Source organism: Trichosurus vulpecula, chromosome 3 (assembly GCF_011100635.1).
Source record: "Trichosurus vulpecula isolate mTriVul1 chromosome 3, mTriVul1.pri, whole genome shotgun sequence".
Lineage (NCBI taxonomy): Eukaryota > Metazoa > Chordata > Mammalia > Diprotodontia > Phalangeridae > Trichosurus > Trichosurus vulpecula.
The window spans coordinates 389,792,137-389,936,315 of NC_050575.1; the positions used below are offsets into that span (position 1 = coordinate 389,792,137).

Consider the following 144,179-nt stretch of genomic DNA (forward strand, 5'->3'; position numbering starts at 1 on the left):
GTAAAGGTGGGGAACGCATTAGTAGAATTAGCCTCTATCTGGCTGTTTATCTGCACCTTGGGAATTGACGGCATTCTCGTTCTGAATGATCTAGGTGAGAAGAACCTCCTCCTTTCACCGTGCCTGGCTGTCTGTCTCTGAGGTCCTGCCTGACCACTGTCTCCTGCCTTTGGCTTTGGCCTCTGAACGCTAGTTAAAGCTGTCATTTGAGTTTGGGATTCTGCTGGGGGCTCTGGGAGCAGCAGCATCTCACAGAGCTTTTGGTTCAATGGCGAGTGTGATCTTGACTAGTGGCTTTAAAGGAAAAACAAGTGAGCAAACCACACCTCTTAGTCTATGGTCCTTAAGCACATTGGAGGTAGCAAGGCAGGATACAGCTTCTGAGCAGGGGCGAGGAGGCAGAGGCAGAGACAGAGAGGCATGGGAAGGCTAGGGGTCAGACAGAAGAGAACACTTAGGACGTCAACCCGGCAGCACTAGCGACTAACAGGTCCCTTCAGTGGATCACATAAGAAACGCATCTTTACATATTGTCTTTTTTCATGAAATAAGAATGACTGATGACCAGTACACAGATTGGAGGATGTATCAATAACAATGGTTATACTGCATTCTAACATTGCTCAATTTCCCCCTAGGTTTCCAAACAAACCCCTGAAAAACACATGGTCACTGGCAATTCAGAAAGCAAAATTACCAACACCGCCTCCTTGCCACTTCCTATCCCCACAAAGTGTTGGGATTTCAGGTTTGGCTCCACTAAAAGGTCTTTGGCTGAACTAGCTTGGGACCAGGGTGGTGAGTGGCAAGTTGTAGCTCTGAAGATTAATTCTCAATCATCTAAAGAAGACACCAGTGGCTTCCCAACAACATGACCCCCTTTAGTGTATAGACTTCTACTATACTAGTGTATAGTCTTCTACTTGGAATCAACCAAAGCCTTCCCCAGGGGGCCGGCCCTTCCTCAGTTCACCCTGTTGGGTTATCAACCCAAGGGATCTCACATTGGACGGCTCAACCATTCTTTAGGAAAAAGTCGTCAAAACAGAGATTGGGGACTAGGGTTAGGACAGCTGTTTCCAAATAACATGAGCAGTCATCCTTTCTCCAAGATACCATGTTTCTCTAGATCCAAGGAACTATGTTCTAATGATCACATGCCAAGAAAAGGCAAATTTTTTTTCTTCCTGTGCTACTGGAGGGGCATTCGGCAAGAGAACCAGCAAATAGGGCAAGGAATCCGCCCAAAGGTCACTCGCACAACTGCTGGGTGGTTTGTGAGGGACATATGTGTGTGTGTATATATATATATACTTAACTTTGCAGGGGTGGAAGGGAGGGTGGCAAAAGGGAGAGAGTCATAATGGCTGGATAGGTGGCCTGGCACCATGGCCTGGCCAGAAAGCTGCTACTTTCCATGGATTCTCTGATTCTAGGGGTGGACAGAGAGGAAGTAGCCTAATGGAAATGATTAGGGGAATTTTATACTGGAAATGCAATCTGGGCACATTAGTAAATGAGGATGCCATGGGGTCTATCCTGGAACAGATCTGCTCAGGGGAGAAGGCTCCCTGATTTCCTTTCTAGATGTTGGGTTCTTCTACTATCCAAAAAGATGCAACTTAACTCAAACTGCTGTCCTGAGAGTAAGAGAGAACAATGCTTCCACTCAAGTAGAGTAGGGAATTTGCTAACACCTAATGCTCCCACCTTACAAGGTTGGGCCTCTGACACCTTCAGATGCCAGTGCCTTCTTTCCACAAGTCCTAACAGCTAATGACTTGGGGTCAGTGAGAATACCGTCCCAAACCCAGCCATGTTGTTCTCCAAAGGACACTCCCACCAGCCAAAATCACAGCCTGAGTTCTCTCTGTCTCTCCTTGAGTTAGAAGCTAGGCAGGCCTTAATCCATCTGAACTGACCACACAGCCTTACTGACTTGTTCCTTAGAGATCAAGACTAAAGAGACTTAGGTTTTCATCTAGGTCAAGATGCCCAGCTCAGCAAAATGGTGGCCACTTCCTTATCCCTACCTGCCTAGTGATCTTCTTAAACCAAGGCACCAAAATCCATCTTTCGAAACCCTGAGGCCCAGAGGGAAACACATCTGTTCCCAAAGTAAATGGGCTTCAGGACACCAAGGAGTTCTAAAGGACTCAGCTACAGGGGGAGGAAGGAAGATGACAAGGAATCAAGGGTCATGAAAGAAGAGAATACATGGGAAGATGATCTGGGAGAGGTAGTGGGAGAGATCTATAGCATATACATATCTGATACTGCTACAGTCAACAGGCTCAATGCTTGGGAGAAGAACGGAGGTCAAAAACTGAGGAAACCGGGTTGCAGCTCCCTACAGAGTTATTTTAATTTTAAAGAAGCCTTAACTCTTGGGATACCTATGGAATCTTTAAGCCTCTATGTATGTACTCAATGGCCAGGCAAGCAGAACCCTGAACTGCAGAGGGGTGGCGCGCGCGCGCGCGTGCGTGTGTGTGTGTGTGTGTGTGTGTGTGTGTGGCTATAAAGATATTAAATTCTTCTTTATCCCACCCAATACACCCAATTTGCTTTCTGGACTCAAGTTTTATCTGCCAGAACTTCCTTTGGACAATGACCCTGTTGGCAGTGACTCAATTTACTCCTCCCTTTTCATTACAAAAAGAACAGATTTTTGTGACTCTGGGATATAACAACAATTAAAAAACAAAACCAAAACAAAACGAAACAAAAAAAAAAAGTCCATCACTTCCCCAAGGACCACACTTCGGATTTTTTTTCTTAAAACCTGTTTCCTAAACTTTACATACTTCAGTGGTTTCTCTTATTTTTATTTGGCAAACATCTTTTCTTTATTATCATCATCATTAATATCATTATTTGGACCTCTGCAAATACTATATACATTCACATTAACGTACAATATTGACTTCTTGACTCCTGGCTGGGAATCTTTTTGAAACCCCCATATTTCAGTAGCTGGGCCACTCTCCATATTGCACTCCCGTCCTCTGTACTTTGTACAATGATACAAGAAAATGCAAAATAGTCTACATTGTCTCTCTTTTGTTTTTCTTCCATTAAGTACAAGTATTAATTTTCTTTCTCCTTCATTTCCTCCTAGGAATCCTTGTGAGAGTTGGAAGGGGCAGAGGGGGCAAGGGAAGGGGGCAAAAGGGTGCCAGTAACAGGGAGAATGTTCAAATGAAAAGACCTATCATGTTCCATCAAAGGAGCAGAAGAAAGAACAGCTGGACACAAAAGCAGGGGATTATATACAGGCAATCAAAATTGTCTTCAGAAGGTAGGATGGGGGCAGAATACAAAGGTGGTTTTTTTTTCTGTTGTTGTCGTGGTTTGTTTGTTTTGTTGTATTTTCCTGCAAAAGTGTGGAAGAGAGGAGAACAGCAATAAGGAGATACTGTGACAAGGGGTGGGGGGAATGGAGAGAAAGAGGTAGAGGAGGAAAACAAGAAGCAGAAAGTATTGGTATAAGTTGCTATCTGCTCATGCTCTGAAAAGCAGTCAAGAATCAATCCAAAAGATTGTCACAGTTTTTTTTTTTTTTCAGAACAATGCTCTCTCTGGAAAGGAACACTTTAGCACTTTTTTTTTCATCATCGGAAAAATTAAATGCATTGAAAATCCATTGAGGGCGGGAAAATAGAGGTATCTTCCCCTTACACATACACACACACATTCACACATATATGTTCCCACACACACATATCCATACACATACTGGGTTTTAAAATTTTTTCCTGGGCTTGGCTTGGTCAATCCTGATGATTTTTTTTTTTCCTTTTTAACTTTATTCACGTTTAATAACCAAACTCTGAAGCCATGGATGCAAATCCCATAGTCTGGCAGAAAGGTGGGGGATGGGGAGGGAGATCCAAAGCCTGAGAGCTGAGCTAGTAAAATAGGACTGGGGGGCCTCATTCTTCACTGCTGGTGCCAATGATTCACCAGCTGAGCAGTCATCATTGTTTGGTTGGGACAAACGAGTGTCCTTGTTTGACCAAAAAAAAAAAAAAGAGCTGGGGCCTTCCCCCACTCTGAAAAAACGCAAAACCCCAACCAAGAACCAAAAATCCAACCAACCAGCCCCAAATCAAACGAACCCAAGAGTAATAAAACAAACAAAAAATACTTTGGCAGTGACAAAAAGAAGTCTGGATTGGTTTTCTTGTGAGAGTTTGCTTTTTGGATTTCCTTTGGAGCAGAGGTGTATCTGGTATTCTTGGCTAGCTAGCAAGGTAGTTTACAAGTAAGCTTCCTTTACTTTTGTTTTTAAAAATCTTTTTGGATTTTTACTTAAAGCCAAAGAGTTTGACATTAAAAAAATAAAAAAAAACAAAAATAAAACAAAAAACATTTCTTGCATCAGAAATTGTAATCCTTCTTACCGTCTTTGCTGCACCTGCCCCTCCCATCACGCAGGGGGCAATTTGGCAGAATATCCAGCTATAAAAAGAACAGTTCTTTTTCCCTTTTCATTGAAAAAAAAAACCACACTCAAAAATGAAAACCCCACAGTTTTCTTTGTCCATTTCTGAGTAGCTCTTTTGGGGAAAAACAAACGCAAGCCCAAACCAAGGAACAAGCTCCCCTCTACCCACCCTCCCCAAACAAAATCCTTCACTGAAAATATAAGCCACCAAATTTTTTTTTTAAAAAAAATTTAAAACAAGAATGTGAGAGAGAACTAGAGAAAGAGAGGAGAGAAAGAGACAAGAGAGAAAGAGACAAGAGAGAAAGAGACAAGAGGGAAATTGACAAGACAGAGAAAGACAGATTAACGGAGAAGAAGGTTTGTACTTTCTTTGTGAAATCCACTTTTAAAGCCCAGTTTTGAAGATCTGTGAGGATCACTCGAAGAGATAGAGGTCGTTTGGAGGTCGAATGAAATCGTCAGGTAGCTGAGGAAGTTGCATTGAATGCAGTTTTTTTTTCTTTTGGAGAAAAGCAGTAGCAGCAGTGACTTCTATAGGTTCTTGGATTCCGTCGTGTCTTCCTCCCCCTGGATGGGGCTAGCGGGAGGCGGTTTCCAGGGGGGCTGGGGTGGCTGGGGTGCCCGAGCGGGAGGCGGCTGCTGAGCTGGTCTCGCTGGGGCTGGTGGCCACAGCCACGGCTACTACGTCCGGCTGGGCAGTGCCCACCCCGTTGGCCGGGGTGGTGCCCGTGGCTGCCTGGAGGCCCTGGAGTGTCTGGCCACACACGTGGTGGTGTTTCTCCCAGTCCTTGTGCTGGCAGAAGGAGCCGCAGTAGCGGGCGGTGTTGCAGCCGCTGCAAGTCTCGCTGGCTTTGCGACCACAGTTCCAACAGCTCTGGGAGTGGGGGGGGACAGAGGGCAGTGTCAGGGGTGTGTGTGGGGGAGTCTTGGCTGGCCTAACAGTTCCAAGCAGGCACCTCCCCCATTCCTCTCCTCTAAGGATGCCCAGAGACCACGAAGAAAGGACAGGCGAAAGGCTATGTTGAGTCCCAGGACGGAAGAAATGTGGGCCTGCCTACCAAAAAGAGTGTTAGAACTCCAAGACTGATCTACTTGGCTGGCCTTGGGGAAGACCTTCTTTGGGCCTCTGTTTCCTACTCTGTGAAATGGGAATAACTATTGTGTGGGGGTGGTTTTGAGTCAAATCAGCCAGTAGATACGAATGGACTCCAACAAGCATTATATGCTATAGATCATGGGCCAAGCCCCAGTTGGGTCTGAAGTTTCCCCATCTGGACAATGAAAGGTTTGGACTAAAAGATCTTTAAGCGCCTTCCCAGTTCTAATAATTAGCCTGGAAAATGGCCTGAACTTGGATTCACAGGGCCTGAGGCCAAATACTGTCTCTTCTTTCTACCAGTTTTCTCACGTGATTGGCTTGAACAGCCTCTAAATCTATGCTTCCATGACCGTGAAGGTCTCCTGAAGCTGTAGCACTCTGTATCTATGAACCAATACAAGGTATTTTCCTTCTTATTTTTACAGTGACAGTCTGGGGAAGGCCAAACCTGGAACCTGAGAACATCTGTAAGTTTCACATATTGTTGCTGTCCAAAGTCCTAGGCATGACTGTCCCTATCTGGTTGGGTAATGAAGAAGGAAGAGATTATGGAGGGACCAAGGGCTCAGTGGCTGGCTGACTGTCCCAGGCCTACTCTAAAGAGTGGGCTGCCCTAATTGGGAGGCTTCAGGGTCATTTTCAAGGGGTTACCAGCCACTCCCCAGGGGCTGGGGATAGTGCTAGGCCAAAGGTGTCAAAGAGTGCAGGCCAGAACCAGCTTAAAATGTAATTGGGAAATATCCAACAAAATAAGTCAAATACAATGAAACATGGATGACATTATAGTTTAAAATTAAGTCAATATGCTGCCCACAGGAAGCCTTATGTATGGATTTTGTTATTTAGTTGTTTTCAGTCATGTCCAACTCTGTGACCCCATTGGGAGTCTTCTTGACAAAGATACTGGAGAGGTTTGCCATTTTCTTCTCCAGCTCATTTGACAGATGAGGAAACTGAGGCAAACAGTTAAGCGACTTGTCTAGGATCACACAGTGTCTGGGGCTGGATTTGAATTCAGGTCTTCCTGACTCCAGGTGGGACACTCTATCTACTGTCTACCTAGCTGTCCTCATGTCCCTTTTCTATTTGAGTCTGACACCTCTGGTTTAGGCTGTGTGTACTGGTGCTCTTCAGGGAAGGGGGTTCTTCTCAAAGAAGGAGTACAGGGAGAGGAGTGTGGAACAACACAGGAAGTAAAGAGGGGGCCCAGTCATGAAGTGGGGGGGGACCCCAGAGAATAGATTCATTCGGATGGAGAAGTCTTTGTTACCTCATCTCTCCCAAGGCCTTCAGGGCCAGATCTAAACCATCCTAGGCAGAGGGCTCCCCGCTGCCCATCCTCCAAGGGAAGGAGAGCCTCCATAAGGAAAATTCAAAGTGACTCTCACAGGAAGGGACCTCAGAGACCCACACATTTTATTGATCAAGGGATTGAGGTCTGCAGGAGGTGGGGAGAGTGTTGTGGAGTGATCTGTTCATAAGGCATAAGCATCAGAGATGAGATTTGAATCCAGGCCCTTCAGAGAGTGATGTGGGGGGGGGGAACACCCTGGGCAGAGTCAAGAGTTTTATCCACTATTGCTCCCCTGTCAGGAAAGGGGAGGGAAGAACCCCCCTTCAGATAGGCTAGCCCTTTATTTTCATGTGTTCTTTAATGAAGAAGGAAGACAATTCCTATTAATCCACAAAGTATGTCTATGGACACCCACTTTGTTAGCCTTCTCGAGCCCTGTGCTTGTGGACACTGAGGGAATAAGAGGAAGAGTGTGACCAGAACCCCAAGAAGTCAGAGAACGGAACAAGGAAGACAAGGAGAGAACTGAGGAGTCCCCGTTGCCCATCCCCATGTCTGCTGCTGAATGGTCTTTGGCTGGAGGTGGGGTGTTGTTCCCATGGTCAGTCCCTGTCCCATGAGGGCAGAGGGAGCAGGGGCAGATTTGGTAGAAGAAAGAAATGGATGTGGCCCTACCTCGCTGGAGTCTTCCTGCTGATTGACGACGGTCAGGGCGTCCTCGGAGGCCTGCCGCTTGGCCTCTGCCAGGGCCCGCTCCATCTTGGCTCGCTCGGTCGTGATGAGCTCATGGGCTTTGCGCTCTGCGTCGGACACAGCCTTCTGCAGCTCGGACATCGCCTGGCGCTTTACCTCGTTCACAGCTTCCTCTGAAAGGCAGCGTGGGGGTGAGGGGAGGGCTGCCGAGTCAGTCTTCTGGGCTGGCTGTGTGCATAGGGCTACGTGGGGAGCCTGGGGAAGAGGACTCAGACTCGAGAGGTGTGTTTGTGTGTGTGGATATGTGTGGGCATAGGCATGTAGGTGTTCATTAAGGGACCTTGGAGGCCATTGAGTCTAACCCCCCCCCCCATTTGATGGATGAAGAAACTGAGGCCTAGGAAGGGACATCTCCAGGGTCACACAGGAAATGGGCATCAGAGGCAAAATTTGAATCTGGGTCCTTTTGGAACAGCTGGGAGGTTTGGTAGATAGAGTGCTGGTCCAGGAGATAGGAAGATCTGAGTTCAAATCCAGCCTCAGGCATTTATCAGCTGTGTGATTCTGGGCAAGTCATATAACCTATCTGCCTCAGTTTCCTTATCTGTAAAAATAGGGATAATAACAACACCTACCTCCCAGGGTGGTTGTGCGGATCAAGTGAGATGAGATTTGTCAAGTGTTTAGCACAGCTCTTGGCTCATATTAGGTGCTATGGAAATGCTAGCCCTCCTCCTCCTCCTCCGGACTCTAAGACCCATCTCTTCCTCCCACACCACACTGTCTCCCATGTACACGTATGTACACAGTCATGAATGTGCACACATGCATGCAGGTGTAGATAGATAAACGCTTGTGTGCTAAGCACTTTACAAATATTATCTCATTTAATCCTCATAACAACCCTGGGAGGTCCATGCTATTATTCTAAACCCCAGAGAGGTTAAGTGACTTGCTCAGAGCTGTACAGTCAGTGAGTGTCTGAGGCGGGATTTCAACCCAGGTCTTCCTGACTTGCCAGGTCCAATGCCGTATTCACTCTGAAATGCTTCCAAGTGGAGGCTGGGATCCTTCAAGCCCTTGGTCACACCCTACTCTCCAACCCCTAGTGGTTCCAGGCTTCCGGACAAGCCCCAGAACTCATTCCAGCTGGGCAGCTGTTTCACGGTGTCTGTATACTCTCTGGCTTGCACTGTGACTAAATTAGCAGGTTCCAGGGACCCAGAAAATCTTAAGGGACAACAATAGATAATCCCTTTGGAAAAAAGCCCATCTTTCAATAGGACGGCTTATCCCAGGAGATGAAAGCCTTGGTTTGTTGAAAGAGACCAGAGCTGCAAGTCTAGAGGTGCGCATCTGCATTTGCTAGATGACACTGAACAAGTCAATTCAGAGCCAAGTCCTTCATTTATCTAACAAGAGGATGGAAGTAGATGATTTCCAAGATCCCTTCCAGGTGAAACCTCTCCAAGGGGCCATATGTACAGAGCCCAACTCAGGGATCTCATAAAATGAAGAGGGGCATGTGTACATGGGAGGGTGGGTGTGTGCGCATGGGGGAGAATCCTGTATGATGAGACCTGAAGTCTCTAAACTTGGGAGTCTTAGGTTTAAAAAACAGCATCTAGCTGTGTGACCTTGGGCAAGTCACTTAACCCCAATTGCCCTGCCTCCCCCCCTCCAAAAAAAAAAGAAAGAAAAAATAGCATCATGGGATTTAGAATGGACTGGAATGTTACAGATAACGTAGAGGCACAGTATGGTATACCACAGCAGAAATGGTAGACTTGGGATCAGAAGACCTGGGTTTTAAATCCCACCCATGATGGTCACACAATGACCAGTGAGTCATTTCAACTCTGAGCCCCAGTTTGCTCATTTTTAAAGCAGGGATAAGAAAAATCTCTACTTCATAGAGATGTGAGGAAATCATGCTTCAAACCTATGAGTCCTGGTGGAATGGCGGTGATTTATTTTAATGAGTTCAACCACTAATTTTAAAGATGAGGAGATCAAGGCCAAGAAAGGAAAAATGACTCATCCAAAGCCAGGTAGTAGTAAGCAAGAGAGCTGTGCTTTGATCCTAGGACCCCTGACTCCAAATCCAGTGTTCTATCCACCCTGGGACATTGCTGGTGGTTTTATTTAAGTGATATGTTGTGGTCCTTAGCTTCTGGCAAAGCTGGTACGTGTGTGCGTGTGTGTGTGCGTGCGTGCGTGCGTGCGTGTGTGTGTGTGTGTGATGTCCCAGGTGTAGACCTGACCTGCTCCTTACTCTCACTGTCTGGGATGGCAAAGCAGGGAGGGGGATCCCCCCAGATTTCTCTCTTTAACACTCACCAGCTTTTCTCCAGATTTCTTCTGGCATATAACCGGATAGAGGCCGGGGTACAAAGTCCCGGTGACTTTCTAAAAAATGAGAATGAAAAGGGATCAGCACTGAAGACCAAAGACAATAAGCTCTAGGCCCTAGGTGGGCATGCCGACTTCCCCTTAGGAGGGCGATGCTGCCAGTCATAGTGACTGGGCCCTTGTGCCATCGTGCCCGTGGGCTGAAAGGCAGAAAGACTCTCAGGCTGCTATCACGAGGTCTCTGCCCCTGGACAGAGTCAGACTCAGGCTCTGGCTGAAGAAGGTCCCCCTGGGGCTGGGCTCTGGGCACTGACAGCCCATGGCAGAATCTTGTTAGTGATCAGTATTATCTTTGCAGTTTGGGGCTGGGTACTGGCCCGGATCAACATGGCTCTTGTACAGACCAGGATGACTTAGGATCGTGAAATCACAGAATTTAGATTCTGGGAGAACTGGAAAGGATGTAAGAGATGAGCTAGAACCCTATGGGATTCTCCATATGCCAGGGCCTGGGCTAGACTAGCTTCCAACAGCAGCCAGGGTAGCATCAGGGCAACGTGTGCTCCTGGTCTCAGTGTAGGCCTTTCCACTCATTTTGGGGTGACTTTGGGTAAGTCCCTTTTGGGAGTCCTGGGAGAGCTTAGGCTGTCCTCTCTCTGTCCCCTGGCCCCTCACTGCCCCAGCCCAGCCCAGCCCAGCATCAGTACCTAATTGGGGACCCTCGGAGTTGGAGGAGCTATTATGTGGGCGGGAGGGGGCAGAGATGGGGCCCTTCTTCATGTCCTCAGCATCACTGTAACGCCGGATCCAGTGGTTGAGTTCCTCCCGGTCAGCCTCCTGGCATCGGCGCAGCACCGTGAGAGAACGCCGCGTCTTCTCCACCATATCCATGATACAGTTCAGGAGCTATCAGGGGACAGGGAATATAGAGATGAGCTGCAGGAGAGACCCATTCATTCTCTCCACTTAAAGATGTGTGAGTGCTTAACTCAGCTGCTTAGAGCCCATCAGATGCTTCAGAGACCAAGATCATAGTTCAGTTCCATGGAAGCAAGTGGGCTTTGCTCTAATGAGTGGGGCGTGCAATCATGGGCTAGAGGGAAGGTTGTGTTGGTTAATGTTTAATAATCAGCTCTCAGAAATAAATACCCATTAACATTTAACAACCAGCTCTCAGGGAGGGAAATGTGTGTGTGACACACTTTTAAGTTTAATCCGCATTACCATTTTCTCCACTTTTAAAAGTCTAGGCAATCAACAAAATAATAAACCAAACTTCTGATAGGTAGCATTTGCCAATTTCTGAGGTTTAAATGCTCACACTGAAAATTTAACAATTGGCTGTCCTGAGCCAGTATGAGCTAGTTCCAGCATACTTGTGGCGAGAAGGAGCCTTCAACACCATCTAGTTAAATCCCTTCATTTCACAGATGAAAACGATCCAGGAAAACAGATAGTCCAGGCAGCTACCCCGGACTGCATGAGTAAGTAAGAAATCACTCCTCCTGCTGGTGGCTCTTCCCATCACTCCCTCTGAACCTCAGTTTCATCTTCTGAAACATGGCGCCAATAATGATTACACTGGCTTCCCCGCAGGATTGTTCTAAAGATACACGAAGGAACGCGTATGCAATGGTTTGTGTGAGGCTGAAGGTAATAATTCTCCTCAGTGAAGGATGGTATTACTTTAATATTTGTTTTATATATCACAGGGCGACCACTTCTTATACTTATTTTATATGGAAGAGTTTAGCGCAAGATTCATCTATTCAATCTATGGCCACCGTGTTCCCCTTATCCTGCCATCTTCCACTCCAGTGTAACAGAATAAGAGCAGCAAAAGTAAATGGGCCGTTCTACTTTCTTTTGTATCCTCCTCCTAGAATGGCGAAGACAGCATGGCACCGATGCTAACTGGCCAGTCAGTCCAGGGTAGGACTGAGCCCCCTGGGGGCGAGGACCAAGCTCTTACTACTCTCAAGTCTTGGGCAGGGGATGTGGTGCCCACGTTTGACCCAAGGACCCAAAAGAGATCTTGGAAGGTGCCACCTGGCTCTGTGGCCTGGGAACGCCTTGTTCACCGCACCCCCACGTAGGGAAGCCCACCACGAACCGACAACAGGCAGCACTATTTCCTGTTGGCCCTGGACAGGCTGGTGCGTCCTTACATGGGTCAGTCCATCCAGGTGTGTGTTTCAGACCCAAGCCCACCCAAGGCCTCCATGCTTTGACTTGGGGTTACCTACATTGTTGAGGTGCTTCCACTCCTCTGCCCACTCTCGGTCTGTGAGCCTGTGGTCAATCACTTCTTCTTGCCGGGAGCCATGTACAGCTGGAAGAGAGAGAAAGATGGGTATTGAGAACATAGCTCTAGGAGAAAGGGTCCTGCTGGAACCAATCCACCCTGCACAGACTGAGCTGCCTAAATCTAAAGTAACTCTCATATCCTGTCCTCCTCCTCATCAGAACTCTCCTTCCTTTCCTACCCTTTCTCCTCCGCCTCTTCACTTCCTTCTTCTACTCTTCTTTCTCTTCCTCTCTCTCCCCTCTTCCTCCTCTCTTCTTCTTCCTCTCTCCTCTTCTTCCTTTCTCTTTCTCGTCCTCCTCCTCCTCCTTCTCTTCCCTCCTCTTCTTTCTTCTCTTTCTCTTCTTTTTCTTCCTCTTCTCCCTCTCCTCCTTTCTCCTCTTTGATCTCTTCCCCCTCTTTCTTCTCCTCTTCCTTCTCCTCCTTCTCCTCCTCTTTCCTCTCCTCCTCTTCCCTCTCCTCCTCCTCTTCTCTCTCCCCCTTCTCCTCTCTGCCTTCTTCCTCCCCCAGGTGCCTAGGATGATGTCTTTCCCAGACTAAGTGCTCAGTGTAGATGGCTTGTCACTCACTTGGGCAGAGTGGGTAGAGTGGCATGCTCACCCCACACCCTCTGCGGGCCCAGCAGGTTTCCCTGGGCTCCCCTACTCATGACTCACCCTCTTACAAGGTTGGGAGAGGGGAGTGAGGGGGAGGAGGAGGTGGAGCTCCCTGAGTTGGGCTGGGCCACCCTGTCCTACTTCGTATGTCACCAGGAACTCGAGCCAACACTTCAACCAAAATAGTGGCTGGAATCTGGAGGGACAGCTGGCATTTATTTTTGCATTAGCAGGAGCTGGTGGGAATTAGCACCTGCCTGACCCTGGGATTCAAGGAGCCAGACACCATCACCTGCTGCCTGGGCCTGGAACCCTGAGGGGAGGAGGACAGCCAGCTAGCAGGCCCTGTCCAGGGAGGGGCTCAGGCTGAGCTTTCCCAGGACTGAGTCTTTGCTCACTCCCCACTTTCTGGTCACTCCTTTACTGTTTGGCCCCTCAGTCTGTTGGCACAGTGATTCCTTGGTATTTTCTGAAATTTTTTAGATATAGATAAAATCATTTTACTATATGCCAGGGCACCATGTGGATAAGTCATGTGACACTCCTCCCCAAACACACTTTCATATTCTTGTGGGCAGGGATTCTCTGTGTCTTCTGTGTTTTGGGGAGCCTTCTAGAGTGCCTAGGACAGTGCTTTGTTTGAAGAAAATAGAAAACAAATAACTGAACAGTCACTCCTGGGAAAGACCAGCATTGCCTCCCCAGATTCGGCCTGTTAGCTGGATGACCTCATGCATGAAGGTTTTAGGCCCAGGCAGCGGGGGATGGTATCTGGCTCTGGAATTTTTATGTTTGAACCTCACACATTGCTTACCCACACCATGCCCAGGCTATGTACAGTGTCAGAAGGTTTATGGGGCTCTGGAGAGCTAGGTCCTCTAGAGGGGCCCAGTGTCCCTGAAAACACCAAATGCTTCACAGTATTTAGCTTGGGATCGGGAAGGAATGTGGAACACTGGGAAAATGTAGCTTCTGAGCTTGTTCCCCATGGAGCTGTACAACTGATTCTGTTCCTAAGGGATCGTCTTTTATTGGAGGAGGTAGAAAGGTAGCAGGTCTCCTGCTCCTATACCCAGGTTAAACACGGCTTAGAGATACTACACTCCTAGGCACTCATAGAACATGGACTCTGGTCTTAGTTTTCATGCAAAGGCCAATGCCCAACATCAAGGTCTTTCCTTCAACCTCCTGGAAACTTCCACCTCCTATTTCATCCGTCCTGGGGTCTTAAGCATTTTATTGACCTTTATTTTTCTCCTTCTCACCTGGGTGCTTTCTGTTCTGCATGCTCCACAGGGCCATTTCTTTCCTGTGAAACTGTCCCTCCCCTCACCCAAACCCCTAGCTCTGGCCCAAGGTACGGAAAGGGCTTGGGGTTTGCTCACCGACTTGCCGATGGCGCTCCCGCAGCTCTCGGGGGTCAGGGGGCCGGTATGTGTCCCTGTAGTGGTGGGCTACAGCCATGTCCTCGAGGCGGTAGTGCTGAGGTGGGGGAGGCGTGGGGTGGGGCAGCCCATTGGGTTGATGGCTCAGCCCATTGTTGGGGCTGTACCTCTGGGCAGGGCTCAGGGTGCATGGCCGTTTACTGAGGTGTTCGGGGTGCAGCGGGTCTCGGTCTAACCCATTCTCTTTGGTCCTGGCCCAGGGTGAAGAGGGGCAAATAGACAGAGGCCAAGATGGCAGAAGCAGAGACAGGAACAAGCAGGTGCAGGCCAAGATGAGTGGTATGAAGGAGAACAAATGAGAAAAAGAGAGAGAAAAGGAAGGAGGGAGAAAGAGGAGGAAGAAGAGGGAGAAGGAGGAGAAAAGGGAAAGAGGAGGAAGAAAAAAAGAAGAAGGAGGAGGAGGAGGAGAAAAGGGAGATGGAGAAGGAGAAGAGGAGGAAGAAAAAGGAGAAGGAGAAAGAGAAGAGGAAAAGAGGAGGAAGAGAAGGAGGAGGAGAAAAGGGAGATGGAGAAGAAGAGGAGAAGAGGAGGAAGAGAAGAAGAGGAGGAAGAAAAAGGAGAAGGAGAAAAGGGAAATGGAGAAGAGGAAAGAGGAAGAAGAGGAGGAAGAAGGTGGAGGAGAAGAGAAAAAGAATGCGGAGGAAGAGGAGGAGAGGAGGTAAGAAGAGAAGGAGGAAGGGAGAAAGGGAAGGAAAGAGAGAGAGAGGGAGAAAGAGAGATACGTGAATCATCTTCCTGGGCAAACCAGCCTAGCAGCCCTGGTCTGTACCCTAGGCAAGGGGGGTGGTATGCCAGCCTCAACATAGCCCTGCTCCCGGGAGACTGGGCTTATGAGATACAGGTCTTCATTAAGAAGTCTGACCCTCCATGGGAGGGAGCCAGGGAGAGGGAGCCACTGTGCCGCCGTTAACCAGACACCCTCCTGGGCTTCGAGCCCCAGCGTGTGCTACTTGGGGACAGCTGCCTCTGTGACCCTGCAGGGAGGGCTCAGGCGCCAGCAACACTCCCCCCGACTCTCCACCACTCAGCTCTCAGGCAGGGAGTCCTCAGACCCAGGCCCCTTGAAAGTTCTGAGGATCTTCTCTCCCGACACTGGCATCCTGCACACCATCCCGGGTGAGGAAGCCTCAGCACCTGGAGGCCGACCCTGGCTAGAAGACCAGAAACCTCCTTTTCCTTCACTTTCTATCATTTATCCTTCATTGGCCACGTGCCTATTGGCCATGTACCTTTTGGGAGGGCTCCTTGGAGGGGGGGATCCCAAGAGGGGGTCTTTTAAGCCCTGAAATTGATTTGCATATAAGGCAGAACTTTAAAAAAATAGGGAGAAACTTTAGGGATTGTCTAGTCTAACCTTTTCATTTCACAAATGAGGAACCAGGCCCAGCGAAGTGACTTGCCTAAAGTCACACAGCTAGTCAATGCCAGAGTTGGAATGTGAACTCAGGGCTTTTGTGTTCAATTAAATCAGGCTGTTCTTTCCTCGGTCTTGTGCTCTATGGAGTAGAAAAGGCTAACCGACCTGCTTTATCATTCACTTGTCCTCTGCCATGATTGGTCTGAGAGAAACTGTGATCTGGGAAGGTGGGGACGATGACGATGGTGATGATGATCACCAACGTCTCTGCAGTGCCGGGCGCTGCGCTAAGCGCTCTACAGACATCATCTCCTCTGACCCTCACAGCGATCCCCTGAGGTAGGTGCACTGAACAGATGAGGAAACTGAGGCAAGCAGAGGTTAAGTGACTTGCCCGAGGTCACACAGCTAGCTAAGGGCCCGATTCCTGACTCCAGGCCCAGCACTCTATCAGCCTTGCTGCCTTGCTGTCCCGAGATCACAGATGTCCTCGGGTCCTGACTGCCTCAGAGATGCTAAATGATGAGCAAACACAGAGGGGGGATTGGAACTCAGTCCTCTGACTCCAGGACCAGGGTTCTTTCCACTGAACCACACTCCCTCCTCCCTTCCGGCCCCGCCCCACCCCATCCCCAAGGGGAGGCCTTTCCTCACCTGTCTGGTGTCCTCCTCTTGCCATTCTCATTGACTTCCAGGAGAAGCTCGGAGGAGTCGATGGGAGAAGAAGCGTTGGCATCTAGCAGGAGCTGCTCATGCTGGGCCAGGTACTGGGCTGGGGTCTGCTTGGCCAGGCGGGCACAGTGGAGGAGCTCCCGCTGCAGCAGGGGCAGGTTTGCCTGCGGGAGGGAAGAGGGCTTAACTCACCGGCCGGTGGGGGAGGGGCGGGCTGGCTGTCTCTCTGGGCCTCAGTGTCCTTTTCTGTCAAATGAGGGGCTTCGACCGGATGATCTTTAAACCCCCTTCCATTCCTCCATCTAGCAGTCCTGGGAGCCTCTCCACTCCTTCACGCTTTGGTTTCCCCAGAGAAGTAGACTACTACTACTACCACCACTACCACTACTACTCTGACTACTATCCAATGTTTACGCAGCATTGACTTTGTGCCAAGCACTTTACAGTTATTTCATTTGCTCCTGACAGCAGCCCTGTGAGGTAGATGCCAGTTACCCCCATTTTACAGACGAGGAAACTGATCCTAATTCCCCCGAGATGACAGTCCCAGAGGAAGCTCCTCTCACTGCCCACCCTCTGACCTCTGTGCACCTTTGCTCACAGCATTTCCCTAGTCTAGAATGTCACCCGTTACATCCCATTTTATGATATCAAAATCCTCGCTGCTTTCTGGTCGATCACCAAACATTTGTTAAATGCCTATTATGTGCCTTGAATTTTGCTAAAGTGCTAGAGATACAAAGAGAGGCAAAAGGCAGGCAGCCCACGTCAAATCCCACTTCCTCCAAGAAGCTTATCCTAAGACGAAACTGCCTGATCTGTGAACTCCTGGGACGCTGGTCTGTGCTGCTTATAATAATAATATAACGACAGCCGATGTTTCTATGCTGCTTTAAGATTTGCCCAGGTTCTTGTATTGCATATATTTATTTACAAATTATGTATGTGGACATATATGTTATTTTCATCTGCTCCTCATAACAACCCTTTAAGGCATAATACTAGGATAGCATGGTCCTGGGACCCTGAGTTATGACAGGCAAGTTTTTGCCTTCTCCTGCCTAGAACCAGGCCTTCGAGTCACTTCCTGATCACTTATAATCCATGTTGTTTTTGTTCAGTTATATCTGACTCTTCATGACCCCATTTGGGCTTTTCTTGGCAGAGATACCGGAGGGGTTTGTCATTTCCTTCTTTGGCTCATTTTACAGATGAGGAAACTGAGGCAAACATGGTTAAGTGACTTGCCCAGGGTCACACAGCCAGTAAGCGTCTGAGGATCGATTTGAACTGAGGAAGATGGGGGTCCCTGACTCCACTCCCAGGGCTCTGTGCACTATGGCACCACCTAGCTGTCCTAGTATTACACGAATACAATCTCCTTTCCCCTTTCAGCTCCTCCTTATGAGTTATCTTTCTCCATTAGAATGTAATCTCCTTGAGGGCAGGAACTGTTTTGCTTGCTTGTTTTTTTGTATTCCCAGGGCTGAGTAAGGTACCTGGCACATAGCAAGCACTTAAAAAAAAAACGCTTTGTAATGAATTAATTGTTATCAATGAGGACACTAAGATTCAGAGATTCTCAACGATTTGCCCTTGGTTACTCATTTAACACACATCTTTTATTCATACTATCCCTGTGGACAAGAATGGAAAGACCGGACCAGATGGTGATACAGTTAGGTGCAATCAGAACTGGTGAAATGACTAGATGCAAGGTGTAGCCACTTGATTGAGGGTGCTATAGAGGGAGGTCTTTAGTGAAGATTCACTAAATGCTGGGGCTGGTTAATATGTTAGGTGACAGAGTTAGGACAGGCTAAAAGGACAGGCCGAATGAGCAAGATAAAATTCCTTAAAGATGAATGGAAAGTTCTTTACTTACATGAAAAAAAGTCAATAATTCGTGTGAAAGAGATATAGGACTTATAGCAGACTATGAGGCAATGGGGTGATTTGGCAGCTGAAGCAGGCTAATGTAGTCCCAGGGCAGTTAGGTGGAGCCATAATGGATAGAGCTCTGGGCCTGGAGTCAGAAAGACTCATCTTCATGAGTTCAAATCTGGCCCCAGACACTTCCTAGTTGTGTGACTCTGCAAGTCGCTTCATCCTGGTTGCCTCAGTTTCCTCATCTGTCAAATGAGCTAGAGAAGAAAATGGCAAACCACCCCAGGATCTTTGCCAAGAAAACCCCAAATGGGGCCATGGAGAGAGTTGGCCACGACTGGACAACAACAAAAAGTCCTAGGCTGCATTGAGAGTTGCCCAGTGTTTAGGATGACTCTGTATTAGTCAGACCATCTTTTAGGAAGGGCATTACAAATTGGAACTTGTCCAGAGAAGGACAACCAGCACGGTGAGTGGACTGCAGGTCATATCAATAGAGGATTGATTGAAGGAACTGAGGGCATTTAGCCAAGAGAAGAAAAGACATTGATAGCTGGCTGAATGATAGCTTTTTTTTCAAGTATTTAAAGGACTTTCCTATAGAAGATGAATTCAAACTTATCCTGCATGGCTCTAGAGGGCAGAAGCAGGAACTAGGGCCTTGCCTCTGGGTGCCAAAACTTGGGGGATGCTGAAAATACTTTCTTTTTTTAAAAATTTTTATAGTATTTTAATTTTTGGAGGGGGCAGGGCAATTGGGGTTAAGTGACTTGCCCAAGGTCACAATGCTAGCAAGTGTGTCAAGTGTCCAAGGCCAGATTCAAACTCAGGTCCTCCTGACTCTAGGGCCAGTGCTCTACTCACTGCGCCACCTAGCTGCCCCTGAAAATACTTTCAACAGCATTAGTTATCAGGAACAACTAGCCAATTCTTCTTTTAGTAGTTTCTCCCCACCCCGCTCCATTACTACCATCGTGTGTCCGTATCTCAAGCGATCTCCTCCTTGGCCTATGCCCATCCCCCCTCCCCCACTTGCAGTGTCTGGATTTCCACTTCCAACTAAACTGAGTGGTTTTTCATTGCTTGCCCTCCATGCAAAAATTGCTAGTTCTAGCCCTGGTGTCTGATAAATACGTGAATAGTGGAGAGACCTCTTCTTTGTCGGCTTCTTTAGCAGCTGGGGGGTGATGATACCTCTCCCCCAGCGTGGGAAGAGGCCAGAGCAATCCCTGGTTCCCAGAGTTGTTTTGGGGGGAAGTGAGAGCTGCTAGCATTGCTCCAGCTGATAAAGCTGACTTGGGGGCTCCTACCCTTTGCCTAAATATTACAGGCCCCCACTGGGCTGTCCCTAGTGCCCTCTACCAAAGCTAGGGGGATAGCCAGGTGAAGAATTATTGACATGAGGTTGTGCTCACAGCACAGAGAATTCAGGAGGCCTACCATCTAAGGATAATCTTCCCTCTACCCCTGGTCCATATTCTGGTTCTCTGCCCGTATGTTTCCCAAGACCTCTTGAGTCCCTCCCCAGCTCCTAACCCAAAGGCAATAGAAATCTCTGAGCTAAGTTTCTCCCCACTGGGTCATCAAATGATTCTCCCAGGGTACCTCCTTCCAGGACCTCCACCAATCTAGGCTCTGGGGAAGGCATGAGCAGAAAAACAATCTCTAGGGTAGGTGAGACAGGCCTGGGAAGGACGCCATGTGGAAGAGTCAGTGGTTTTTAAGTATTTGTAAATAAATAAATTCCCCCAGCCCCCAACCAGACTTTTAACTTTCTCATGGACTTCCAAAGCTTTTCCTCTTCCCCGCCTCCCCATCACAGCATCCAGCCCAGAGACGATTAAGCGGCAGAATGCATTTTTGTCAAGCTGCTCCCCCTGCCTGTCCTGTTTTTCTATTTAGATAGCTGAACGCCAGCCAAACCTCCATCTGTTGAACATGTTAAGAGTGTGAGCTGAGGAAATGTGGTGCTGTAGGTTTGAAGGCTACAAACATCCTCCCATCCCTCTCCCCCATCTCCTCTTCTCCTAACCAGCCTCTCCTCTGCCACTAAAAAGGAGGAATAATACTGATAATAATTAAAAGAGAGAGAGAGAGAGTATGGGAAACAAACCGGGGCCGGCTGGTTGCACTTAGGATAATGGAAAGCATCTGGATCCCTGGCTGGAAACAGCTGGAACCAGGGTGCCAACATGGAGCGAGGGGAACAGTGTAAAGTGATTTCCCTGGCTCCAGAAAGGCCAAACTCCATTCAACAACGTGTTAATGAGGCAGTTTCTGAAAAAGGATGGGCCGAGCAACCTAAAACCAGGGGAAGGGAACCTGGGGGCAATGGGGAGAGGGAAGAGAGGGGAAGGACATGAAATCCAAGGCTGGGACTGGGCTTCAGGTCAGAAGGCAACCGCGTCTGCCTGGAGATCCCCAGGGTCCCCTCGGCAGGGAAGTGAAAAAACCCTCCTTTCCTGGCAGGGGCAGGCTGGTGAGTTGGCATGGACACCGCATTTACCACACTACAGGAAGGGGAGGGGGGCTTAGTGGGGCCTGGGAGTTTGCCCTTCAGACCCTGTCCATGGCAAGGGGAGCCCTCTGAAGAGGGGAGCTGAGGAGTCACTTAATGCCTGGAAACAAGGGTTCTAGGTTGGCAGCAGAAAGTGGGAGGTTTGCTCAAATGAAGTCATCCACCCATATGGAGGACTGTGAGCGGACCAGGACCAGGATCCCTGACAGAGCCCAACGGCTAACATACAGAAACTTTACAAGTAGGCTCCGAAAACGCAACTGGAAAACATTTTGTGGTGGTGGTGGGTGCTTGTTTTGCCTTTGCCCAACCTGGCTTGACCCCCACAGAACCACATACGATGAAAGAAAGCCTCATTCTTTGTTCCCTTGGTGCATGTTATAGCCCTGGGCAACTGACTGGCAATTTCTGGACAAGGTCAGGACAGAAAAGCCAAGTTAGCCCAGCTAGTTCTGTTTGGAAGAAAGCCCAAAGACAAGGAAGCTACAGTGTGGCATCATTATGCTGTTTTTACAGATGGGGAAATTGAGGCACTGAAGTGTTAAGGACTTTGCCTCAGGTCCTATATAGCAGTAGTGTAAGCATCAGTCAAGTCAACAACAGACTTGAAAGCACCTACTGTGGACCAGATGCTGTGCTAAGAACTAGAGAGTGTGTTGGTGCTCAGGTTGGCATGATGCCCCTTCCCCTGCCCCACCCTAGGTTCTTTCCTGCAGAGTTCTTGCCTCTTCAGCAGCCAAGGTGGGTTTCTCTAATTTATTTCTGTGCAAAGAGGATGGAATATGACAGTGGCCTTCTAGGGGGACCTGGAACATTTTCTGAGGTCCTGCTGAGAGTGGGCTGGGAAGCCATGGGAAGTCCTGACCGATGAGGGGAGATGGGGGTCAGAAAAAAAGAGAAAGAATAATAAAGATGCAAAAGATTGTTTTTCCTTCCTCTATTCCTCTGATAAACAAGGGCAGCTGAAGCCAGACCCAGAACATCTGCTGTAAATATTTGATCTGACAGAAATGCTAGCGCGTTGTGTGTCCCCAAAGATGGGGAGGAGGCAGACTCAGCATTAAGTTAAAAGAAGAAAAGGAGAAAAGGGAAGGGTTTTAATGAATTGCAAATGATTACCAGATGGGCCTAAACCCTCACTTTATTGCAAACAGCTCCAGATTTGCCTTTGGCTTGTGAGTGTGAGCAAGGCAGTGAGTGGGTGTGTGTGCAGGAAGGAGAAAAAACGAGGGAGGAACCTAGTGCGTGTGCAAAACAGAACCACAGCAAGCGGTGGTGGAGACAAGCCCTTTGAGGGGGAAAAGTGTGGGTGAGGAGCTTCCCCAAAACAAAAAACAAGGGTGATGGGGTGCCCTGCGATGGGACCCTGGACAGGTTCCATGGTGGATCTGTGCCAAAGAGCACAGCTCTCCTATATGACTCAAGCTTAAAGCAGTGTCTCCTTAAGACCACCTAGAAGGTCCTATTGAATGTGGGTGGGGCCAAAGCAAATTTGGAAGGCCAGATGGAATGTTGGAGCCTTTAGAATTCTGAAAACTCCTGACATCTTTAGTATAGCCTAATGGGACCCTGACACAGAGGATGAGGAAGGACCCTCCCTCAGGCCAGACCCAGAGAGAACAGAAAAACGGGAAATGGATGGAGTTGGGAGCTCCAGGCTCTCCGCTGTGTGTCTTCTGGGGCAGGGAACAAGCATTTATTAAATGTCTACCATGTGCCAGGCACTGTGCTAAGCATTTTACAAATATGATCTTATTGAGAAAGCGAGCAATTTGATAAACATTATGCACTGGCAGAACATATATAATCTATATCAAATTGCTTACCTTCTCAAAGGATGGGGAGGAAGAAAATTTGGAACTCAAAATTTTAAAAAATGAGTGTTAAAATTTTTTGTTTATATGTACTTGATAAAAACATTTTTAAAAGAGTGGGAAAAGAAAAAATAAAGAAAAAACCCAAATATTTTCTCATTTGATTCTCACAGCAATCCTCAGGAAGTAGGTGCTATTATCATCATCTTCATTTTACAGCTGAGGAAACTGAGGCACACTGAGGTTAAGTGACTTGCCCAGGGTCACACTGCCTAAGGCAAGGAGCTTCTCTTTGGGTCTCAGTTTCTACATTTGTAAAAGGAGGGAGAGTCAGTCAAAGGGCTGCACTTGAGGTCCTAGAGGGCCACATGTGGCCTCGAGGTCACAAGTTCCATAGCCCTGGATTAGACCTTCTCTAAGGTCCCCTCTAGATCTACATCCAAGGGTTCTATGATCTCTAAAAAGAAAGTCTGGAGTATATACTGGTTGAAGGAGCTGAATGTTAGACAAAGCCTTCTCGGGGCAATGGCAGTGACTGGGTCTGAACTGGGTTGAACCCACACACACACACAAAAAAGATTTTCAGTAGGTCTTGCTGGTTGGAACTGGTTTGAAGCAACTATGATTTATTATAATAGACCATGACCTAGAACTGGGAGAGTCTCCTAATTGGTCTTCCTGCTTCAAGGTCTTTCCCCACTCCAATTCATCCTCCACTCAATGGCCAAAGGGATTTTCCTAAAGTTCAGCTCTGACCGTGTCATATTCTCTCCCCACTCCCCTGAATGAACTGTAGCATCGGGTAATTACCTGGTTACCTTTAGGAGAAAGTATAAAGTCATTGCTTTGGCATTGAAAGCTTTCTACAATATTCTCCCTTGAAATCTTCTGGCTTTTTCCACATTCCAATCCTTTGCCATGATCACCATTTTTGAATTAATTAATCTAAAGGCTTTGTGATGTCACTGACTCTCTGAGAATGAAGGATGAAGAAGGAGAAGGAGAAGAAGGAGAAGGAGAAGGAGAAGAAGAAGAAAAAGAAGAAGAAGAAGAAGAAGAAGAAGAAGAAGAAGAAGAAGAAGAAGAAGAAGGAGGAGGAGGAGGAGGAGGAGGAGGAGGAGGAGGAGGAGGAGGAGGAGGAGGAGGAGAAGAACAAAGAGAAGGAGAAGGAAGAAGAGGAGAAGGGAGAGGGAGGAGGAGGAAGAGAAGAAGAAAGACAAATAACAACCAAACTTTTCATAACCCAATCCTTTTCTAGCTCTTCCGGCTTCCATATTCCTCCCTTCCGCACACTCTAGGGTCCAACAATTCTGGCCCATTTGCTGCTCCTCATGTATAACAGTCCACCTCTCATGCCTGTAACTTTGCACTGGCTGTCTCCCATGCCTGTAATGCTCTCTGCCTCCCATCTTGGCCTCATAGAATTCCTGGCTTCCTTCAAGATGCAGCTCCACCACCACTTTCTGCAGGGGGCCTTTCTCAGGCCCCCTCTTGTTTGCTAGCACCTTCCTCTCCAAGCTCATCTTCCTTCTGATTGGTCTAGCCCTATATATACATATGTACGTGTATATGTATACATAATATATATTGTGCCCATGTATGTATATATATATATAGTGCCCAATTATGACTTCAGAGGAAACTGATAATGAATCATATCTCTCCTCTTGGCAGAGAAGTGGAATGAAGGATACATGATGTGTGCATGTTGGGTGAGGAGTCCTTGGAAAGTGAGAGTGACACAAAAAATAAAAAAGGTGGGAACATCAATAAAACGTACACACTACATATCCACACACATACATATACATACACAATGCTATATGCATATACACAATGCACACCCACACACATGTGTATATACTTCTGCACGTATACGTATAATATACAACTACACACACACACAGAAAGAGAGAGAGAGAATTGAGGTGGAAGAGGAAATCTCATCTTTCCCAGGACTAGCAAACAAGGGTAATTAGAGGAGTCTTTACCTTCAGGAAGGGAATGACAAATGGACGCAGAGGAAAATTGGTGGCTTCTTGGAGTTTGGAGTGGAACTCCTCAATTGTCAGGGTTGAATTCTGGAGGAAAGAGGAAAAAAGGGACACAGTTCAGTTCCACCAAAGGTACCCATGTCTGTTAGCATCACATTCGCTTCTGTTGGTAACCCCGTGATGGAAGGTGCCATCCTCCATCTTGTAAAGGGGATGAGCGGGCTAGTCCACAGCGGGCACCACCTTCTACAGGGTGCCTTTCTTGGCATTTTCCATTCCCCCATCTGCTTGGGCCACTCCCTCTCAGGTCACCCTCCTTCTACTTTGGAGAAGCAGCTTGCCTAAGGTATTGCAATTAGTTCTTGGGGTTAGAATCCTCCTCCTTGTTTCTTGTCCTCGTATCCTCCTACTTCCCAGGGTCGGCTTCACTACTTTAGGATTAACTTTCAACCCAGCTCCAGGAGCCAGGTACAAGGCTGGCTGTGTGAGCAACGGCTCAGATTGCTTTCCAGAAATGGAAAAAGAAAATGGTAGCTTCCTTGCTCCAATGGCGAGCCTCCCTGTACTGTTTGACCACATGGTCTCATTGCCAGATGGGGTCGAATGGGGACGTCCTCCAAAGATGTCTCTCCTAAGCTGAGAGGTAGGTGGGGCTGGGGCTCCTATAGTCAAGAGACAGGGACATGAAGCATCCTATTCACCGATCAGTCTGGCTAATGATGGCTTTGGCCACAGTCCCCAAGTGGGATGGGACAGAAGCTGCTTGCTATCTCATCTCTTTCATTAGGCTGCCCAGCAAAATCAAGCAGGTTTGCATGGGTGTCTTTTCCTTTTTGAATTTCTGCCCAGGCTCTCAGAAACCACAGAGCTGTCTTCTCTAGATGTCAGACCAGGCTCCCTCCTCACTCTCATCTTATTTTTTGTTAGAAGGAAACAGATTCATAGGACAAAAGCTAGGTGTTTAGGCTTCTCTGGGAAAGTCAGGTGAAGAGGGGAACCATCAAGGGGAAAGATGGGCTAGGAAATCTTTCCTGTGGGGATCCCTGCACTTGGAAGTCTGATGACCTGGGTCAAGTCTTGGCTACGCACTACCTGTGTGACCTTGGCTAAGTTACTCCCTCTCATCTGGACCTCATTTCCTCACTGGTAAAGTGAATGGGGAGGACTAGGCAATCTCTAAGGTCCCTTCCAGCCCTAACGTTTTGGGATTCTGTTTCTACGAAGTATCAAATGCCTGATACTGTTTATCCCAAAGAGGAGGCAGAGGAGAGACAAAGGAACACGATAATGTAAGGGATTCTGATACAGAGTATTATCCTCCTTTTTAATCAAAGGCAAAACAAGGGGCATAATAATTACTAATTAATAATAATAATCTCACATTTATGTGGTGTCTTAAAGCAAAGGACTTGACACATACACGATCTCATTTGAGACAACCAAGTCAGTAGCTGTTACCATCATTCCCATTTTATAAATGAGGAAACTGAGTCTCAGAGAAATTGAATATTCACACGGTTACTTAGTGACTGAGGAGGAACTGGAACCCATGTCTCTGTGAGCCCAAATTCACAGCGCCTGATCTACTAAAGCACTGAGATTTATGTTAGCTGAGAAGTAGGCAGGGTTTTCTTGAGAAACAGAAAGAGAATTATGGACAGATGCTGAAGTTTCCTTGTAAGACCACTTCAGAAATAGAATATATTTCATTTTTCTGGGATGTTTTTGGTGGAAAGTGAGGTCATGGATTAGATGACCTACCTCCTCAGATCCTTCTATAACATTGAAAAAAGAGCCTGAGCTGGGGAAGCAGGGAGGGTCACTCTGGGTGCAGTTTAAGAGAGAATGTTTGCTCTCAATTAGCAGGGTCAGGAGCATAGCAAGCGTAAGTGACTCCTTAATGGAATGAAACTGGGGACCACTGAGTCCAGAAGGGACCACCGAGCTACCCCGTCTCCTTGGGGGGTTAGGCTGGGCTCTCAGAGCTCCTGGGGTTATGGGGCAAGGAGTGTGCCTTGGCTGGTATCCACGCCCCTGATGCCAGTGACCCTTGGTACAGATGTGAGCACGGGATTAGGTGGATGATCTTCCCCCAACCAAAAAAAACCACCTGCCCTTGAGACTTGAGCCAAAGCTTACCACCAGCCCTAGCACCAAGGTGCGGACCCGTTCCCCAATCTCAGGGGAGATGTCATTCCCAAACTGCTGCAGAGTGGTGAGGAAGCGTTTGAGTTTGCTGAGTTGTCGTGCGCCACAAGCTGGCGGAAGCTGCTGGTTGGACAGCGAGGCTGTAGAAGAGGTGGCTGGGCCATTGCTGAACCCGTTGGGGGTCGATGGGGCTCCGTTGATCGCCGTTGGGGAATGGCTACTTCCATTCATCACTGCAAGGAGAGAAGGGGCCCGAGAAGTCAGTCGGTGCTGGGTTTTGGGGGTGGGGGTGGAAGTAGGGAATGCAGGGATGTCATGGCAAATGAGGATGGCAAGTCAGTTTTCATGAACTCAGGTCACTTCAACACCGATTTATTGAGCATCTATTATGTACAAGGCAGTGGGTTTCCTACCTTAAATGTTTTATAAAATAGAAATTCTAAGCTCTATCATTTGGGAATTGTTCTGCCCTAAGCATTCAAGGTTCCAATCATATGAGATGATTTATGGGTCCTTGGGCTATCTCCCTTCCATTCCATGCCCATGACAATAGTCACAGCCTCCTACAAGAGTCTCTGCCACCAGAAGATCAGGGCCTTTAGGTAAATCTGGAGGATTTAACTGATACATCTTCCAGCCATTTGCTTCTGTCCCACCCCTCTCCCCACCACACCTTCCTCTTGGTGGTTTGTCAGGATTCCCGGTATGGAAGGGAGACAAGCCATTTGGTGAGTCCTCTCCTGCCAGCTCTAGGATGCTATGGTCAACACCTTCCCTGCTACCTACAGTGAATATAAGGCTTCAGGAAAAAGAAAGAAACTTCAATATAAAAAGTTGAGATATCCCTACTCTAAAATAAACACAAAGATATTCCTATTCTGTCCTGCACATCTCAGCAATAGGGGTAATATTATACTAATTATCAATAATTGTTAACGATGTAATTAATGATAATTAGTAACCAAAACTTCACATTCAGTAAATACATTAAGGTTTACAAAGCATATTTAATTTTATAGGTAGTAGGATCTTTCCCTGGCACCAGGACATTGCTCTATGTTCCATAACCGTTTTCTTAAACCTGTTGACTAAAGACAGGGAGCTCTTAGGCATTCATAAATGTTTCAGCCAAGATCACAGGAGTGAAGGCTACATACTCTCAGCCTGCAGAAAAGAAACCTCAAAATGCATTGCATTCAAAGTCAGGAGACATGGGTTTGAATCCCAACTCTGATGCTTCCGAGCTCTGTGACCCTGGGCAATAGGCATCTAAGCCTCAATTTACTTATCTGTAAAATGGGAGGGTAATAATACCTGCACTTTTGAACTTACAAAGTTGTGAGCCTATCTGTAAATCTCCATAGAAGCCTGACATCTCTCCAGAAATGTGTGTAATTACTGAAGAAGAAACTATAGGAGAGAAAGTGCTGGAGGTGAGGGAGGGATCTTTGCTTACACAGGAAAACTACACTCTGGGTGTACTTTCATCTTGTGGTGGATCCCACCATACTTCCAATTCATCTATTGCTGGGTCATGTACACACTTAGGCACTCGATAAATGTCTGCAATGTTGATCAAAGGAGTTCATGTGTACGTAGCACTTCGTTAATGAGCAAAGCATTAGACAAATATATGATGAGATGGACAATGATGGTTATGCTGATGGTGGTGAGGATGATGATGATGAAACATGCAAGAGGGAAAAGAGGCGCTTCTCTAGGTGTGGGGACTATATAATTAGCCAGGTACCAATGAGAGATCCAACTTAACTTTTCAGCTCATGTTGCTAGGTAACCCCTTCCTCCTATCTCCCTGCCAGAAGCTACTTTCTCAGAGGTTCTGGTACCTTGAACTCAGATATTTGGGCTTAATGGGTTAAATTCCAATCTCAGGAGCTTTCTCTCTACCTCCACTGGCCCCAGTTGGGCTGTCGAGGGATCTGGGTTGATCCTAGCTCTCCTCTATCATAGGAGCTGTTCTCTATACCTGTAACATCTTCCCTTCCACTCTCAACTCCTATCCATCGTTCTGAGCCCAATTCAAATGCCACCTCCGCAAGGAAGCCTTCCATGGTTCCCTCAGCCGGTAACAAACATCCTCCACCTAGACCTCACACAGCACTGTATTTTACAATTCTCAAACGCGCAGATCACACACAATGTTTACTACAGTTATCTGCTCTCTCCTGACAGAATGCAAGCAGCCTAACACAGTTCCTGGCCCACAGTAGGCATTTCCTAAATGCTTGTAGGTTGACCGATTGGTTCCCTCAACAGGCAGGAAACTCCATGAGGAATTGACCAGTTTACTTAAACTCTGTAACTCCTGAAACACCTAGCAATGTTATACTACCCACAGTAGGCACTTATTACATGCCTGTGGAATAGAAGATTTTCCTAGGGGTGAGAGGTAGCTTCACATAGCCTGTCATCTCTTTCAGGCCTTTTCCTCTTTAATGGTACATGATTCCATGATCTTCACCCTGTTGCCTACATCTGACTTTCTCACCCCCAACTAACCTAACAGTCCCCAGGTTGGCAAAGTACTGGGCCCCAGCAGCCACCAGCTACACCAGATCCAACCAAGAATCAAAAATGGAAGGAGCACCAATGGAGGCTAAGAGAGAGAACAGAGGAGAGGTGGCTGGGACCTTGAAGTCCTGGCCATAGCTGTTGATGGAGAGGGTTTGGCTCAGCGGGGACTATAGTTCAGTGAACTGTGGTCAGGGACTGGACCATTCCTTGGGGAAGCCCACAGTATCCTAGTGAGGCCTGAAGTGGATGCTTCCAGGAGATAATTCTCTAGAGAGAAAGGCCTTCAGAGGATAAGTAACTCCTATCTCAGCACAAAGTGGTTAAAAGCTATTCGCATCACCCATCCACCCCTTACGTCATCCTCAGTTAGCCTGTGGATGCCTGCTCATTAGCAGTCACATTCCCTCCAATCTCAAGTCCATGAGGGTATCAGAACATATTCTGATGTTTATTGGTGGCTAAGAGGCTGCGTGATATAGTAGACAGAGTGGATGGCCTTGGAATCAGGAAGCTGTGGGTTCAAATCTGACCTCTGACACATACTATTTACGTGACCATAATAAACACATCACTTCATGTGTCTGAGCCCCGAACACCTCTGGAGAGCCTACTGGCTAAGCTTTGAACAATGGTAAAATCACAGATTTTTGACGGTGTGTTAATGTGTACCCACAATGCTTTTCCAGTGTATCTGCTAGGGACACTTTTTCCCCTTAGAAGTCAGTGTTGAGGGAATTTAGTCTTTGGCCCTCAAAGAAAGCCCCATGTCATTCTGGCGTAACTGCATAGCTAGGCTCACCCAGGGAGCTAATAAGTAAGTGTTCTTTCGACGATGATGTTGACTAAGGAGTAGCAAGGTCTGATAAAGAAACAGAGACTGTACTTAGCTTCATCTTCCTCCTTTGGGCCTTTGGAGAATCCATGCCATAGGTGGCCCCCAAAGAGTTACGTTTTCCCCACGACTGCTGAGGGTAGGCAGTGGACAGACAGGTCCACTGTGGGTCAATGCACTGAAGTCACTTAATTCCTGAGCACCTTTTCTCCTCCTTAAAACACTGTTGGTTTATTTACCACCTCACCATCTCAAATAAGGCAACTAACTTTGTTCTTCTGCTCCATGAAAACAGCATCATTCCTTTGGCCCAGGGATCCTGGCTTCTGGGGGCTGTGTTCTTGTATTTTCTGGCCTGGGCTCAACTGTCTGTTGACCCATAGGGAAGCTCTCTCTGTCTAAATATCCCTGTTAGGAGAGGAAGGCTCCTGAACCCATACAACCTGGCCATTCACACAATACAACAATTCCTTGAGGCACCTAGATGTGCAGTGGATAGTGATGGGGACTTGGAGTCAGGAAGACCTGAGTTCAAATCCTGCTGAATCCTGGGTGAATCACTGTGTAAGGCTGGGTTATTGGAATCAGGGTGTATATGCATGGATGTGCCTGTGTATTTGTGAGCTGGGCATGTGACATGAAGAAAGTCTAACTTGGGGTCACAGGACCCTAGAATCATCAATCCAACACTTCCATTTTATAGATGAGGAGACTGAGACCCAGAGACATTGAGTAACTCACTCAGTGACACCCAGCTATTAAGTATTTATGGGGGGAGGGATTCAAACCTGAGGGGGCAGCTGCCTTCATACCCTACTTTAATTCTCAAAAGATATTTCCCAGAGGGCCAGGGAGTATCTATTTTTGACACTCTGATGCTGACATGATGCCAAGCCCACTTCCAGGGGTGCTGGTGAGTCTACCAGATTCCCTCCAGCCGTAACTAACCTTCTGGTCTGGTTTGATCACTTCTCTGGGTGGGGCCAATCACAGAGGTCACATACCCACTGTCAAAAGGCCCATGTTCTGTTTCCCAGCTTACTGGCTGTGTGACATTGGGCAAATCACTTCCCTGTTTCTGGGCCCGTTTCCTCGATTTCAGAATGTGGGTGTTGAACGAGGTCATCTCAAAGGTTCTTGCCAGTTTCCAAGTTCTATGATTCCATGTCTGATGCAGGGAAGAGTTGGGGGCTCTTGATATACTGCCAAGTGGGCATCGGGGTGGGTGGAAGACCCCAGTCTATACCCTGCTTTGAACTTTAGGACTGACACAGGTCAGCATCATCCTGTGATCTGATTTGAGCTGTTGACTGTCCAGCCAGTCAGCTGCAACCCCAGGCTAGGGCCAATTGACCATCAGCCAGGACTGCCCATGCCTCCTGGCAGGAGGGGTGGGACTGATTGTCAGGGTTATTCTAGAACAGGAATTCTTAACCCTTTTTTGTGTCATGGCCTGCTCAGAATGATGTTTTTAAGTAATTGAAAGAAATGTTCAATCCTAGTTGGAGGTTAGTGAAAATAAAAGTGTATTTTTTTCTTCCTTCAAGTTCATGAACCCCGTGAAATCTGTCCATACACCCTTTGGGAGTCTGTGGACCCCAGATTAAGAACCTTCATTCTAGAACCCTGTGGGTCCATTAATTGATTTAATTAGCTGGACCCTATTACCACCACCCCCTTTCTTGGACCTGGCTTGTGATACTATTAATGTGTTAGAAACTTCCCCTACCAATGAAGATTGATACTGCTCAATTAGAGAGTTGCCTGGGGGCACTTAGTGATTGAAAATGTTTAATTGGGAATCAGTCAATAAACATTTATAAAGCATTTACTGTGTGCCAGGCACTGTGCTAAGCACTGGGGGATACAAAGAAGCAAAAGAAAGTCCCTGTCCTCAAGGTGTTACAATCTAATGGGGGAAAAAGTAGCAAATACGTACCAATAACCTACACACGGGAAAAACAGGAAACAGAGGACAGGCACTGGAGAGATTGAATGACTTGCCCACAGTGACAAAGCCAGGAAGTGTTAGATGTGGAATTTGAAATCAGGTATCCCTGACTTTGACAGACTTTTTATCCACTTCCCCCATTGCCTTTCTCTGTTGTTTGCTTTCCAAGGGTTTTCTGTCCCAAGTCAGGTGTGCATAGCTTGAGTGACACCTGAATAGTCTAATATGCATCGTCTCTATGGCTTTAGTTTGATGGGATTATACGTTAAAAGTAATTTGGTCTTAACGTGGCTTGGAAGAAGCAGAGGGGTTAAATTGGATGATGATCTAGTTGGCTCTCAGTTTGGGGTTAGGATGATTCGAAGACATAGGAATTAGTCAGGTGAAGTAGAAAGAGCTTGGAATCAGGAGGCCTAGGTTCTAATCTCCATTCTTCCATGAATCTTGGATAAGTCTTTCCCCCCTTTCTAGCTCTTGGTCTCCTTCTCTGCAAAAGGAGGGGGGGCTTGATTAAATGATCTTGGAGTGGGGAAGCCCCCTTCTGGCTCTGACATTCTATATAGCTATGGATCGTTCTCCCAGGGAACATGGCGGCTCTCTAGAATATTTAACTCATATACAGGGACTGGTTAAGGAGGGATTATCTTTTATCAAGAGCTCCATTCCAGTTCTAGGGTCACTAGAGCGTACCCAGGGCCATAGCAAATGAAGGGAAGAAAAAGCCCATCAGACCAGCTCCACTCCTTCACTTCCCTCTCCAAGATTTTGTCCAGAGGAGTTTTTAAATAGACTCAGGAGATCTTTTTACGGATAAACTAATTATTTCTCTCTGTATCTCCCTCCAATCTATAACCCGCTATGAAACACAGACATACATACACGTGTGCGCGCGCACACACACACACACACACACACACAGACACACACACACATATCCAGAGGCAAGACCAGCAACTGTGAAGGCTCAGCTAAGATATACTCATCCATCACCAGAGAGGAACGGAGTTCCCAGTGCTTTGCTCAGATGCTAATTCTGAGAAGGGCGGCCGCCGCTGTGTCCAGACTGGTCTGTCCCCTCCCGGAAGGCTCCCTCCCGTCCCTTGGCTCCTAGGGAGCTGTCTTCTGGATGGCCCAAGGACAGGACACGTCTGCTACCTTGGGGCTCTTTCCCTCCCTTCTGCTCGCTTACTAACCTTGCCCGCCGTGTTTGGGTCGTCCTGGAAGCCAGCAGCCCTGCCTCTCCCGTGCCTGCTCAGGTTCGCTCCCGCTTGCACTCGCACTCGCTCTCTCGCTCGCTCTAGCTGCGGGGTAATATCAGCAACTTGCTAAAGAGACGCCGAAAATAACCACATGGCCACAACTGCTTTTATTCCAGTGACAGGTGTGTTACTAAGTTAAACTGCACACATGTCCCCTGGCTGAAAGTCGGTGAACACAAACTTGCATCCTGGTGACTCTCCCAATACCACCCGTGCCTGGCATCCAATCTAAGGGGGGCAGATTGGAAACAGGGAAACCCCACAAGGTGCCTAGTTAGTTAGCTCTGCTAAGCTGAAGGTTTCGATCGACCCTGGCCATCCACCCTGTCACCTCCTAACGTGTCAGCCGAATGCTCCTCCCTGGCTGGGGTTATGGGAGCATTTTCAAGGTGTTCCGAGGGAGGAGAGGCTGGCCCCATTCACTCACAAACACCCCTTTCCTCTCTGCCACAGAGACCAAAGAGAAGAGCTTACACATCCAGAAAGCCAAAGGGGACCAAGAGAAGAACTACCCTTCCCCCTTACCCCCAATGCCAATGACCTTGCCATGTCCTACTGTTCTCTCCCCTGCTAATTCCTGAAGGGCTGAGGATCAGAATTTAGTCTCTGTAGGCCTCTGCCCAAATGGACGGCCAGTTAAGGCCACCCCCTAGGGCTCCTGGAAGGTGCTTTGGGATGGGGATGAAGGATTGGAGTGGGGGGGGTGTGTGGTTAGGTCAGAGGGATTCTCCCTCTTCATCTTGTTTGGTGGGATGTTGCAGAGGTATGTCCCACTTGGGTCTCCCTCAGCCCCTTCTCCGTGGGATTCATTTTTATTATTTTACTTACAAAGACAGACCATAGACCACTTCAAGCAGCCGTGAAAGCGGCCAGGGGGCAGAAACGTGGGAGGCCCATCTTCTCGATCTGTAAGCAAAATAAAAAAAAGAAAGAAAACAAGAACAAAAAAGACATGCTGTCAGGAAAGGTTGGGAGAGGCAGGTTGGGGGTGGGGGCTTACTGTGCCTGATGGGGACAGAGCCGACACTTCCCTGCCCTTCCTTCCCTGGCCGCTAGCCTGAACAGCATTTTGGGAATATGGAGGAGAATCACAGGTGTCTTTGTCAGTGAGGATGGGGGCTGTGCCTGGCTGTTGGTGTCTCGTGGATCTGGGCCTTTATGTGAGGTACAAGGCCTTGGGAGGAATGGGGAAATAGAAAGGTAGGTCTTTGAAATGCTCTACAAAAGTTAAAAAAAATTAATTTTCCCCTCTAGTGAGATGCCTAGTGATAGGTACCCCTATGCCCCATAGGCATTTCTCTTAAAACTAGGTTAATTTTTAAAAACTGTGCCCTGGAAACTGGGATTTCTGAGTTCCGTTGAGGGCTGAGAAAGTACAGGTTGCAAACTGCTGAAAGAATGGGAGGAGAGTTATGCTGATGTTTGGATTGACTGGGGGATATTCAGAGAGGATTTTATAAAACATTTATTACAAACAGAAGAAGGACCGAAGAAAGAATGTAACTTCTGGGTATGATGCCAGCACAGAGCCTGGCACGTAGGTGTTGTGATTTCACTGCCACAGGGGACTCCTGGTGGGGAAAATCTCTCTACCAATGGGGGAGCACCTCTGCAACTCATTGTCCATTTTGGGACACAGAAGATGTGGCCATTTGTCACGGGTTTCTTTTTTCTTTTCAATTGGAGGGGAGGGAGAGAAGATAATTGTGATTGAACAATAAATTTAAATTAAAATAAAGTAAAATGATCACTAAAAAAACCCCAAACTGTAGTATTAGAGAGTTACCTCACAATGAGAGGTTAAATTACTTTTCTGAGGCCCCATAACTAGTATTTGTTAAAGCTCTGACCCTTGGTGTTCCTGGTTCCCAGGTTAGCTCTCAATCCACTACATGGCTCTTGTCTGGTACACAGTAGGCACTTAATAAATGCTTGAGGGATTGCTTTAAAGACTGAGAGATGACAAGAAGAGCAGTTCTTTTGGAGGTCACCTTTCCTTCCTTCTCCTATGTCCAGCCCTATTGACTCAGCGCCCCAATTCCCCTTGACCCTGTCTGTCCTCCTCTCCTTTCCCCATTCCCCCAAAGCTACCCATCACACTGTAACTCAAAGGGAGAGGCAGTGTGGACCTCACTGCCTTTACTGCTTCACCACATTCCTTCCTCTCCCCATCTTGTAGTCTGGCTTCGGAACCCTCGACTCTGAGACGGCTCTCTCAAAGGTCACCGATGACTTTCTGATTGCCAAATCTGACAGTCCTCAGCCTTGACCTTTTCAATGACCGCCCCCTCCTCCTGGATACTCTTTCAGCCCGGGGCTGCCATGACTGTTCTTTCTCCCCTGGGCTCTTTCCCTTTATTTTTGACTGCTCCTTCTCAGCCCCCTTTCTTTGTTCCGTTCCTGTCTCGGAAACATGGGCGTTTCCCAATGCTCGGTCTCCCACTCCTCTCTTCTCCCCTGATGCTTTCTCCCTTACAGATCTGATCTATTCTCATGGAACTAATCATTATCGGGTGCCATAATTCATTCAGCCTCCACTTAAAGACCTTAAAAGAACTTGGACAACTACACCCAGTAGGCACTCAACTAATACAGAGGCGCCTGGGCAGTCCTATGGATAGAGCTCTAGGACTGGAACCAGGAAGACCTGAGTCCAAATCTGGCTGTGTGACCCTGGGCAAGTCACTTAACCTCTGTTTGCCTCAGTTCCCTTATCTGTAAAATGGGCTAATAACAGCACCAGCCTATAGATTCAGCCTGAGTCTTTGAACTTCATTTGAGCACTTTCAACTGCCTGCTGGACATCTTCACCTGGGTGTTTCACTCCTCCTTCAAACTCAATATCGCCTGAAGGAAACTATTCTAATTCCCCCAACCTTCCTTTTTCCAACTTCCCTCTATCATATTCTATTGCAGGTAGGTTGCCAAGACCTGCCAATTCTGCCTCTACCATATTACTTACATCTGTCCCCTTTCGTCCACCTGACCTACAGTAATGGCCTCCTACGGGGCCGAGTCCTTACTGCTGTTCAGTTGTTTCAATTGTGTTCAACTCTTCATGGCCACATTGGCATTTTCTTGGCAAAGATACTGGAGTGCTTTCTCATTTCCTTTTGCACTGTGTCCCCATTTTGCAGATGGAGAACTGAGACAAACAGAAGCAAAGTGAGGTCACATAACTAGTAAGTGTCTGAGGTCACATTTGAACTCAGATCTTCCAGCGCTCTATCCACCGAACCACATAGTTGCCCCTCACTGCATTATGCTCCTGCGCAGAAATCTTCAGTGGTTTCTACTGCCTTCACGTTTGTCTCATTTGGCATTTAAAACTCTCCCAACTACCTTCCTAGCTTTCTTTTATGTTAACTACTATTCATATATTGTATAGTCCAGTACAACTGGTCTAATAGCTATTCTCCAAACCCAACCCTGTCCCTAGTCCCTGGGATACACTCCCTTCTCAACCTTGACCTGCAGAATTCTTCCCCTCCTTCAAGGCTTGGCTCATGTGCACCCTCTGGGAGAAGCCTTCTCTAGACTCTCCAGTTGAAAGTATTGCCTCCTGCTTCAAATTTCCTAGAGCACTTTGGATTTCTCCCTTGGTCCCATCATTCTGTATCCTGTATTATGCTTAACTGTGTATGCTGGACATTCTCTCTTTCTCTCCTTCCCTCCTCCCCTCTCTCTGTGTCTCTTTGTCTCTCTGTGTGTGTGTGTCTCTGTCTCTTCCCCTCTCTTTCCTCTCTGTCTATCTCTTCATTTCTCTCTCTCTCTTCCCCTCTCCTTCCCCTCTCTCTCTGTGTCTCTCTCTCTTCCCCTCTCCTTCCTCTCTCTCTCCTCTCTGTCTCTCTGTCTATATGTTTGTCTGTCTCTTAAAATGTAAGCTCTTTGAGGGCAGGGTCATGTAATTTTAAAATCTTTGTATCAGCTGTGCCTTGAGCATACTACAAGCTTAATCCAAGTTTACTGAACGAAACTGTTGAATTCTAGTCTTGGGGTGGGGGGGCAACTTGGGGAGCACCTGCCATTCTCTGAAACTATTCCCCCCAATAATCCATCCCTGAGCTGTTTTCAGCCTTCTGGGCATCCAGGCGCCTGAAGTGGTTAACCACTAGGCTTTTAGGGTATTAAATGATTTAGAGAACAAATCTCTGGCCAGCTCCGAGGCAGTCTGTGGCTGGAGTAGAGGCAGCAGATTTTCAATGTTCACCGGAAAAGAGAGAAAAATAACCATTTAGGAAAGGACCACCTGTCTATCTTTCCTTACCCCTGTGCACTTTAAACACAGTGTCCCTGGTTCCAGTAAATTGGCTGCAGAGAAAATAAAGGGCTGAGTGTGTGAAATTCAGGATAGGAAATGCTCAGGGAGGAAGTCATGGGGGGAGGGAGAGAGGGGCATGGACCCAGGGACATCTACACATACACAGAGTCATCACATCTGTTCCAAAGCTTGGATTAAATGTAAAACCCATCAGATCACAGCTTATCAGAACTCAATTCCTAATTAGGGAACATCTGGCGTCCAAACTAACATTTACACTGCCTTAGACCACTGGCCAGGGAGGGGGAGGAGAGAAGAGAAAGAAAAAAGAGACCCCCCACAATACTCCTTAGAATCAGAGGCTCACAGTCTGATGGAAGAAAAAACCACCACTGGCTTTAGAGGCAGAACACCTGGGTTCGAATCCTGGAAATGATATTCATTTACTGGGGCAGATTTTTTTTCAGCTCTCTGGGCCTCAGTTTCTTCATATGTGAAATGAGGGGGTTGGATTATATTGGGGGTTTTTATTTGTGTTGTGGACCCCTTGGGGAGGCTGGTGAAGCCTTTGGCTCCCTTCTCAGAATCCCAGTTTTAAATGCATAAAATAAAACACACAGGGTTACAACGGAAACTGACTAAATTGAAATACAGTTATCAAATTAAAAAAAAAGTTCACAGACCGCCCCACCCCCCTGGGTAAGCACCCTTGCATTAGATGCTCTGTAAGGCTCCTTCTAGTTCTAAATCCTCTGATCTTATGACTGATGCTCAGAGGAGAAAGGGTCCAAGGGTGTTCACTCTGACCCCCTGCTCAAAGCATCCTTTTCAAGTGTTCATTCAGCCTCTGTTTAAAGACCTTAAAAGAACTTGGATAACTCAGCTGATACAGAGGCACCTAGGCGGTGCTATGGATGGAGCTCTGGGACTGGAATCAGGAAGACCCGAGTTCAAATCTGCCTCAGACCTTTACTAGTTGTGTGACCCTGAGCAAGTCCCTTAACCTCTACCTCAGTTCCCTTATCTGTAAAATGGGACTAAGAACAGCACCTACGTCCCAAGGTCAAATGAGATAATATTTGTAAGGTGCTTAGCACAGCGCCTGGCATTTAGTAGGTGCTTAGTAAATGTTTATTCCTCTTTCTTTCCGGTTCTAATGGATTCTCAATGAATAAACGTATGTCCGGCATAGGCTTAGCTAACTGTCAAAGGGTTATTCCACACACAGTCCGCCTCCCCCGCCCCATGCCCTGATACTTCTCCTTGGAATTTAATAAGCAAAGAGAAGTTATGTTTGATCTTGAGCTGTGATGATCTTAATTTTGGATGATTCTTCCACTGCTACCAAAAGGTTACTGTTGTATTGCAGAAGAAATTCGGAGAGCTTTGCAGAGTGCCCAGGGGCCAGGGCTCCCAGGCTGCGGCTAAGGTGGAAGGCTGAGGGCTGCCTTGTGTCTTCCTCTTCCTAAGCACCCAATGCAATTGCAGGAGCAAGGACTCTTGGACCCAGAGTCGGGAAATGTGGTTTCTAGTCTACGAAACAGTCATTAGTGTCCATCTCGTTCTGCCTTATCAGACTGGAGGCTCCCTGAGAAAGTATGTGTCTCTTATGAGAACACTGCATCACACACAGTAGGAGCTGAATAAATGAATCGATTCTGCCATTCTGGCTCTGCCACTTAGTTGCTGTGTGGACTCAGGCAAACTTGGTTTCCCTCTCTGGGTCTCAGTTTTCCCATCTTTAAAATGAAAGGGTAGGACTGGGTAAGGATGTCTCCTATAACTATGGCACTCTGCGTACCTTGTAGATTACAGGTAGGACTGATCAGCCAAGAAACTAAGGCTCAGAAGGCCTCTTGCCCTTGGTCAGCTAAGGAGTGGGTAGTAGGGCCCAGGTTAGGCCTAGTGCCCTCCCCCTTCTACCAGCTTCCTGAATGCTACTTCCAGCCCGAACAGTCTATAGCCCAAGCTTCCTCCTAGCCCTGACACTCTGTATTCCAAGTGCTTTTCTAGCTCTGACATTCTATGTTCTAAGGTGCCTTCTAGCTCTTAATCTTCTAGAAGACTTTGGAAATTCCTCAGGGACATTTAAAATCTTAGCAATTTTACAGAAACTCTCTTTCCTAGCCAACAGAGGAGAGAAGGGAGGATGAGACAGATCGCTTAGCAATTTGGGGGCACACGACTCTCAAAGGGACCTCAGATCTATAAAAGGAGTCTGAAAAGCAGGAGTAGGCTGGGCTCATCCCAGAGTACCTCGGGCCCATGATCTCCTGCCAAGCTGCCTCCTCTACCAGCTGGCCTGGCTCATCCAGAGCTACCCGAAGCAGTCTAATTGCTTACTTGGGCTGCCTTCCTGTATCGATTAAAATGTTTGTTGGTGAAGCCTATTCAATAAAGTTCTTCTTCAATTATCTCTCTAAATCTTGATGCCTCTAACCCAGTGGCTGGGAGCCTGGGGGGCTGGGGTAGAGGATTGGGGTGGGGGGGAGGGGATGCTAAAATCTATCCATCAATAGCCCTTCTGGAGTCTGAGGCCCGAACACCTGCCAACGCACTGGCTCACAGAATCTTAGAGATGGAAAGGACCTCAGGACCCTACTGTTCTGAATGAAAAGCAACTCTGTGCAACCTGAAGAAGTCACTTAGCCACTTTGGGCCTCAGTTTCTTCATCTATAACATAAGGGAGCTGGACCACAGATGATCCCCAAAGACCCTTCCTATTCCTTCAGGGCCAGCTCCCTGCTGCTCCTAAGCATGCTCTGCAGAGGAGTCCCAGGACGGGGGAAAAGGCTCTGCAATTTGGTGAGCTCAGAGTTAACCAACGATCTAAATATTTAGAGATGGGGGGACCTTACAAGCAGGCAATGGAGGGAGATTCATGGACCAGAGATAAGGGTGTGAATTTTGATCCCATCTTCATTATGGGGATCAATGGGACGACGTGGGCTCATTGCTAAGGTCTCCTGCCTTATCTTTTCTCCTCTGTAAAACAGATGCAGCAGCGTCAGGCAAGGCATTTATGAGGAACTACTGACCCAGATGATGATAACAATGACAGCTAAAATGAGCATCTTGTTGGATCCTCCCAGCAAGTCTGGGAGGTAGGTGCTATTATCATCCCCATTTCACAGATGAGAAAAATTGAGGAGGAGAAGGGCTTGGAACTCAGGTCTTGTGACTCCCAATTTGGCACTCTATTTCCTCTGCCCCCTAGATAGATGGGGATGCCAACCCCCAACTCCAGATCACTCTGCTAATCCACAAAGCAGTTGCTGTTCTCTGCTGAGGGGGGTAGAGAAGACTTTGATGCATGAGTGATTATTCTTTTCATAAAGATCTACCATATTTATCATCATTTCCACAAAGGTGGCAGGAGGGTCATCCTCCCCATAACATCACCTTTAAATGCTTCATTCTACCCCATTCTCCATGGTAAAAAAGGTCAATTTTTGATATAAAGATAAAATATGGTCCTATCTTTCATTCCTTTGGAAATCCCCAAAGAATGACTTTGACACCTAGAACCTAGTTAGGGCTGTGGAAGACAGAGATGCTTCTGGGAGATCCACTCGCTCATTCAGAATGGGAATAGGACTACAGGGTATGTGTTCCAAGGAGGTCAAAGACAGTATAGAATTTTTCTTGTGTTGCCCTGTATTAATAGCGCTGCTTTGTGGGAGAGCAAAAAACAAAACCAAAAACAGATGGGAAAGAACAAAGTAGGTGCTCAGTGATCGGGGAAGGCTGAACAATCCATAGAAGATGAATGTAATAGAATATCGTTGTTACAAGAAAGGATGAATAGGAAGAATTCAGAGAAGTCTGGGAAGAGCCGACAAAGAGCAAAACTAGAAGAACCATCAAGAAACTTGATCAGTGACATAAAGGAAAAGAATTCTGAATTTTGAACAACTGGAATGACCCATCTTAACTGAGAAGAACAGATGAAGAAACACCCTTCCCTCCTTTCTGCTGAGGTCCAGATCAAGGGTCTGGAAAGTCATACACCCCGTGAGATACAGGTGCTGTGTTGATTGATCATTTTCATTGTTTTCCTTCATTATAAGGCAGTTTTCAGTGGTGGGGAGGTATATATCAGGAAATGATTGGGGTATATAAAGAAGCGAAACCCTTTTTTAAAAAATTGGGTGTGAGGACAGATTTCCTTCTGAGCATAGTGCTTCTGACACAGCCAAGGTCCAGCCTGAGGTGCCAGCTCATGTGGTATCAAGATCGCAGCAGACTGACCAACCACTCAGTAGGGCATAATCTTTGGCAGTCCCTTTGGGGGTCCCAGGCTGAAGACTGGATGTGGGTGCAGACTGGCCTGCCACTCAGCAGGTCAGAATCTTTGGCAACCCCTTTGGGGGTCCCAGGCTGAAGACTGGATATGGGTGCAGACTGGCCTGCCACTCAGCAGGTCAGAATCTTTGGCAACCCCTTTGGGGGTCCCAGGCTGAAGACTGGATATGGGTGCAGACTGGCCTGCCACTCAGCAGGTCAGAATCTTTGGCAGCCCCTTTGGGGGTCCCAGGCTGAAGACTGGATATGGGTGCAGACTGGCCTGCCACTCAGCAGGGCAGAATCTTTGGCAACCCCTTTGGGGGTCCCAGGCTGAAGACTGCATCTAGGTGGGCCCAATGCTTTTCTACAGCCTTGAGGGGCTGAAATTTACCTTTTTCTATTCTAGATTGATAGAACACCTAGTAAGTGCATCCTCTGTGCCAGGCACTCTGGTAAGTACCGGGGATGCAAATATTAGCCACTTGGCTGGTCTCAGCTCTTAAGGAGCTTCTATTCCTAATAGGGGGAGACAACACAGAATGCCATAAGTAGGGGGAGAGGACACATGGTCACATGATATGAAGATGGCTGCAGTCCTGGTTCAGAACAAGATGAGATTAAAAACAACACATTCTTAGCACATTTATCTGTCCAATACAACTGAAGACCTTCACTCATAGGACCTCAGACATTCTGCAGTTCTAATCACCTCATTTTAGAGGTGAGGGAACTAAGTTCCCATGGCTCGGCAGTTCTCATCAGGAAGAATCCAGTGACACCACGGAGATAGTATCAGACTGAGAACCAGAACTCTGTCTTCACCTGGGTCCCATCACCAACTAGCTCTGTGCCTTTTAGACAATTACTTTCTGGGCCTCAGTTTCCCCATATGTAGAATGGGAGAGTCAGACTCTGTCTGACAACTCTTGCCATCTCTAACACTCTGCCCTATTATAAATGTCTCCCCATCGTGGTGGGGCCTCCCGGGTGAAGGTGAATCCAATGTGACTACTTACTTGTGTTTGGTGTGAAGGAAGGATGTCGAGTGGCTCCCTGGGTGACGGCTGGAGGCGGGGGTGGCATGCTGGGCGGGGTCGATCTGGACTGTGTCTTCACCTCAGCCGGTGAGTCTGGCATCGTCGCTGCCTTCTTCTCTGTACTATCTGCTGGAGGTGTCGCAAGAGGTTGGGGAAGAAGCAGAGGGGAAGGATGGAGGAAGAGAGAGGGAGAGCAGGTCAGTGAGGGCTGGAGACGAGAAGGCCTGAATACCCCTCCTGTCTCCGCCCCTCTCCCCAGGTGTCAGCTGAGACCCGTCCAGAGTGTGAGCTTCCAGGTGGCCATATACCGGTGCAATAGCCACACCACATACACCTGGGCAAGACTGCTTCCAGCAAATATACTGACCTGCCCCCGGCTCCTAATGAAAGAACTCTTCCCACCCATTATCTTAATTAAGCGTGCTCATGCTACACCCAAGATAAGCACCAGGTGTTCTCTCACAGGGCTCCACGGGTGCCCAGGCTGCTCCTGGGCCTGGGCTCCAGGTGACAGCTTGGGGATTAGAGACTCAGATTTTTCTTAATGACTGGGGAGGCAGCAGCCCACTGGAGAAAGAGGGTGTGTGTGTGTGTGTGTGTGTGTGTTTTCATTCTGGTGTTAACTCCTTCCTTGCGTGTCTGAGGCTAGATTTGAACTCAGGTCTTCCTGACTCCAGGCCCGGAGCTCTATCTACTGTGATGCCTAGCTGTGTTGAGTAAATTTGCAAAGAAGGCATTGACCTGCATTGGTGGAGGGAGTTTCCTCCTCTGGGAGGTCCTTATGTCAATGAACTCAGATCCAGTCCCTGTCCCACCTTCTACTTGGTACTTTAAGGTTTCGACAGCATTCCCACAACAATAGCCTTGTGATACAACAACATGGTGGGTGGGTGTGTTTGTATACAGATATACACACATACACATATGTACCCACACACACACACACATATATACACACATACATCGATCTCTGTCTCATCCTTTCCATTACACAGAGGACCAGAGTGATGGTGGGAGAGGATCCTGGGTGATCTCTGCCTGCTGATCTATTCTGTGGGAGCACCCACGGTCCTTCTTGTGGGAGAGGCAGCTGGCAGAAGATCGTGTGTGGACCAGTGCAGTTTTGTTCCTGAATCACAGAATCTCTGAGCTGGAAGGCATCTCAGGAAGCATTTAGTCTAACCCCAATCTAGCACAAACCCATCCAGCTCCTCCCAGGGACAGGGAGCCAACTCTTTGTAGGCAACCATTTCCACTTGTGGAAACTTTCTGTTGCTGGAGTTTCTCCCCAGGTGGAATCTGCTAAATTTGCCTCCATTGCTCCCAATTCTGCCCTCGGAGGCCAAGCAGAAAAAGTCCAATTCCTTTCCTTCTCCAATCTAAATAGTCCCAGTTCCTTTAGCTGATCCTTGTACAGTGAGGTCTTCAGGCCTACTGCCATCTTGTTTGTCCTCTGGATATACTTAAAGAGGTTGCTTAACAAGCAACCAACCCTTGGCCTACTCTTCCATGAGGAAGGGAAAAGCAGGGCCAGCTTTTTGGGTATGACTCTGACTCTCTGACTCTCTCTCTGTTTCTGTCTCTCTGTCTCTCTCTGCCTCTGTGTCTCTCTGTCTCTATTTCTCTCTCTCCTCCTTGGTTACTCTAAGAGGCACCAAAATGAGTCCTGTTTGGGGCTGGTGAGCTAGCCAGCAACATGGGAAAACTGAGTCTGTCAGTGACAGGATGCTCAAATCTTAGACAACTCTTCTTCTAAGGGCACACACAGGCTTGGCACCTTCTTCCCCACATGAATATAGTAATATTTAGTTCTGGCCGTTCACACTTAGGCAGCCTGCCTGGGCTCCTATAATACCGGTTTCGTCCCCTTTTTCTGTGTGCACCTGGGCGTATGTTCTCTTACAGCGAGGTGGTGCAGTAGATTGACTGTTGGACCTGGAGTCCGGAAGATCCAAGTTCAAAACTGACCTCAGATTCTACTTGCTAGCTGTGTGACAATAGGCAAGTCAATCTCCATCTGTCTCAGTTGCCTCGTCTGTGAAATGGGGATAATAATAGCCTCTAGAATATTTTCAAACCTTAAACTGCTCTATAAATGCTAGTTTTTTTATAGCTAATTCAAATACATTAATCTTCTCTCCCCAAGGAAAGAAAGAACTTTGTAGCCATCAGGGTTGTCCAGCAATGGAAGAGGGTACTTCTTGAGCTAGTGAGCACCTTGTGACTAGGAGGGTTCAAGCAGGAACTGGAATACAGGATTTGGAGCCAGAGGGAACCTTGAAGACAGTATGGTAGAGTACATTGGGAAGAATACAACTTCTGGAGTCATGGGAGCTGAGTTCAAATCCTAGCTGTGATGTGTGTAATACTGGTGTCTTAAAGCCTGGGCAAAGCTTTCTCTTGTGCCTCAGTTTACTCAACTATAAAATAGAGAGGTCGGGGAGGGGTTGGGCCAGATTGCCTTTAAGGTCCTTCTGACTGTAAGTACATGATGATAACTCACATCTATATAGCATTTTCAGGTTTATGGAGTACTTCCCCCATAATAGCCCTGTGAGGGAGCCTCCCTAGGGTATTATTATCTGCATTTTACAGAGAAGGAAACTGGGCACCTGTCAGGCACATGCAGCAGAGGGGATGCCTACAATGGGAGCGGGGCCGATGGGCACCCCCTCCCACCCAGCTGCACTGATCTCCTGATACCCTCTCCTCTCTGGCACAAGATAATAAACTCCGGGAGGGCAGGGAGGGCCTGGGGCAATGCTGAGCAGGCTGAAGAGCCGGACACTCCCACTCAGTGGGACCGACACGGACAGTCTGCCCGGCTGGGTGAGGCCCTGGAGCAGAAGGGTGGAGGAGGGCACCAAGGGAGGAGAGACCAGTAAACAGATCCCAGCTAAACAAGCTCTAGCCCAGCACCTGCTGCTCCGATCAGCTGCAGCCGGGCTGTTCTCCCTCCCTCTCTGCTGACAGCCTTACTGCCCCCCCTCCCTCTGGCCCTCCCTCCGGTCATCCCTCTTTCTCTTTCTCTCTCCTGTCTGCGAAGACTCACTTCTCTGATGGCTCAGCACATGTGTGGCCACAGCTGTGGGGATCTGTCAAAGGGTTATACGGCTGGACCCGGGCCTGTGGAGCCCCACCGAGGACCAAACATGGAAAACCTCGACTCGCCTGGCTGGGAAGGCCCTGCCAGCATCTGGGAGAAGGTGTCATTGCCCTTATGGGACCCAGAGCCCCATGGGTTTTGTTCCTGACCTGGAGGCCACTTAAATCTAACATGGTCTCTGTCTGATCTGACACATGTGCCCCAGGATTAACAGCCCTTAGAGAAGTGCTGCTCCTGTCTAAATACAGTCTCAGACTTCTCCAAAGCAAGACTGACACTCTCTCTCTCTCTCTCTCTCTCTCTCTCTCTCTCTCTCTCTCTCTCTCTCTGTCTTCCTTCTCCTCCTCCTCCTCCTCTCTCTCCCTCTCCCTCTCTCCTCTCTCTCTGCTTCTCCCTCCCTTCTCTCTCTTCTCCCACTTCCCTCTCTCACCTTCTCTCTCCATTTCTCTCTCATCTCTCCTCTCTCCCTCACCCTTTCCTTCTTTCTCTTCTCTCTCATTCTTTCTCCTCTCATCTCCTTTCTCTCTGTCTGTCTCTCTCTCTCTGTCTCTGTGTCTCTGTCTCTCTCTATCTGTCTCTTTCTCTCTCCCCACCCCCATTAATTGGAGAATAACCTCTAGGCCTTCCATTTTATCCCTTTTAAGGCACTTTTAAGACTAGGGCTTTAATTTTACAAAGCCCATGGGAACAGGTCTCATGGATGGGGATATGTCCAATTTTCCAAATGAAGAAAGTGAGCTTCAGTGAGATGTAGGGGGCAGTGTGGCAGAGTGGAAAGAACAGCGGCTTCAGTAACAATAGGTGACTTTAAGGATAAAAAGCACGTTACACACACGATCTCATTTGGCACTCATAACAACCCTGGGAGGTTGAGAATAAGACTGTGGATGTTCTCTCCATTTTATAGATTCAGTAACTAGGGCTCCAATAGGTTAAGTGACTTGCCCAGGGTGATATTGCTTGTAAGTGGGAACTGGAATAAGTTTTCCCCTGGCTCCAAATCCAATGTTTTTATACTACGCCGATCAACACCAAAGGGTAGGTAAGCCCATGAGCTCCAGAAATGGCAACCCCTCCCCCGCCTCCACCTGCCCTCCTTCCAGCCTGGCCTGGCAGACATCCACCACCACCTGCTGACCAGTGCCACCATTAGGGGTAGGCTGGCCAGCCTGGCTGAAGCACTGAAGGAGTGAGGAGGCAGCATGTGGTAGCCATAATTTAACCCAGGTGGATTAAATTAACTTAACTGACACTTTCCCCTGAGTCCCTAGTGGAGACAGCCCAGAACCCTGAGCCCAAGAACCTTGGGGATAAAAGAGTCCTGCCCTCCATCTGTCCTGCTTCCAGACTGTCTCCCACAGACACCATCATCATCACCACCACCACCATCATCTTCATCATCATCATCATTACCACCACCACCATCATCATCTTCATCACCATCATCTTCATCATCATCACCACCACCACCATCATCATCATCTTCATCACCATCATCACCACCACCACCACCATCATCATCATCTTCATCATCACCATCATCTTCTTCATCATCATCACCACCACCATCATCTTCATCATCACCATCATCTTCATCATCATCACCACCACCACCATCATCATCTTCACCATCATCTTCATCACCACCACCACCATCATCATCTTCATCACCATCATCACCACCACCACCACCATCATCATCATCTTCATCAGCACCATCATCATCTTCATCATCATCATCTTCATCATCATCACCACCACCACCATCATCATCTTCATCATCATCACCACCACCACCATCTTCATCATCACCACCATCATCTTCATCACCACCACCACCATCATCTTCATCACCATCATCTTCATCACCACCACCACCACCACCACCACCATCATCATCATCTTCATCATCACCATCATCTTCTTCATCATCATCACCACCACCATCATCTTCATCATCACCATCATCTTCATCATCATCACCACCACCACCATCATCATCTTCACCATCATCTTCATCACCACCACCACCATCATCATCTTCATCACCATCATCACCACCACCACCACCATCATCATCATCTTCATCAGCACCATCATCATCTTCATCACCATCATCATCTTCATCATCATCACCACCACCATCATCATCTTCATCACCATCATCATCTTCATCATCATCACCACCACCACCATCTTCATCATCACCACCATCATCTTCATCACCACCACCACCATCATCTTCATCACCATCATCTTCATCACCACCACCACCACCACCATCATCATCATCTTCATCATCACCATCATCTTCATCATCATCACCACCACCATCATATTCACCATCATCTCATCTTCATCACCATCATCATCTTCATCACCATCATCATCTTCATCATCACCACCACCACCATCATCTTCATCATTATCACCACCACCATCATCATCTTCATCACCATCATCTTCATCATCATCACCACCACCATCATCATCTTCATCACCATCATCTTCATCATCATCACCACCACCATCATCATCTTCACCATCATCTTCATCACCATCACCACCACCACCATCATCATCATCTTCATCACCATCACCACTAGCATTTAGATAACACCTGAAGGTTTCATATATGTTATCTCATATGATCCTTACAACACCCCTGGGTAGTAAGTACTATTTTTACTGCCATTTCATAGGTGACGAAGCTGAGGCTGAGACAAGCTAAGCGATTCTTCACACAGTTAATAAGTAAATAAGGCAGGACTGGGCATAGGTCTTCCTGATTCCAGTCTAGTTTTCTATCACTGCACCACAGCAATGAAGGGAGCAACCCTGGCGGGTAAGAGGCCCACCATCCCCACGACCACAAACACCAAGCACTGACTGCCTGCCGCTAATGGGCAGGTGGGCCCGAGCAGCATTATGACCTGCATTTCACACACGAGAAAACTGAGGCTTAAGGAATTGAAATTGACAACCTAGAAGCTGCCCAGTAGCGGCGGCAGCATCCCCTGGACCACCAGCCCTAATTCCAGGAGACGCTCAGAGCCACGGTCCAGAGAAGCCGCCCTTGTGAAGGTTGGACCTGCCCAGTGCTCCTGTGGGTGGTGAAGTCCTCACCTCCCCAGCAACCATGGCTACCTGGACCCGGAAATGAAATGTGGCCTCCAAGGTCCTTGTTACTGTCAAATGGTCAATATCAGAAATAGATATGTTCTTATTAATGAAAAAGACATGAAAGAAGACGCATTACCATTGCACCCTAAGGACCAAACGACCTTTCCATCTGATTTGCAGCTGAAACCTTCCATATATGTTTGCCCTTATTAGAATGTGAGCTCCTTGAAAGCAAGAAATATTTTGCGTATTTGTATCTGGCACTTTTCACAGTGCTTTGCACGTAATGAGTTCTAAATACATAATTTTTCATTCATTCATTCATCTATTCATTCAGTACCCTAGCCTAGCTCTGACTCTATTTAGCTGTATGACCTTGGGCAAGTCATTGTCCTCACTGGGCCTCAGTTTCTTTATCTGTAAAATGATAGGGCTGGGGTAGGTGATCTCGGAGGTCTCTTCCAGATCTAACATTCTATAGTTCTGTGTTCCGTGGAAGGTCAGAGAGAACCTGGATTGGAACCCAGGGCTCCTGACTCCTAGACCAGTGTTATTGCCCACTATATCATATTACTGGTAATCATCTCTAAATGCTACTTTCATTGTCTCCTCCACTCAAAAACCTTCAATAGGTCCCTGTTTCTTTTTTTAATCTTTTATTTTTTCCAATTACCCATAAAAACAATTTTTCAACATTTGTCTTTTTTTTTAATTTTAAATTCCAAATTCTTCCCTACCCACTCTCCCTTGCCCCTTCATTGAGAAGGCAAGCAATTTGATATCCTATTTTTAAAAAAATACTATTTTCATCTTTTAAAAAATATCACCCTCACTTCTAAATGTGTCCTCTGCTTTCCTACCCAAAGAACCATCCCCTGTGACAAAGAATAAAAAAGGAAAGAGAACAACCTGGCAAAATTAATCAATAAATGAATGGACCTCATGATATATAGTATTTTGCATCTATAGGCCCCCACCTCTGCAAAGAAGGGAGAGATGTTCATAATCATAGCTCTTCTTTAGGGCCAAGCTTGGTCATTGTCTTAAAATTCTGAAACTCAACCCCAAAAAAGGACATTTTCATATACGAAGTAGAACAGAGAGCCATGATTTATATGTGAAACCATGAATCTGTATTACACATAGCCTGCTTTTTTAAAAGAATATAATAAATTCATTATGTTACTTTTGAAGCCGGTTGGCTTGAAAGTATTTCCTTTCAAACTTCCTTCTGCTCGCTTCTGTGCATTTTCAAAAATGCTTCAGTGACCATCTTTTTTTGGGTGGTGGTGTCGGGGGCGGGGGGTTGGAGGCAACATTATTATTAGTTTCCCTCCCCAGAAATCTTCTCTTCCAATTGAGAAGAAAAACAAAACCTTTATAACCAAGAAGCATAATTAAACAAAACAAATCCACATGTTGGCCACCTCTAAACATGTATATTGCATTCTGCACCTGGAATCCACCACCTCTGACAAGAGGTAGGTAAGATTGCTCGTCAATCCCACTTTCTACAAGAAGTTTTTTTCCAATTCCATTCAATGCTAGTCGTTTCCTTCTGAGTCTATGCTCCAGTTTACCAAATGGGGAGCTAAGTGGTGCAGTGGACAGAGTGCTGGGACTGGAGTCAAGAAGACTCACCTTCCTGAGTTCAAATCTGGCCTCAGACACTTACTAGCTGTGTGACCCTGGGCAAGTCACTTAACTCTGCTTCAGTTTCTCATCTGTAAAATGAGCTGGAGAAGGAAATGACAAACCACTCCAGTATCTCTGCCAAGAAAACCCCAAATGGGGTCATGAAGTGTTGGACATGAGTGAAATGACCAAATCTCTCTCTCCCTCTGTGCATATATATATATATATATATATGTATGTATATATATATATATTTTACATATCTACACACACACACATATAAATACACATATGTGTATATATATATATATATATGCATTCACATGCAAACACAGTTCATAGTTGTTCGAATGTTGTCTCCCTCATTAGATTATCAGCTCCTTCAAGACAAGCAGTGTTTTTGACTTGCCTTGAATAGCCAGTGCTAGGCACAGTGCCTGGCACATAGTGGGCACTTAGTAAATCCTCGTTGACCTAACTCTGGAGTCAGGATCGGCCATTACATTGATCAGAGTTCTTCCATCTTTCAAAGTTATTTTTCTTTAAAATATCTCTATTAGAACATTGTAGACCTTGTTCTCCTAGTTCTGCTCATTCTACCTGGCATCAGTTCTGGGTCCCTATTTTTAGTGTATCAAGTATAAACCTTTGTTCCTGGAATTTAAGGTTCTCCACACCTCTGGGATTATTTTTCACTCCTCTCCCTCAATCATAGGCTGTTTCTAGACAAGCCAGCCTCCTCACTTCCCATGAATACGCTATGCTTATCTCTGCCTTTCCACCTCATTTCACCTTGTTCCATTGCCCAGTGGGCCTTTCACTCTTTCCTCTGCTTATCCACATCCTACCTGCCCTTTGAGGCCCAACTCAAGGGCCACCTTGCTTGACTCCTCTGGCCTTCAGCAATTTCTCTCTCCTCTGGACTAGTCTGTACCTGTTGTCTTCACCACGTAAATTAGCCCTTATTTTTATTATCTGCCAATAATTTCACAAGTCACATGTAAATTCCTTGAGGTCAAAGATCATGTCTTAGAGACACTCGCAGATTGCCCATGACCCCTGATGGAGAACCTTAAGCAAGGTTAAGTGCTCAATGAATACTCAATGACTGGTTGCTAAGCTCTTGGAGGACAATTGGTGGCCCTTGTCCTATTCTTGTGGCCTGGCCTAGCCCAGAGTCTGCGCCTTCTTGCCATTCTGGAATCCCATCAGGACCAAACCAAAGAGAAGGGCTGTCTGGGAGGCAGATGAAGCCAAGGGTTTCTCCCAGCCAGCCGCCTTTTTTTTCCTCTGGTCAATGTGCTGTATGTAACCAGAGACATCAGGAGCCTGAGCTGTGGTTGGCAAAGTGATCACCCAGAGAGGATGGGAGTTGCACTAGAGACTCACCCACCTCCCTTCCCATATGGCTCTTTTTCTCCTGACTCCAAGGCTCTCTGTTGCTGTCTATAAAAGGGAGGCAGAGTGTGGCACTGACCCTTCGCTTATGCACAGGTCACAGCTGACCTTCGCACAGCCTTCCCTCACTTAAATCCAATTCACTTGCATGTCATGGCATCACCTCCCTGATGTCATGGTCTTCTTTGAGAACAAAGGACAAACAACAAAAACAACTATATTTCAGTGAGGATCCCCCCTCCCTGACTGGCTATTGAAGAAAACATTGGACTAGGGCTCTCGTCAAAGCTGTCCCAGGACTTGTGTGAGGGATTTGGGGCTAGTGTCAAGGCCCCCGATATCCCTCAAGGACAGGCTCTACTAGGCAGCCTTACATAGAGGCAATCTGGACCTGCAGGTTCCAGGGAAAAGGAAACAGACCCATTATATGTCTGGCCTGATCTGGCCTCCAACCTCCATTCATTCATTGCATAAATATTTCTGGAGCTCAGAATATGGATGATAAAATAGAAAGAGAACTGAAGTGGGGATCCTGGGACCTGGGCTTGAATCTCACTTTCTTCAAAAGTCACTTAGCTTTTCTTGGCCTCGGTTTCCTCATTTGTAAAAAGAAGAGGTTTTATTAGAGGACTTGTAAGCTCTTTTCTAACTTTTGATCTCTGTTCACACATGAGGGGCACTCAGATACTGTCAAACTTCTGAGATCATTGTAGGTACATTCTATCTCTCTGGACAGAATATAAGTTCCTTGAAGGCAGGGACTTTGTACCCCCAGTGCCTGGCACAGTTGCTGGCACCCAGGAGACACTTAAAATGTGCCTGCAGATTGGCCAGCTGATTGACTGATCTTGGGTGTGGGCACTTTCTTCAGCAACAGATTGTAAGCCTTCAATGATTTAGCCTTTGGAAGTTTTTGTGAAGGAAAAAGCCATTGCCTTCTGGTCAACCTGGTGGCAATTCTCTCCAGACTTAGCTGAAAACAGACATTCATGGCAGGTTCCTCACCAAGCCCATACCCTAAGCCCTATCAGTGTGGGGAGCCTGCTAGACATGACTCATGTCTCATCTGAGGCTTCTTAAGCCTTTAGCAGAGTTGCTAAAGGGACCAAGTTGGTGAGTTAAGTGGCTTTCCATAAATGGATGTCAATTCCCTTATCTCTTCTTGTTCTTCATTTTTAGAAGGGGACCAATGACATCATGGCGCGATGTCTTGACTTGTGCATGAACTGGATTTAAGTGAGGCAGAGTTGCACAAAGTCATCAGGCTCACTCTCTCTTCCAGAGTCACTGAAGGCCAGCAGCAAGACGAGTTAAGATGACCGGCAATGGCCCCGGGGTACAGTGGATGACCTTGGTGTCTTCCGTGCCTAACCAAGCTCTAAGCTCTCTGTAGAGACTGCTTCATCCACCTTTGTGGCTCTTGGAAAAAATTGTTTTCACCCGTCCATTCTGCCAGGGGAAGTCTTCACATGCTTGGGGTAGATGTCCCCCTAACTCACTGACAGGTTTGAGGCCTACTGGTTATCTTCAATCTGGTTTAGCCTGTCAGGGGAGACAGTTCACAAAGATGTAGCTACTGTGCATGTCACAGCTTCCTGGAGCCACAGGTGAGAGTCAGGAGAATCAGGTATATACCAAAGATGGATGAACGGCCATGAAAAGGGCTCTGCAAGCCTTCACACCAGAGGTGCTAGCCCCTCCTGAACACCACCCAAACCCCATAGATCCTCTTCTGTGAAATGGGAATAATGATACCTAGAGAATCTCCCTCTTACGGTTGTTGGGAGGTTCAGTAGAGATTGCATGTAAAGCTCTTTGTGAGCCTTAGAGTGCCAATGAATAAAACAATTAATTTTTTAAAATTAATAATTAATTAAAACAATTAATTTAATTAAAATTATTATTATACTGTCTTGTATTTTTGAATGATTTTTCCTCTCGCTTTTTCCTCCCTAGCTGGGCTATGTGAGAGCTGAAAGCAGGACCTCTTTTCACCGCATTCCTAATAGTGACTGGGCAGAGAGTGGTTACTCCACAAACACTGATTTGTTTCGTTGACTGACTGATGTCCATTTAGGAAATTTCTCTCATTAAGTTGCTGGTTACCCTCCTTAACTATAAATAAACACATTTTTCTGAGTGAGTAAGGGAGCCTCTTTCCTTCCCTTCTCTTCCCCCATTCCGGGGAAATCTTATTCCTGCATTTATTTGCTTACCATTGAGAAAATGACAGCAGGCTCCGAGCTGGGCCAAGTTCAATAGACCTCAGGGGACAGGCTGCCAGTGAGAGCCCCCGCAAGGCTCCATCCCTAACCTGGAGACCTGGAGCTAGTGACTGGGGAAGGGCCAAACAGCAGCCCGCCTCTTCCAGGCCTTCTAATTAGTTTCCCAGACAGTGGTAGCCTTGTCTGGGATTAGGCCCCCCATTTCCTGCTCCCCTCCCTCTTTTAAGTCCCCCTCCCCTCCAGTTCTTCAGCCAAGGTCAGTTTCAATGTCTGGTGAAAGCTCCCACTTTCCAGACCCAAAGTATCCTGCTGTGGAGAAGGCTTTGGACTGGGGCCAGCTTGAGTCTCAGTTCCTGGACAACCTCGCCACCCTGTCGGCCAGCAGACGGCTGACTGCCATCCAAGGCAGGCTGATTTTACCTGTTATAAATCAGCCTTGAACAGTGACTCTGGCTGTCTCGGGGCGCATTACCCACCGGCAGACACTACTTTCCGCAGCTGCATTCTCTGTTATTTCCATCACTGGTGAGCTGGGACAGTAGGGAGAAGAGGCTGGGCAACTCAGCTGCCTGAGTTCTTTTTGAAGAGGTCAAATCAGTATCCAGAGAATGAAGGGCTAGTCTTCTGGGAGGCTGCCTGGAGGGAGGGCCGACTTTCCGTGGCCAGTTTTCCCACTAGGCTGAGAGGAATGGGAGGTCCCAGAACAGCATTGCATAAACTCTGGCCTGGCCCAAGTTCCTGGGGGCCCCTTCCCTTCCTCTTTGTCCTTGGGTGTAACCCTCTTCCATGCTGCATTAGGCTAAAGTTAAGTTCAATATCTGCCCCCACAAACCCATTTTTGCCCTGTCCAGCTTCCTGGTTGTGTATCAGTGACACCAATGCCCTCCAAATGACCAGGGTCCTAATTGTGGAATCATCTTGGGGCTTGCTTTCCACTTACTTCAAAAGTCCATTACATGAAGGTTTACAAGGAAGGGGTTGGGTAGAAAGATCAACAGGTTAGAGACTCATATAGGATCACAAGAATCCAGGAAGGTCCCTCAGGGATCATTTAACTTAGGGGTGGGGAACCTGCAGCCTTCAGGCCACATGTGGCCACACTTGAGGACCTAGAGGGCCACATGTGGCCTCAAGGCTGCAGGTTCTCCACCCTTGAAAGGATTCTTAATCTTGGGTCCATGGACCCCCAAGCATTTTGGGGATTTCTAGGGCTCCACGAATTCATTTTTAAATATTTTGACGACAGTATTTCAATATAACTGGCTTCCTTTTGTAATCCTGTGCATTTTATTTTGTGCATTAAAATGATATTCTGAGAAGGGATCCATGGGCTCCTCTAGATTGCCAAAGGGGTCTAAGACACAAAAAATGGTTAAGAACACCTGATCTAAGCCAACCCTTCTATTTTACAGAGCTAGAAACAATGGGCGAGAGAGGGTAAGGAAGTTCCCTAAGGTTTCTATTAGTAAGTAGCAGACCTGGGATTTGACCCTGTGTCTTCTGACTCCAAATCTGGCACTCTTTCCACACTCAAACAATCAACAAGCATTTATGAAGCACCTGCTGTGTGCCTGGCCCAGTGCTAAGCATAATACCAGACTGCATCTCTGGCACTGCAGTAAAATGAGATTTTGTTTGTCCTGCTTCATAGGGACCAGGGATGGGTTCAAATGAGAAGCAAGCAGAAGCAATGGCGGTGAGTTCTCCCTCTATCCACAGCTGCCTTTGCCCAATGCCCACTGATTTCCATGGAGAGCATCCAATGAAAGGTCCTGGCCAAGGATGGCCCTGGGCACTGGAGAGAGAAAGTTTTCAGCATTGGGAAGACCTGGTGCCAGCTGGCGAGGGCACTGTGAGAACGGGCACGGGAAGACTTTACTGAAGGGAGTCATGCTTTAAAAGCCAGCCCAGTGGTAAAAGTGGGAGTGATGAACATTGGGTAATAAATATGGAAGAAGAGGGCAGGGACTAGATGTGGGAACACAGCATGCCTCTGTTGGCCATATTCAAGTATATGGAAGAGACTGTGCCCATGCTCATTTGCATATCCCACATATAATTTTAATAAGCCCACACAGAAGTTCTCAAAGGGAATGCTGGGTCCTCCTGACTTTTCTTTCACCTAGTCACTATGATTAACCTAGATCTTTTTGCCACAAGCAATATTAAAAAATTAGAGCAGAGAGAGGGAGACCCAGAGCCCATGGGAAAATGGAGGAGTCACACAAGCCATCACGAGTCTTTTCCTGGGCCACAGAGTAAGCACTGGATACAGGCTAGAGAGTAGTCATTATATTCTAGCTCTATTTCTGGAGGCTGCTTCCCCCAGGGCCTTCATTCTTTGACAAGTGGGCCTTTGCAGCCTTGAATGGGTAAGTGGGGTTGGGGGGCACCATGCGGGAGAAGGGGAGTTCTTAGATCAGGTCCAAATTAACATATTTTATGCATTTCTGAGATAACCTGGCCCTTACCTACCTTTCCAGTCTTCTTATACCTTACTTCCTTCCATGTACTCTCTCTGATCCAGTGACACTGGCCTCCTGGCTCTTCCGTATTATACTCAACAGTTATCCCTTCTGCATGACTTTTCCCATCACAGTTTCCATAAATCGTGGGTCAGCATGAGAAATTAAATGGGAATTTGGGGGGAGTTTTGCAGAAGCTGCAGACAAAGTTCAAAGGCCAGCAGATGACAAAGAGAAAGTTTAGAATCTCAGAAATGCATAAAATATATGTATGGAATTGTATAATATAAACCCAAATTTTACAAAAGGTACTGTAACCACCCCATAAAAGAAAAAGAAAAAAAAATCACACTTCTTCTCCGGCACGAAGGGAGAGCCAAAATATTTTATGCAGATTTTACAGATAAAAGGGGAGATGTGGAAGGGATAACTGTATTTCCCAATCCTGTCTGCCATGTGGCCCCTTCCTCATCACTACCTCCTGGCTTCCATGGCTTCCTTCCAGTCTCAGGCAAAGTCCTATCTTCTTCAAGAAGGCTTTTCCAGTTCTTAATCTTAGTGCCTTCCCTTTAAGACTAGCTCTAATGTACTTGTCTATATTTTATTTGTCCATAGTGGCTTGCTCGTTGTCTCACCTTCCACCCCTCCTCCCTTAAGACTCTGAGTTCCTTAAAGGCAGAATTTCTTTTTTTTTGGCGGGGGGTGGGGGAGCTTTTCTTTATATTCCTAGCACTTAGTATAGTACGTGGTACAGAGTTGGCACCTAATACATGCTAGCTGATTATCTCACAAGGCTATTGTGAGAATTAATAATGAAAACTCATTACACTTTCATAGGGCAGCTAGATGGCTCAGTGGATAGAGCAGTGGGCCTGGAGACAAGAAAACCTTAACCTTAAACACTTACTAGTTATGTGACCGTGGATAAGTCACTTAGCCTCGTTTGCCTCAGTTTCCTCATCTGTCAAATGAGCTGGAGAAGGCGATGGCAAACCACTCCAGTATCTCTGCCAAGAGAACCCCAAATGGGGTCACAAAGAGTCAGACATGACTGAAAAACTACAAAACTAATACTTCTATAGGGCTTTCAATGTTGCCAGTGCTTTCCCCACAAAAACTCTGTGGAGTATTATATTCTCATTTTACAGATTGAATGACAAGTGACAACCCTTCTGCTTGTGCCTTTGATTCTTCCCCCTGTTGTCTCCTTCAGTATTCCATCCCTCAATCATTTCTCCCCTTCTTCAGTTTTCAAATACTTCCATAGATTCCTCCCCTGATATCTACACATTTCCAAGTCTCTCCCATCCTTAAAAAAAGTTTCACTTGACCCTACTGTCCCTTCAAGCTGTTGTGCCTATCTCTTCTCACTTTCAGAGCCATTTCCATTTGAAATTCTATCCTAGCCCATCCTATTCTATATTTCTATTTCCTCATCTCCCTATCACTTCTCGACTCCTGGCAATTTGGGTTCTGACCTCACCACTTTCCTGAAGAAGACTGGAAGACTATTGCTGATCTGTCATTGCTACATCTGGGGACCTTTCACAGTCTTCAGCCTTCTTCACCCCTAGCCTTCTGGGTACTCTTTCCTCCCTGGGTTTTCATGTCCTTGCTCTCTCTTGGTTCTTTGCCTACTGGTCCAATCTTCCTTCCCAGTCTCCTTTTCTTCTACTCCCACTGTCACTGAACTCTGGAATTCCCATGAGTACAGTTATCATCTCTACGCAGGTGACTCCTGGATACAAGCACCTCAGAAATATTGTGGGTTCGCTTCTAGACCACTGCAATAAAGTGAATATCACAATAAAGCAAGTCACACAAATTTTTTGGTTTCCCAGTGTGTATAAAAGCTATATGTACACTATACTGTAGCCTATTAAGTGTGTAATAGTATTGAGTCTAAAAAATGTACATACCTTAATTAAAAATACTTTATTGCTAAAAAATGCCAACTATCATCTGAGCCTTCAGTGAGTTGTAATCTTTTTGCTGGTGGAGGGTCTTGCCTTGATGCTGATGGCTGCTGACTGATCAGCGTGGTGGTTGCTGAAGGCTGGGGTGGCTCTGGCAATTTCTTAAAATAAGACAGTGAGGTCTACCACATTGATTGACTCTACCTTTCACCTGAACACTTGGAGGTCATTGTAGGGTTATCAATTGGCCTAATTTCAATGTTGTTGTACCTTAGGGAATAGAGAAGCCCATTGTCCTGGTAGAAAAGAAGGTGAGGAGAGAAGAAGACAGGACAGGAGAGAAGAGGGGCGGAGAAGATGGGATGGGAGGGGAAAAGAAGAAAGAGAAGAGGAGGGAAGGGGGAGGAGAGAGGAAAGGAGGTAGGGGAGAGAAGAGAGGAAAGGAGAGGAAGAAAGAAGGACAGGGGAGGAGAAGATGGGAGGGGAGGGGAAAAGAAGAAAGAGAAGAGGAGGGAAGGGGGAGGAGAGAGGAAAGGAGGTAGGGGAGAGAAGAGAGGAAAGGAGAGGAAGAAAGAAGGACAGGGGAGGAGAAGATGGGAGGGGAAGGGAAAGGAGGAAAGGGAAAGAAGAGAAGAAAGGAGAAGAGGAGGGAGGGGAGAGAAGAGGGGGGAAGAGAAGAGGATGAAAAGGGGAGAAGAGGGAAAGGACAGGAGAAGGGAGAGAAGGATAGGGGAGGAGAAGGGAGGAGAGAAGAGGGGAGGCACTGGAAGAAGACCATGGAAGGGAAAGTACACAAAAGAAAGGCAATGACCATGGAGACCAAAGTAGAGGGCAAGAGTTACATTCATCCCTGTGTGACTACTGATAAGAGAGGGAAGGGGTGGGGGGGGGGGTGAAGAAAAGTGAGAGGAAAATCCCCCAGATTGGAATTTGAAAAATTACAGATAAACAACTTCCTTTGAAGTTTTCCTTCCCAGATCTCAAAGCACTCAGCAAGCATAATAAAGCATGGCTACGCCATGTTCATTTGAGAAAAGTCTCCATTTGGATTAGGGTTCCTTCACTCTCCCCTCCACATTATCTATTAGCTTTTGCTTTCACCGGGTGAATCAAATGCGATCTGCTACAACTGTTAAAACCCCCTTTGTATCAGTCCCCTGCCCCACCCCCAAGCAGAGAAGAGAACAGTAACTGCGTTATGGCGCAAACATGACGGTGGGACGCTGGGTAAATACCACCGTAGCTCTGTCGACCAATCCAAACAATGGTGTTCTTGGTGGGGAGGGAGGGCTGTCTGAGCCTCTTATCCCCCTCCCCCCACTTCTGATTCTTACACTTAGTCACACAACATAAAAATAACATCTCTGCCAAAATGAATTCTTGTTGCCCCCTGGGTTCCAAAACTCAGGACTCTTTCCCAGAAGTTCTCTGGGTTGGTAGTTAGAAGGCTAATAACGGTAGCTAACATTTATAGAGTTTTAAGGTTTGCAAAGCACTTTATAACTATCATCTCTTTTGATCCTATAGGGGAGGAAATTGAGGCAAACAGAGTGAAGTGATTTGCCCAGGGTCACACAGCTAGTAAGTGTCTGAGGCTGGATTTGAACTCCAGTCTTTCTGATTCCTCTTACTTTACAGATCAGGAAACTGAGGACCCAGAGAGGGTGACTTGTCCAAGTTTACATAGGGGGTAAGTGTCTAAAGTTGAATTTGAACTCAGGTCCTGTGACTCCAAAGTCCTGTGACTTCACATTTATTCCATGCTGCCTCCCCATCCTTGGGAGGGGTAACATTCAGCCATTATCAAGCATTTGTACCTCAGTGAGGAAAGGGAAATGACAGCGGTTTTGGGGAAAGGTCACTGGGCACATAGAAAGAAGAGGGCAAGGTTACAGAAGGAGGGCGATGGGTCACCAGAAGTGTACTGGTCTAATCTGGTCACAAGTATTCTGGGTGTGATGATATCAACTGCTCACACTGTATGTCAGAGACCTCCTCACAACAAGTCTCTGAGATAAGTCACGTGGGTATTATTAACCCCATTTTACAGATAGAGAAACTGAGGTTTGAAGTAAGTGGTTGAAATGGGACTTTAACTCATTTCCTCTGACTCTGAATCCAGGGTCCTTTCCCTTCCTACCCCAAAAGGAAAATCCTTAAAGAAGAAACCGAGTAGACATTTGGGAAGCCAGCGTCAAGTCTTGGCTTTATGGCCTCTTTTCTGGGTTGGGTATCATGGAGTTGCTTACATCTCTCTGGCTGATTTTCACAGCCCCCAGACTCCTCCTTCTCTTTCTGGTCTCTCTCAGGCTGCCAGACCAAGATTCTTTCCTGCCTTGAGACCGAGGAGGGAGGACAGACAGCTTTTTTGGACTCTCCCACTGCTCTGAAAAACTTCCCAGAGCCACTAGTCCCTGACGCACGTTCCCCAGGGGCCCCGGGGAGACCCTGTTCCTTTCCCAGACATCTGATCCAGTTCCCAGGCAAATGTCACCCAGCATTAATCTGTCCACGGAGGACGACAGATTTGAAATGCCGGGGTGGTAGGGACGGGAAATAACTTGGAATGTGCATTTCCAAGTCTCCACATCAATCATTGGGTCCCTTACTACCTCCTACCCTCTTTTTTTCAAAGGCAGTATATACACTAGCATGAACATTGGCTCTGGAGTCAGAGGACCTGGGCCTGAATGCTCTGTCTGCCCCTTATTATTGCCTATGGGACTTCAGACAAGGCACTTCATCTTTATGGGCCTCAGTTCCCTCATCGGTAAAATTAGAGGTTTGGGCTAGACCAGGGGTTCTGAACCTTTTTGGTGTCATGACCTCTTGTGACTGACCGATGAACCTAGGCTCCATTCTCAGCATGATACTTTTAAATGCATAAGATAAAATACATAGAATTACAAAGCAAACCAATCGCATTGAAACGCGACTATCAAAAAATTGAAAGCTATTTCACTTCTAAGTCCCCAGGTTCAAAATCCTTCAGAATCCTTCATAGGTCTCTTGCTCTCCATCCTGTATCACCACCATTCTATATTACCAGATTTATTTCACTACTCTCCCTCTACCTCCTAGCCCCCAAAGAGTTTAACACTCACCCTAGTAACATCTCACTATGGTACAGCTCTTGGAGATTCAGGCATTTACAAGAAAGAGTTTCACAAGTGAGCACAGCTGACCCCTCAATCCTACTTTTCTGCATCAATGCATGACTGATGCTTCGTTTATATTACTCTCTGAGCAAGGGGCCGAGCATCCCTTGGGTGCAATACCATGGACTCTCCTGGCACATGAAGTAAAAGCTTTTGAATTGGACATTTTCCTGCCTCTCACAACACTTTCGGTAGAGAAAGGTAAGTGTGTATAATGGATGTGATCATGTTTATTGTCCAAAAGCATGACTGAGGGAGGTATTCAGGTCTTCCACCAGCTGGCCTTATCCTATCTAGCCACTTTCAGCCCTCCTCCTCCTCTATCCCCACACAGCCCCTTTGATTTAGTCAAGCTAGCCTTCTCCCAGGTACAATGACTTTCTTTCTTCTTCTTCTTTTTTTTTACAATGACTTTCTTTTCTCCATCTCACTGTCACGTCTTGGAATCTCTGATTTCCTTCACAGCTCAGCTCAATGGCTAGCTTCTGCATAAGGCCTTTCCTGGTCCCCCCAGTTACCAGTGCTTCTCTTCACAAGCACCTTGGAACTACTGTCTATATATTTTGTCTATCTGTCTATCTGTCTGTCTGTCTATCTATCTATCTATCTATCGATTGCAGTTAGGTGGCCTGGCCTGGAGTCAGGAAGACATCTTTCTGAGTTTCAATCTGGCCTCAGACACTTATTAGCTATGTGACCCTGGGCAAGTCACTAAACCCTGTTTGCCTCAGTTTCCTTACCTATAAAATGAGCTAGAGAAGGAAATGGCAAACCACCACAGTCTCTCTGCCAAGAAAACCACAAATGGGGTCACAAAGAGTGGGACATGACTGAAAACAACTGAAAAACAAAATCTATCTTTATATCTATCTACATACATGTTGTCTCTATTATTAGAATGTAAATTCTCTGAAAGCAGGGACATATTTTGTTTTTGTCTTTGTATCCTTAGCACTTAGCACAGTGCCTGGCATTCAGTAACTGCTTAATAAATGTTTGTTGAATGGCTGATTTCAGAACTTCTGCCTAAGCTGACCTTTACCCATGAAATGAATAGGAGAAAGGACGCCTTGAATCCAGTCTCTCTGGAGGATTCACAGAAAGACATGAACAAAGACTGCACTGGATGAAAAGGCATGAAGGGGTTGAGATCCACATCAGTGAAGGAAATGCCTGCATTGATGAGATCCAGATCCTCCAAAATATGGATTCCCCACACATGAAAGCCTCCTCCCCCCTCCCATTCCATAACCACATCCTCACAGCCTTCAAATCTCAGCTCAACCCTGTCTCCTCCCAGAACTCCTGGTGACTCAGTGACCAGTTTGCATGATACAAATTCAATGCCAAACCTCTTCCCCATTCAGTGCAGCCGATCAATTGTCTGTGCATGCCTCTCTCTGTAGCACCATCTACCACAAAGAATTTCAAGTGTATACACAAATAAAAGGTCATGGCATTAAGAAGCTAGAAGCAAATGGCTAGAGGTGTCTTTCAACTAAACAAAGGACAGACATAATCACGGAAGATTTTTAAGAAGATGAAATTGAAAATTTTTTTGCCAGTAGGTAGGAAAGGAAAGAGAAGTTGGTGATTGGGGGAAAATGTTTTACATCGAATCTCTCCGCTGAGAGTAATTTTCTTGGATTTTGGAGCAAACTTGTGATTTCACTGGTATAAGGAACTTCCAGGCAACAAAGTTGCACAACCAAAAGTTTGCCCTTTTTCTTCAAGTTAGGGTCTTAGAGACTCAGTTAGGCCACTAAGACTTGCCCCAGGTTACAGAGCAGGGATGTGTCAAGAGAAAGAAATTAAACCTTGGTCGTTCTGACTCCTACGAGACTTTTTTATCCGCTATGTCACACTTCCTCTCCCATATTCAACATCTATGGGGAATTAACATAAATATATGACCAAAAGTCATTCCCTGGTAGATAGTACAGCACAGGATAAGGACAAATATTTCTCAAAAGAATAGCAAACTATCGACAACCATATGAAAAATTGCTCTAAATCATTAATAATAAGAGAGATATAAACCAAAACAACTCAGAGATATCACCCTTACACCCAGGAAATTTGCAAAGATACACTCTTTATGAAGAGGCTGAACCATTCTACAAAGCAATTTGGAATTATGATTTTTAAAAAGTGAATAGAATGTCCATGACCCAGAGATCTCACTACTAGGTATATACCCCAAGGAATTAAAAACCATGAAGAAACTGGACAACTAGGTGGCACAGTAGATAGAGCACTGGCCTTGAAGTCAGGAGGATCTGAGTTCAAAGTATCTGTGACCTCAAATGCTTAACTAGCTGTGTGATACTGGGCAAGTCACTTAACCCAGATTGCCAGCAAAACAAAAAAAAAGCAAAAAAATTAAGAAATGTCTTATAATTGCAAAAGCATTCACTGCAACCCTGGGCTCTGAAAGGTAAGTTTCATCTTATTTTGTCTGGAATGAGGCCCCTGCCATTTCCTGGCCATTTTCAAACCATGCCTCCATTTGCATACATCTCCTTTCTAGTTCCCCTTTATAAATCACCTTCCCCAATTAGAATGTATGCTCCTTGAGGGCAGGGACTATCTTGCTTGCTTATGTTTACATACCCAATGCCTGGCACATAGTAAGCATTTAAGAAATACTTTTTCCATCAATTCACATTGTGGAATCAAGGAACTAGAAACAAAGTAGGTACCCATCCATTGAAAACAATGGCTAAACAAATTATGGCACATGAATATATTGGAATATTATTGTATCATTAGAAACAAGAGATATGGAGTATTCAGAGAACATGGGAAGACTCATCTGAACTGATACAGAGTGAAGAACCAAGAAAACAATGTATACATAATGACTAGATGCAATGTAAATGGAGAGCTCAAGAAAATGAAGTTGAATACTGTGTAATTATAATGACCAAGCTTAACCCTAGAGAAGAGTTGAAAAAAAAGCATCTCCCTTCTTTCACTGCAGAGGTGGATTATGGGTATAAAAGAATTCATAGTGCATAAATTCAGTGGCTCTGTTGGTTGATTTTGCTGAACTTTTTTTTTGTCTTTTTCTTTTAAAAACTCTTTTAGAAGTAAACTTGACATAAAAAATAAATGGCATCAGTAAAAATAAAATAATCTGTCATCATGATACAAATTCAACTCCCCAATCTCCCCACTCAATAATAGCCCTTTTAATTTATCGTCAGCATTTGATCAGAAACTTCTCCGGCATCAACTGGGATGGGGGTATTGGCTTTGATTTCCACATTAGACTGTAAGATCCTTGATAGCAGCTACTGTGTATAATCTCTATTTAGTAATTCATGAAATCTAGAAAAGTTCATTAGTTCATTTGGCAAACACTTATCATGCATCTACTGCATATCAAGCCTTTCCTAGCTCTGGAGGCATAGATACACAGCAAAAGTGCCACATGTAACTCGGTTATTATCACTTGAAGAAAGTGAGGACATGCCACTGAAACAGAAGGAAAATGAGGAAGAAGGAAGAATTCAAATCCTGTAACTGAACACTGTGAGACTTTATAACACTGGAGAGCCTTCCCTAGCATCTGCCCTTTTCGGGAAATAATAAGGACCTCATTCAGCCCTCCAGAGATACACATTTCCAAAGATTTCCAGAAGGGGCCAGTGAGACAGATTTATATCTGCCATGTGATTGGTTTACAAAATCCCCCTAATGGCACCTTTCCAGCAGACCTTAAAGGGATGGATGGACCCCTGGGATGTCATGTCCATGAAATAACAGCTAGAATGTTCCACTTTTCCAAAATTCCTGCTTGTACCTACCCCTGGGAAAGAGACATTTCCCATAACCCCCCCCCCCCCAAGCCTTTCTTGCTTTAGTCATACATGAAGGGCTAAGTGATTGATAGCAGCTCACAGAAGCTAAGGATAAAGACGCAGTAGTACTCAGTGGTTTACAAAGTGCTTTCCTTACACCAGCCCTTTGGGGTAGGCGGGGTAAACTGTGGCATGTTTTCTTCATCTTCCCGAGTCTTAGTCTAGTCTTCTGTAAAACAGAAATCATAATACATGTACTACTTACAACACCAACTTTCAGAAGAAAAACCCTTTGCAAAAATGAAAACTTCATAGACATCTGAGGTATTATTCTCATCCCCACTTTAGCTATTTTATCTGTGACCTTCCACAGTAGTCCTCAACTACGCAAAATGGTAAGGTTGCAGTGGGTTCCCTACCCCTGGTTTAGAGCCTAGGCAGAAGCCACATATGCATGTAGGAGTGGGGTGTGTGTGTGTGTGTGTGTGTGTGTGTGTGTGTGTGTGTGTGTATTGTGTGGGGGCACACATGCATGACCTACCCATGATGCTGAGCATGGGGTAGGCTCATGGTGAGCAACACCATAGGCATTTATTGTGTCTGGGAGCTCCTGTCTACCTGTTGACACAGGAGAAAGGAGGATCCTACTGATAGAAGCACCAAACAACAGAGTTGGAAGGGATGTACCTCAGAGGTGGCTAGTTTAACTCAACCTGAACAATAAACCCTTTCATAACACCCCCGACAAGGTATCATTCAGGCTTTGCTTGAAGATGTCAAGGGAGAGGAAACCTCCTCCCTCCTGAGTCAGCCCATTCCACTCTTAGATAGCATTAAATGTTGGGAATTTCCCCTTAGGACAAGACCCAATCTGCCCCATCCGGGGCTCCTCATTCTGCCCTCCTGCACATGAATGATAGTTCTTCAGATGTTTGGAGACAAGTATCTCATTCCCCTCCAGGTTCCTCTTTGCCAGCATAAACATGCTCAGTCTCTTTAACCAGTCTCCATATGGCATGATCTTGAAATCCTTCACCATCTTGGCTGGGTTCCTCTGGATGCTCAGAGGCTTATCATTGTCCTTCCTAAAACGGCATGGCCAGAATGAAATACCATGCTCCAAGTATGGACTCAGGCCTCTCCTTCTGAATCTGAGAGCCTGCTGTCAGGCAAGATTAAAATCCTTGGCAAAGTTGACATGGATAGAAGAAGCTGTCTCTTTGACCTTCTCACCCTGGAAGATCCCTCTGCCCTTTGGCCCCCCTGCTCTGGTTGGTAAGTTCCTCCCAGAACCTCCATTTTGAGGAAGTGCCAAGGCCGTCTCCATGTTCACTCCCTCACTTCTCTCTCAGTTCTGCTCATGACTCTCTGGACTTGTCCTCCATGCCTCTGTGTAGATACCTCCCTCCCACCCCCGCTTTTCCTGGTGTTCAGCACAGTGCCTGACACATAGTAAGAAATTAATAAATGCTGGCTGACTTGACTTAAATGGCAGGTGAGCTCCCAGAAGCTGGTGGCTTCTGTAACCCAGGGGACCACTGGCATGAAGCTTCTTCTCCTTCTACAAACTATAACCATTCTTCATTGCCCACTGTCCAAACTCCACTGTTTGCCTCCAAATTTCTTTACAATCTGGCTTTCCTCTACTGTTCCAATATTACTTTCCATGATTCTTTAATACTCTCTTGGTTGTAATCAAGTCAGTTTCCTGAACCAGCTTGATTTCCCTGTCTATCGTCCCTTCTTGGAACACCATGCCTTCTTCCTCAGTGTGAACCTAGTGGGGACTTCCATAAAGAGAGAAAAGTCTATTTGGAGCCAGAAACTAACCCCATCCCCACCCCCATGGTGAGCTGGGTAGGGGAAAATGCTTTTTAGCAACCACCTTAAGTCTGAAATCCACCCTCCTCAGAGATTGAGTGTGTAGAGGGGAGAATGTGCCTCTCATTCAGGGAGGATGCTGCTATGCCTTCTCAGGAAATATTCCTCTGTAAAAGCTAATTGCTGCTAATTCATTAATTGATACTGTAGAAATGGTAACTGGTCAGTTAACCTTGGTGGGGGGGGTTATACTGGATTAGGGCTCATGAGTGATAGTATTAGAGAACCCCAAAGCCCTCAAGTGTTTACCCTAGAACACTGAGAGAAATAGTAGCTTACTTCTGGAGACCCAACATGTGAATCTGAGTGGGAACAGGGAGAAGGAGCCAAGAGTTTGTGCTACATCTATTCATGGCCTTGAGTGTGTGTCTTTTGTGTATTGTTTTCAGTTAGGTGCAATAAATCCTCTTCTGTATTTGATATATTGCTAGCCTGAGTGCTTTCATGGGAGTTAAGGGGCTTTCTCTTTCCTATAAAGACCTATACATATGTCACATTCCAATGTTCCCACTGGCAGTCCTGGTTAGGGTTTGCACCCAACTTCTGTGCTTTGCAAAGAGCATCATATGGTTTGGTTATCAAAAAGCGTGATTACTGAGATATTCCCAGGACTGAACACGGTTCATGTAAGCCCAGAGTTTTTGTTCTGGGTCATGGGTTCCACATGTAAAGTAATTTAGCCAACAATTGCCTTGCTCTTTGATCTGATGGGATCTTTCCTCTCCATCATGTAACTTATATAGGCTTTCTTGTAGGATACAGTACCTTCTCTTTCCCCATACCTATTCTACTGTGCCTACAGGTGGCATCAATACCACCCCATATGATAAAAAAATCTGGACAATGGCCATAGGCTACCTCATTCATACTACCTGGGTGACCAGGCCAGTGTCATCTACTCCCACTATGCTTCTGTTCATTAGTAGGGTTCTAACCCTGGTCAGTAACACCATTTGTTTTTATTAAAATGTTTTATTAGTTTTCTTCTTAAAAACCAAAGCTGTCAATTCTTAGTGACTCCACACTACCTCAGTAGGACCTTTTCATCGAACAAAGCAGTTTAATTAAGCAAAAGAAATGAATACGTTGGCCAACTCTAAAAATGCATGCCTATAGAACACTCCCTAGCTGCCAAAGCCTGCTTCATCACAGGTCCTCTGACAATACCATCTTCAAAGGGCTGTCCTAGTGACCATCACCTAACCCCAGCAAAACAATTCTGAGGCACAGGACAAAGGCAACACACTCACCTACAGGGGAAGAAGCAGGCCTAGAGAAGGAAGTGACTCTGGCTCACCACCACACAGCAAGTCCCTCGTACATTTACTCCTTTCTCTGCTGACCTCACTGAAGTCAAGGCTCCTGCTTTCCGTGGCCCTGGAGTGCTGCCAACCCCAACACTTTGGGTTCCTTAGCTGGAATGCAGATGTTTAACCTTTCATTTTAACCCTCAACATCCTGGTGGCCAAGCCTTCCTCCTTCTCTGAGCATGTGGGGAAAGTTGGAAGCAGATCTGCTCTAGCAGGGCCTGAGTCCCAGAGGAGGGACATCTAAATTACTCTCAAAGTTATACAATGTTAGTCCTCGTCAACTTAAATCCTTAAAATGCAATTCATTAATGTGTATGAAGAGACACAGGCTGGGTGGGAATGGTACTGCTCTAGTTTGGGGTGAAATGGGAAGATTTTTTTCCCACCCTTGATGTCTTAATGAAGCTTGCTTGCTCCAAGCCCCTCTCTCCTCACTCCCAAGGTCAGTGTCATGAAGGGTGGCTTCTCTTGACGTAGATCTTTGATCCCTGACTCGACTCTGATTCGGTAGGAATTTTCTTTTTGGGTGTGTGGGGGTGGGGATAAAGGGCATAATATGTCCCAGTTGCTTCAGCCTGAGTCAGTTTTCCTACATCTGGTTTCCATTAAGGCCTGTACAGTCCAGATGAATAAGTAATAATAGAAAAATAAAAGGATTAGTATTTTCGACTCCATTGGTCCAGATGGGTCCTCCCCACCCCCATCCTCAACTCCCACTACCCGAAGAGAACCCAATGCCAAAGCCAGATCCTTCTCCCACCCCACCCCCAGTTCTCCACTTCACTGTGACCTAGAGTCCCTCACATTGTTTCACTAGTGCCTTTAACCCTCTGTCTTCTGTAGCCTAGGAGAGATGGAGCATAGATTTAGAGCAAGAGGGGACTTTAGGAGAGAGTTTAATGCTACCATTTTAGAGATGAAGAAACTGAGGCCCAGACAAAAGTGTTATGCTCAAGTTCTCACAGGTTTTGGGGGCACAGCTGAGATTTGAACCTAGGTTCTAAGGCCACAAATCCAGTGTTATTAATACTGTTCGATACTGCCTTCCTTAACAAAGAGCAGCCCAAACAGGGCTGTGAGTCAAGAGTCCCACAGTAGCCTTGCTGCTTACTGCCCCCTGGTATGAAGGCAGTCCCCACTACCTGGTTTCTTCCCCTTTCTGGGAAGTCACTATGACCCCTACCTGGGGGGTGGGGAAGAGGGGGTTGGCACTGACTTGCAGCAGGTGGTGATGTTGATGAGACAGGCTAATCCTTTCCCGTTCATGTATGTACTATTTATAATGGGGCAACTTCATTTTTCCAGTGGCTTTTTCCAGCAAGGAGGAAGATCTAGGTCGTGTCCCTGATGCCCCGCCTTCTCCAAGACCCTGGCTCCAAATCATTTGTTTTGCATAGACCATCATATCTTGGCCCATTGTGAAGAGAGCAGCTTCCCCTATTCACTGCCTCCTTCACTCTGTCTCTCCTGAAATGGAGATTTTATAGGGCAGAAGAACAACCCTTTTGGAGAAGATACAATTCTGTGGGGCCAGTGCTATTCAGATGCTTGAAAAGCTGTATTGCAGAAGAGAGAGTAGGGAAGGATAGGGAATAAGCATTATTAAGTGCCTCCTATGTGCCAGGCATTGGGCCAAGCAACTTACAGATATTAGCTCATTTGATCTCATTTGAGTAGACCTTTCTGGGTGGTTCTACAGGGTAGATCAATGGGTTGTAGTTATAAGAAGGCAAATTTTGGCTTTGTATAATCAATCGATTATAAATATATACATATATTATTAATCGATTGATGAATCCATAAACATTTACTAAATGTTTACTATGTACCAGGCTCTATGAATATAAGACAAAAATTCAATTCCCTGCCCTCAAGGAGCTTAGATTCTATAGGAAGAGACAACATGTAAAAACATGGTAATTTGTGGTAAGGGGAGGCATTTCCTAACAAGGAGAATTTTCCGAGAGTGGAAAGGGCTGCCTCATTAAGCAGTTAACTCCCTGTCACTGTAGGCTTTTCAACAGAAGTTGGATGATCATGATCCAAAGCAGTGGTATCAAACTCAAATAGAAACAAGAGTCCTTAAATCATATATAATGATCCCCACGGGCCACTTATTGCCTTAAAAACCACATATCAACATCTATGTTTAATTGTGTTTTTACTTATTTTGTTAAATATTTTCCAATTACATGTTAATCTAGTTCAGGCCATACTCAAGAGTGTTGTGGGACACGTGTTCAACTTCTCTGGTCTAGAGGGAGTCTAATGGGTTAAATGACTTTTAAAGTCTCTTTAAGATATATTAGCCTCTAAAATTAGGTATAATTTAATTGTTTCTTTACCCCCTGGAGGGAGATAGAGGTATTGACGCTTTCCCACAGCTTCTTCCTTTCTGTTGATAGATTTTCCCATCAGACTCTTTTATACCTAAAGGGTAGAAAAACCTAAAAAGGGCAATTCTCATTCTGCCTAAAGGACTGGTGGCATGTGTCTCAATCAGGCAGAAATGGATCAAGGACAAAAGATTCATCAGTCTAACTTGAGTCACACCTAGATTGGTTCTCCATGATTCTGATGGTCAGTTTCTTTCAGGCATGAAGTAATTGAGTAAGACCGAATCATTTTTAGTTTTCCCATAGAACCCTACCTAGGGGCTGAAGGGTTTAACAAATCTATTTAGCCCTGTCCCCTGGCAGGATACCAGCTAAATAAACCATACCAAACAGAATAAGTCATCTTAAGTCTATAGATTTCTAAGGAAGCCTCTGAGACAGAAAGATTTGTTCATCCATTCTCCACGCATCCAAAAGTCTGGGCATTCAAATCTTGGAAAATGATAATGTACTATCAAGTATGTAGCATGGGGTAAAAGATACCAGGCTGGGTATTGGAGGATCTGGGTGTGAATCCTGGCTCACATACTATCTGTAAGGCTGGGATCCTCAGTTTCCTCATTTGTAAGATGAAGGGTTTAGACTATTTGCTCTCTAAGACCCCCCTATGACATGGAAGCCATCTCAAGGAATAAGACCAGAAGCTCACAGGTCTGGATCTGGAAGCAACCTCAGAGGTCATTAAGCCCAGAGAGAGTAAAGAAACAGACACAAAGTCACACAAGTGGTCAACGGTTGAGCTGATACAGGAAATCAGGTCTTTGGCTCTAATTTCAGAACTCTTTCCACCACGCCACTCTATCTCCCATCAAAAGGCCTAAAGATTATGCCCTAGAAAGAAGCCATCCTTTCTTCCTTCCCTCCCTCCCCTTCCTTCCCTCATTTCTTCCTTCCTTCCCTCCTCCCCTTCCTCCTCTTCTTCCTTCCCTCATTTCTTCTTCCTTCCCTTCCTCCCCTTCCTTCCCTTCTTTTCCTCCTTCCCTCATTTCTTCCTTCCTTCCTTCCTTCCCTCCTTCCCTTTTCCTTTCTCTCATTTCCTCCTTCCTTCTGTCCCTTTCTTTCTTCCCTCCTTCATTCCTTCCCTTCTTTTCCTCCTTCCCTCATTTTTTCCTCCCTTCGTTCCTTCATTCCTTGCTTCCTTCTATCTTTCTTTCCTTCCCAGACTGCCTACTATATACACTAGGGACAATAATAAAGCTCATTAGCAGCACAATATAATTTAAAAAGTGCCAAAAAATAAAATCTGGGTTCTGGTTCCAGCTTTGTCACTAACTAGCCTCATGGTTGGGGCAAGACCCTTCCCTCTCTGGAAAACAGCCTCCTTATCCATCAAACTAGATGATGTCTGAGGCCCTTTCCAGCTTCAGGGCCAATGACCCTTCTTTGAAGGGTTCTTCAAATCAGTTTGCAAGGTAATGATGCCTCCCAGCCTCCCAGCCGCCTAGCAGTTTGTTTTATTCATCTACTAGAGGTGGGATACCACCTTTCATCAACCAAGATCCTCACCTTCACACTTCCTGCTCTTTCTCTCACTCTGCTCTCTGAAACTCCTGAGGGTGTTGATGTTTAATCAACTGAGCTTGAAGGGGAGTTTCTCAGCTCTCCTTTAAGAGCCATCCTTCCTGGGACCAGTAGAAACTAAGAACTCAGCACCCATTTCCCCTCTTCCCTCCTTGGCATCCCTATACTATGTAGCAGGGTGAGTAGGTGTCAGAAGAATGAAGTCCAATCCAAACTTCGGTGTGGGTAGCACAACCTTTGCTTTCTCATCAAACACAGGTCAAGGATGGAAAAATTCCATCAAATGAACCACAAGAGGAGGCATTGGTCCTTGGGTACCACTGAGTCAGGAATCAGGGGTTTATAAGGGAACCAAAGCTGTAGACATGGATGCTTCAAGAATGACAAATGCTCCCTGGGAAATGGTTTTGTTGAGAGTAGTGTGGTATAGACATAAAGTTATTAGGCTGGAAATTAAAAGGCTTGGGCCCCTACTCTGTTACTAATTCAGCTGTGCCACACTGGGCAAGTAATCTCCCTCCCCTGTCCTTCTGTTTCCTTACCTAGTAAATGAGGAGGTTTGGCTAGATCAGGGCATGTCATAGACCCCTTGGGCACTCTGGTGAAGCCCAGGGAACCCTTCTCAGAATTGTGTTTGTAAATAATTGAAGGAAATGCTAAACTTCAGTTAGTAGCTGATGAAAATGAAGATATAATTTTTTTTTCCCTATCCAAGTCCATGGACCCCCTGAAATCTATCAACTGGAAGATCATGAGCTCTACCTAGAAGATAATTCTCTCTCTCTCTCTCTCTCTATCTCTCTCTCTCTCCCTCTCTCTCCTGGCATCTTGGGAACAAACAAAGAGTTAACAAACAAGAGTGGAAAGAAAGAGAGGGAATTAAAATCTTCCATGCTCTCCAAATGGCTGCAAAGGAAATCCAGATGCTGGGAGCAACATTGTCCCAGGGCTATAGTACCTCGAGTAAGGAAGAGCATTCCTCATCCTCAGCTGTTGGTGTGGCTGGAGCCAAGAACAACTCCCTGATAAGATCGTGGGGGATGGAGCTGCTCCATCTGGACTTGCAGAGGAAGCACTTGGAGCAGGCAGCCAAGCCAGGGCCAAGCAAAGAAGGAGGCATGTGTAGGCTGTCTGAGGGAGACTGGAGATGAGAAAGGGCTGCATACCCACCTCAAGAGTGTGGAGGGAACCCTGTTTCAACAGGGACATCCTGACTCTTGGAAGCTCTGCCAAGTACCATCCTGAGTGTGCCACAATGCCCTGGGGATCTTCACTTACCTTTGCCAATGTTAAACCAGAAGTGTGGAGGTGGTGGGTAATCATGGCGGAAAAAGGTTTGTGTATGCACATACATTTACACAAAGGTTACAGCCACATGTAAGAACAGACCCATGTGCAAATTTACACACACACATATGTACTGTATGTGCCCTGTTTGTATCTATGGACCACAATAAGTATGTGACTTGGGAACATGGATGGACAAATGGACACACTGGGAATATCTGGCTGGCAGGCTGGCCAGATGGGTTACTGGGAACGTGCAAAAAAGACGGATGAACAAATAGATGGCTGGAGAGCAAACTCACCCAGTCTACCAATAGTAGGACCTGAGTAAGCCATCTAATCTGGCTGCTTTACCTCCGTTAGGCAGATGGCTTGTGTTTAGCCCACAACTGGCAGTCATTTTGGGGCTGTTCATCCAAAGAGGCCCTACTTGGGGATTCAAGGAAGTGGGGAAGGGTGGGGGTACCAAGCTGGTTTTAACTCTCATTTCCCTCCCCAAACATCAATATAAATACAACTTCCACTTTCTCTGTTCTTTGAAATGAGTCAGAGGGTTCAAATCTAGGTTTTTGCTATTTATTGAATTTGGACATGTAATTTAACCACTCTGGGCCTCTGTTTCTTCTTTTGTGAAATGCCTCATTGGGCTAGATCAGGGATTCTTAACCTGGGGTCCATAGACCCTTAAATGGTCTGGGGGCAGATTTCCAAGTCTGTGAACTTGGAGGAGGGGGAAAATACATCTTTATGTTTAGAGAATTGGTTTGAAAACTATCTCTTTTATTTTAAGCATTTAAAAACATGATTCTGAGAAAGGGATGCTTCCCTAGACTGTCACCCATAGGGTCCAGGACACAAAAATGGATAAGAACACCTGGGCCCTTTCAGCACTAGGTTCTCTGGGCCTGTGAACTCTGCATGTTTTCTCAATCTAGATGCCAGGTTAAAATCTAACACAGGAGCATAGGCTTGGTGCTGGCAGGGACCTTGGAGGTCATGTGACCCAGGGGCCCTTAGCCTATTTTGTGTCATGGACCTCCTGGTCAGTATGCTGAAGCCTAGGGACCCCTTTTCAGAATCATGGTTTTAAAATAATTGATACTACATTAATTAATGCTACATTTGTTGTGAAAATAAAATTGTCATTTTTTTTCCATTTCAAGTTCACAGACTCCTTTGAAACCCCACTTCCTTTGCGTGTGTGTGGGGGGGGGTTGTGGACCCCCTCAAAATAAAAATAAATAAATAAAATGTAAAAAATATATGATCTGGTCTAACTCTCATTATGCACATCAGGAACCTGGGGTGTGAATTAGCTGATTTGAAATCACACAGCTGACACGAAGCAGAACTGGTCTTTAGACAACATGCCCAGAGCTCCCCTTCCATGGGGCCATGTTGCCTCCCTCATACTCCTAGCATTTAACATGGGAGAACCCAATGAATTAACAAACAAACAATAAAACACACACACAACCACCAGCACCACCAAAACCAACTCTATATGCTTTTGCTCTGGAACGCTTCCAGGCCTATCCATTACTCATGGCTCTAAGGAAAACATTTTATAAGCCTTAAAACACTAGAAAAAAGGGAGTTGTCATCAACTGTACACTTTGAGAATCTGTGATTTCCTTGGTGTGGGTTACCAACTCACACTGTAACCACTCTGAGCTTGGTGGATGGTCTTCAAGAATGGTTGAGTTTGAAAAACGAGCAGCTGGTGGCCAGCATTCTAGAACTTAGCCAGATGACTCCTCAGAGAGATGCTGAGGTCACCATGTTGGTAGCTGAAGGCTTTCCAGTTGGGTAGGACTGCCAGGGCTTGGATTCTGTTGGCATCACTTGAAGAACACGAAATTGCTTCGCCACCACAACAAGGCAGTAAGAGGAGGACTTTGTGAATAAGTTACGATCTTGGTTATTGTCTAATCTAATTTCCTCATTTTACAGCTGTAAAATTTACATTTTACAGGGCAATAGACTCAGAAAGGCCAAGTCACACACAGCTTGAATGTGGCAGGGCCTGGACTAGAGCCCGGGTTTCCTAACATTTTATCCAACGCTCTTTCTGATGTAATAACTTTATCCAGCGCCACTCTCTCCCCCCATTAGCCCCTTGATCATAAAACAAGTACCAACTTGTTTACATCTCATCTCCCTCCTTAGAAAGTGAGCTCCTGGAGGGCAGGGACAGTGTCTTTTTGCTGTGCTTTGTATCCCTGGTGCTTGGCATAAGTGCTTGTTACATAGTGAGCACTGAGAAGTGCTGATTGACTTACTGATTTTTGAGGGCTCCCAAAGCCTTAAGAAAAAAAGGATTATTGAATTAGATTTTAAGCTAGTAAGGTCCTTAGAGATAGATCTAAAGTATCATGGATTGCTGGAGCTGCCTGGGGAATAGGGACCCCTTCACAGAATCATGTTCGTTGACTCCATTCACAACTGAAGGAAATCCTCAATTTTAGTTCGAGTTAATAAAAAACTAAAGATATAATATTTTTTCCTCTTCTAAGTTCACTGGGAACCGTGAAATCTATCCAGAGCCCTCCAAAGTTAAGAACTCCTGATTTAGCCTAATGCACTCTTATTTTGAAGATAAGGAAACAGAATCAAGTGATTTGCCCAACATCACAGAGGTAATACGACATGAGGATGTGGATTTGAACTCATGTCCTAAGTGATCCATATCTGAGCAGAGAAACCAGGAAGAGTTCTTTCTTCCAGGCCCACCCCCTGTAGCTGTCCAGCTGAAGGAGATTTCTAAATAGCCACACACTCAATGCTTTTGGGACAACCTGCTAAGACTCAGAGGTGGGGTAGGGAGAGAGGAACTTGAGAGGCCCCAGGGAAGTGTGGAGTTTCTTTTTTGGCCCTGAACTTAACTTGTGACATCACCATGTGGCATTTTCTCCTGATGCTCTCAGTACTTTCCTAACTGAGTCAAATGTCTTTTCTCCTCCAGCTGGGGATTTAGGGAACAGAGAAATTCTAGCACTAACCCAAAGCCACTGACCACAGTGGGGACTGAGCAAGGAACAGAAGTAGGGCTTTTAGGGCTCTGTGACTTTCATTCTGACTACTAGACCGTGCCCTCTGGCTAGCAAGGAACACAAATCCCCTCCTTGGTCCTACGTTCTGTGCAAAACCCTTATCCTGCTTGCCAAGTCCCAATATTTACAAATATCACCTCGTATTATCATCACAAAAACTCTGGGAGGTAGATGTTATTATCTACCTATTATACAGGTGAGGAAACATGAAGACAGAGGATAAAGGATTCACCCAGGGCTGAGGCCAGCCAAATCTCTAACTCTTCCCATGGGTCCTTTACTCGACAGATGTCCCAGCCTTAAAATAAAGGCAATCACATCAGCTTTCAACGGCATTTTTAGGGCTTAAAATGTACTACTTACGTCTGAGGAAGAATAAGTAAGCATCCTATATGAAAAATGGGATGTGTGGTACTATCAGAATGATCAGTGCAGTTCCCTCTGGTCACAGAAATCCAGATTTTGAGAGTACCACACTCCTCCTGAACGTGGGAAGGTGTGGAAAGAAACGGACAACCAGGGGAGCTTCATTTCACTTGTCTGTGTGGAGAAGAACTGGGCAGGCTGAAAATAAAACTCCAGAGACAGACCTGAGTCAGGAAAACCTGAGTTCAAATCCAGCCTGACATTTACTATTTGTATTACAAGTCACTTAATCTGTCTACCTCAGTTTCCTCATCTATAAAATGGAAAAATTAATAGCATCTATCCCCTCTAGGGTTGTTGGGAGGATTAAGGGAGATAATATCTGTAAAGCATTATAGAATTGTTAGCTTGCTGTTCTTCAGGTGTATCCCACAATTCCTGACCCCCTTTGGTGGTTTGCCATTTCCCTTTCTAGCTCATTTTACAGATGAGGGACTGAGGTAAACAGGGTTAAATGACTTGTCCTTGGTCACACAGCTAGTAAGTGTCTGAGGCTAGATTTGAACTCAGGGAGATTAATCTTCCCGATGTTTGGCCCATCGGTCTAGTCACTGTGCCACCTAAAAACTGATACTTTAATAATAGATTTGGGTTTAAAGCTTCACCCAGGAAATACTGTAATTCTTTGTCTACTAGTGACTTTAACAGTAGTAACTTGAATATATAAGGTCATTTACAGTTTACATCACTTTCCTCACTAATACTTTGAAAGGGAGGTTAGCAAAGAATTATTCCCATTTTTCATATTAGGAAACAGGCCCAGAGAAGGAAATTGACTCACAGCTAAGTAGCAGAACTGAGATTCCATCCCGGGAGGTCTTTGGACTCAAATTCAGCCTAGTGTTTTCCCTCATTATACTGTAAGTGTATCTTTGCCTGAAACAAACTCTTACCTTCCTTGTCTCACCCCTTTCAGCTCTCCCCTTCCCTCCCTCCCCCATAGCAATTCATCTGATCTAAAGTAAACTATGGGACAGTAACCTTGACTTGGATTCTTAGCAAACTTCAATCTAGACTATAGCATCAAAGAGGCAGAAAAGGAACAAAGCATCACTGAGAGCCAGCACGGTTTCAAACAGGTCACGCCGATCAGGTTTAAACATGACACATAGCAGGAAGGGGCACCTAACATATTGGATAGCAGAACCAGGACCCAAAAATATCTCGAGAGGCTAGATCACTGGGCCAAATCCGAGGAGGTGAAATTTAGTAGTGAGAAATGTAAAGTCTTTCACTTGTGTTCAGAAAAATCACCTTTAAACAAACAAGGTGGGGGAAGTAAAGCTAGACAGTTGTTTGTCTGAAAAAGATCTGAGAGCAATAGTAGACCACAATCTCAATATGACTCAGTATGGTCATATATCAACCAAGAAAGCAGTTGTGTGCAAAAAAGAAATTCTACACCTGTTTGGCCTGGAGACCAGAGAACAGAACCAGGAAGAATGGATAGAGGTTTCAAAGAAGCAAAACGAAGTTTGATGTAAGCAAAAATTTCCAAATGGACTAATCAGTAGTGAGGAACCTATGGCCACATGTGACCCTCTAGGTCCTCAAGTGAGGTCCTATTCAGTCAAAGGGCCCCCCCTTGAAAACCTAGAGGGCCACATGTGGCCTCAAAGCTGCAGGTTCCCCACCCCTGGACTAGATGGCCAAAGAGGCTCCTTTCAGCTTTCAGACTGTGTATCACAGGGTGATCCCAAAGTCTTAGTGTGGCTTTAAGCTATCAAATCTTAAGTTTTCAATTAAAGCTTAAATTTTAATCTATTGAAGCTTAAAACCCCATTTAGACTTTGGGGGCATCCCATATTTGTGACAATTATCAATGACAAGCACGCATGCCAACGACATTTCTTGGTCAGTCACTTCTTTACTGGAGATTGGAATGTGAGAGAAGGCAGTGGGCACATTTTAGGATCTAGACTGTTCCTCTGCCAATCAGAAGAGGCAGCAACACCCATACTCCCCTGCAAATGAAGGAGTCTGACTCCCAGTCCTCTTGGCCCATTAACGGAAGTCTTACCCCAGTGTCTGAGCCATGGGATGTGTGAGAGGGAGTGGAGTTATGCCCCCCGGACTCTCTAAGAGGAGGCTGGATGACCACTTAACCCAGGGGGTATTATAGAAGATAATGTTTTTTTTTTCAGGTATAGTTTGAACTGGATGGTCCCTTCCAACTCTTAGAATCTCTGACTTTGATTCCCTTGGGAATCACAGGCAGATGAAGCAAGACTGGGTGTTAGCTCCATTAATGAGGTTAACATCTGAGGAGAGAAGCCTGTACCTGAGAGTCCTACTGCCTTCTTCTTGCTACCTCCACTGACCTAGCAAAAAGGAGAACCCTCCTTCCCCCAGAGTCCTTCTTACTCAGGTGAATTTGGTCAAAAGACCTTTTGTTTCTGGGGAAATTGGGAATCCTTGCATTATTCATAGTTCTTTACCTGTTATTGAAATACATACACCTTTTTTTTGGAGGGGAGAGGGAAAACGGATCTGCAATTCTGGTGATATGGTGAGCTTAGAGTCAGGAAGACCTGAGTTCAAATCTGACCTCAGCCACTTCTTATCTATGTGACCCTGAGGAAAATCACTTTCTCTCAGATGTTTCCTCATCTGTAAAATGAGAGGGTTGGGCTCAATGGCCTCTGAGGCCCTCCTAGCTCTAAATCTATGGACTCCTATTGTAGAAACTCTCTTCACTAGAGCAGATGGTCAAGGAGTCTAGAACTTATGGTCTTTGAAAGTTGCCTTTGGCCATCGTAAGGTTGAGTGACTTGTCCACTTTATTGGGTTTTTTTTTCCTGAGGGGGGAAGTGAGGGCAATTGGGGTTAAGTGACTTGCCCAAGGTCACACAGCTAGTAAGTGTGTCAAGTGTCTGAGGCTGGATTTGAACTCAGGTCCTCCTGACTCCAGGGCTGGTGCTCTACTCACTGCACCACCTAGCTGCCCCTGACTTGTCCACTTTAGAAGTGGAACTTGAACTCAGATCTTCCTGACTGCACGGCCTTTCTGCCTACACCACATGTCCCTCAGACACGCAAATATGGAACAACAAATCCTCTCTTTGGTTTTGAGGGAAAAAAAAACCCAAACCAAAAGCAAACCAAACTCCTTTGGATTTCAACCGTTTTAACAGATGCTTCCTTTTGGCATTGTGCTGCCTTGTTTCTCTCCACCTCCATCACTCTCCTCCCCCATCTGGGGACTGGTTGTCTTTCACAAGTTTGAGGCCAGGGCTGAGAGACGAAGTAGTTACTTCAATTCTCTCTTTAAAAAAAAATCTCTGTTTTACAAGCTTTCATTCGCCATTGTTTATGTAAACAGGTAAATTGTTTCGTGCCTCAATTAAAAACATCTGCCACATAAATGAATACCAATTAACTCATCCTGTTTTTAATTACTCTGTTAATTACACGCAGGCAGCAGAAAGGATGGCATGGGAATAGGGGAAGCCTGCTTGCAATCCCCCCTTCTTCTCCTCCCCACCTCAAGCTTGGCAAGAATCTGAAATATGCCTAGATAATGATGGATTAAGGTGGTTGGTGAAAACAATGGCTCCCAGCCAGCTCCAGGGATTTTGCCTTTCTTCACAACTGCTGCATAGAGACCTCTTCCCTCAGCCCGGAATCCTCCCCTTTCAGGAAACCCCCTCTGGAGAGTTCCATTTCTTGGGCTGGAATGGGTCACTGCTTTCAGACGATCTCCTAGGGCTCCGTGACACTTTCTTTCTCCCCACTTCATTCCCCCTTGCTCTCAAGTCATAACTAGATAATGACATCCTGTCTCCACCTTAATGGCCTCTGTCCAGCCCAGCTCCTCTCTCCGTGTTTCGAAGCCTTACACCCTGTTTGGTATTGGTCATTTTCAAGCCTGATTTACAGGAAGGTCAGCACATTCAGGGACCCCGGAATCAGAACCAGGATCAATGAGGGAAAGTGGTAGGGAGGGCAGATTTGGGCATGACATAACCAAAGGGAAAACATTTTACCAATTCAAACTGGCCAGAAGTAGGATTGGCTGCCTGGGAGGTGGTGGCTTCCATCTGAGGGGCAGGGTACTGTAGTAAATAGGACACTTGATTTAGGGACAGGAAAACCTGGGTTCAAATCTTGCCTCAGACACAGGCTACATGACTCTGGGAAAATCATTTAACTACTTTGTACCTCACTTTACACATCTGTAAAGTCAACTGAATTGCAGCTAGTTCTAAATCTTCAATCCTATGACCCTCCGATGGTAAGTCTTCAAGTTTGGATGACCTAGGCTGCTTGGATGGATCACTGGTCTGGAGTCAGGAAGACCTGAGTTCAAATTTGACCTCAGACACTTACTAGCTGTGCGGCCCTGGGTAAGTCCCTTAACTGGTTTCTGACTCAGTTTCCTCAGCTGTAAAATAGTACCCACTTTCTAGGGTTGTTGTGAGAATCAAATGAGATAATTTTTGTAAAGTGCTCAGCGCAGTGCTTGGCACATAGTAGGTGTGATTGTTGTTATCATTATGACCACTCTTTCAGGGATGCCACAGAGATTTTGGCTGATTAGATGACCTTTGAGGTCCTTTTTAACTCCAAGATTCTGTACCTTATTAAAAGGAGTTATAAAAAGAGCAATAATTCTGTATCCCATAAAAGGAGGTAAATAATAAAATGAGGTATAAATAATAATTAAAAGGAGTCATAATAGAAATATGAGACTTATATAGAATTTAAGGTTTGTGAAATGCTTCAAATACATAATCTAATTTTGGGGCCTTAAGTGATCCTGCAAGGAGCAGAAGAATTAATTAGTCACTAAAACAGCTCAGGAAATGTCTTTAATTTCTCTCACCTTTGTGGAGAAAGGTCAGAGAGCTATAGCTTCTGGTTACTGAGTTTCTTGGGGAAAGGTCCTGCCAATGTCCAGAGTCAAGGACAAGGGCCCAGCTCTCCTGTTTAGTTGGCTCAAGTACTGTCTGATCTCATCATCTTTTCTGTCATCTGCCATAGAAGGGATTCCTATGTCTGTTTGGAGGAGAAGCTAGATAATAATTATAGTAACTCACAGCTATGTAGCACTTTAGGGGCTATAAATCACGTTCCTCATAACAATCCGATGAGATAAAGGTAGATTCATAGACAAGCTGAGGGGAACCATCTAATCCAAGGGTCCTTAACCAGGGTCCGTGAATTTGTTTTAGAAGAAAATCTTTGGATAATTGCATTTCAATATAATTGGTTTCCTTTCTAAGCCTATGTATTTTATTTCATGCATTTAAAAACATTCTGAGTCCTCAGACTTCCCCAAATTGTCGGTCAGTTAGTAATAAACATTTATTAAGCACCTACTATGTGCCAGACACTGTACTAAGCACTAGGGATACAAAAAGAGGCAAAAGACAACCTTTGCCCTCAAGGAGCTTCCAGTTTAACAGGGGAGACAGCAAGAAAATAAGTACGTACAAAGAGATTGACTAAGGGTTCCAGGACACGAAAAAAAGTTAAGAACTCCTGGACTGATCCAACACCCTCATTTTACAGAGTAGGCAGGTGAAGCCCAGAGAGTTTGAGATTTAATACAATTAGTTAGTTGGTGGCAGGGTTGGGACTTAGATTTAGGTCTCTTGACTCAGTCAAGTTCTTTTTACTGCACACCCTGTTCTGTCTCTCCAGGTAAGTAATGCAAAGTATTATCAAAATTTGTAAAAGTATTATAAAGTAATAGAACTATTATATAGAAGCATTATCAGTATTTATATTTATAGAAGAAGTATTTATAGAAGAAGAAATGGGAGTCTCAAGGAGGTTAGTTAAGTCAGAGTCAGCACTTGAACTCAAATCTCCTGACTCCAAACTGACCCCTAAAGGCCTTTTTAGCCCTAAGATCTAAGCTATATTTGTTCTCTCCCATCTAGAAGCATTTCATGATGAGACTCTATGAGGGACCCAGGCTGGTGCCCTTAGAACAAGTCAGACTTTGGTGGTTACACAGATACATAAGCTAGTCTGGATCTACTATCTAGGAATTCTCTAGAAGGTGTCTCCTCCACCCTGGGGGATTCCTATGTGGGAAGCTGTCGGCTGATGACAGTACTTCTTAAAGAGGCCTATTCACTGAATGAATGGGCGTTACCTCACTCTAAGTGAGTACATGAAAAGACCTTAGCCTGAAAAGACCAGGGTCTCCCACTGCATCCTGGGCCATCTCCAGTCATCCTGATGAATATCTGGTCACTGGACCCAGATGGCTCTGGAGGAGAGAGTGAGGCTGGTGACCTCACACAGCCCTCCCTCACTCAAATCAAAGTCAACTGCAAGTCATGTCATCATTTCCCTGATGCCATGGTCCTCTTGGAAAACAGGACAAACACAACAACAACAACCTTAAGAGCAAGCATGACCACAATGGGCTTGTTGATGCACACCATGCCTGGAAGATGAAAAGGATTATGACCATAGTACACGAACAAGGGATGTCCCTACAAGTGATGTCATGACTGGCCACTGCTCCAGGAAACACACTAATGACTGTGGGGGCCCAAATGAGTCCAATCCCAGAAAGCATTTTTGAGCACTCTTTCATAGTCAGGCAACCTTTATGAAATGTGCCCTTGGGCAAGCCACACAAAAAGTTCCCTCAATAAACCCTTAGGATAAATTCAGTTGGGAGAAGGGGAGACAGAAACAGGGTGAGTTTGGTGACTTTGCTGAAAGGGGTGAGGCTCTTGCAGGCATGGCCAGTGAGGATGGGAGATTATTCATTAGAGGCAGCTGACACAGTGGACAGAGCTCTGGGCCTGGAGTCAGGAAGACTTGAGTTCAAATCCAGCCTCAGATACTAGCTATGTGACCCTGGCCAAGTCATTTGACTTCTGTTTTCCTCAATTTCCTCAACTGTATAATAATAGCACTCACCTCTCAGGGTTTTTGTGAGGATCAAGTGAGATATTTCAAAAAGTACTTAGCATAGTGTTTGGTACATTGTGTCTGACTATTTGTGACCTTATTTGGGGTTTTCTTGGCAGAGATACTGGAGTAGTTTGCATATTGGTAATTAAGGTGGGACTTTTTTTTGTTACTGTTTTAGAATGCTAAATTAATTAAGTGTCTTTGATTGAGTCTTACTAGGTGCAAAGCCCCAGGCTGGTTAGCAAACTAGTTCCCTGGTTTGAGAGAGGCAGGAAACCCCCAGGGCCCTAAGGGGAGTTGCTAAGACCAGAGCCAATGGTATGCACCTAAGTTCTGGTCGCTCAGATGATGTTCTAGTCAATGATCTGATGACATCTAAGGACTGTATAAAAAGAGAGAACAGAGTTGTTTGCTTGGGGGCTCTCACTCCTGGAGGAGTGTTGATATGGAGACTCTGGGCAGCCACTCTAAGAGCCTCCTGGCTTGTGAACACAGATGTTGATGCTTTCCTGGTATTTAATCCCTAAACGTGGTTAAAAGGCCTTTCCTGGAATTGTGATTTGGTCTGTTTATAATGTGTGTTTGTAATGTGTTTGTATTTGCTCTGGGGTTTGGAATGCTGTCTTTTCCTCCTGCACTAGGTGAATGATATTTGTATGTTGGATTAAAGTAAGATTGTTAGTCCCTTAACATTGCTTTCCTTAGTAAAGCAGATCAAAAGAACCTGTGCTGGCAGCTCCTGTTGCTGGTCTTGTTGGGTCTTACATGCCTACAGTTGCTGCTAGCCAGATTGTTGTTACAGTTTGCCATTTCTTCCTCCAGCTTATTTTACAAATGAGGAAACTGAGGCAAACAGGGTGAAGTGACTTGCTCAGGGTCACACAGCTAGTAAGTGTCTGAGGCCAGATCTGAACTCAGGAAGATGAGTCTTCCTAATTCCAAGCATAGTGCTAGATGCTATATAACGACATATTACCTCTCCTCTCATCTCCTCTTCTAGGTATTGAACTGATTGTTTCTACTACAATGAAGAAGTTTAATTGTTTGTGGTACCCTTTATACTTCACTGCTGTGGGACAAAGCCCAGACTGCCTCACCCTAGTTATGGCTCTAGTGGACATCAAACTGCTTTTCAAACCACCAGTGGACACTGGTTACATATATGGCAGAAAGAGTCTCAGTGTTTGTATTCTACAGTCATAATCCCTTTAATCTGTATAAGTTTTGTACTTTTCAAAGCTTTTTTGCCTCAGCTGAGTCTTATAACAAACCTAGGAAATAAATGGCTGGAGATATTTTTAGCCTCCTTTAACTGGTGAACAGAAACTAGAAGTGGATTGACTTGAGCAGGTAGTTTGTGGCAGAGCTTGGGTGGGAATGCAGACCTGCTAGGGATTCCTCACCCAGTATTCTCTCCACAGCACCAAACTCCCTCAAATTCATGACACGGAAGCACAATTCCTTTTCAAAAAGGGATCCCTGAACTCCTGCTAGGGCCTGATGATTTCGGATGTCATTGGACCATTGAGCCTCCACTAGGGAGCATTTCTCAGATTCTCTCATATGAAGTCATTCAGAAATGCTCCTCTACTTCGCAAAGATGGGCACTCCCTACCTTGGGCAGAGCCTAACCCATCCATGCTTTATCAGCCTGGGTAATTCTTGTCCAGCCCTTCTGAAAATCTTGCATAGAACATCTACCCAATGAGCTGGAGCCTTCCCCTGGCTCTTTTGATTTTTCTAATCTCTGCCTCAGTTTCCACAGCTGTAAAATGAGCATAATAATAGCACCTACCTCCCATAGTCACTGTGAGGCTCAATATTTGTAAAGCACTTAGCATAGGGCCTGACACATAGTAGGAACTTAAGAAATGCTCCCTCCCTCCCTTTTTTCCTTTCTCCTATCTTCCTTCACTCCATACCTATTTTTTCTTTCTTTCCCTCCTTTTTCTTTCTCTCTCTCTTCCTTCCTTCCTTCTTTCTCTCTTTCTTTCTCTCTTTCTTTCTTCCTCTTCTTTCTTTCTTTCTTTCTTCTTTCTTTCTTTCTTTCTTTCTTTCTTTTCTTTTTCTCTCTCTCTTCCTTCTCCTTTCCTTCTTTCCTTCCTTCCTTCTCTCTCTCTCTCTCTCTCTCTCTCTCTCTCTCTCTCTCTCTCTTTCTTTCCTTGTTTCCTTCCTTTCTTTTCCTTTTCCCCTTCCCTTCCTTAACAAAAATGGATTCTCTCTCCCTCCCTCCAACCCCAGCAAAACCCTTGTAACAAATATTCATAGTCAAGCCAAACAAACTCCCCTATTGGCCTTGTCAGAAATACAGGTCTTGTTCTGTACCGAGTCCATGATCTTCCTGTCACAAGGGAGGTAGCATGCTTTAACATTGGTCTCTGGAATCAAGGTTGGTTGTTGTCTCTTTGAACGTTTCATGGATACTTGTACAACATAGGGTTGGCCACCTGTTGGCTTGCAAGCCATGACTCCAACTGGCCCTCACTGTTTTGGGTCATGCTTGTCCTTGCCGGCTTACATCTATTGTGCATCTAACCAATGCCTTTTGAAAGACGTGTAATTTTGATTCTTTGGAGATCATGAGGTTGAATGTTTAGAAGGCCCAAAGTATTACCAGGAGAAGGGTGGCAATACATCGGAAAGGTAATTTCAATAATCAACATAGCAGCAACTTTACATGGTGTAGTACGGGGATTCTTAATCTGGGGTCAAAGGAGTCTGTGGGTAGATTGTGAGGGCTGTGAACTTGGATGGGAAAAATTATATCTTCACTTTCACTAACCTTTGGGTTCCTTTTGTTATATTATTTTATGCATTTAACAACATAATTTTGAGAAGGGGTCCAGAGGCTTCACTAGATTGCTCAAAATGTTCGTGATACAAAAAGAGTTAAAAAACAAGAAACAAAACAAAACGAAGATGAACTTTGGTGTAGTGGGAATGGTACTGGACTTTAAGTTCAGAGACCTGGTTTCAGATCCAAATTCTAGCACCACCAGTGCAATCCTGAGCACACCACTTCACTCCCTCAAATGTCAGTTTCCTCATCTATAAAATGGGATGATAAACCTGGCACTACCCACTTCAATGAGTTATAAGACAAGCACTCTATAAACTTTCAGGTATGATAGAAATAGGAAGTACTGTCTTATTTCCCTATGGCCCTTTGACTCCTTCAAAACATCCCTCTACCGTCACACTGTCCCTTTATTACTTTGTGGCCTTTTAACCACGTTTAGGGATTAAATTCATCAGTCGCCGTGATTGCTAGAATAGCAACTAAATTATTAAGAGCGGGTGGCCCCGTACAACTTGTTCTCAGACTGCCATGGATTGCGGGGAAGAAGTAGAAGTTCAGATAACTTTATCCCTCTTCCCCTCATTCTAGAACAAGTCTCTGGCATCTGTTTCTTCTGATCTTGGTGCGGACATTGGTCTGACTTTAAATGAGGATACAGCAGATTGGAAAGATACTGTTACTTGTACAGGGCACAAGTTAGTTTTCTTAGTTTGCAACAATATAGAATGGGGGCTCTTAATCTTTTCTTGTGTCATGGACTCCTTGGGCATTCTAGCGGATTCTAGTGAAGCCATATTTTCGCATGTTTTCCAAAATGAAATACGTGCATCAATACATAAAAGGAAACCAAAGGTTAGTGAAAATAAAGATGTGATTTTTTTGCCCATCCAAACTCATAGGCTGTCTATTAAGCATTTACTAAATGCCAGGCCTTCTGGTAAGCACAGGGGATATAAAGAAAGGTTAAAACCTGGCCTCTGATCTCAAGGAGCTTATATCCTAATGGGGTGGGGAGGCCAACATGCAGACAACTATGTATGTACTAAATATATGCAGGGTGAATTGTAAGTAGTCTTGGCCCCATTTTGCAGATCAGAAGACTGAGGCTCAGAGAAGGAAAAATGACCTGTCCAGGGACATAGAAGCCTGGAGCCTACATTCTAGTAAGCATAGATTTTGAATTTCAATCTAGCTCTTTGGAGCCCAGGTTAAGAATCCCTGGTACAGCGTCAGAAGGGATCTTAGAGGTCATCAAATCCAAATGGTTTATTTTACAAATGGGGATACTGAGGTAAAGATAGAGCACGTGACTTGCCCAAAGTCACAGAGGTATTGAGAGGAGAGGCAGGTTTTGAACCCAGGTCCACTTATGTCAGATACAGCACCTCTTCTACTCTAGTATACCGTCTCTTACAGGATGTGCTTCTGCTTCGTGTCAGATCACATTCTGCTCAGAACCAGGTCAGCTTCACTCCACAAAGACCTCTCTGTCCCCTTTGTTCTTTGACAGGTTGCTCAGGTGATGTGGGCAGAGGGCTCTGATCCTCGAAGGTGGGATCCAGCCTGATGGCCCTGGAGGCCCTGAAGGAATCCACCCAAGGTGCCCACAGGATGTTACACAGGTTGAGATGCCAACTCTCGGATGGTGCAGATGGCACTCTTGGCATGTGTAGCCTGGCAGAAAAATGGCTTTCTACTATACCAGGTGGGCAGAATCATGTCCACAGGGTTTTAAACTTCCCCAAACCTTGTAGCTACAGAGGGAATGGCCTCCGGCACAGATTCTGACTGGACGTGGACGGCTTTCCGCCACCCTACCCCTCATTAGGCTTCTAGACACAGAGACAGTGAGCCAACCCACTTGCAGTGGGGTCTAATGTAATAACAGTAATCTCACATTTCTATGCTGCTTTAAGGTTTGCAAAGCCCTGCCCTCGAGAGCACCCTGGGAGGGAGACAGTATTATTATAACTTTATTATTGTGGCTGACATTTATATGGTATTCTAAGATTCCCAAAGCATTTGCAAACATTATCATGAGAGAATGTATAAGGCTCAGAGCAACTATGTGAGGAAGGTCCTACTGGGATTATCATTCCCATTTTACAAATGAAAAAACTGAGTTTGAGAGAAGGGAAGTAATGGTCACATTTCACATAGTCACATAGCTAGTAAATGTCTGGGGAGAGATCTGAACCCAGGTCTTCTCTACTCTTTCTGACTCTAGGTCCAGATAGTCTGATTCCAGTTCTGCTCCATCAGATGAAGCCCACATGTATTTATTAAGTGTTTACTATGTGCCAGGCATTGTGCACTAGGGATAAAAAGACAGGCAAAACCAGTCCCTGCCCTCAAGAACTTTCCACTCTACTGGCAGTAACAATATGCATACAACTCTGTGCATACAAGAGAAATATATTGGAGGTAATTTTTGCCCTGTTTTGCAGGTGAGGCTCAGTTGTGAGCTGTGCAGGGTTATATCAGTGTGTAGCCTGGATTTCGGTAGACGTGGAAGCTGGATTTGAACCCAGCTCAGGTCTAGGGCTTTCCCTCCACTACTCCCTGACCTCATTCTTTACTATGCCAATGGTGCCCTCAAATCAGCCATTCCTCCAGGGCAATTCCCTCTCTCCTCTGCCTTTTGCTTCTCGTCGTCTTTCTCCTCCTCCCCAAGGATGACATTCTTGGGAAGCGATCCAAGGGAACAGATGGGACAAGGGAGAAAGTAGAGCGGTGGCGGCCGGCAGCATTGGTGGGAACGGCAGCTGCTGTGGGCAGAGCTCAGAGGCTGTGCTCAGCTGTTCCTACCTCTAGGTGTGAACCGAACCCTCCCCGTGTTTTGACTCACTCCACCAATCGGTTTGGGGCTGAACCTTTGGATGGTACCTGGGACACCTTGCTGAGTCAACACATCTCTATGGGAATTTTCATCTAGAGAGCACCTGTCTGCCAGAGAAACTGAGATGAAAATGATCCGTAAAGTAGGCACCTTCAGATGATGATCAAAGAAAGAAGTATTTAAGTACCTACTGTGCCAAGTACTGAGGATACAAATAGAAGAGAACAAGATAGTTCTTGCCCTCATGGTGCTTACATTCTAATGGGAGATGATAAAAGATGAAGGGGAGCTAGAAGTGTGTGTGTGCCGGGTGGGGAGATATGTGCTGAAGCATAAATAGAAAGAGACCTGGAGGCTTGGTTCAAGGCAAAATAAGGCAATTCAGAATCCCAGAGACTAAATCCAAGGTTCCAATGGGATTGGGATGAAGAGGACCATAGATTTAGAGCTGGAAGGGCCCTTAGAAGCCAGCAAGTCCACCCATTTTAGAGGTGAGAAAATTGAGGAAGATCGAGGTTAAGTGACTTGCCCAGGGTCACACAGCTAGTGTTTGAGTCAAGATTTGAACTCAGGTCTTCCTGACTCTAAGAAAGGAGGATGGCCTGAATGCAGGAAGCCTGGTGAGGAACTGGTAAGATACATTCACTCATTCAGACATAGTAATAGGTTCCCACTTCTACATATTTATTCCATCTACCCATTTAGAATGCTTCCTTAAAAAGGAGCTGCTAGTGGAGTAAAAGTACAGAGTAAAAGACAGGAGAGAGAGTAGGGAAGGTCCCCAGAGGAGTGGGGAGCACAAGGCTGTCCTGGGCAATGCTGATAACAGAGCTAACTTACAGAAGCCCTCTACCCCAAGCATGTAGATGGAGACGTGGCCAGGGGCATGGTCAATGTGTTGTGGTTCCCTGGGCACCTGGGACCTCTCAACAGCTAAAAAGTTCTGATGATCCAAATGATAAATCCAGGTCTTGGGATCTCACAAATGGGACTTCCCTGGCACAGCGGTCAGCATGTGAGACCGCAGCAGTAGCAATGGAGACCAGAGTGTACCCTTGTCCTGGCGGTGACCTCTATCAACCCCACTCACCAGCTCTTGGGCTCAGCTGGCTGAAAACCCTTCTGATATCTCTAAAATCATCTTTGCAGTCATCGTTCAAAAGTACTTATTCATTTGCCAGGAATGCTGCTGGAAGGATTCCGGCATCCAGTTGGATTTGTCTTTCTGAATCCTCTCCTGCGAAATCCCAGATGTCAGAGCTGGAAGAATTTCTAGGTCCCTTCCATTCTGGCCTCTGACAGCCTGATGCTGTAATCTGCACAAATGGCTGGAATAGCCTTGCCTACCACCGTGAAGAGCTACGAATCTGAATTGATATCTGTGAGCCTTGAGTCTTGCTCAGAAGGGCATGACTTTCAATTCTGTGGCATTTCTCCTGCCCCAGGAGACCCTACGTGGCTCAATTTAAATGCCTTTCCTAGTACAGAAGAATGGAACTCTGTTAGTGCTCTGATGGGCAGGACACCTGCCTTGTGCATGCCTTCTCACTGGTTGGATCACTTATATTTCTGGAACCCCGACACCCCTTTCCTTGCTATTTCCTAGTTTACTCCCCAAAGCCACTTGGCCAAGGAGACACTACTACTGACCACAACTAATCACACACACCACCATTGTGGGCTGTCACTAATAGGCTCCCATCACCCTTAGAAAGTGTTTCTTCATTTACCAGGATTTAACTCCCATGCCTGGAGTGGATTCTCTCCTCATGCACAAGTCAAGACATCACCCTTATGATATCACTGATCCTCATTGAGAAGAAAGGATGAATAACACCCTCCACACACACTACTGGGGGTAGCTAGGTGGCAATGGATAGAGCACTTGGCCAGGATTTAAGAAGACCTGAGTTCAAATCCAGCTTCATACACTTATTAGCTATGTGACCCTGGGCAAGTCACTTAAATCTGTCTGCCTCAGTTTCCTCATCTGTAAAATGAACTGGAGAAGGAAATGGCAAACATCTTTGCCAAGAAAACCCCTAAATGGAGTCACAAAGAGTTGGACTTGACTAAAATGACTGAACAGCAGCAACAACAAAACACTATAGAGCAGGTACTCCGTCCTTGTTGGTTTTGTGTAAATACAAAATAATAAATGTTCGTTGAATTGAACCGAGAGAGGAAGTATGTGTCTTTTTAAGCAGGGCCAAGGATCCCCTGCTGGAAAGCCCCTTTGATAGCTATCACGAGCTTCTCCTTATGAAGTGACTGCCCTTCATCCCTTGACCTCACCAGGTGCCAGCAGTGTCTCGCTGGTGGTTACCTGGTAACAAACAGTACAGAGGATGAGGTCACTGTTGATAGGAACAGGTGTTCAGGCCCCTGTTAAATGATCCAGCTTGTTGAGGTTTGCGCAGGCGCAACCCCATGCCTGTTACTGCCCAGCTGTCTCCTATTTGCTGGGCTGAAAACCAACCCTCCCCCTCCCAACCACCTTCTTCTCGTACTACAAATAAGCAGAGTCCACTGGGCAGGGGATTGAGATGCCAAGACTTCTGTACGTGTTTGGACTTGCCTTCCATAAGGCCTGGCACTGTTAGGGAGCGCTGACCTCTCTGAGGCATAGGCAACACTCACTTGGCTACTCTACTGTGAGGAATCCCACCATCTTTACTGTCTCTACCACACACTGGATGTTTCCAATAAACTCTCTCATTGGTATTGTTAGTTTTCTTGTGTGTGTGCTACTTCCCCAACTAGGCTTGGAGCTGGGAAGACAGACTGTCTTACTGATAGAACAGAATGTCAGAGCCCAAAGGAGTCTTTGAACATGGAATGTTAGACCTTAGAACTCAGAATGTCCGAGCTAGGCACCTTAGGACGTAGATTGCTCAGAAGGACATTAGAAAGAAATTCACTGGTTCTGGAAATGACTTTAGAGGCCATCTAGCTCTAAACTCTCTTATTCTAAAGAAAAGAGAAGTGAGACCTAGGAGGAATGTGATTTGTCCAAGACAACATAGCTATTAGCGTCAAAGTTGAGCCTCATACCAGTGTGGCATGGCGGAGTCAGAGAATCTGGGTGCAGATGTCACTTTTGATGTTTAGCACCTGTGACCCTGGACAAGGTGTTTAACCTCTAAGGTACCTCAGTTTCCTAATCTGTGAAATGAAGGGCTTAGATGCCATGGCCTTAGAAGGCCCTTCTGGCTCTCTATGACCCTGTGAAAGCAGGTAATTCATTCAACAAGCATTTATTGAGTACTTCCTATATGCCTGGCATTGTGCCGAGAGCTGGGGACACAATGAAATGCAAAACTTCCCAGCCCTGTTATCTTTCCATCAGACCAAGCTAAAGTCTGCTTATGAGTCATGATACCCCATTCAGATTTTTGTACATTCTGTTCCTTTAAGGAACTATTGAGAGCTTTAAGCCTGTGGTTGAGATGTTGATATTGATCATATGGAAATGGAAATTATTGACTTGCAAATATGGACTGGGTTACTGCTAATGTGAGAGCTGGAAAGATCAGCAGAGCAGTGCTGGGACCTTTATACCAGCATGGTTCTGGTCCAGTACTGAGAACAGTGACAGAACTGTCTATACATACATATATATATATATATAATGTGTGTGTGTACACACACACACGCACACACGCGCGCGCGCACACACGTTACCTCCCAGGGCTTAGCACAGTGCTTAACACATAATAGGCACTTGTGTAGGCATTTCATTTTTCAGATGTGTCTGATTCTTCATCACCCCTTTTGGGGTTTTCTTGGCAAAGACACTAGAGTGGTTTTCCATTTCCTTCTCTGGCTCATTTTACAGATGAGGAAACTGAGGCAAACAGGGTTAAGTGACTTCCCCAGGATCACACAACTAGTAAGTGTCTGAGACCAGTTTTGAACTCAAGTATTTCTGACTCCAGGTCCCATGCTCTATCCACTTCAACATTTAGCTGCCCCTAGTAGGTGCTTAATAAATGCTTATTTTCTGACTGACCCTGCTGAACTCAAAGCTGGACTCAAGCTACCAGTCTGAAGCCTTCAGACAAAAGAAAAGCTTTTTGAAATTGCCTTCACATTGGTTCAGCACCTTAAGCTTTATAAGTGCTTTCTTCCTGATAGTCCTGTTAAGTAAGGAGCGCAATTGTTACTATGTACCCATTAATACTGGAGAGACAATGTGGTATAGTTGCCGTTTGTCCTTTGTTCTCAAAGAGGACCATGACATCAGGAAGGTGATGCCATGACTTGGAAGTGAATTGGATTTAAGTAGGGAGGGCTGTGCAAAGTCACCAGGCTCACTTTCTCCTCTGGAGCCATCTGGGTCCAATGGCCAGATATAGATCAGGATGACTGGCAATGTCCTAGGATGCAGTGGGAGACCATGTCCTTTTTAAGCTAAGATCTTTCCCAGGTCTCAGTTTGTCTGAAGCAATGCCCATTCAGTGATAAAGGCTAAGTAAGAAAGACGGAAGAAGAAGTAAGAAGAAAGAATGGCCTCTTTTACCTGGTCAAAATAAAATTAGTCTGGGAGGGGAAGACTCTCCGGGTTTCTGGCCAAAATAGAAACAACTGCTATTTACTCACTCTGGGCCCAAACAATGACCAAGGTAGGCTTGGGCTGGGACCTATTGTTGGCCAATCAGTGACAGCCAGGGTGATTTGGGTGTAGTAGACAGACAGTGGGGGTGGGGGTGGAGGGGAGGCTGGCCTCAGACCCAGAGAGACCTGTGTTCAAATCACACTTCTGCCATAGACTGGTCCTGTGGCGGTAGGCAAGTGCCCCAGGCAACAATTTTTTGGACTACAAAGACTATCAATCCACACTGGGAGAGGAGGTCCTTACCAGAAGCTCCTTACACTGATGAAATCACATCTGGGCAAATTATACACATGCGCAATTATGTATCTACATGTATATATGATGTATATAATATATGTACATATATCTACATGTATATATAATGTAATACATGTGTACATAATATAAACATGTGTATCTATAATATATAATGTATCTACATGTATATGTAATATGTATATATCTATGTATGTAGATGTATAACATTATTATCCCCATTTCACAGATGAGGAAACTGAGGCTGAGATGATTTGTCCTAGGTCACACAACTAATTAATATATGAGTCAGGATTCAAATCCTGGTCCTCTGACTCCAGCACTCCTTCCACCATATCATGCTACCCTTACTGTGTTCCCTCTCCCCTTTTACAGACCAGCTCGCTCTTCTCAATTTTCCCATCTGTTAAATGGAGGGGTTGGACTAGGGTATCTCTGAGGCCCCTTCCAGTCCTAGATCCTGTGTCTGGACATCTTCTCTTGACAATTGCATTGCTATTTATTTGATACACGTAGATACTGTTTCTTCTGCTGACTCATAAGCTCCTGCCTTGTGCTTACCAAGAGCAATAGCTGGGAACTCCTTTGCTTGGGGTGAGGGGGAGGAATGTGAGGGTATAGTCCCCCCAGGAAGGGGGTAGCCTGTCCCCAGATGGCCCAGTCCTTAATCCTAAAGATTTGGATTGATGTTAGGGAAGGAGCCAGGCTTTGGGAAAGGAATGTCCTATGTAGCCCAAGGGTGTCCCATGGGCCAGGGGAGGACCAGGACATTAGGTAGAGGGCCAATGGCCACAGTCTGCTTACACAAACTTCTGACATCTAATCAAACTGCAACAATGAACCCGTTGTTGTTTCTTATGGGTTTTGGTTTTGCTTTGTTTAAAGCTTATTGCTTTTTTCCCTGGGCTCCATGTTAGGGAAAGATTGGACTTTTCCTCTGGGTTCACTGGGTCTGGCTAAGCCCCAAACCTTTACTTGGTGTTTTTGTGAGGTTCCTTGTATACCCTATGGTTGCCACTGCTGCTGATTGCTGTCAGTTTGGGGGCACATGAGTCAATGGCTGGTAAGTGCCACTCACCAATGTCTGTTGCCAGGTACCCCTAAAAGGGTATCTGTAGGTCTAATTCCATCAACCTACAAAGGCGGGGCCCTTGCCCCCATGTACTTTTAGGGCACAAACTGGCTAACTAGAAACTCCAATTAACCCGAAACACTCCATTGCTATGTCAGATAACCAAGGCTATTCCATCTAGTGCTTAGAACCCATGACCTGAAAACCATAGTGTAATAGGACAATTTTTCTTTTTTAAATTTAATTTTTTTCAATGAACAAAAAATCTATTTTTTCTCCCTCCTACCTCTTCCCTCATTAAAAAAGAAAAAGAAAAACAGAACTCTTATAACAAATATGCATAATCAAGCAAAACAAATTCTTGCATTGGCCAATATGGCAATATTTCAAAGGATGTGATTTCATCCATATGGCTACTCTCTTCGTCCCTCTCCCCCAGTGACGCAGCCTATGAGTCACCCATGCCCACTCATCCCAGGCGATCTTATCCATGTCCTTCCATCAGTCCTCAGTGGGAGTCTATCCAACATACTGTGGGCCTTCCTCTCAATTTCTTAACATTGTATGATACGTCCAGAGCACATGGGCTCTCCTATGGCTATGTGTGACCTGTTCACTTTCTTCACTGCTCACACATATTGCAATAACCTCTCTCCTCTGCCCCCTCAACACCAACAAACTTATAAAATGAAATGTACATGCTTCTAATATAAAACAAACACACTGACATTTGAGGGGAGATGGAGCCATGATATAAATTCTTTAATGTCAGATTGGAGGATCCAGGTTTCTTGAGTGTTATCATTCATTCATTTATTGTTTTGTTCATTCAACAAATGTACCCGGCACCTAGGGAGGCAGTGTGGTATGGCTAGACTGGGATCCAGAAGACCTGGTTCAAGACCCGGTTCCACCACCTACTTGCTATATGAATTTGGGCAAGTAGTGTTACCCCTCTGTGCTTCAGTTTCCTAACTACCTTATGGAGTTATTTTGAGGAAATCTCTCTGAAAAGCACTCCAGAAACGCGAGCAGCATGAGCTAATATGGTGCTATGGGATGATCACTAGACCTGGAGTTAGGAGATGCGGATACAGATCTTACTTTGACCTATTACTACCTACATGATCTTGGCTAAGTCATTTCCTTTTCTGACCTTCAATATCCTCACTGTAAAATAGGGGGATTGAATAAGACGAGCTTTAGGGTTCATCCCGGCTCTAAATGGCACCATTTCCCAATGCAATGCCTTTCACATAGTAGAAAACAAAGGTTTGTTGAACTCACTTTTCTAAAATTCTGAGTGCTGGGGTTTCCAGATGGGTAGAGACGGAAAGTTTACCTTGATGTGGTAGTGTTGTCCAGTAGTGACAGCTGTGGCTTAAGGGGTTAGGACTACCAGGAGTCTCTTCCAAGTTCTTTAAGTAATTCCCTAATCAACAGCCTGTGCCTCAGTTTCCTCTATCTGCAACTTGATGGGAATATAGGTATTAGGAAAGAGAGTGAGAAAAAGATAGAAGAAAAGAAAGAAAGAGAGAAAAGAGAGAGGGGAGAGACAGAGAGAAAGAGCAAGACAGAAAGAGAGAGAGAGAGAGAGAGAGAGAGAGAGAGAGAGAACAGAAAAGACAGGATGGGAGGAGACAAAGAGCTCAGAAGTAAGAGGCATCCTTTCCATCTGCCTATTTTGGTTCGTGCAATGTTAGAAATGGAAGGTACCTTACTAAAAATCTAATTTTCCCCCCACCCCATTTCCCAGAGGAGGAAACTAAAGTCCAGGGGAGGAAGTGACTTGACCAGAGTTACCCAGGTAATGAGTAACAGAGGCGGGATTCAGAATCAGGTTTGAGTCATACCTAACTGATACTTAGAAAAAGTCCTGAAGTGTTCCTGAGTGGCCTATGTTCTTAGGTCAGTCCAAGCCAAGGAGAAAGAGTCCTGATGCTGACCCAGGTCAGAAAGGCAAAGAAGCCCCTCTCGTGTCTCCAAGTCTCCAGCCTCCTTTCTTTGTGCTTCCCACCCCACCCCACTCCCCACCCCCCCAAAACAAAGAAATTGATCCAAGATGAGCCTGTTAGGACACTCAGTGGAGCCTTCCGATCAGTAACCTCAAACCCCCAGGCTGCTGCAGGGCAGGCTCCGGGTTGTGATCGCCATGGTTTCTGTCTGTTTACTGCCACCCCCCTTGCAACCAGAGGTCAAACAAAACCTAGAGACTATTATGTTTCTGGAGCATATGTTGAGAATTAACTGCAACATTGTTTTCCGACTAAGGGGGAAAAATTGAAAATAAATGTATAAACCCAAGCCAGGATGCTGCTTCAGGCCTGTCTAACCCTCCCTGGGATCTAGGAGGAAATTGGAGACCTATTTGTTTAGCTTTAGCCCTGGGTCTTTGGGCCAGCTTAATGAAAGGCTGGCCTGGTGAGGAGAAAGGCAATTTGTAGATGCTAAGGCCCCTGCAGTTGGCTTCAGCTGGCACTGGGCGGCAATTTTTTTTCGCTTGTTTTCCCCTCTAACCAAATAATAATATTGGAAATGCTGACTTTCCACCCCCTCTTGCCTCCACCCCACATCATTATAAGTGTTGGAAGGGAAGACCCAGAGAGTTTCCCTGCTGTTGCTCCAGCTGTGAGGGAGCAAATAGGTCAGATCTTCCAGCTCACCCAACTCTGAGGCAAGCTGGGTGGGTCTGGCCTCCCAGCTGTGGATCTGGGCCTCCTGGCTGGGATCTGGGAGAAGTGGAGGGCTGGACGGTTGGCTCAGGTCTCCAGCTTTGATGTGGTCAAGAGCAGGTCTCTCTTGGCCGCACAGAAAAAATGACTAATGTCTCTCGGCTGCCACTTGGGGATTAGGGTGTATGTGTGCAGGGGGGATGGAGGGCCAGGGAGAAGAAAGAGGAGGGTCTTAGGCAAGGCCAGCCAGATGTGATTTAAAGGAGCTCAGCTACCATTTGGTGAAGGATTGTAAGTCTTCCCCAGCATCTGGCAAGAGGGGGAGTAGGGTTTTTTCTGGGCTGTTTGGTGACTCTGACCACAATCCCATAAGGCAGCCTCAAAAATACTCGACTGATGTTTTTGTTTCAAATTGTAAGTTTTGGTATGGGGGTTGGGAGTTACCCGACATTTGCACTGCCCTACCTTCTTTAGCAATGACATTTCCTTTCCCTCCCACTCGTTCAATGCTCCCTTCACTGAGTTCAGTCAGGGAATGAAAGGCTGGATCTGCAGCGAATATACAGAACTCTCCAGCTCAGACACAGCTTCCTAAGGAAATAAACCACCCAAGCGCCCAGCGACAGGGTGATAACAAGCAGACAGAAAAGTACCCTGCCTTTTGGGCAATTATCTATCTCCAAACACACGTGCTACCCTTAATATTAACAACAACATTTATGTAGCATTTAGTATAGCCCTGTGTTAAGTGCTTTTTAATTATCATCTCATTTAATCCTCATAATAACCCTGGGAGCTAGGTCTTGTTATTATCCCTATTTTATAGGTGAGGAAACTGAGGCATAAGTTAAGTGACTTGCTCAGGGTCACACAGCTACTAAATGTCTAAGGCCACATTTGAACTCAGATCTTCCTGACTTGAGGTCTGGAAGAACCGGACCCTCTCATTTTTATCTATCTATCTATTCACTCATTCATCTATTGGAGGGGGGAAGGCAGGGCAATTGGGGTTAAGCAACTTACCCAAGGTCACACAGCTAGTAAGTGTGTCAAGTGTCTGAGGTCAGTTTTGAACTCAGGTCCTCCTTATTCCAGGGTCAGTGCTCTACTCACTGCGCCACCTAGCTGCCCGACCGTCTCATTTTAAAGATGAAGAAATGGGTCTAAAGTGGGCAAGTACATTCTTGATCTTTACCCTCTGCCACTGCAGGTCTGGCCCCTACCTCAATTCCAGTCTGCTAATACAATACCCCATCGTCTACTACCTATGCTGAAGAAATACTGGTTGAATGACGGAATGGACAATAGACCAAAAGTCAGGAATGGCGCAGCGAATATTGCTGCTGGGGCTGGAATTAGGATGATGTGAGTTCAAATTCAGCCTCAGACACTCACTAGTTGCGTGACCCCAGGCATGCCATTTAACCAGTTTCTTCATCTGTAAAATGGGGATATTTAATAGCCCCTACATACACAGAATTGTTGTGAGGCTCAAATGAGATAATATTTGTAAAACCCTTAGCACAGTGCCTGGGCACATGGCTGACGCTAAATAAATGTTAGCTACTATTATAACTACCAGCAATACCATTAGCCATGTGACCTTCAGCAAGTCACTTAAACCTTTGTTAAATAAAGCAATTGGTCTAGGTTGGGAGTTCTTGGCTTTTTCGGTGTCCTGGACCTATGGCTCCCCTTTTCAGGGGCCACCTTTATGGTGGTTGGAACAGATTGTTTTCATCTGCCCATTCCACTGGGGGAAGTGTCCGCATGCTTGGGGTAGAGATCCCTCCAACTCTCTGACAGATTTGAGGCCTGTCAGTTACGCTGGTTTGGCCCATCTGCTGAGATGGTTTTACTAGTGGTCTCTGGGTAGGCTATAGCTTCTTGAAGCCACAGGTGAGAGTTGGGTGCCAGGTGGACACCCAAGGTGGATAAGCAGCCCTAAAAAGGGCTCGGCAAGCCCCCACGCCAGATGTGCCAGTCCTCCTGAACACCCCTGGTACCTAAAATGAAAAGGAGAGACTAGGACCTTTTTTGTGAGCCACGGGCCCCTCTGGGTGGTCTGCCAAAGCCAACAGACTTCTCAGAAAGGCATAAAATACAGAGTTATAAAGGAAATCAATTATATTGAAATCAGTTATCTAGATTTGTTTTTTTTAAGTTCATGGACTCTAGATAAAGAACCCTGGGGCTAGATAATCTCCACGTCCCCTTCCAGTTCTAAAGTCTGGCCCCAGCCACTTATTAGTGTGTGAATATGGGCAAATCATTTCACCCCTCTCTGAGCCTTGGCCTTTCCTTCTGCAAAATAGGAATAATCATCCTTGTATGGTTTGCTTCACAGGCCTGAAGGAAGGACAATGCTTTTGAAATCTCGAAGTGTTACAGAAATGTGATTTGTTTATGTTGCTATTGATAATGTATCACTACCATCTTCCCACAAGAGCCCAAGTCAAGAATTCTTGTGTTTTTCTCCTGTGCCCCCTGTCTAGATCCAAAGGAAGAGTGAGGCAGGGATCAGAAAAGCCACTCAAATTCTCTCTCCCAACCAATTAGGCCCTGAGCCCAAATCAATCTCACTTTATAATGGGTTTCAATTTTTTTATGAGCAGATGCCCAAGAGAATTTTTTTAAAGCCACAAACACTAACATTTGTATATACTGTAGATGTTTATTAATTTTTAGTACCTAGTCTTGCTCAAAAACATCTCTGTGAAAAACCAGATGACCTATATCTGAGTATTTCTACAAGTCCATTCACCTCAGTATTGTCCATTGGAGAATATAGACTCCTTTGGGGCATGAATTGAGACGCATGCTTTATTTGGAACGCTGTCTAATCCAGCTAGATAGTAGCTAGGTGGTGCAGTGGCTAGAACGTGGGGCCTGGAGTCAGGAGGACCTGAGTGCAAATCTGGCCCCAAGCACTTACTAGCTGTGTGACCATGGGCAAGTCACTTGTCTCTATTCCCTCATCTGTAAAATTATCTGGAGAAGGAAATGGCAAACCACCCGAGTATCTCTGCCAAGAAAATGCCAGATGGGGTCACGAAGAGTCAGACACGACTGAAACAAATAAATGACAACAAAACACTAAATACCCAAATGGAAAGGTCCGGGTTTGCTGACGAGAAAGCACTTAAGGTTACTGCATCATTATTAAGAAAGAGGAGGAGAAGGATAAAGAAGATCAAAGGATCTAGAGTTGGAAGGGAACTCATCCGGTCCAACCTCTGCATTTTACAGATGGGGAAACTGAGGTCCACAGACAGGAAGTGGCTTGTCAAAGGGAACTTGGGTAATAAATGGCAATGCTAGGATTCGAATCCAGTTCCTCTAACTCCAATCCAGTGTTCTTTCCACTGTAAAGTTAGATTATAAGTTCTTTGAAGTTAGATACGGTATAATTTCATCTTTGCAGCCTCAGTACCTAACACAAGGTTTTATATATAGTAGGTACCTCATAGAAACAGCACCATAATCACCAGACATATTGCTGTCGTTGTTCAGTCATGTCTGATTCTTCGTGACCCCATCTGGGGTTTTCTTGGCAAAGACATGATAGTGGTTTGCCATTTCCTTCTCCAGTTCATTTTACAGATGAGAAAATTGAAGCAGAGGTTAAATGACTTGGCCAGGGTAACCCAGCTAGTAAATGTCTGAGGCTGGATTTGAACTCAGATCCTCCTGACTCCAGGAACCAGCACTCTATCCACTGAGCCACCTAGCTGCCCATTGGACATCAGACATGTGCCTTAGGACAAATCACATCTTTAGTCACTTTAAAATGGGAATGATGATACTTACATGGCTTACTGCACTGGGTTGTTGCAGGGCAGGTATTGGGTACTTAGTAAGAAGCTAAGTGTGAAGTGGATGGAGTGAAGGATGTAGAATCAGGAAGACCCAAGCTCAAATCTTGTCTCCGATACTTGGTAGCTGCGTGACTCTGGGCAATTCACTTAACCCTTTCTAGCCTAATTCTCTTCCTCTGTCGAATGGTTGTAATGACAGCATTTACCTCCCAGGATTGTTACAAGGATCAAATGAGAGCACATATCTACAGCACTTAAGAATGCCAGCTATAATTATTATTGTAAGCCTTCCAACGGCATAGAAACTAGTAGCAATCACAATAAGTGGTTTTAAAAACTGAACGAGGGCAGAGTTGTTTAGTTCATTAACAGTGACCAGCCAGTGTAAACACATGTAGGTGAACAGCATTTGAAAAAGAAGCCTATGTTTCATGGAGGAGCTGGGTCAATGGAGTCAGAAGAAGAAGGTTCATTTCCCAGTTCTATCAGTTAGAGCCAATCACATGGGCCATCTTGGTCTAGTGGCAACAGGGCTGGGCTTGGAATGAGGAGATCTGGCTTCGAAATCTACCTTGTATTCTTACGAGCAACACTATGGGCACATGTAACCCCTATAACTCATCTACAAATGGCGCTAGTAATTCTTACACTATCTATTGCATAAAATTACTGTGAGTAATCCATTTTAAACTGTGCGGGCTGGACAAATGGCATCTATTGATATTAACAGAGAACTCATGTGTTCTTTATGATGGCTTACAGATAAGCACACTGCCTTTCTGACAATAGTCTCCAAGTATTTAGAAGGTGTTTCATTCTGGTTTACAAAAAGGTAAATCGAGGGACAAAGAGAATGGATGTGTTCTTTTTCTCCAGTTTCCCCAAAGCATCCATGAAATTCAAGTTGGCAAACATTCATAAAGTACCTACTACGTACAAGGCATTGTCCAAGGTCTAGAGATATAAAGGTGAAAGCCTCTATCTTCACAGAGCAGGTGGGAAATACATCCAATTAACAAGCATTTTTTTAAATTTGAGAGCCTACAGTGAGTTGTCTCAGTTTGTAAGTGGCTGGGTACCGAGAGCCAGGCCTTTTTTGCTCTTTTCAGGGAAGGACTGAACTTGGAAATGGGAGGTTTCAACTAATCAGTAACAGAGCTGTACTGAAGTCTGAAACTTTTGGATTCTGGGAAACCAAAGCTGCTAATTCTGTCAAAAGAAACTAAGTCCCCTTTTGATCTCCTAGGGACCCTGTTATCCTTGCCTAACATGATTTGGAAGGAACCTCAGAGGCCATCAAAGCCAGCCCCTCCCCGAACGTGACACCCTTCCTAAATGGTCTTTCCATCTCTTCTTGAAGCCCTCCAGTGAAGGGGTTAGCAACTACCATCCGAAGTAGCCTGCCCAAGTTTGGGATAGGAATAACCATTAGGTGGTTCTTTCTTATATGTACCCTAAATTGGCATCTTTGCAATTTTCTCCTCTTTGCTCTTAGTTCTGGAGCCAAGCAAAACAAGTGTCATGCCCCTTTCCCATATCAACCCTCCAGATACTTAAATACAGCTATCTGCTCCCCTCCGTCTAACCCCAGTCTTCTCCAGGCTGAACATCCCCAATTCCCTCCATGAATTCTCATTTGGCATGATCCAGATGCTGTTTGCCACCCTAGGTAGCTTTCTAGATCAATTTCCTTCCTAAAATGTAGAGCCCAGAATGGAAAGAATGGGACATGATATTCTACATGTGGTCTGGCCAGAGCCAGGGACAGCAGGACTTTTTATCACCTTCCTGGTCCTGGATGCCAGTCATTGCTCTTCAGGTAGTCGATAAGTCTGTTCAATCAAACCATGAATGCTTAGGGAGCCCACATTTCCCTTGGCATCGACTGAAGGGGTATATTCTGATTCCTGAGAATGTTTGCAGAGCTGTGGCTGGCACTTAAATGTGGATTAATGAGGTTGAACCCAATGTGCTTTTATGAGCCACCTTTGTGGCCTTGGTTAGTCACCCTCTTCAGCCTGTGTTTTCTCTTTGCTTAGCAGTGTTCCTTACACAGGCTGTCTCCTCCCCAGCTCCCTCATGCCTGGAATGCACTTCCTCCTCACCTGGGCCTCAGGACTGGTGAGTGCCCTCACCTGGTCCGCCATATCTCGGTGGGACCCAGCCAGATTCCATGTGAGTACTCCATCATTTCACCAACTGTTCTTTCCAGAGACCTTGACATGGACAACTGAACCCTTTTAGGTTGGTGTTCCCACCTGGGGGCCCTGCTATTATAATTCAAGCGACCCACTAAATGCAGTTGGGCTTCAGTTAGACCTCACTTTCCCTACTACCTTCTCTTACCTTCTCCTCTTGCTCCCCCCTCCCAAAATGAACCATAATCAGATCAGTCTTTCCATTGCTCCTGGAAAGGATGTGTCAGTCTGTTTCTCCATGGCCCCACTCACCATCCCAGTAACTTTCCAAACCAGACTATATCCCTCTCTAGCCACCATTCTCCTATATATGTTGTTTCCCTCATCAGAAAGTAAACTCCTTGAGAGCAGGGACTATTTTGTATGGTTAGTATACAGTAAGCAATTAATAAATAAATACCTTTTCATTAATTCAATGAAACTCCTGGTTTCCTTCAAGACTTAACTCAGAAGCCACCTCCTAAATGAGGTCTTTCTCTCTCTTCTCAAATGATCTTGTGTTTGTTTATCTATCTATCTATCTACACATACATACATACATACATATAGTTTTTCTCTAGTAGAATATAAACTCCCTGAAGGCAAGGACTGTTTCTTTTTTTTTTCTTTGTATTCCCAGGGTCTTACACACAGGCAGCCAGGTGGTTCAGTGGATAGAGCTCTGGACCTGAAGTCAGGAAGACCTGAATTCAAATCCTGCCTCAGATACTGATCCTGTATGAGTCACTTAACTTCTGCCTCATCTCTAATATGGGGATAATCATGGCACCTACTTCCTAGGGCTATTATGAAGATCAAATGAGATAATATTTGTAAAATGCTTTGCAAACCTTGAAATGCTGTATCAATGCTATTGTTCTGGAAAGCATTTAATAAATGTTTGTTGAATTGGATCTGTAAAACAGGAGGGTCTGACTAGATGGTTTTATAACCCTCCTCACGGCTCTAAATCCTATGAGCTCTACATATACATTGACAGATATATCACAGAGTAGGGGTGAGGGGAGCAAAGGAGTGATCCCAACAAAGTACTCTAGGAGATAGCACCCGGGAGAATCAGGAAGGGCTGGAGAATCTATTTCTTTGTTCTTCAGTGCCATATTTGAGGGCTGGAAGTGGGAGACAGCATGTGAATGTGTAATTCCCTTGAGAAATTCTCTGTTACTTAAATAGGAGCTTTGGGAAGCTTGCCTTGGGCCCCTTGGAGGGAGCCATGGGCATATTTGAAGGCCTCCTTCTAAGTTATTTACCACATCAGTATATCTATCAACCCCATGCCACAGGCACAAAGCTTCTGACCCCAGAGGACTAAAAGTCAGCACCAACAGACTGTGGCTGAGTCGAATTTTAAGGGATCCCTGAGGGGAATGGCTTGCTTGGGGAACTCCTCTCGAAGGCCTATTGGGAGCACCAGTGAATTAGTGGAGGGTTATCCTCCTCTGCCCCCTCCACAAAACTGTCCCTTGAGTGTGAGTGGGTGGGTTAGCCAACACTCCCTGTCCCCCATCAAGTATTAGAAAGGCCCTAGAATGGAAGACAGACACACCAAACAACCTACTTAACTGGGGAGGAATCGGGGAAGAGCATTAATGCTTTTTTTCTCTGTGTGGCAAGTTAGCTCTTTAAGTCATGATAGAATAAACTAGCTCTGCCTGGTCCCAGAGGGGAGAACTTGGGACTGTGAGTGGAAGTCGCTAAAGAGGCAAATTTAGGCTTTTAACAGTGAGAGCGACTCCAAAGTGGAGCAGAGCATCTCACCTTCTTTTCTAACGGAGAGGTTTCCAATCAAGACTGGATGGTCACTTTTCAGGGATGCGAAATTGTACCATAAATCCTAGAGATTATTTGTGGGTAGCTAGGTGGCACCATAGTGCCAGGCCTGGAGCCAGGAAGACTCATCTTCCTGAGTTCAAATCCAGCCTTGGACACTTTACTAGCTGGGTGACCCTGGGCAAGTCACTTCACCCCGTTTGCCTCACTTTCCTCATCTGTCAAATGATCTGGAGGAGGAAACGACAAACCACGCAAGTGTCTTTGCCAAATGGGGTCACAGAGAGTCAGACACCACTGTATAACAACAACGAAGCAATTATTTGTTGTCATTAGTATCCAGATGGCTCTGTCTGTGCTCTTAAGGAAGGACTCTACAGGTCTGAGTTATCTCAGATGCCTGGTCTCCTTTTCCATAGACATCCCCTAGTCTACAACATTGTGTGGAAATCACCCCGCCTTGCCCATGGGTCTTGACCAAACATGTATCTAGATTTCTGTTCTTTCAACACTGCAGTTGGAGAGGAAGAGGGCTCAGGCAGCGAGGCAGAGAGGGAGCTTGTGCTCAACATATGTTACCCCTTAACTTTTTGGCAGGGGATCAGGACTGGTTTATGAAGACGCAGATGTAGAAGAATGGGGTGGTGGCACTTTCTAAATCTTCCCCATTTAGCTTCTCCACAGAGCTGGAAAGGACCTCAGAGCTCACCTTGTCCAAACTCTTCATTTAATGGAAGAGAAGATGAATGCCCCAAGCTATGGAGAGTTTGCCCAAGGCTGGATAAAGAGGCAAGTAGCTGATCTGGGTTTCAAACCTACATCCTTTAACTGCACATTCAGTGCTCTGGGCCCTGCAAAGAATCACTCACTTATCTAGGGTCCTACAAAGTACCTCCTTCAAAATAACTCTGTGAGGTAAAGAGCATGAACAGCATCATAAATCACCCCCATTTTACAGATGAGGGAACTGAGGCTCTAAGAGCTTAAGTGGTTTGCTCAGAGTTACCCTTGCCTGTGCCTGGCACATAGTAGGTGCTTAACAAATGCTTATTGACTTGATTCAAATCCAGGTCTCCTGATTCCAAAGCCAGTGCTTTTCCCACTATAAACTCCAGCTGTCTCCTGGCTGCATAATTACCAACCCACCCATCAGCTCCAATTAATTCACAGTTATTGTTTCCATTGACTTTAACTTCTTCTGTGGAGGATTCCCAAATCTTTATGTGCAGCCCTAATCACTCTCCTGAGCTCCAGCGGACTGCCCACCTGCTGGATGTCTCCAACTTAACCTGTCCAAGATGGAGCTTCTGTTTGCCCCAAACCTATCCCTCTTCCAAAGTTGCCCACTTCTGTTGATGGCATCACCACCTGTTCAACCTCACAGTCATCCCTGCAGCTTCTGGCTCCCTCAATCCCCATATCTAATCAGCTGCCAAGTCATATCTAGCCTACATCCACATCTATTGCATCTGCCCCTTTCTTGCCACTCACACAGCCTCTGCCCTACTTTGGGCCCTCATTATCCCTCATCTGGATTATTGCAATCGCCTCCTAATTCATCCCCTACTTCCCATATTTCCCTTCTCCAACCCACTCTCTGTTGGGGTAGATGATATTGTCAATTTTGTATATTGTGCATATCAGTTTATCAATTAAAACCAACAACTCAAAGGTGCCAATGATGCCTCATTGCTTCTGAGATTAAAAAAAAAAGATACACACTCATCAGCCTGGCATTTAAAGCCTTCTACAGTCTGGTTCCACATTATTCCCCTTCATGCTCTTTCCATTCCGGGCAAACTGGACTGTTCTATATCACCTGTCCAGAACATTCCATCTCTGATCTTTGGGCCTTTGCATGGTGCGTCCCCCATATCTGGAATGCTTTCCCTCTGTATTTCTGCCTTATAGAATGGCCCATTTCCTTCAAAGAGCAGCTCAGGTGAAGTCTGTCCTGATCTCTCCCGGCTATTAGTTTGTGTGTTAGTTCTCCCTGTGTCTCTGTCTCTGTCTCTGTCTCTCTGTCTCTCTCTCTCTCTCTCTCTCTCTCTCTCATTACTTTGTATTTTTTACCTGTGTCCCACCCATGAGAAAAGGTAAGCGCCACAAAGCCAAGAATTGTTTGCTTTTTCTCTTTGTAATTCTAGCACCTAACACTGAGCATTACGCATAGTAGGTATTTAATAAATACCTGCTTAATTGACTTGAATTCAGGCTCTCAAAGCTCATCTCATTGGATACTCCACCAAACGCAGTGGAAAGGTGCAGAGCCCAGGTGGATGCTACAGTAATGATGTTGGACAGCCAACACGTCCAATGTAGACTGGAATGGAGGAGGATCCCAATGGAAGCCATAAAGGGCCATGTAATGAAGTGAGGGCTAGTGTTTACTCATGTGTCTCGAAGAAAGTATCATGGGATTTCTAAAGCTTGTAAATGTTCAGAATCAAAGCTTGGTATCTCATTGAAAAGACAATACTTTTTTGTAGGACAACTATTTGTTGCTGGAAGGGAGGGTGGAGGCATTGCCTCGGAAATTAGAACTTATGACATTTTCACATTTAGAAGCAAGGGATTCGAGATTGGGTAGAGATTTATCCAAGGATATTAACTAGGACTATATCAGATAAAAGGGAGCCAGTCAACAAAATTTACTGACCTAGGTTTGAATTATATTACTCTGTGTGACCTTGGGAAAGTTGGTTCACCTTTTGGGGCCAATCAGTCAGCCAACAAATATTTATTAAGTATATATACTATGTGGCAGGCACTGTGCTAAGTGCTAGTGATACACAGAAAGGCAAAAAACAGAGTCCCTGCTCTCAAGGAGCTCAATCTAAAGGGGGAGACAAGATGCGGGAAAGACTTATTACGCACAAGATATACTCAGGATAAATTTGTTCTCGGTTTCTTAATCTATAAAATTAAAGGGTTGGTTTTGGATAATCTATAACTCCCACAGTTCTAAGTCCTATGATCCAATAAGAATATAGAATACAGAATGTTAGAACTGGGCTATGTAGTCCAATCTCTTCATCTCATAGATGAATAAACTGAGTCACAGAGAAGAGACGTGATTTATTGGCATTACATTAATGGTAGAGTTCTTATCTCTCCCTACTCCAACCCATCCTTTCTTCAGCCGCCTAAGTGATTTTTCTAAAGCACTTGATGGACCACATTACTCCAATCCTCAATAAACTCCCATGGCTCCTAATTACCACCAGGATCAAATATAAAGTCCTCTGCTAGGTATGTAAAACCTTTCACAACCCGGTCCCTTCCTACCCTTCTAGTCTTCTGACACTTTACCTCTGCCATGACCTCTACGATTCAGCCCCACTGGCCTCTATCTTCCTTACACTGAACACCCCATCCTCACATGCCTTTGCCCTGACTGTCCCTTGTGACTGGAATACTCTGCCCCTTCACCTCTGCCTCCTAGCTTCCCTGGCTTTCTTCAATGATCAGTTCAAAGCCCACCTTCTGTGGGAGGCTTTTTGTGGTCCATTTCACTCCCTAACCCCTTCCCTCTGACACTACTTTCCATCTGCTCTGTATAGATCTTATGTATACGCAGTTACTCGGAATGTTTGCTTCTCGAGGGGAGGGACCATGTTTTCCCCTCTCTTGGTATTGCCAGTCCTTCACACAGTGTCTGACAACATAGTAAGCACCTAGTAAGAGCTAATGACAAAAATGAGCATTTCTATAGCTTAAGGTTTGTAAAGCACTTTATAAATATTTCTTATTTTATCCTCATAACTCTGGGGGAGTGGTATTACTATCCGTATTTTATAGATGAAGAGGTCAAGTGACTGTCCAGAATCACACAGCTAATAAATATCTAAGGAAGAATTTGAACTCAAATCTTCCTGGGTCTGGTGATCATACACTGTGCCACCTAGCTATGGCACTTAGTATTTGTCGACTGATTAATCAATAGACCAGAACCTGGGGTTTCTGACTCCTTGTTTTGGAGGCAGGAGGCCTAGGGTTGAGTCCTGGTTTCTATACTTACTAGCCACATGACCTTGGATAAGAATCTCAGTTTCCTCATCTGTAAAACGGAAATACTGTGCTCATTACTTACCTGATCTAGTTACCCTGAGGAAATGGGAGTCAAAGGTCCTGCACTGTATGTGACTTCTAAAGGGGTAGACTGAGGTAAAGCCAGAAGTAAATTCTTAATGCCAGAGAAGGAAATGGCAAACCACTCCACTATCTTTGCCAAGAAAACCCCAAATGGAGTCACAGAGTAGGACTGAATGACAAAGAACTTCCTAATACCTACAAGACAGGAATTGTGACTTGGGGCCCTAGGGTCTACAGGCAGATCATTTGCTACCAGGGTTCACCTAATTCCCTGGCTTCAGTTTCTCCATCTGTGAAATGGGAATATCCTGGCATACGGTCAGAACAAAAGAAAAAAAAAGTGCCATCAATTTGCTTTGAGTTCTTCTTCAAAGCCAAGGGCTGTGTGCATCCTACACAAGGTGTTTTGAAATGAGTCATGTAGCCTTTACTCATTGCTGGGGAGTTTGGGCTTTGCCCTGAGGGTGGCTTCTGATTGCTCCCACCCTCAGTCATGGCAGCATCTGGGAACGTTTACCGTTCCCTCCTCTTTCCAGGCATGTCAAAGAGAAGCTGCTTTTGCTCCACTTTAATCTGGTCAAAGACGCAGAACTCACTGTTAACAGTGACTGTGAAGGCCTCCTCGATGGGAGCTTTCTTCTCTGCTGCCCCAATGCCCACCTTCTGAGCTGTCCCTTTCCAGGCAGCCTGCTGATTGGGCAGAACCCTCTGAACCAGCCTGTTGGGGTCTAAGTGATGTGCTTAAAGTAGAATGGGGAACGAGTCAAAACCTCCCGAGCCCAGGCTGTAGGGCTGGGGGCAGGGACCAAAGCATCATTTTCCTCCTTATGGCAGAAATGTCATCTTTGTTTTCTTTCTCAGCGACATCTGGCTCCCCGTGAAATCCCACAAATTCTAAAAAGCAGAAGTCTTCACTTCTGTGTTAATGTTACAGGAAACACAGGGAGAGTCCCCAAAGCCCTTCCTTACAAGCCAGGCTGCTGTGTCCAGGGGCCAAGGTTCAGTCAGCCCCCCCTCCTCTGGGACAAGTCATTCCCAGAGCAGCGAATTCAGAAGTGGAAGCCATGAACAAATTATTTATTATTTTAAGCAAAATAAGTTTCCATTTCAAATAGCAGGGCTGTGGGAACTGAAGCTTCTCCAAGGTTGCTGTTACCAGGGCTACTTCAATTCCAGGCTTCTGGCTGAACGTATACAAAACTGTGGCTTTGTCCTGTTGGTTAGGGAAGACCCCTCAACCCCAAACCTTAGAGTTAACATGAGGGTTAAGGCTTGGGGAAGGGGGAGACTGAGGCTTCATATCTGAGCCACGTTTCCATTAGGGGTCCAATGTCCCTTCTCTACAGACAATATGGCTTCTGTTCGTGCTTTAAGGTTTTCATAAAATCAGAGATCCAGACAAGGCTGGAAGGGACCTCAGATGCCTCCCTCCCCCATTTTACAGATCGGGAAACTGAGGCACATGTGGTGAAGCATCTTGCCTGAAATCACTGGGGCATTTAAGGTCAGAGGTGGGATTTGAACCTGGGTCCTCCCTCTGACTTTAGAGCCAGTGCAGGACAAGTGTTACTATTTACCTTTTATGGACGAGGAAATGAGGGGCCATCCAAGTTAAGTGATTTTACCCCCAATCACTAGGGTAGTATGTGGGATGAATCAGAACCAGAACTCAGCTCTTCTAATTCCCTAGGCGTGCTTTTTGCATTGTGTTCACTTGTCTCACTGGGGAGACTGGCATTCTGGGAAGCACTTATAAAGTACTTTGTTATAGTGATGATGACAGCTAGCACATACATAACACCTACTATGTGCTAAGCACTGTGTAAGCACTTTATAATTATTATATCATTTGATCTTTACAACACTTCTGGCAGGAAGGCGCTGTTATCTGCATTTGACAGATGAGACAATTGAAGCAACCAAAGGTTAAGTGACTTGCCCAGGGTCACACAGCCAATAAATCTCTAAGGCTGGATTTGAACTCAGGTCTCCCTGACTCCTCATTGCTCTAACCACTGTACCACTTATCTTCCACCTCTCCCATTAGACTGTGAGCTCCTTGAAGGTAGGAACTGGAGTCGTTTTGGAGTTTCTGTGAGGCTTTTTTCATATCCCCAGTAATAATAATAATCATAGGGAACTGCTAAGTGCTTTACAAATTATTATCTCATTTGATCCTGATAACAACCCTGTGAGGTAGGTGCTTATTATTCCATTTTATGGATGAGGAAACTGAGGCAACTTGCCCTGGGTCACATAGCCAATAAGTGTCTGAGGCTGGATTTGAACTCAGTTCTTCCTGACTCCATCCACTGTGCTATCTCACTGGGCCGGGCTTTGCACCATGATTGGCACATGGTAACAGCTCAATAAACGTTAGTTGATACGGGCTGACTGACCGGACAGCTTGGCAATGTAAATGATATGTTGTCCCTGCATTCTTCCCTAACTGAAATTCGACCTACCCTTTCCAGCCCTTCCCCAAGGCTGTCCCCAGTAATCTCTCCCAGGGTGACAGCTGTCCTCCTGTGACCTCCTGCAGCCCAGTAGTTTGCCCCTCTTAAGCACGACTGTGTATTGATATGGTTCCATTGAGATCTGATGAAGGATTTATCTCAATGATTTGGAAAGGCTTAGGAACTCCAATCACCATAATAACCAAACAGGACTCCAGAAGCCCAATCTTGAAACAAGCAAGCCACTTTCTAACAGAGGTGATGGACTCCGCCTGCAGAATGTATTTTGGGGACTTGACCAAGGTGGGAATTTGTTTTGCTTGACTATACATGTTTGATACATGGGTTTCATGCTACCACTCACCACGGAAGGGAAAGAAGTAAATTTTTGTTCATGAAAAAAATTAATTTCATTTAAAAAAAGGAGTCTTTGTCTCATTCTCCTATTAGTCACTAAACTCCACAAGTGCAGAGGCTAGACTGGATTATCTCAATTTTTTATCCTCCTAGCACCTAGCACAATGCCAGGCACACAAGATAAATGTCTGTTGACTGACTGAAAAGGGTTTATTGAACCAGAAAAAAAATAAAAGTGGAGCTATACCTGTTCTGCAGCTGGACCTGCTTTTCATTAACCACCCTCTCTGAACAGCCACTCACTGTACAAGCAGGACTCAGCCCAGCAAATCATTTAATATTAAAATCGGCTCTTACTATCAAGTATTGGTCAGTGGTTCAAGGACTCCCCAATTGTGTGGTCCACTCTAGAGAAGGTGTCATATCACCACCTTGGCACAGAGTGAGGACTGCTGAAGCCCAAGACAATTCTTTGGGAGACTGATACCACACGGTCAACCTACTTAGAGGTCAGGTTCTGACAAACAGTTGAACTTGACCGAAGGGAGGATTTTTCAAGTTCCCTTTTGGATGTTCTAAAAGACAAGCAACAGCATTTCCCCAGGAATTTCTAGCCAAGAAATAAATCGAAAGTGCATTTTCTTAACCATTCCTCTGGAAGGTAGGGTTATGGCAAAGACTCTTAATACCCCAGCACCCTCTTACCTTTCTAGTCTTCTTAACCCTTTATTCCCCTCTACTCACTCTCAGATCCAGTAGCACTGGCTTCCTTCCAGACTCAATTCAAATCCCACCTGCTGCAGGAGACCTGTCCTAGTCTCCTCTGCTCCTCAGTGAGGTCATACAGTGGATAGACCACTGAGCTGGGAACCAAGAAGACTCATCTTCCTGAGTTCAAATCTGGCCTAAGACACTTACTAGCTGTGTGACCCTGGGCAAGCCACTTTACCCTGTCTGCCTCACTTTCCTCATCTGTAAAATGGAGAAGGAAATGGCAAACCTCTGTAGTACCTTTGCCAAGAAAACCCCAAATGGGGTCATGGAGAGTTGTATGTGACTCAACAACAACAGTGACCCTTTTGGGTCTAACTCCTATGAGTCCATCAGTTTAACATTGAACTAGGGCAAATTTGAGAATAGAAATAGGTTCTATGAAGAAAGCTTGATTTTTTTCCAATGATTTCCAACATTCTCTATACTTAAAAAGTGCAATGTCCTCCATAAGAAATGCTTTCACAACCTCAGCACAATGGGACTGCTTGGCAGCCCTGCAATGGAGGTGGGGAGAAGGCTGACTGGCTACCTGGGGTGTGTCTGAAGGCTTCCTTAAGGTGCTCTAGAGGTCCCAGCTATTATCAGCATTATTATTTTGTTCTGTGTTAGGGAAATGATATTACTTTATCCAACTCTGTTGATCTGATTCTGAAACAGATTTATCTGATTTCATTACAAACTATGCTGTAAAAGAATTCTCCATCACAAAAATTCAGCTTTCCCATTTCTTCTCCAATCCCTACAAGATCATAAACTCCTTGAGAGCAGGGGCCATGCTTTTTATCTTTGCTTCTCCCCTAGGATTTAGCACAACTTTTTCTATGTACTAGGTGCTTAATAAATGTCCCTTAAGATGTAGGCAGTTGGATTTTCTTCCTTCCACTCTTCTAATGGCAAAATAGCCATATATCTTGGCTATAGCTGACTAGAGGCTTGGTGACATATCCTCTTGCTTGAGGTAGGGGAAAGAATATTGAATTAGAAATCAGGACACCTGGGTTCTCTGGTTCAGGACCTTCAGGTGACTCTCTGCGTGGTGTTGGCCAAGTTACTTCCCCTGTCCAGTCTGAGTTTCCACATCCGTAAAATGTAGGACTTGAATAATAACTAAGGCTGGGCTTTAAGGCTTACAAAACACATTCCTTATAGCCACACGCTGGAGGTGGGGAGGACCAGGGAGTTTAATTCAACTGACACAATGATCGAGAACCCTACTACATTATCCAGTACGTGAAAAGTAGTCATGCAAGCTGTGCTCGAGGATGTCCGAAGTGGAAGGCAGGGAAAGTAGGGAAGGAATTATTATTTTCCATTTTTCAGACAAGGAAACTGAGGCTCACTCTGAACTTGAGTGACTTACCCCTGGTCTTTACAACTCACAGTTTATCGGAGCCAGGATCTGAACCCAAGCCCATATCCAGCATTCTTCCAACAACATGATACTAGTTTAGTCTACCTGGAGCAGGGATGGGGAACCTGCAGCCTCGAGGCCATGTGTGTCCCTCTAGGTCCTGAAATGTGGTCCCTTGACTGGCCAAACTTCACAGAACAGATACTCTGAATAAAAGGATTTGTTCTATAAAACTTGGACTTGGTCAAAAGGCCGCACCCGAGGACCTAGAAGGTCACACATGGTCTTGAGACCACAAGTTCCCCACCCTGATAGAGTATTTGGAAAGTCCCTGCTAGCTCTAATTTTCCATGGTTTTCTAGTCTATGGAGAAGCATTTGTGATGAAGACAGTCTTGTTGTCTTCAGCCTTGGAGGTGAAGTGGGGTTTAGAGGGATCAGCCAGGTGAAGGCAAGGTAAGTGAAGCCATTCGCCCAGTGCTCCCACCTTTGACTTTTGGGGGTGCCAAAGACCAAGCCTGGGCCAAAAACATCACCTGGTATAGCAGAGGGAGTATATCCACTTTTTCTTTCTTGAACTTGGGACATTAACCAATCAACAGCACTAACCAGTTATAACACTTCCTTCTGTAATGTGTCAATATCTAATCCCTCAAAATGGTGTCATGCCATTTTCCAAATAGTACAAAGAGCTTTTCTTGATATGATCTCATGCATTCTTGCAACACACTGGAGGTGGGGAGGATCAGGGAGTTTAATTCAACTGACACAATGATTGAGAACCCTACTACATTATCCAGTACACAAAAAGTGGTCATACAAGCTCTGCTCGAAGGTCTCCAAAGTGGAAGAAGCCACTAGTTCCCAAGGCCGCCCATCCTATTGTGGAATAGCGCTCCCTGTTAGGAAGTTCTTCTTGACATCAAGGATTGACTTGGCTATTTGTAACTCCTAGCCACTGTTCTTGGTGTTCTGCTCTTTGGGGCCAGCCAGAACGAGTCTAACCTTTTTTCCTCTGTAGGATCACTCCTCAAATACTCAAAGCCAATTATATAAGAAAGGAAAAGAGCAAATATTTCTAGAGGGCCTACTATGTGCTGGGCACTGTGCTAAATGTTTTTCCAAACATTATCTCATTTGATCATCTCAAGTGTTGACCTCATGAGAACCCTGTGAGGTAGGTGCTATCAGTCTCATTTTATAGCTAAGGAAACGGAGGCAGCCAAAAGTTAAGTGCCTTGTGCAGGATCACCCAGCTACTAAGTGTCTGAGGCCTAATTTGAACCCAGGTCTTGGTTGCAGGTCTTCTCTTTTTGAGGCTAAAAATCCCCAGGTCCTTCACCTGACGCTCATATGACTCAAGACTCTTTATCAGCCGAGTTGTTTTTTTTTTTTTTTCTGGAGGCTCTCAAGCTTACATATCTGGGTAAATTTGTTCCTCCCTGCTTCAACGGAATGTAAGTTCTTCAAGGGTCTTTGTTGTGTGTGTGTGTGTGTGTGTGTGTGTGTGTCCCATAGAAGGTACATAAAACATGCTTTCTGGTTCACTGATTGCTTAACAAATGATTGGCCCCAAGTAGAAAACAAACCAGTAACAATCCCAAGACTAGAAGGAGGGCTTCACAAATCCTCCACTCTGAGCTCTGATGGAGCAGATGAGCTGCCCTGGTTGAAAGAGCAAAGCATCCTGAGGAAGATGAGTGAGGCAGCCATAAGCCAGGGGCTGCAGCCCTGGCAACCCCAGGAGCCATAGCTACTGAAGACCTGGAAAAGAAAGCTGCCACCCCCAAAGTCCTGACCTTGTCAAATGGTTCAACATCAGTGACAGAGAGAATCTGATCAATGGAAATGACATTGAAAAAGACGTGTTAACATCTGCTTGGCATAAGGACCACGGGGCCTTGCTGTTTGCCTTGCTGTGGCAACCTCCTAGATGTGTTATTCCCTCTATGAGGATATGGGCTCCTTGGGAACAGGGACTGCCTTACCCTTCTATTTGAATCCTTAGTGCTTAGCATGTAGTAATAAGCATTAAGTTCTTGAAAATACTTTTTTTGGGTGTTGCAGTGGATAGAGCACTAGCCCTAGAGTCAGAAGGACCTGAGTTCAAATATGACCTCAGACACTTGATGCTTAATAGCTGTGTGCCCTTGGGCAAGTCACTTAACACTGATTGCCTCACCAAAATAAAATGCTTTTTTTTTTTCATTTATTCCCTCAGTCCCTCCTCTAGGACTTTAGTTTCCTTCTTTGTAAAGTAAGAGAGTTGGGCCAGATGAGCTCCAAGATGTATAGCTCTAACCATTCTATGATGTTGCTAAATAGTAACAACTCTTATTTCTATCACAGAGCCACAAAAGTGAAAGAGACCCCCAGAGTTCTCAACTATGACACACCTGACCAAGAATCTCCTCAATACCACTCTCAAGCAAGTTGTCCCCAAGCCTTTGACTGGACGAGCTCTAGTAAAGGAGAAACCACTACACTTTAAGGTTTCCAAAGCGCCTCCTTCGTGATAACCTTGTGGGGTACATAGTGAGATATCATTTATCCCATTTTACAGATCATAAACAAGGCTCAGGTGAAATGCTTTATAGACGGTCTTAAAGCTAGTAAGAGTCGGAGCCAGGATTCGAAATCAGAATTACAGCATGCTGCCTCTTTATAGAATGGGAAGGTCCCTGGACAAGAACAAAGTACTAAATAGAAGGCAGTTAAGCATTTATCAAATGGTTACCATGCACCAGGTAATGGGTATGCAGTTCTATAGATGAAAACAAAGAGTTGTCTCCTTGTCTTCTTCCTCAATCCACAGCCCTCCCTGCCAAGGACAGAGCATCAGCCCTGGAAGGCTGGCTGCCCAGCTTCGGCTGCCTCTCTCCAAAAGGCCGGCCAAAGATAGGAAGAGGGTAGGTGACCAAGGCTGGCAGCAACAGCTCCAGATCGTCGCGTAGGAAGGAAAATGAATTTCTTCCAGTCATGCAGAAATGAAAATATGTGAAGCCAAATGAAAGATATTTCCTGGAGGTGGTAACCCAATTATGCAAATAACTCAGGAGCTGAGTAAGATGTTCGAGGGGGCTGTGCTCCAGGGAGGCAGCCCTAGGCTGTCTTCCTCAGTCCCACCTGCCTGGCTGGCTCTCCCACCATCTGCACAGAATCCAACTGGTCACCCTCTTGGGCTTGGGCTGCTGCAGCCTGACATGGCTGAGTTTCTCTTGCAATGTGACCATACTCTGAAGCTCCAGGTAACTCACATAATCTTCTTTCCTTCCTTTCTTTTTTTTTTTTTAATCACATGATAGATGAAGGAGCATCCCATGAGATTGATTTCTCCAGTAAATTGGTTCTAATGTCATATCCTCTCTCTCCCTCCCTGTTGCTGTCTGTCATCATCTCTCTCCCTCTGTTTGTTCAGACTTTGCACATCTGTTACTAACCTAGGTATTACTCTAAGAATTTATTTTTCCCTTCATTTTAAATTTATTGGGTGTAATGGAGTGGCAACTTTTCAACCGTCCAGCTCAAAATAATGTAGTTTAGACATGGTTTCAGAGACGGCCCAGAACAAAACTCTTACTGCAAATAGCTTTTCTTAGGCAGCCAGCTTTGATATTTTATTGGACCAAACAGAGTTATTCCCGTCTCCACCATGGAAGGGGAAGGAAGGGCTGGAGGAAGGGGGTGGGGAGTGGTAAATGACACATCATGGAGTGGATCCAAAGCTTTTACATCCTCTTGTGGCCTTTCACTGCGTCATCTTTCCAAAAAGTTGCCCGATAACTGTTGACAGGCACTTCCTGGTCTTTTTCTCATCTTGAAAAGGATGCCACAGGCTGGCAGCAATCTGAAGAATCTAGGAGACTCAAATCTCTTAAAATCAAGACCAAACTACCTCTTTTGTGGTCAGAGTTTTAAACAAGATTATAATAAGCTATTTAAACTTTGTGCCAATCATATACCCAGGGACTGACCAATTTCATTTGCCTCTGTTCTTGAGGAGACTTGGCCATATCTGCAGGCTCCTGTTTCTATGTCCAGGGGAGGGAACACACCCCTGGATTAACATCAGGAAGGCCATAGGGTGGGGTGGTGGGGCCTGCCCTTAGGTCAGTTATTCAGTCTGGATGGCCTTCTCTCTGCTGTTCCCCCTCAAAACAAACAAATAATTTCCAAAGAAAACCTCTATTTTAAAACATTTCTTGTGTTTAACTGAACCCTGACCATCTGACATGAGAAATCAGGCCTCTTCCCTCTATACCTCCTCCCGGTGGTCTGACAGGTGAAGACTTCAGTTTGGGGGTGTCACCTCTATTTAAGAAAGCCTGTACTACATTTAAGCCCCAGCGTGCTCAAAGCCTGCCCAACCAGCCACCAGCCTTCCCTATGCCTTCTGCTCTGTGAAGGGCTGTCTGGGGCTGGATTCCCAACCATCTGTCCCGAGTCTGCTCAGACTTCCCTCAACATGGCTCCCACAACCCCCAATCCTGAGCCTGAGCCCTCCACAAATAGAGGTTTACCAAAGTAAATTCATCAGCCCAATGACGCTGGGGATACTCCCCCCAAACCCGAAGCAGCACCCAAATTGAGTCACCAGGAGGTACCACTCTCCCCACCTGTGAGGGCTACGAGCCTCTCATGGGCTCTTTTAAAGCTGCCCATCAACTGGTACCCTTCAGAATGATGCAGGATCAGGCCCAGGCCTGGGCCTCCACTTCCCCAGCCAGTGGGAATTATTTCCTCATCCTGACCAGGGGAAGTCCTATTTGAAGGGCTGGCCAAGAAGCCAGCTCCCAGTGTCAGTGGCCCAATGGCCTAAAATCAGAGAAGGGCCAGGGCTAAGATGGCTAGCTACTCTACCCAGCAACCTGCAGCCCAGCTCCTCTCCCTGCCCACTGTACTCCATGGTCTTCCTTATGCAGGGTGAGGGGAAGAGAGCATCTTTGTTAGGCTGGACAAGCATCCTTCCCAGCCATCCCCTTCAGCACCTCCCTCTCCCATGGTCGCCCCCCCCCAAAAAAGGTTTCTGCCAGCTGAAGTTTGAAGGCAAGCAGCCTTCTCCTGGCAGTCAGCAGCCCCCAGCTCAGCCAGGCCGCCCCACACTTCTGCGAGGAGAGGGGGAGACAAGGGATGTCCCCACACATTGCCAGGGAAACAAAAAGTTTACAAACTCTCAGACTGGGGGAGGTGGTGGAGGAGGGAGATCTAGTTGGTAAGGCTGCCCACCTCCCCCCGCCCCATCCCCAGCAATGGCATCTGAAGGGGCTGGGGGGGGGCGCAATATGGCCAGAGAGCAGCCCTGCTGGGCAGGGCAGCCCCTATATTCCCGGTGGGGATGCAAGAAAGCAAAGACTGGAGATGGGGGGTTGGGGAAGAAGATGATGACTTACTGTCCTGAGGTCGGGCGGAGACGCGAGGTAACTTCACAATCACAACCAGGAATCCAGAAGTGGCTTTTCTTTTTTCCTTAACTTATTTGCAATTGTCGTGAACAAAAAAAAAAAAAAGGAAGGGGGCTCAATCCTCAGGGTGCAGGGGCGGGTGGAGGTGGGGAGAGTGCTGAAATCTCCAGTCTTTTCTCCTCACCACCCTGGGAAGCTTCGGGTTCGGGAAAACCGCAGGTCCGAGGCTGGGAGAGCAGACGCCGCTGCTCGTCCCATACTCCGGTGGCCCGGCCCCTTCGCGCTCCTCCCGGCTGGGCCCGGCACGGCCCAGCCCAGCTCGGTCTGTCCAGCTCCCAAGGCGAAGGACCCGGGTGGGCCGGCCGGTTCCTTCCTGCAGGATCCCCACCCGCTCCGGCCAGCCCTGTCTTGGGGTTCTCCAACAAATGCGCGCCCTTCCCCTTTTCAAGGGGAAAAAAGTGTATACAAAAGATTTTCAAATAAAATCGATCGTTAGCCCCTACCCCGGGCTGGGCAGGCAAGCGAAGCTGTGGCGGGGCGCGCTTTGCAAAAGCAGCCGCTTCGGGCTTCCCGGCTCTTTGGTATCTGGGTGTCTCTCGGTCGCTGTGTGGGTTTGTCTGTCTGTGAATCTGCCTCTCACGGGAACTTGCGGCGCCCGCCCCGCTCTCTCTGCCTCCGCCTTCCCCTCTGCGCCGCGGTTGCTGCTCCACCTGCCTCGCTCGCTTCACCCATCTAGGTCCTTCCTTCTCCTGCCCTCAGGCTCCTCCCCGGGGCGCACCGGCTCTCCCCTAGCTGCGGGCGGCTTGGCGCCCTGGGTCAAGCTCGGGGGGGCTCCCGAGCCATGGACAGAGGGAACGTCCCCTCCCCGACCCCGCGCCGGCGCCCCCTTCTCAGTCCTCTGGGCAGCAAGCGGGGTGGGGAGGCGGCTGGCCCGGGCAGGCAGCAGAGGGTCGGCTCGGGTCCTGGAGCGAGGAGGGGAGGGGGCCTGCGGCTTCCGTCCCGAGCCCGGGTCGGGGTGCAAGGGGAGTCCCGAGCGCTCCGAGCGCTCTGCTCAGCTGCCCCGGGCGGTGCGCGCTGCTGGCGCCTGTTCGGCTGTGTCCAGCTCAGCGCATGGGGAGCTGAAGCTTCCTAGGGCTGCTGCTGCCGCCGCCGCCGCCTCTGCTGCTGCTGCCGCCGCTGTCGCCACCACCGCTCCCCTCCGGTTCCTCTTGCTACGGCCATCTGGTGCGTGTCCCTGCAACTTCGGAGCGCCCCGGGCGCTGTCGGGCCCCGCGCCCCGCCGCAGGCTCCCCCTGCTCCGGGGACTCGGCTGCCCAGGCGCCCGGAGCTGCCCCTTTAGCGCTAGGGTGCCTGGAACCTCGGCCACAGCGCCGGGAGAACGCTAAACTCCCGGGCCGGCCCCGAGGCTCTGCGGCCGGCCTCTCCGCAGGGCTCCCCAGCAGAAGCGTGCGCGCCTGGCCCCAGCCTTCGGAGGGGCTCGGGGAGTCCAGGCTACTGAGAGAGCGGAGGAGATCGCAGCTGGCAGTCGGCAGCAGACTGCTGTGAGTGTGTGTGTGAGTGTGTGTGTGCGTGCGCGCGGGAGCGCGTGTGTGAGTGTGAGTGTGTGTGAGTGCGTGTGCGCGGTGGGGGGAGGGCGTAGGGAGCCTCCCCCACCCGCCTCCTCCTTGGGCTCTCCGGGAGGGGGGAGCTTTGGCGGTGGCTCGCTCCCCCTCTCCTTCCCGAAGCTGCCAGTCCTCGGCTGGCCCTAGGGAAGCCTCCCTCCTCTCTATCCTCGCCAGCCCTCCCCACCTTTGCTCTCTCCAGCAGCCCCGGCGGCTTTCTGGCTAGCTGTCTTTGCAACCCCGTCCCCCGACGCAGCTCCCCCGGCTTCTTTCGAAACGATTGGAGCAAGAAGAGAGGGAGGGGACGGGTTCTGGCTAGCGGGCGCTCGCCTCGCGGGCTTCTCTTTGCACCTTTCCGGGGTGGATTTGGAGAGGGACTGGCTTGTCAGCTTGGGCAGAAGCAGGGTGGGGGAGCCCCACTCAGAGCGGCTGTGCTACTCTTGCCAATTCACCTCGGAGTTTTATGGGGCCACTTCCTGGGATTTATTTCTCGGTAATGTTTGAGGTCCAGGGGGAGAGGGGAGGGCAGGCGCCCATCCTCCTCACCTCCCTCCCTCTTCTTTTTCTTGTTTATTCTCCTCTTCCTCCTCCTCCTCGTCTTCTTCTTTCTCCCCCTCCTCGCCTTCTCCTAGGTGCGGCGGGAACCCCTATTCTGCGCCCCCCGCCTTGGAGCCTGGCTGGCTCCCCACGCTGTCTATCTGTCTCCCTCTCTTGGCTCCCTCCTCGGCTCCCAGGTCTCTAGCAGCCTCCCTGGCCGCCCCCGGCCTCTGCGCAGCGCGGCCTGCAGAGGGCGCTCTCCCACTGCAGCAGCCGGGGCTCCGCCGGCTGCTTCCCCCACAACAGATGTCAGACAATATACTCTGTCGCGTCGCAGGTCCAGAGCTTTAATGGTGAAAAAGAAAAAAAAAAGGGAAAAAAAAATACAGGATTCCTCTCTTCTCGGCATGGCCCTCCGGCCCTCGCTTATTTGCATATTACTTTGCATATCATTTGCATGTTATTCATTTAATGTTCAGAAATCCCCCAAAGCCACTGCCCCTGTCTCCCAAGTACCTTACTTCTGCTCTCTCTTTTCCCAATGCCTCCCGCGCTGCCTCCTCCCTGCTAGAGTCTCCCCTCCCCCCACAGCCTCGGTTCCTTTCCCTGAAGAACTCAAAGCATTTTGTGGGCACCATCTAAGATGCTCAAATGTAGTTTTGTTTCTGCATTTCTCTGAAGTAGCTCTTCCTTTTCCCCTCCCCTTTTCTCCCAGCTCCCCCCTCCAATCTCCCCCACTTTCTTAGAGGTTGGTTGGGGTTTCCTACTACAGCGCAAAAATTAAAATTGAAAATAACCCGCACTGGAGACCCAGGTCACTCATTTACATATCCTTTCGCATAAAACTGCAGTCGAGGGTCCAAGATGCCCAATTCCCCACTATAGAAAGTAAAACAATAGGCCCCCTTCCTTCCTCTCTTCTCAGGGTGGGTCAGAGACTCTGCCCCGTAGCCCCCTGTCTGTCCATTAGCTGTGATTCCGTTCCCTGCCGCTCTAGGTGAATTATGGTGACCTCCGGGAGCCCTGAGTGAGGCTGTCAACAATCCACCCCGAAAAGTCATTCTCGGGCCTGCCTCCCATGGTCCCTAAGACGGTCCCAAACTACAGCAGCGGCAATAAGCATCATAGTGCTTTACGGTTGTGGAACATTGCAGTTTGCAAATCACTTTCATATCCATTATTCAATTCCATTTAAACATTTATTAAGCACCTGGTATATGCAAAGCTCTGCAGCTTATTCGGATGATCCCAGTAACCTAGGAAGGCAGGCGGACAATATCTGGCATTTGGATAGGACATTATGCCACACACACCTCCAGATCCTGCCTCTTGATTCTCACAACACCCCTCCAAAGGGGGAGGGTGGCACCCATTCGCACAGACTTTTTTCTCATGCCTGGAAGACATGTCCTCCTCATGTCAGCCTTTCACATCCTTTAGGCCTCAGCTTATTCACCATTTCCCCCACAAACCCTCCTCTGACCCCCCTCTTTTCCCTCCTGGCAGCCAGTGAACAAACACTTATTAAGTACTTACTATGGGCCAGACACTGTGCTAGGTGATGGGTATACACAAAGAAAAGCAAAGATGTTCTCCCTCAAGGAGCTTCCATCCTACCAATGGCCTTGACTCCCTCTCTACATGTTCCTAGGATGCTTTGGAGCTCTCCTTTGCCCCTTCATACCTTATTTTACATGATACTTACATTAAGTGCCTGCTGTGTGCCAGGCACTATGCTAAGCTCCGGAGATACAAAAAGAGACAAAAGACAGTCCTGGCCCTCAAGGAGCTTACAATCTAACGGGAGAGGCAACAAACAAACAAATATGTACAAACAAGTTACTGGCAGGAGAGATGGGAGAGAATCAACAGAGGGAAGGCGCTAGTATTAGAAGGATGAGGAGAGCCTTCATGCAGAAGATGGGATTTTAGCTGGGACTTTCCGGAACCCAGGGAATCGAGGAGACAGAGATGAGGAGGGAGAGCATTCCAGGCATGGAGGACAGCCAGCAAAAATGTCTGGAGCTGAGTGTCTTACTCCAGGAACAGCAAGGAGGCCAGTGTTACTGAATTACAGACTAAGTGTTGTTAGAGGGGAAGGGGGAAAGAGGTTTTGAATGCCAAACAGAGGGTTTTATATTTGACCCTGGAGATAATAGGGAACCACTGGACTTTATTGAGTAAGGCTACAATTTCACTTTAGGATGATCACTTTGGCAGCTGAGTAAAAGGGTGGACTTGGAGTGGGGGGACACTTGTGGTCAGCAGACCCACCAGTAGGCTTTTGCCATAATCTGGGAGTAAGGTGGGCCAGGGGATGAGGGCCTGAACTAGGGCTCGATGAGGTTAGTACTGGGTACTGGAGGATATGAAAAAAAGCAATATTTTAAATGGCTCTTCCCTCAAGGAGCTTCCATGCATACAGTACACTAAAACAATTAAGTCCAAGACAGTTTGAAGAAGCAGATAGCATTAACTTCCTGGTAGTAAAGGCTTCCCATAAGACTGAACATCTGAGTTCAGCTTTGAAGGATTCTAGGAGGTCAAAGAGAGGAAGAGTTGTACCCTAGGTATGAAATGACATTGTAATCTGACCCGTCCAGGATCACACAGGCAGTATATGACAGAAATGGGGCTTGAACTCAGATTTTCCTGGCTCCAAGGGGGACTTTTTTATCCACTACTCCATGCTCCCTCTCACCCCATTTAATACAATTTAAAAAATTCCCTGCCAGTATCACTCATAATTTCGATTGAGTAATTTTGACATAAATTTGATCAGTAAAGCTCTATACCCTGAAAAGAGTTAAATTTCTGGATTTTTCTGTTTGCAACTTAACTCATTAAAGCAGGTAGCAAAAAACACTGGCTTGACAACTGAGAAATTAAAAAAAAACCGCTGTGAAATCATCACACATCGCATTCCAAAAATGCATAAAAATTAGACAGCTCTCTAGCCCCGGGGCCTGAAGCAATTTAACTATGCCTAAAAGAAAGTGGAAAGTGGGCAAACAGGAGTTTGAACCCTGACTCTTGGCAAGTAATTCCCTAATATTCTCTCTGAATCACTGCATTATATCAATTAAAAAGTAGAAATATAGCCAGTGGAAATGCACACTGGGTTTCATGCCAGAGGATCTGGATTCAAGAGACACTTTCGCTATTTATTATCTGTCTGATCTCTGCAAAAGGGGACAGGGTAGATTACTGGGCCTCCAAGATTCCTTCCAGCTCTAAATCTCTGAATCCATGACTATGCTATAAAATGGATAGTGTGGAATAGGGTAAAGAGGTCTCCAATTGGGGGATACCTCAGTTTGAATCCAGGGTTTACCCCACTTAATACCTTGTGTGGCCTTCAGGAACTTATTTCTACTTTCTGGGCCTCAGTTTCCTCTTCTGGAAAATGAAAACTCTGGACCAGACGATCTCCAAGTTCTCTCCTAATTCCAAATCCTATGACTGTACAATAGAGTTTTTGAATTGACCCCACAATTTCATCAATATAAGCTCCCACTGAGGAACTTTCTTGGTCAATACTGGTTGGGACTTTCCCTGCAGCCTATGATCTTGGTTGTCTGGGCCACTGAGAGGTTAAGCACCTTCCCCAGGGTCACATGGTCAGTGTGTGTCAGAGGCACTTCCTTACTCCACTTATAGCTTCTCATCATCCTATAATCTTATGGGTCACTGCCATCTATTGGTCGTCTAGGCAGAGATGAAAGGTTGGAGGTTGAGAGGAAAAGGACCATATAAACATCTGGGATGATAGATCTGACCTTATGATGTCTAGCTGATTTCTCTCTCTCTGCTACGCCCAGTTTTCCTCTGGAGGATGGGCAGGCAAATGTTCAAATGCTTGAATTCTCTTGTCTTCAGCTCTAAACAATTTTCTAAATTAGAAGTGGTCAATTCAGTCTTTCAACAACTATTTACTGAGTAACCCAACCCCATCATAGGCATTCTATGGAATGTGAAGGATTTATTTCCACAAATATTTTCAAAGTCCCTATTCTGTCTAGTGTTCTTTGGATGACAATCATGCAACACCATTACCTTAGAAGAATCAAAATCCCAAGTGACCCAAAGGGCAAAGGAGAGATACAGAGTCAGTGTCATCAGGCTGTGGTAGATTAGCAATAATCATTTTCAAGAGAAAGGAAGCATAGCATACATCAGCAAGGAAAGGTGAAAGTAGAAATAGAGGTGGACCTGTCATGTACTGAGAGTGAGAGTAACAGATTGTAGGAAGGAGGGAAGGGCATAGGCATTTATGAAGTGCCTGCTATGTGCCAGACTCTGTGCTAAGTGCTTTACAAATATTATCTCATTCAAACCTCACAACAAGCTTGGGAGGTAGACGCTATTGTTATGCCAATTTTACAGTAGGGGAAAATGAGGAAGATTAAGCAACTTGCCCAGGGTCACACAGCTAGTAAGTATCTGAGGCTGGATTTGAACTCAGGTCCTCTTGACTCCATGCCCAGAGCTTCCCTATTGTGCCACCATTTAGAGCTAGAAGGGATCATGGAGAGTGAGGTACAAAAAAAAGTTAACGAGTTAGTGAGGGTCACACAGCTAAGTGTCTAAGGTAGGATTTGAATTCAGGGCTTCCTGACTCCAAGGCTAGTCCCCTCTCCACTCCACCAGTGCCAAACTGGTACCTCCACAATATTAAAGGAACCAGGGGAAATTTGATTTATGGAATGATATAGACAAGAATTGGACAAGATGAGAAGGGGAGAATGGGTTGTAATCTGTTAGTAGAGGGAATACGTATATCAATGAGTTGGAGCCATGAAAGTAGAAAAACTCAAACCCTTTTCTTTCTAACCCCGTCTATGCCAACATTCCTAGAATCATCTTAGTCCTGTGGACTGAGCTGCACCCTCCTTCTAGGAAACACGTTTCATTCCTGCTGGAACTGCTTGGTTGATGGGTACCCGAATTTTTTTTTCAAGCAGGCGTTTGTGAGGGCCGTCTAGATTTGTAAAACCCACCTTTCTTTCTGAAAACAAAAAACAACCCTCCATGGCCCTCCCTCCTGATGTGTTTGTTCACCTCAGTTTCCCAGCTCTTGAGAAGAAATGTAAAGGACATTATATCCATGCGAATGCCACCATCGCAAAATTATTCACCAGTATTTCCTTGTGCTTTTTCTTTGGCGGTTTGCCGAGGTAAGACTTCGTCCAACTTGGAAGCATGGAATCCATCCTGCTACCACCAGCAGAAAAGATGGACAAAGGGGAGGGAAAGAAAATTGCCACATGTCCAAGTGAGATGAAGACCAATGAGCTCTGCCTTTGGTGCATCATCATCATCACCACCAGTACCATCACCTCCATCATCACTACTACAACCATCATCACCACCATCATCATCATCAGTCATCGTCACCACCACCACCACCACTACCACCACCATCATCGTTATCATCATCATTATCATCAATAACCATCATCACCACTACCACCATCATCATTGTTATCAATATCATTATCATCATCATTGCCATCACCACCACTACCACCATCATCATTGTTATCAATATCATCATCATCGTCATCACCATCACCATCACTACCACCAGCATCATCGTTATCAATATCATCATCATCACCATCACCATCACCACCACTACCACCATCATCATCGTTATCAATATCATCATCATCATCAATAACCATCATCACCACTACCACCATCATCATCGTTATCAATATCATCATCATCATCATCACCATCACCACCACTACCACCATCATCATCGTTATCAATATTATCATCATCACCATCATCATCACCATCACCATCACTACCACCATCGTCATCGTTATCAATATCATCATCATCATCACCATCACCATCACCACCACTATCACCATCATCATCGTTATCAATATCATCATAATCATCAATAACCATCATCACCACTACCACCATCATCATCGTTATCAATATCATCATCATCATCAATAACCATCATCACCACTACCACCATCATCATCGTTATCAATATCATCATCATCATCATCACCATCACCACCACTACCACCATCATCATCATTATCAATATCATCATCATCATCAATAACCATCATCACCACTACCACCACCATCATCGTTATCAATATCATCGTCATCAACAATAACCATCATCACCACTACCACCATCATCATTGTTATCAATATCATCATCATCATCATCCTCATCACCACCAGTACCATCACCTCCATCATCACTACTACAACCATCATCACCACCATCATCATCATCAGTCATCATCACCACCACCACCACTACCACCACCATCATCGTTATCATCATCATTATCATCAATAACCATCATCACTACTACCACCATCATCATTGTTATCAATATCATCATCATCATCACCATCATCATCACCATCATCACCGTTATCAATATTATCATCATCACCATCACCACCACTACCACCATCATCATTGTTATCAATATCATCATAATAATCATCAGTCTTCATCATCATCACCACCATACCACCACCACCACCACCATTATCCTGAAAGGTCACATCACTTCTCTGCTCAGAAATCTTCAGTGGTTTCCTATTTCCTGCTTGGTAAACTTTAACATCCTTTGCTTGGCTTCCAAGTCTCTCCATGAAATGGGTACCACCCTACCTTTCCAGGCTTCTTACCTCATTTTATTCCCTTTCTTACTCTTTAAGCTTTAGCCAAACTGGACAACTCTCTGGAAGCTTAAATAGACTCTCAACTTGCAATGCTCATGCCTTTGCTCATGCCATTCCCTATGTCTGAGGTTCCCTTCTTCAGCTGCTGGGCTTCTCCCCATCTTTTAAAGACCTACTTAATTTCTGCCTCCTCCATGAAGTCTTCTCTAATTTTCTAGTCTATCAGCCTTCTTATATGTTCAAATGTTCAATAAATCAATAAATATAAGACTCATATAAGTTCATATAAGACTCCATATAAGATTCATATGTCTCCATAAATCAAGTCTTCTTTGACCATACTTTGTTTAGTTCCACCCTAATGAACTGGTTATTTTTGAATATTATGGTCATTCCCCCCATTTGGGTGATATTTTTATTTGACTTTCCGCTTCCTGAGGGCAGGACTTTGTCTTACCCCAACCTTGTGTAACACAGGTGTGTTACACTGCAGGAAGTGTTCAATTCTGTCTGCTTCTTCCTCCATCCTATCAGTGCCTACCACAGAAATGAACGCAATTGGTCCATAATAAGTGTAAAATGAATTGAATCCAATCAAAATAATTAGCCAGTGGGGAGGTATTTTTGAGTAAGTCAAATAGGGGAGATATTTTGAGTTCCTCAAGGCAGAACCCATAGTCTAGGTTCTGGGTAAACTAAGGACTATGGAGACAATCGTGCCCTGGAATGTCATATAATCCCAGAATTCTAGAATGACTAAATTAGCCCTTTCGATCAATGAATCAATTGATATTTATCTGTCTCAGCTGACTTGGCACTGGGTACTATAGTACCATAGGTTTTAGAGCTGGAAGAAACCATAGAAATCACTGAATCTAACCCCTGAATTCAACATATGAGGAAACTGAAGCCTTAAGATGCAAAAATTTGTCTAAGATTACCCAGCTAGTAAGCAGCAGAGGTGAGATACAAATTCAGGTCTTCTGACTCGAACCCAGTGCTCTTGGGATGAAGAAGGCTCTTCGGAGGATCAGAGATTCAGAGTTGGAAGAGACTTCAGAGCTTATTTAGTTAATCCCTCTTATTTACAGATGAAGAAATTGAGACACAGAGAGGTTAAGTTATGTTCCCAAGGTCACAAAAATGCTAAGTGAATTTGAATCCAAGTCCTGTGACTAAATCTAGTGCATTGATTATAGATTGACCTATGATCTAGGGGCAACTTGATGGTGCAGTGGATAGAGTGCCACCAGACCTAGAGTCAGGAAGACTCATCTTCCTGAGTTCAAATCTGGCCTCAGACACTTGATAGGTGTGTGACCCTGAGCAAGTCATTTAACCCTATTTGCCTCAGTTTCCTCATCTGTAAAATGAGCTGAAGAAGGAAATGGCAAACCACTCCAGTATCTTTGTCAGGAAAACCCCAAATGTGGTCATAGAGAGTCAGACATGACTGAAATAACTGAATAACAAATGATCTAAGGAATGGGTTCTTTCGAGGCAGGGTGGAGGGAGATACTGTAAACTAGGGCACGGATTCTCTCTAGCAGGGTAGATAGGACACTAGCAGGGGAAACTCTGTTGTGACAGGTCAGGAATGCATTGCTTACTGGTCTGTCAGTGTGATGATTTCTTCCTTTCAAACATGAGAGTGTGTGGGAACGGTTATATTGAGAAGGATACTCAGAAACCCCCTCCCCGCTGGTATGACCTTGGCCTTGGCGATCTCTAAGATCCCTCTTGCAGTTCAACATTCTATGATTCATCCCTTTGGCCACAGAAACACTGGCACTGTCTTCATGCCTGTGAAGGAGGAGGAGGCAAAGCTTTGATCCAAAGATTTAACCAAAGGCAAGATGTCTAGCTCAGCCCAGCAGACACAGGGAATGGCTCTGCCTGATAGGACGGTTATCTCTCTGCAAGTGGAGGCTGATAACTACCGCCCCTGCACAGCCAGGAATGAGTTATCATCAGCCTCTTCCTTGCAGATCTGACCCATCAGGATCCATTTACTTATCCCCCCCCCCACCCCTCCTGTTTCACTCCTTTGGCCCTGCCAGAAAACAGAACTGTTCCTCCCTAGCTGAAGCGCACAGAGGAGAAACATTTGTTTTGACAGAGGAAATTGACTATATGTTGGCTCCAAAGGGCTATCAATCAACTGTTCTCGGTGCATTTAAAATTCCTGACCACAATCCTTCTTGATTTCAACTAGCTGAAGACCTTTAAGGGGAGCTTGGTGACATTCTGATTCCTAGAAGGTGGGGTAAAAGAAAGACTCAGCGAAGCTACCATGTGTGCAATTCGATTCAATTCATTTCAACAGGTGTTCACCACATGCCTACTACGGTCCTAGCCCTGTACTGGGGGGGGGGGGGTGGAGATACAGAGGAAAGCTGTAACAGGATCTCTTCCCTCAATGACCTGCCTGAGAGGTAACATGTCATGCAACTAAAACCCTGGACCCAGGAGGTAGATCTGTGTCTTTTGCTGAGTGTGACTGCGCCCACACCCCGCAAGTCACTCCCCCTGCCCATTGCTCTCTCCACTACACCACAAGGGTTTACACACTGGTCTGAGGTACGTTGGTGCAATGGAAAGCACATGGAATTAAGAGGCAGAAGACCTGGGTGCAAATCCTGTCCTGGCACTATCACAGACTAAGTGGCTTCACCTTCATGGGCTAATTTCCTGGAGAATAAACACACGTCTGCCCCTGGTCTAATGGTGTTATTTTGAGGAGACTGCTTTGTGTAGATCTTAAAACAGCATAGAAATTGGAGCTGTTAACCACTGGGGAGAAAAATTAAATAAATATGGTATATGATATAGCAAAAGGAAGACTAGATTTGGAGTCAGAGAACCTAGGGCAGCAAATCCCAGCTTTGCCACTGTCTACTTGTGGCACCTTAGAGAACAGAATAAGCAAGCAAAAGTGCCTCCTATGTGCCAGATACTATACTAGGTGCTGTGAATACAAAGGCAACAGCAGGAGAGTCTTCACTCTCAAGGAGCTTACATTCTACCCGGCAAGATATAATGCATATATATGGGCATGTATGTATCACATAGAAATCAGATACAAGGTAATCTTGGTGGGGAGGAAACACTGGCAGCTGGGTGGACAGGGAAATGCCTCATGGAGGAGGTGGCTGAGTCTTGAAGAAGACCAAGGATTCTCAGAGGTGGAAGAGTGAGTGCATTTCAGGTAGGGAAGACAATCTGTACAAAAACACTGATATAAGAGATGGCCTGTCATGTGTAATGAGTGGCAGGAAGACTAGTTTGGCTGGACCGTAGAGTAGTTTTATGTAACTGGTTGGAAAAGTAGAATGGGACAATTTTGCTTTAAATGTCAAGTAGGGGGGTTTGTATTTGAGCCCAGAAACAACAGGGAGCTGCTGGGACACATTGAGTAAGAATGGGGGAACATAGTCAGACTTGTGATTTAGGAGAATTGCCTTGGCAGCTGTGTGGAGGCAGGGTGGAGAAATGGGGGTTTGTATGTCCTACCTCTTCTCCACTTCTAGCTGTGTGTCCAAGTACCATATCCTTGGCATATTACCACTCCCTTAGAAGCTTTATCAAAGTGCCTGGCATGTGCTACTTACTAGCTTGTAATCCTGGGCAAATCCCTTAACTATTCCTGGCCTCAGTTTCCCTGTCTGTAAAATATGGGAGTTGGATTAGATGGTCTCCAAGGTTCCTTCTGGCTCTACCTTTAGGCTCCTATGAGGTAGGTAAAGTGTGATTACTTCCTTTAACAGGTGAAGAAATTGAGTCTTGGAGAGGTAAAATGTGTCATTCATGGTCACATGGGTAGTTGGTGACAGAGATGGACCTCAGATCCAAGTTAGCTTGCCTGATTCCAAGTTCTGTGTATCTTTCATTACACCATCTTTCAACAAATAACTCATTGATTGATTAAATAGTGGGAAATAGTAAGGAATAGGTGGGGGGGGGGCGTGCCATAGGCCAGATCATTGAGGTCCTTGAAAGTGAGACAAGAAGTAAAGGATATTTGTCCTTAAGGTGCTGGGGAGCACTCATATGTTCTAGAGCAGGGAATGAATATGAGAAAAGCACTTCAATCTGGGAGTGAAGGGTGGATTGGAAGAGACTCTGGCATAATTGAAGGAAAACTCTTTCCCCTAAATTGGATATATTAAAAATTAGTCTGTCATTCAAGCCAGAACAATTGTTAGCAAATGGTCTCTGTGTGTGCTAATTAATGACTGAGCATGCAGAGATAGAGAGCTACAATCCCATCTCTAGACTGTGAACAAAGCAATATCTTGGGGATACAATTGTAGGACTCTGTCCTACAGAGTCTACACAACAAGGCCAAAGCACCATAGACCCCTCACCCTGGTTTCTGAATTTATCTCCTATCTGATTTCCTCTCATTTCAGTCACACCTTTGGGGAAGGCCCTGGCTCACTCTGCCTTAGTCTCGTAATTCACAAAGTGGGTGTGACAGTCAAGAGTCAAGGGACTGAGGTAACCCCATGTCCCTTCCTGAGGGCAGTTGGACAGCTGAATAAGGAATGAGTTGCAAGAATGTTTCCACACTATGTGACTGAGAATGTGACTTGAGATGGGCTAGGATTATGGAAATGGGTTCTACCAACATACAGGGAGGGGAAGATAGAACTCTGGGATCCTGGACCAGGAGAGTGGGCAGAGCTGCCCCAGGGATTCTGGGACATCATGCTGAATGCACACAATAGAAAATTCATCATGTTCTCTCTCTCTCCCTGTCCCTTTCTCTTCCTCCTCCTCCTTCATTCTCTCTCCCTCTTCATCCCTTTTGCTCTCCCTCTCTCCCTCTTTTTCCTTCTCTCTCTCTCTCCCCACCATCTCTCTCTCTGTCTCTCTCCTTTTCTCTCTTCTCTCCCTTCTTTCTTTCCTCTCTCTTCTCTCTTTTCTCTCTCTCCTTCCCTCCCTTCTTCTTTCTCTCTGTCTCTCTCTCTGTGTATGTGTGTGTCTCTCTCTGTGTCTCTCTCTCCCTCCCTTCTCTCTTGTCTCTGTCTGTCTGTCTCTGTCTCTCTCTCTCTGTCTCTCTCTTTGTCCCCCTGTCTCTCTGTTTCTGTCTTTATCTCTCTGTCTCTATCTCTTCCTCTCTCCTTTCTTCTTTCTGTCTCTGTCTTTATCTCTCTGTCTCTCTCTATCTCTCTGACTCTCTCTCTTCCTCCCTCCTTTCTGTCTCTGTCTCTCTGTCTTTATCTCTCTGTCTCTCTCTGTCTTTTCCTCCCTCCTTCTTTCTGTCTCTGTATCTCCCTCCCTTCTTTCTTTTTCTCTGTCTCTCCTTTTTTCTCTATCTCCTTCCTCCTCCTCCATCCCCACCCCTACCCCTTACCCTCCTATGATGCTGACCCATTAAGTCCTTATGAAGTCTGAGGAGAAACTAATCCAAACAATTGTTAAAATCTGCACTAAACCATTATGGGGTGGGAATGGCTGCTACGCACTATGGAGCTGGGAGATGTGTCCCCTGAGAGCCAGGGCTTGTGTGTAATTGTGTACATGTGATATGAAGATTAAGCCAATGTATATATGACGGAAAGTCTTTCCCCAGCGGCACACACGGGGAACTTGGTGGATGGTAGGATCCTGTGTCTAGGGCTCAGAGGTGATCTAGCCCAAACCTCTCATTTTATAGATGAGGAAACTGAGGCCCACCCAGAGAGGTTGAGACATGCCCAAAGTCACACAGCAAGTCACAGAACGAACTGATGAATTATTAAAGCATTTATTAAGTGCTCCCTTTGAACAAGGCACTATTCTGAGTGTTGCAGATACAGACAGAAAAGTAAAACTTCCCTGTTCTTAAGGAGTGCACATTCTAATGTGAAGAGGTTAGATAAGATCTCTGGGTCTGGAGACAGGAAGACCTGAGTTCAATTCTGGCCTCAGACACTTCCAGGCTGTGTGACCCTGGACAAGTCACCTAACCTCTGTCTGCCTCAGTTTCCACAGCTGTAAAATGGGGATAATAATAGCCCCTACCTCCTAGAGTTGTTGGGAGGATAAAAATGAATATTTGTAAGGTGCTTTGCTGCCTCTCAGCACCTTTCTTGCCTCCTCTGGTTGTTAAGAACTTTCTCTCTTGGACCTAGGATAGTTTTCTGCTTTGTAACTCTCATGTGCATTTAGCTTGTAAGTGGGTAGAATTGTGGCCAAGTTGTCCTTCCCAATAGAATGTAAGCTCCTTGAGGGCAGGGGATATTTTATTTTATTTTTGTTTTTGTCTCCTCAGCACTGAGCATGGAGTCTGGCACCTAGTAGGTGCTTAATAAATGCTTGTTGGTGGCATATTACAGTTATCTGTATTTGTGTTTTGTCCATCTGTGAGCTCTCTGAGGGCAAGGACTGTGCCTTATATACCAATAATAATTAGCTTATATATCACCCCCTAGGTGCCAGGCGCTGTGCCAAGCACTCTACGATTCTTATCTCATTTGAGCCTCACGACAACTCTGGAAGGTAGGTGCCATTATTATCTCCATTTTACAGCAGAGGAAACCGTGGCAAACAGAGGTTAAGTGACTCACCCAGGGTCACACAGCTAGTAAGCGTTTGAGGCCGGATTTGAACTTATGGCTTCCTGGCTCCAGGTCCAGCTCTCTATCCACTGCACCATCTAGCCACGTCTCCTCCCATCTTGTAATAGAATGCTCTGCACATAGTGGACCTTGAATGAATGTTTGTCATGTTTTTGACATGACTCGACCCTTAATATAACTGAGTCCATTGACTGGACCGCATTAAGACAATTCCTTACAAATTACTTAGAGGACTCTGTTTTGTAAGTATAAGATTATCTTGTCCATCTCCAATAACCCGATCCAATAAACATTTATTAAGTGCCTACTATGTGCCGGGCACTGTGCTAAATGCTGGGGATACAATTGATAAAAGAGCTGAGAAACTTGTGTTTTTTGAAGTAAGATTACTCAGCCTGTCTTGTCAAATCGACATAATATAACTGACCATAGAATGTCAGAACATCCCTTTCCACAAAAGAGAAACCATGGTGGAATGGAAAGAATATTGAACTTGAAGCCAGGAGACCTGGCTCCAATAATTCCTACTAAGTGACTATTGGTAAACCACTCCCCTTCCTTGAGCCTGTTTGCCCAACTGTAAAATGGGGATAATACTTGTAACAACAGGTGATTAATAGCAAAGTGCTTTAACAAACCCTAAAGTGCTATAGAAGCTTTGCCTGGGGGTGTCTGGGGAGTTATTCTTCTTTCTCAGTTTGTGTCTTGTACACAAATAATACTGGCACCATAATACTGGTTTGGGAGTCTTTTTAAAAATTATTCTTTTTCCAACCTTTCTTCTCTGCTGTGGGTTAAGGCTAGGTCTTTTGTACTCCTGGTGGAACTATCATGGCCTTATGTGAACTTGGCCAGTATTATCTGGGGTCCTGCAATGATACTCTTCAGGTATTGGATGCTACATTGTTCAAGGATGACAGGGACAAGTCTCTGGCTTGAGCTGCCCCTGTGATCCTTGGGACCCTATGTGGTCTGATTGCTGTCCTCCTGGACTTTCTAGTCTATAGGACCCTAGTTTGGGTCTAGGCAATGCAGCTTTAGATTTGCCCCTGGGTGGAGCTCTAGTAGACTCAAGCAGCTCTGGTTAGTAGTTGCTGATCCCAGCCCAGTCAGGTAACTGGAAGGCTCTGCAGGTTCAGAGTGACACGTCTGCCTCCCTATTCAAAATCTGAGTCTATCCTGCTCTAGGCTCAGCATAATAAAACTCTAAACTTGCCCCTAAGCTGAGCTCAGGCTGAGTTCACAATCCTGCTCTGGGGACAGGTCAACCACACTGTTGGTGCATCCTTTCCCGCTATGGTCACTTGCCTGTGGGCTGAATTGGTTATCTCAGGCTAGAAAGAAAATGATCCACTCTGGTTTCTCCTTAGATTTACTCAACACAACTCAGTCTGGTGCCCTTTTTAGGTCTTTGTTGGAATGGTTAAAAGGGAAGTTGGACCAACCTGTTTCTTCCTACTCCACCATCTTTGCTGGTCTCCTTTTAATGGTATAGAAATGTGTACTCTAAAGTAAAAGATCAGGGATTTCTCTAGCTGTGGGTCATAGATCACTATCGTCCAGCTCCAAACAACTGAAAGTAAGGATCACTGAAAGGACAGTGGAGAGGTACACAGTGGGCATGAATATGATATGATACGAGGTGATATAGGCTGTGACATGACATGACATAACATAATAATACGGTACAATATAGTATGATATGATATGATAATATAAATATGCGCCATATTAAAAACAAAGTGTTGTCAAGGAGAAGCAACGTAAAACATATATCAATGAAATCTAAGGGGAAAAAAGTATAATGAAAAGATCAAATGGGCAGAGATGGTGAGAGTGAGGGGTAGGCATTGGGTGGCTCATGTGATCTGCTGATACCCTCATGATTTCAAGTAACTTGAGGAAGGCTCCTTGCACATTGGGTTGACACCATGTGACAAATTTATGGGTGGGGCTAGGTCTGAATCCTGCAGACATTCATTATCTGTGTGACCTTGGGTAAGTCACTTAACCTACCTTGGCCTCAGTTTCTTCCTCATCTGTAAATTGAGGAGATGGGACTTAATGACCTCTGAGGTCCCTCCTAGCCCCATATCCATGATAATATGACTTTTTTTGAGGTCACACAGTGAGCCCTTAGCAGAGCAGGGTCTAAACCTGTGTCTCCTGACCCTGAAACCAGTGTTATTTCCACTCTACTAAGCTTTTTTATTTTCCTGCATCCTGCTTTTATGGAAAGGGAGGAAATGATGAGGGGGAAAATGCTTTTTGTTATTAGAGATTTTTGGAAGCAGCTTCCAGAGATTTGGTCCAGGGTCAGCATGCCTGCAACCCCTACTCCTGGGCTACACCCTCTCCATTCACAGTCCTGGATAGTAACAAACACAAGAGTGACAGCTCATGAAAAATCCAGGCATCATCGAAGGAAGGCCCCTTCCAGCTCTGTCTATGGTACTTTGTGTAGAAGGCTGTGTTTAATAAACGCAGAAAAGTGAATTAAGGTATTTCATTCTTATTTCCAGCCACAAGGGTTTTATGGTCAATCTGCAACTGATCAAAAAACATAATTAACCAGAATCTCTATTCACTACAAATTATGATTAATCAAGATTTGGTGGCAAGCCATTGATTAGTTATCTATTAAGTGTGTATTATGTGCTCAGCACCATGCTGGGCACTGTGAATGATGTAGGAGTATGCCAGAGTCAACCCTAACTTGTTTGGGAGAGTCGATTATTACATTTTAAAGGTGACCATTTATACCTTGGGAATTGGCAAATGCTACAAATCAAGGCCCGATTTATTGTTTTGTTGATTGTCTGGACTTATGAAAGTGCTAAAAAAAGTTAATAATGCCAATTGAATTTAAAATTGTATTATGCGTACATCCCCCCCCCAAGAGTCAGTTGTTAAACATTTACTAGCAGACACCACACCCAATATAGCATAGACCCTGATCTTGAGGAGTTTGTTGTCTATTTATGGGAGGCCCCATAGTGGAATGGAAAGAGCACTGGTCTTAGAATCAGAAGACCCGGGGCATTCTCTACAAAACAGAAATTAACTTACAGAAGAATTGCGTGCAATTCAATTGAATGTGCATTTATTAAATACCTTCTGTGTGCTGCAAGGTGCTGGTGATACAAAGATTGAAATGATAGAGTCTGACCTTGAAGGAATCACATCCTACTTAAGAGGAAATGACACATACACAGGCATGTAAATATTATATATACTATTTACACATAATATAGAACACATATTTATGTATAATATAATGTAATGTAATGTAATACAATATAACCTATATCATATATATACATACACAAAAGTAAACAGTAAGATGGGGCGACCAATCACTAACAACAGGGACAATGGGCAATAGGAGGGGGCCCTGAGCTGGGCCTTGCCAGGGGTTGAATTCTAAGAGGCGGAGGTAAGGAAGAGAGAGCATTCCAGACGTAGGAGTGGGGAGGGGGACAGCTTGTGTAAGAAGGTGGGAGATGGAATACTGTGGACCATATTTCAAAAGTTCCTTTACAAACTGTCTGTCCTATTTTCCTGTTGAACCGATGATGCGCATAGTAGTTACCTGCCCAGGTCAGATGACAAAGACATATGACACGTGGCTGAATTGAGGGTCAGAATTCAGCCCCCTTGAAACCCAACTCCCCAGCCCAGAAGCTGCTGCAATGGCCTTCTGCTACCTGTCCAGAAGGGAGCATAGTGGTGGGGTTCTTTGGGAACTCGGTGGGGCATCAGTCAGGCATATGGATGGCTGGGATATTCCTCATGTCAGAAACTAAAGAATGCCTGTGTGTAGTTAAGTGATACACTGTGTTGTAGAGGCTTTATGGCTGGATGTAGATCTGTGATTCCATCAGGAGGGGGAACTCCCAGTGGTGAAACTCCCTCCATCTGACTGAGCTCTATGGCTCCTTTGTAAGTTTTCATTTTAGAGACTTGCTTGGGACATTGATAGGTGAAATGCCTTGTCTTTGGTCACACAGCAAGTGTATGTTGGGGAGGGTGGTTTTGACTCCAAAGCTGGTTCTCCAGCCACTATCATAGGGGCTAGAGAATCAACAGTACTTACTCTGTGCAAATGAATCACGTGCTAAGTGCTGAGGTGGAGGTGGGGGACAAATGGGAAAGGGGACAGTTCTTACTCTCAAACAGCTTGAATTGGAATAGAGACAAGTCAGCTGCAGCCAGATGGTCCTTAGGGGACAGGGGCAAAGCAGATGCTAAGACTTCCTCTTTAGTGACCTTTCCACACAGGAAATTGTATAGTTTCTAACCTTGAACCATTTAGCAATGCCAAAGACTTTGTTGACAAGAACCTTTTTATCTGGATGTAAAAGCATATATAGCACCATATATACATGTATGTATGTATGTATGTATGTATGTACATATGTATATATGCATATGTGTGTGCATGGATGTATGTGTGTGTATGTATGGCTGTTTATTGTGTTTGTGTATGTCTGTTTTATGTGTATTGTGTATACATGTGCATATATACCTACCCACATGTACACACACATTTATTTTATGTTTGTAGTACATATATGTATTCACATGTGCATATAATAACATGCGTATAAGAATATATACACATGTGTATATTGTGTGTACACGTGCATATACATATACAATACATATATACATGTGCATACATACATACATTAAATTACATTATGTCCCAAATGTATATATGTATATACAATTATCTGTGTGTTATGTATCATATACATACACATATGAGCAATCAATATAAACAAGCTATAATACAAAGCCATTTCAACTCTTCCAAACCCACCAACTAAATATATCCTTTGGCCCCAACCCAGATTTAACTTATTAGGAGGAGTCTTAGGGATAGGTTTTCATAGCTAGGAGCATGATTGATACATGGACACAGCAGAGGTGTGAAAGAAGCCAGCATGAAGATTTTAGTTAGTTCTAGGAGTATTTGCATTGAGGATGTCTGTGCATCCCTGTGTGCTGGGAGCTCAGGAAAGAGAAAAAAGGAGAGAGAGAGACAGAGAGAGAGAGAGAGAGAGAGACAGAGAGAGAGAGAGACAGAGAGAGAGACAGAGAGAGAGAGAGACAGAGAGACAGAGAGAAGAACAGAGAGAGAGACAGAGAGAGAGAGAGAGACAGAGAGACAGAGAGACAGAGAGATGAGACAGAGAGAGAGAGAGACGAAGACAGAGAGGACAGAGAGAGACAGAAGGAGAGAACACAGAAGAAGACAGACAGAGAGAGATAGAGACAGAGAGAGACAGAGAGAGAGAGACAGAGAGAGACAGTGATAGAGAGAGAGAGACAGAGATAGAGAGAGACAGAGACAGAGAGAGACAGAGAGACAGAGAGAGACAGGGAGAGAGAGAGACAGAGAGAGACAAGAGAATGGCAGAGAGAGAGAGAGAGAGAGAGAGAGAGAAGACAAGAGAACAGAGAGAACAGAGAGAGAGACAGGGAGCACCAAAGAAGAGAGAGACAGAAAGAGAGAACAGAGACAAGAGGAGACAGAGAGAGATAGGGAGAGACAGAGAGACAGAGAGAGACAGAGAGACAGAGACGGAGAGAGAGACAGAGAAAGACAGAGAGAGACAGAGGCAGACAGAGACAGAAACAGAGACAGAGACAGAAAGAGACAGAGACAGAGAGAACATCCATTTATCAGCCAGAGAACAGTGAATGACCTGGAGGGATCGATTGATATCCAACCCCACATGTGTCACCCACCACTGACAGTTAGTTATTGACAGTGCCAGAGAACCACAATGAAGTCTGTCAAGTGCTCAGATGAACCCTGCCCACTCTGGAGACTTCCTGTAATCCCAGCAGCTAGCACCTGCACACCTCAGCAAAAGAAAATCATCTTCCCTCCAAACAAATGGATAAAGAAAACACAACCCACCCACAATCCTGGAAAGACTCATTTTGGCAAGACCTAAGTAAGAGAGAGAATGTGGTGTGCTCTAATCCTACTGAGAAGAAGGAGCCATAGCTTAAGACTCCTCTTGGCTGAATTTTCTGAAATCCTGGGCCCATATCTGGAGACCTATTCAACAGGAAAAATGTGTGTCTGCTCAGCCCAGAGCATCCCCCTCCTTTGCCTCCCTCTTCCCATCCTACATCATGCTACTTTTCTTTGCCTTCTCTTGCTACCCAGACATAGCCATCTGCCTCAAAAACCCACTCATCATACAGCCAGGGACACATGGATTCCCATGAAAACACAGTACAGGGAAGAGAGAGAGAGAGAGAGAGAGAGAGAGAGAGAGAGAGAGAGAGAGAGAGAGAGAGAGAGGATTAGGTGTTGTTGATAACTCACATTTCTATTACGCTTTTAAGATTCACATGGAATATTTCCTTACAACAATGCTTTGAAGTGAATAATGCAAATATTTTTATAGCATGTAGAAACTGATCCTGGGGGGTGGGATGGAGTTAAGTGACTTACTGATAAGTATCCGGACTGAGATTTGAACTTGGGTGTCCTGATATTAGACTGTTTATTCTAGAGGGTCTCTTCCAATTACAACCTGGCCAGTGTCAACCAACCTCTCTCTGCCTCAGTCCTCAACTTACCTACTTGTCAAATGGGTTAAAAAACAAACAAACAAAACTTAGATCATAGAATAGATTTAGAGCCAGGAAAGTGCCCTGAGGCCTTCTAGTTCAACCCTCTCATTTTATAGATGAGGGAACCGAGAGAGCAGAAGTCATTTACCCCGAGAGATGATTTGGTCCAAGCCCCTCATTTTCACCGTTCTCTTCTTTACTTCTCAGAATCCTTAGTTCCCTTCTAAGTTCAGCTCAAATACCCCCATGATGCCTTTTATGACCTCCCCCACTTCACCCCAATTAGTCAGCTGTTACTGTTCTCCATACCCTCTGAAGTTACCCATGTATACCATGTGTTTACCTATTGTTTCTCCTCAGTAGAATATAGGCCATCTGAGGACATGGACTAATTTGTCTCTGTCCTTGTAACTCCATTGCCTGGTACAAAGCCTGGTGCTTAGCAGACACGAATAAGCTTTGAATTGAATTATCTAATTGAACTTGGTCAGTGCTGACCATGCCGAGTGAGAAGATGGAAGTGCCTAGATGTGGTGGCCAGAACTGAACTGAACACAGTCTTGATCCAGTGGATGACCCAGTATACCAGTGGCTACATCAAGGTCTTAAGCCCTTAGTCAAAACCATCGAGTCTGTAAAAATGGAACTCCTGAGAGCCTGGAATATTATGGCTGAAGGACTTAATTAACTGCCCACCTGCTGTGTACCCAGCTCCATGATGTGAGAGATACCAAGAATTATAAAGCTCGATCCTACTTTTCTCATAGCTCCATCTAGTTGGGGGAGATTTACCAGGTATATGTGAAATAATTAGCAGTACGAGGCAACATACTGTTATTCAAAGAATATAAGATTTAGCCTTAGAAGATGGTAGTGACTTTCCCATCAATGGGGATTTTCAAATGGAACCTCAATGATTACTTGTCAGGGATATCATTGAAAAGATCCTTATTGAGGTAGAGTTTGGACTCAGTGACCTCCGAGGTACCTATCACAGTTTATGATTGTGTGATCTGGGTTCTGTAGGCCTCAGTGTCCTCATCTGCAAAGTGAGAGAGGTCTAGGTGATTTTTAGGGACACCTCTATCTCTAGGTCCTATGACCCAATGATAAATAACCTAATGATTCACACAGATTGTTGGCAAAATTAGACAGTTGTCCAACGATTGGTACAAGTGATTGGAGTTCAAGGGGAGAGAGGCCCATATGATCAGGGAAGGCTTCAAGGAAGAGGTGAAACATGAGCTGGACTTTGAAAGATGGAAAGATTTGGAAAGGACCAGAGAAGCCTGGAGGGCATGGAGAAGAACAAACCACAGTAGAAGACAAAAAAGACTCATCTC

At 45.7% G+C, this 144,179-nt stretch overlaps 1 protein-coding gene across 2 annotated transcripts; it reads right to left on the minus strand.

The window, feature by feature from the left end:
- Positions 1–2,725: 2,725 nt before the first annotated feature.
- Positions 2,726–120,963, minus strand: CBFA2T3 (CBFA2/RUNX1 partner transcriptional co-repressor 3). 2 transcript variants are annotated; one of them, XM_036752962.1, is made up of 13 exons: positions 120,843–120,963; positions 42,770–42,919; positions 34,033–34,110; positions 33,139–33,246; positions 26,619–26,860; positions 24,477–24,566; positions 16,249–16,430; positions 14,178–14,428; positions 12,138–12,223; positions 10,599–10,797; positions 9,880–9,948; positions 7,522–7,712; positions 2,726–5,327 (listed from the first exon to the last, which is right to left on the minus strand). In XM_036752962.1, the coding sequence occupies exons 2-13, from the start codon at positions 42,888–42,890 to the stop codon at positions 5,031–5,033; spliced, it is 1,914 nt and encodes a 637-aa protein (XP_036608857.1). In that variant the 5' UTR covers positions 42,891–42,919; positions 120,843–120,963; the 3' UTR covers positions 2,726–5,030. The 2 variants fall into 2 exon arrangements, with proteins under 2 accessions (XP_036608857.1, XP_036608858.1); XM_036752963.1 differs by lacking the exons at positions 33,139–33,246; positions 34,033–34,110 and having other exon boundaries at positions 4,807–5,327.
- Positions 120,964–144,179: the final 23,216 nt, after the last annotated feature.

Coding starts and splice junctions, on each gene's coding strand:
- CBFA2T3 (XM_036752962.1), bottom strand. CDS start 42,890: ATGCCAGACTCACCGGCTGAGGTGAAGACACAGTCCAGATCGACCCCG. Junction 26,861..33,138: donor ACCCAAACACGGCGGGCAAG/GTTAGTAAGCGA, acceptor CTCTCCTTGCAG/TGATGAATGGAAGTAGCCAT. Junction 16,431..24,476: donor TTGTCATTCCCTTCCTGAAG/GTAAAGACTCCT, acceptor TCCCTCCCGCAG/GCAAACCTGCCCCTGCTGCA.